The sequence below is a fragment of the Oryx dammah genome, unplaced genomic scaffold (assembly GCF_014754425.2).
Source record: "Oryx dammah isolate SB20612 unplaced genomic scaffold, SCBI_Odam_1.1 HiC_scaffold_15, whole genome shotgun sequence".
NCBI classification, from domain to species: Eukaryota; Metazoa; Chordata; class Mammalia; order Artiodactyla; family Bovidae; genus Oryx; species Oryx dammah.
In genome coordinates this window covers 31,276,876-31,421,054 of record NW_024070199.1, presented here as the reverse complement: position 1 = coordinate 31,421,054, position 144,179 = coordinate 31,276,876, and the positions used below count along the sequence as shown (strand labels likewise).

The 144,179-nt window shown below is 43.9% G+C and overlaps 1 protein-coding gene across 1 annotated transcript; it reads right to left on the bottom strand.

Moving 5' to 3' along the window:
- Positions 1 to 34,611: 34,611 nt before the first annotated feature.
- Positions 34,612 to 111,983, bottom strand: BARX2 (BARX homeobox 2). Its single transcript, XM_040256526.1, has 4 exons — positions 111,752 to 111,983; positions 49,740 to 50,037; positions 43,942 to 44,026; positions 34,612 to 35,581 (listed from the first exon to the last, which is right to left on the bottom strand). Exons 1-4 carry the CDS (start codon positions 111,936 to 111,938, stop codon positions 35,315 to 35,317), a joined length of 837 nt encoding a protein of 278 aa, XP_040112460.1. The 5' UTR covers positions 111,939 to 111,983; the 3' UTR covers positions 34,612 to 35,314.
- Between the last annotated feature and the right edge of the window lie 32,196 nt (positions 111,984 to 144,179).

Genomic DNA, 144,179 nt, shown 5'->3' with positions numbered 1-144,179 from the left:
GAGTGGGTTGCCACTTCCTCCTCCAGGAGATCTTCCCAACCGAGGGATATTAACCATGTTAATATCTTAATATGCTTATTAATAAGCATATTAACCATGTTGCAACCCACCAGTATTTTCAGATGATTTTTCACGGACTAACGATCACAAAGGACATTTGGGCTAAATCATGTGTGATTCTTTGTCTTGAAGCACATACTGTTTACAGGGAAAACACATTTCCAGGCACAAATGACTAAAGAGTCAGAAAATAGAAAAATGGTACAGGTGAACGTATTTGCAAAGCAGAAATAGAGACACAGACACAGAGAACAAACAGGGATACCAAGGAGGAGGGTGGAATGAATTGAGAGATTGGGACTGACATATATAGATTGATACTGTACTGTGTATAAAATGGATAACTAATGAGAACCTACCATGTAGCACAGGGAACTCTACTCAGTGCTCTGGGGTGACCTAGATGGGAAAGGAAATCCAAAAAAGAGAGGATATATGTATACATATAGCTAATTCACTTTGCTGTCTAGCAGAAAATAACACTATAAAGCAACTATACTCCATTAATTTTTTTTTAAAGAAAATTCAGAAATGGCTAGCTTCCCTTGAATCCTTCAAATAAGTTCCTTTGTTCTTTGTACCCCAGAAGTCCTTACCTGCCCTGTCTTAACACCCCACTTGCCATTTGTTGTTTAATCTGTCTTCCTGCTAGGGCAGGAGCTGGGTCTTCCCTCATGCCCTGTCTCCAACACCCACGGCAGTTCTGATCAGGTGCTCGCTCAATCCTGCACACATTGAACAGATGGATTGAATCTCAAGTGTGAAGTGCCAGACCCTGTGCCAGAGGTGTATATAGTTAGAGAATTCAGAGAAAGAAGGGTTGCCCAGAGATGCTGAGATGTCAGAGGGTCCTGTATGATTGGCGATGGAATTGAGAAAGGTGAGGGGTCTTCCCTGGTGGCTCAGAAGGTAAAGAATCTGCCTGCAATGCAGGAGATGCACGTTCGATCCCTGGGTCAGGAAGCCCCCCTGGAGGAGGGCAGGCAACCCACTCCAGTATTCTTGCCTGGAGAATTCTGTGTTCAGAGGAAAATGGCAGGCCACAGTCCATAGGGTCACAAAGAGTCAGACATGTCTTAGTGACTGAAGTTCCACCTCCTCCTGGGGAATGGGGGAGGAAGACATACAGAAGCCAGTGTGATTCTCTCTGTGCTGGAACAGCCATTGCCCAGCACAGGGCTTTGGGCTTAACCTGTGCTTTCTGAGCTCAGCTTGGAAGCATTTCCTCAATGTCATTAAGAGGAGTAGGAAGGAGAAGCATAGAAACAGCAGATGGGGGAAGGTACTCCGTTCACTCCACACTCTATTACATCTGACTCCCCCACCCTGCGGCCCCACACTGGGAGTCCAGCTCCATAGGTAGCTCTTGCCAACAGGGCTTTAACCTGCGACTGGCCTGGAGCAGCAGGGGAAGCTGCAAGAGCCCGTCTGGCAGGCTTGGCATCTTCATTTTCTGGCAAAGGGAGGATTGATACAGCAATTAGTCTCATTACAGGAAAACCCATGGTAAGAAAGTGGGAAAACCATCAGCTCAGCTAGTGGGGAGTCAGGTCCCACAGAGGAAGCTCCCATTTCTTCAGACTTCCTCCATCTGTGACTTGGCACCTCTGCCTTCCACTGAGAAGCCTGCTCACCTGTGCTTTGTCCATGATAGCCTCCATGTGAAGCAGCCAGCTGAATGCAGCATCACTCTTTGGCTCCACTGCTGGCCAGGTATGTGAACTTGGGCAGATTACAGCCTTTAGTCCTGCACCTGGAAGAGAGTAAGCATTCTGTGGCTGTGAAAGTTATCGATACTGTCTTTTTATTTTGGCCACACCACGAGGCATGCGGGATCTTAAGCTCCCTCACCAGGGACCAAACCCATGCCCCCTGCAGTGGATGTGCAGAGTCTTAACCACTGGACCACCAAGGAAGTCCCAACAATACAAAAACATTGCTATTGTTGCGGACAACTCTAGAAAAACAGACAATAGGGGTTTAGGGCAGATAACTTTTGTGAAATTTTTGTATCTGTGTTTATTTATCTACCCTGACCCAAGCTCTCTGGGTGAGAAAAAGGACTTTTTATTTACTTAGAGCATCTCTGAGACAAAATTATGGCCAACTAGAGCACTTTTCCTTCTAGAGTGAAAATGGTGCGAACAAAACAGCAGAATAGGGTAGGTTGTTTGAGCTGAAAGGCACCCAAGGGTTTGTTTCTTGAGTGTCTACTCCACTAGGACTGGGAAACAGATACTCCTCCAGAGGTTCAGTCTACTGAGGAAGATGGACATTAAAACAAGGGCCCCCAGTGAAGGTTGGCAGGATATCTTATTTCCCCTGGGCCTCCCTTACTCCTAAGAAAGCTCCTATTTCTGATCCAAAGCAGATCCTCTCCATTTCCTGTCTATTGTTTTCCAGAAGTCCGAGAAACTTGTTTCTTGCCATTTGCAGAGTCATGCCCTCAGTACTGATGGGCAGTAGCATCTCCCCCTGGGGGATAATCACGGCCCCTCTGCCCACCCAGTGTTCCACCTTCAACACCAACGTTTAGCTCCAACGCCAGACACAGACACTGCCGCCATATCTCCTCTCTCCTTAGACATTTGCAGATAAGAAGACGGCTCCTAGTGCCTTTTTCCTATCACTCTGAGCTTTAAGACTCTTTTCTGGGGGTTCCTGAGCTCCTCAATCCCCACTCCTGTTCTCCTTCCTTGGCTTCCCCCAGGTAACCCATCTATCGCAGCCAATCCTTCATTTCCACTTTATTCTCACCTTCTCCTTTATCACATGCTGTTCTAGGAAAGCACAGTTTTGGGAGGTCAGACTAGACTTTGAATCCTAACTTTACACTTTACCTGGGAAACTTACCCAATGTTTCTGAGTTCACTTCCTGGATGATGAAATGAAGAGAGCACATCCTTGTTACAGGGAATGAATGCTATATAGTCTGTCTGAAGCCCCGAGCCAGAATCGGGTGATTTCCTTCCCTTGCATGTGTGGTAAGTCACTACAGTCGTGTCTGACTCTTTGAACCTAAGGACTGTAGCCTGCCACGCTCCTCTGTCCATGGGATTCTCCAGGCAAGAATACTGGTGTGGGTTGCCATTTCCTTCTCCAGAGGATCTTCCTGACCTGGAGCTCGAACCCAGCTCTCCTGTGTCTCCCGCATTGGTAGGTGGATTCTTCACCACTGAGCCGCATGGAAAGCCCTACCTGTGCTAAAACCCTGTTCATTTTGCCAGTACCCCTTTTCTCCTCCACTTCCTCCTGCGCTTCTTCCTTCCTTCCTTCTGCCCCATTCAGAGTTGGCAGGAAGCCCTCTGAGGTTCTAGCCTCATTTCTCTGGGCACCTGGTAGCAGACCCCCTGCTGTCACTGGCCTGTAATATCTTCATCTCTAAAAGAAGGTACTGTGGTTCATGACCTCTGAGGTCCTGATCCTCTGAAACCTGCTGAGACAGAAAGTCATTCTGAAATCCCATTTCCTCCACAGAGACTTTCCGACTGTTGAAAATAGTGGCAAGTCTTTCTCCTTTACCTGCATTCCACCGCCTTGTTGGAACACGTCCCTTCTGTTTTATTTTTGCTCTTTACACTAAAAATGTTTATCCATAAGGATTTATGTCAGAGTGGCTAGGGGCATGGTGGTGAAATGATTTCTGCATGTTGATTGGGAGAGTCTTGGCGCTGCAGGAACAAAAATGTTGCCCTCAAGGGGGAAAGCTGTCCTTCACAGAGGTTGTGTCTTCTGTTCTCACCCTCACAGGAGCCCGAAGACAATAACTGGCTGAGTTCAGGACACAGGGAGCCATGATCACCCTCCTTCCCTCTTCTCTTCTTTCGCTCCCTCCTCCCTCCTTTCTCTCCTTCCTTCCTTCTTCAGTGTAGACTCACATGAAATATACAAAAGTATTTTTACCAAAATTCATTTGAATCTATCAGTTCAATTCAAACTATCTATATGTTCATGCATTCTTTCTTTAAGACATTGTAATTGAATACGTATTCTGTGTGAGACACTGTCCTAAACTTTAAGGTTTTCAGCATAAGACATAGTTCTTGCCTCCCAAATAAGGGCTTTCCAGGTGACTCAGTTGGTAAAGAATCTGCCTGCAATGCAGGAGACCTGGGTTTGATTCCCTGGGTCGGGAAAATCCCCTAGAGGAGGAAACAGCAATCCACTCCAGTGGTCTTGCCTGGAGAATTCCATGGACCGAGGAGCCTGGTGGGCTACAGTGCATGGTGTCTCAAAGAGTCGGGCTTGACTGAGCACAACATTCCATTCTGCTTGCTTTGCAGGAACTCACTGTCTACTTAATTTACTCATTTAACAAATATCTTAGTATAACATGCCATGCTGAGTTCTCCAGAAACAGTGAGACCGACTTTGGAGTGTGAGTTGTTTATTAGGGATCAAAATCTGTGAAAGGAGGAAAGAAGAAAGCAGATTGGGTGAAAGAAGAAGCTGCACATGATTCAGGCCTGACAGAACCTCGGGGACCCAACAGTGAGCTCTGGAGCATGAACCGGTCATCGGCGGCCCGAATGCAGTCCTTTATGCCCGTGTGTTGGTTTCTTAGGGATGCATAACCAATGGCAACATCAGAAATGCCTTTCCTTCCAGTTCTGCAGGCTGGAAATCCAGCATGAGGTGTCAGCAAGGCCGGCGTGCTCCCTCTTAAGGCTCATGGGGAGTAACCTTCTTTGCCTCTTCCAACTTTTAGTGGCTCCAGGTGTCCCTGAACAGCGTCCAGCCAGTCTCTGCCTCTTCCTTTTTTTGGCTATGCTGGGTCTTCTTGCTGTGAGGGCTTTTCTCTAATTGCAGCAAGTGCGGGCTGCTCTCTGGTTGTGGTGTATGGGTTTCCCATTGCTGTGACTTCTCCTGTTGCAGAGCACAGGCTCTAGAGCCCAGGCTCAGTAGTTGTGGCACATGGGCTTAGTTGTTCCTCGGCATGTGGGATCTTCCTGGATCAGGGATCGAACCCATGTCTCCTGCGCAGGCAGGCAGATTCTTTTTCACTGAGCCACCAGGGAAGCCCTGCCTTTTTCTTATAAGGATGTCTGTCACTCAATTTAGGTTCCACTCTAAACCCCAAATGACCTCATTTTGAGAACCTTAACTTAAATCCATCTGCAAAGACCCTTTCTCCAAATAAGGCGTCATTTACAAGGTGTCTGGGGGTTAGGACACGGATGTATCTTTTGGGGGTCACCATTCAATCCACTACCCCCTGCTCCACTGAGTCACCACTGTGCAGTGCCCCCCACCAGGGAGGTATGACCTTCAGAGGTGCTGTTCTGCAGCTGAAATAGACCCTAAAGATGCTGACAGCAGGAGGCTCTGTGCTGACTGTGTTCCCCACAGGTGGGCAGCAAGTTCTTCCCTGAAGTGGATCTGGGTAGCACCCTGGGTGGCACATCTTAACTGAAGCAGAGCGCCAAACTCCATACCAGGCAGCAAAGAAAAGGCCAAGGGCGTTTCTGCCCTGACCACACTTGCAGTCCAGCAAGGGAAGCAGGTGTTACTCAAGTAGCCCCACGACTCCAGGTAGAGTCACCTCAGCGGTCGGTGCTGCCAAGATGAGGTGCATACCACCGAGAGAATACGTAGACCTGAGGATGCCTGACTCAAGAAAAGAGGACAATTGCTAGAATTTCATGATGTCTTTTATTTTCTTTCTCCTTTATATGGGTTCTCACTCCTGGAAAAATTGAAAAGCTCCAGAGGAAGCAACACACTCTCTTACTGAGAGCCGACAATTTCTCTCCCGCTTTTGGATGCCAGTTTGATTTGGACAGCCCCAGAAGTGAGGATTTTGGCTATTCCTCACACTTGTGAAAGTGGCTCAGTCATGTCCGACTCTTTTTGACCTCATGGACTATACAGTCCATGGAATTCCCCAGGCCAGAATACTGGAGTGGGTAGCCTTTCTCTTCTCCAGGGGATCTTCCCGGGCCAGGAATTGAACCCAGGTCTCCCCCATTGCAGGCAGATTCTTTACCCGCTGAACCACCAGGGAAGCCCAAGAATACTGGAGTGGGTAGCCTCTCCTTTCTCCAGTGGATCTTCCCCACCCAGGAATCAAAGCAGGGTCTCCCGCATTGCAGGTGGATTCTTTACCAACTGAGCTATTAGGGAAGCCCATTCCTCACACTTGGGCCCTTTTATATTTTTTGAAATGCACTGGGGGAGGGGAGGAAGGTGTTAGTGGAAATCAGAGATGGGCATTTGATGGTAGTGAACTAGCCCCTAGACCTACATCCTAACACCTTATCTTCTGGCCCTTCTCTTCCCCAAAGTGCTACATTCTCCAGCACCCATGTGGGCTCTTCTTGGACCAGCACACAACTAACTGTAAAAAGACTCAAGTTCTAGTTCAAGTTCTGTCATTGACAAGTTATGGGATCTTAGGCAGTTCACTTAACATTCTTGTTTTTTGTTCCTAATAAGAAAAAATGAGGGGCTTCCCAGGTGGCTCTGTGGTGAAGAATCCACCTGCCAATGTAGAAGATGTAGGTTTGATCCCTGGGTTGGGAAGATCCCCTGGAGGAGGAAATGGCAACCCAGTCTAGTATTCTTGCCTGGAGAATCCCATGGACAGAGGAACCTGGTGGGCTACAGTCCATGGGGTCACAAAGAGTCAGACATGACTTAGCTACTAAACCACAACAAGAGAAATGAGAGGGACTTCCCTGGTAATCCAGTAGTTAAGAATCTGCCTTGCAAGGCAGGGGATGCTGGTTCAATCCTTGGTCAGGAAACTAAGATCCCATACGCCACAGGGCAACAAAGCCTGTGAGCCACAGGTACTGAGTCTGTGAGCCTCCTGCCTGCCACTAGAGTCCATGAGCCACAGTGAAGGATCCTGTAAGTCATAACTAAGACCCGACATGCTTTTTTATAGTCTTTTAAAGAAAAATGAGAAATGTGAGTTCCGCTATAAAGTATTCCCTAAGAGAAATAGCTTATGACTTTTATGACTGTAAAATGTCTTGCCTGTCGGACCATCCACACTCTCCCTCCATCAGCAGCACATCAGCATCCTTTCTTTCTCCAGTTTGTTTTCCTACCTTCTGACCCTCATGGTGTCGATCACCTGGCTCCTTCTCATCCCCACCTTCATCACTGGCTTAGCCCCAATTGTAACAGGTAAACTACTCCAGGGTGGAGTAATAATACCTGTATAGAGTCTGCAGATTAGTAAATGATTATCATTATTAAAGTAATAATGACACCTTTGTTTCTACCCTGATTCTTTGAGCTCAGATTAATCCTGCCCTACCCTCCCAAGATGACAAGTAAATAATTGCTTAGACTCTCCTAACTGAGGGATTTGTATTTTCCAAACGCCTCACATGCCCTGTGACATCTCACTGGTGTCCTCCCTAGTTTGCCAAGGAGATGACAGACACAGATGAGAGAAAGGGCTTTCTCAGAGCCTTGTAGGGTTTCAGTCCCTCTCCCCACTTCCTCTCTGATGGTGACAGGAAGCCATGAACAGCATGGAAGGAGTATTTGACTGGGTTTTTGTGCTTCTAGGTTTAGTTTTGCTGGAATATCTTGGTATCCTTGGGCAAAGGCAAGTCACTACATTTTCCAGAGCTTCACTGTCTTCATCTATTATAAGAAGGGATTAGACCAGATGATTGGTAAGCTTGGACCTTAGAGTCACAGGCATTGCCATACTTTGTTGTTGTTCAGTCACTAGGTCATGTCTAACTCTTTGTGACCCCATGGAGTGCAGCAAGCCAGGCTTCCCTGTCCTTTACCATCTCCCAGAGTTTGCTCAAACTCATGTCCTCGATGTCGCCATCCAACCATCTTGTACTCTGTCATCCCCTTCTACTCCTGCCTTTACTCTTCCCCATAATCAGGGTCTTTTCTAATGAGTTGGCTCTTTGTATCAGATAACCAAAGTATTGCCATACTTAGGAGTTTGGAAATTATTCTGAAAGCAGTAGGGAGCCATTAGACCAGGAAAGAAATATGATCGAGTTGTGTAGTCGAATGAAATTCTGGTCGTGATTTGCAAGTTAGATTGAAGGACAATGATATATTAGATCAAGAGATCATTAAGACCATTCCAATAACCCAGACAAGAGGTCACAATGGCTTGAACCCCTCAGTGTGAATGCAGAGGGGGTGGGGGAAGAGACCAGTGATGCTCACCCAAGTGTCTGACCTGAACAACCAAGGGAATGGTGGCCATTTACTTAGGTTAAGCATGAGAGTAGCTTCCCGGGTTTTCTGATTGGTTTCAAATTACTTTTCGTATTTCCTTTCCAGTCATCCCTTTTCTTCCTCCTTCTGCCCACTTCCAAATGGTGGAGGCCAGGATGGTAAACGCTTTCCTATACTGATTATGTTGGAGCCTAGAGACAAAGACCTCAAAAAGAACCTTTTTAATCCCTAACAAGGTCCCTGGATGGAAGCAGAGAAAAAGTGGAGTGTAATGGGCTACAGAGAAAAACCTGTTGATGGAATAAAGAATTATTTGGAAAGCACTTGAGAAACTATCAGAGTCCCTCTTTTCCCCTCAGTAACTCAAGTCCTGACATGCAGTTTTCCTGCAGCTGCCAATCTGTCCAAGTCAAAACTTTCCCGGTGATGGCCATCCTTGGCCATGACTGTCCCATCTTAGTCCAAGCCGAGAAGGCCCATTTCACTCCACAGGAGCTTGGCACACAAAGAGCCATTGACAAAAGTAAATCTAACAGGTGAGAACCTTGAACATGATGGATTCTTCCTGACCTTCCCTTTTTGTTATGGACCAAGGGGCAGGCATACATCCCACTTCTTAGGATTAAGGGATTACCTTCAGAAAGGGAAAGAAAAATAGTGTTAATTAATTTTTATTTGCAGCCTCCGCCCTTTTCCTGTTCTCTGTTCCTCCTTTGTCTAGTCCCAGGGAAGGCCTGTGGGAGAAGCCTGGCCTGTCAGCCGGCGGAGTTGGCCTCTCTGCGGCCGGGAACTGACTGCAGCCACTGTAAGCCACCCTGCGCCGACCGCTCCTCTTTCCCTTGCAGCTCTTACACAACAGCCAGGCAGGCAGATGGAGAGTCCAGATCGTGCTTTTCTTTCTGGGCTCCCAGGATTCTCAAAGGATCCCTTTGTTAGTGAATGTCAACCTCTCCCCAAAGGCCTGAAGTGGGAGCCAAGGAGGCCGAGCCCAGATGAAGTGGAGGATGGGGACTTGCCAGTGGCCTCTGCGGTAACCTTGGCATCTGTGTGTTTTCCAGGGTGACCGTGGTCTAGCACATTCAAAGTCCTTGGTAAGATTCACCTCCTAAAGGAAGCCCTCCCAGATTACTCCTATGCTTGCCTGTTAAGTTGCTTCAGTCACGTCTGACTCTTTGTAACCCTCTGGACTATAGCTCCTCTGCCCATGGATTTCCCACGGCGAGAATACTGGAGTGGGTTGGCATTTCTGTCTCCAAGATTACTCTTACTTCTGCTCTGATTGTGTCTGCACTGGGCCTCCTCTTGGGCTGCTGTGCATGTAATGCCTCTCGACACACTTGGAACCATTGAAAGGGAAACTTGAGACCATTGAAAGGGAGGGGGAAAGACACATGCTTGGGGCAGAAACAAATTCAAAGCCAAGATTCAACTAAACCCTATACTCTTTCTGCCACACCCAGTGCTCTGGTCCACACAATACTCTGGGATCAATTAGCTCAGTTTCAGATGCCCCAGGGAGAGGTCAAGCCCAAGTGCAGTGTTCACTCAGAATTCTGTCTTTCTGGAAGCCTGGGGTATTTTGGAATATTTGAATGGAGGCCTTCAGAGTTCTAGGGCTTCCCTGGTAGCTCAGATGGTCAAGAATGTACCTGCAATGCAGGAATCCTCGGTTTGATCCCTGGGTCAGGAAGATCCCCTGGAAAAGGAAATGGCAATCCACTCCAGTATTCTTTCCTGGAGAATTCCATGGACAGAGGAGCCTGGTGGGCTACAGCCGATGGGGTCACAAAAGGTCGGACATGACTGAGCGACTAACACTGCTTTCCTCATTGCTCTAGGCCATGGCACACTCTGCTTTTCCCAGCAGGCACTGTTGAGGACCTCTGACATAGTAACATTCGGGTTAGGGTACAAAACAGCCAGCCCCAGGAAAGGCATTAAGACAGGACACTTACGTCACCGCATGTGTTCCCCATCACTCAAACCTCTCACTGGCAGAAGTGACAGAGGGGCAGCTGCGGGAGAGGAGCTGCTCAGAGGGGCGTGTTAGAGCATGAACTGAAATCAGGGGGCATACACAGGGCTACCTTTTCTCCAAATCCTCACCAGCACTTTTCTCTTGTCTTTGTGATGACAGCCATTCTAACATGTATGAGGTGATATCTCACTGTGGTTTTGATTTGCACTTCGCTGATGATTACTGATGCTGAGCACCTTTTCATGAACCTGTTGGCCATCTTTATGTGTTCTTTGAGGGAAAATGTCTTTTCAGATTCTCTGCCCACTTTTTAACAGGTTGTTCTTCCTTTTTTTTTTTTTTTTTTTTGCTATTGGGTTGTTTGAATTCTTTCTGCGTTTTGGGTATTAACCCCTTATCAGATATATGATTTGAAAATATTTTCATTCCATAGGTTGTCTTCATTTTGTTGGGCAGAAAGTGTTTGGTTTGATATAGTCCTACTTGTTCATGCTTGCTTTCTGTTAGTGTTGTCTTTGCTTTTGGTGTCAAATTAAAAAAATCTTTTTTAAAACTGGTGTTTAGGAATTTTACTCATTATGTTTTCTTATAGGAACAAACATGGCTTTCTTATGGTTTCAGGTTTTACATTAAGGGTTTTAATCTATTTTGAGTTTATTTTTGTGGATAGTGTGAGACAGGAGTCCAGTTTTATTCTTTTGCATGTGTTTGTCCAGTTTTCCCAACACCATTTATTGAAGAGACTATTCTTTGAACTGTGGTGTTGGAGAAGGCTCTTGAGAGTCCCTTGGACTGCAAGGAGATCCAACCAGTCCATTCTGAAGGAGATCAGTCCTGGGTGTTCTTTGGAAGGAATGATGCTAAAGCTGAAACTCCAGTACTTTGGCCACCTCATGAGAAGAGTTGACTCATTGGAAAAGACTCTGATGCTGGGAGGGATTGCAGGCAGGAGGAGAAGGGGACGACAGAGGATGAGATGGCTGGATGGCATCACGGACTCGATGGACGTGAGTCTGAGTGAACTCCGGGAGATGGTGATGGACAGGGAGGCCTGGTGTGCTGCGATTCATGGGGTCGCAGAGTCAGACACGACTGAGCGACCGAACTGAACTGAACTGAACTGATTCTTCGCCATTGTATGCTTTAGACTGTGTTACTGGCTCAGTCATGTCCGAATCTTTGTGACCCCATGGACAGAGCTATCTTGTCATAAACTGTTATTGTTGTTATTGTTCAGTTGCTAAGCCATGTCTGACTCTGAGACCCCATTGACTGCAAAACGCCAGGCTACTCTGTCCTCTGATATCTCCCAGAGTTTGCTCAAATTCATATCCATTGAGTTGGTGCTATGTAACTATCTCATCCTCAGCTGCCCTTTCTCCATTTGCCTTCAGTCTATCCCAGCATGAGAGTCTTTTCCAGTGAGTCGGCCCTTTGCATCAGGTGGCCAAAGTGTTGGAGCTTCAGCTTCAGCACCAGTCATTCCAGTGAATATTCAGGCTTGAATTCCTTTAGGATTGACTGGTTGGATCTCCTTGCAGTCCAAGGGACTCTCGAGAGTCTTCTCCAGCACCACAATTCTATAGCATCAGTTCTTCAGCACTCAGCCTTCTTTATGGTCCAACTTTCACATCTGCACATGACTACTGGAAAAACCATAGCTTTGACTATATTGCCTTTGTCAGCAAAATTATATCTCTGCTTTTTAATACACTGTCTAGGTTTATCATAGCTTTCCTTCCAAAGAGCAAGATCTTTAATTTCATGGTTGCAGTCACTGTCAGCAGTGATTTTGGCGCCCAAGAAAATAAAATCTGTCACTGCTTCTGCTTTTTCCCCTTCTATTTGCTGTGAAGTGATAGGACTGGATGCCATGATCTTAGTTTTATGAATGTTGAGTTTCAAGCCAACTTTTCACTCTCCTCTTTCACCTTCATCAAGAGACTCTTTAGTTCCTCTTCACTTTCTGCCATTACAGTGTATCATCTGTATATCTCAGGTTGTTGGTGTTTCTCCCAGCAAAGAATGTTAGGGAGCTCAGCAAATTTCCAGGAAAGCTGGAAAGACAGAATCTGAGCTGGGCAGCAGTCACACTCAATAGCTTCTCTAGCAAAACCATCATGGCTAGATGCTGCTTGGCCCTTGTAACCCCTGGAACCAAATGCTGGAAAGGTTACAACTGCCCATGTGAAGAATCCCCTGCCTTCACCAAGCTTGCAGGTCAGATAAGCATCCCCTTACATGTAGCTGCATCCTCATGGGATTCACTTCTGAATTCAAGTCCCAGCAGTGTGCAGCTGGTTGGTAGAATCTGGATCACATTCCTCCAGGCACCTTAGTTGGCTTCTTCCTTAGAATAGTAGGTCTTGAAATAAAGGAGAGTAGCAAAATAGCGAATGGATATTTTTCAGTGCTGGTTGCTAAAACAATCTCTCCTCTACACAAACCAAAGAGCTGAGTTAAATGGGAACATAGGAATCATTGCACTTGCATTTTTAGTCTTTAGAGAGACACAAATTTCTGTGATGTCCTTGGAGTTGAAGAATTGCTTGTGTTTCAAACTTTGAGAACAAGGAATTTGTTAAGGTCCCATAAAACTTTATGGTAATTGCTAAAGACACACCTCTTTTCATCAGACCTAGGATTTGTTTTCTCTTCAGGAGTTCAAATAGAACATGAATGAAATATTTCAGTTCTTGAGACCCTATGGTCAATTAGTCTCTGCTAATGATCATTCTAGTTACTCCTTTAGCCCTGTGTCGATGTAAAAAATATTCACAACCTAAAAGTTGAGTTGTGTTTTATTTGGTACAAATTTTTAGGACTTTACGCCCAAGAGACAGCATCTCAAGTAACTCTGAGAGAATGGCTCCAAGGAGGTGAGGGGAGGAACCAGGTTATACAGAAGTTTTGCAACAAAGGGGAGGTGTCCGAATGTCAAAAGATTATTGTTAATTAAAGAAAACCAGATATCCCAAGTTAAGGAATTTAGCATTTTTCTATGTTATGCCCAGGTGGCTCAGCGGTAAAGAATCTGCCTACCACTGGAGGCATCACAGGAGATGCAGGTTTGATCCCTGGGTTGGGAAGATCTCTTGGAGAAGGGAACTGTGACCCACTTCGGTATTCGTACCTGAAACATTGCATGGACAGAGGAGCCTGACTGGCTGAAGTCCAGGGGTGTCACAAAGAGTCGGATTGACTGAGCAACTGAAAATGCACGCATTACTTTCCTCCAGAAAAATGGAAATACAGGTGACATAAAGAGGTGAAATAAGACCACAATGCAGTCTTGCCTGAGACAGGAAGTCTAGATGTAATGCCAAAAATGTCCCTCCTCCAGGAAATTCCATTGCTCTGTCACCATGCCACATGCCTCAGTGGCCCTTCCTCACCACAGGCTTGCATACTGGTTCTTCTGTTTACTATGCAGAATTTCTGGGTGGAAGAGCCTTGGGGAATATCAGGCTGCCTCTGTGCCAAGCTAGGGTTAAGGTTCTCTACATCTCCATCACACCAGTTCCTAGAGAGACAGAGGCATGCTGTGGCTTAAATGACAGTGTCCAGCCCCTGCCGAACAGCCTATTGTGCCCACTTCTGGAACAGCTAATGTTCCCTGCCCCTTCTGAGGATCAGGTGGCTGGAGATTGCAGCCAGGGCTCATCTGTATGATGATGTGGACTCCAGGGTTTGCAGCAGAAGCAATATCACCTGGGATTAAAGGATTGCAGCTTCTTTAAATCTGATCTCTTTGAGTTATTAGTAGACTGTTCTCTGGTCCATTTTCTCCTACCCTCATTCACCCAGGACTATACTTTGATCCTGAGAAATACATTTCTGGGTTCAGGAGGGTCTTTTCAAGCCAGAAGCGTTATGTGGAATGATCATCGTTAGCAAGATAAATCAAATTACTTATTACTAGTTGGTCTGCCAGGACTCTGCACACAGAGAAGCATAACGCATATCTCCTGCCTCAAGGACATATAACTTGGTGCAGACATGGGGGTTTGGGCAGGTCTGTAAAGGACAGACATGTGATGAAGAAGAGTAGGGAGGAACTTCCCTGCTGGTCCAGTGGAGAAGAGTTCTGCCAGTGCTGGGGGTGTAGGTTCAATCCCTGGTTGGGGAGATAAGAGCCCATATGCCCCATGGCCAAAAAGAAACCTTAAAAAAATAGAAGCAATATTGTAACAAATTAAATAAAAACTAATAAAAAAAAAAAGGTCCACATCAAAAAAAATCTTCAAAAAAAAAAAAAAAAGAAGAGAGCAGCTGACTCCTAGCCAGGCCACAAGATATGATGCTGTCCTCAAACCCACTGCTGTTCACCTCCTGCAGGTCCTCATTACTTCATTCTGGAGCTGTTTGAGTGGCCTTCTCCCTGGTGTCTCCAGCTTCTGTAGTTCCCTTCCTCAGTTCACCGTGAGCCTCCATTAGTCTTCTGCTCAGACTCCCAGGATTGCCTTTTCATGTTGTTAGTTGTTTCTGTTGTGCCAAAGCTTTTAAGTTTGATGTCCCATTTGTTGTTTTTCACTTTTCTTGTTTATGCTTTTGGTCTCATCGCCAAAAACTCCTTGCTAAGACCAATGGCAAGGAGTTTCTTCCCTATGTTTCCTTCTAGGAGTTTTAAGTTATCAGGTCTTAGGTTTAAGTCTTTGATCTATTTTGAGTTACTCTTTGTGAGTGGGATAAGACAGGGGTCCAAGTTCAATGCTCTACATGTGGTTATCCTGTTTTCCTAACACGATTTGTTGAAGAGACTATACTTTCCCTACTGGGTATTGGTTCTCTTGGTGAATATTCAGTTCAGTTCAGTCGCTCAGTCGTGTCTGACTCTTTGCAACCCCATGAGTTGCAGCACACCAGGCCTCGCTGTTCATCACCATCTCCCGGAGTTCACTCAGGCTCACGTCCATCGAGTCCATGATGCCATCCAGCCATCTCATCCTCTGTCGTCCCCTTCTCCTCCTGCCCCAAATCCCTCCCAGCATCAGAGTCTTCCAATGAGTCAACTCTTCTTATGAGGTGTCCAAAGTACTGGAGCTTCAGCTTTAGCATCATTCCTTCCAAAGAAATCCCAGGGTTGATCTCCTTCAGAATGGACTGGTTGGATCTCCTTGCAGTCCAAGGGACTCTCAAGAGTCTTCTCCAACACCACAGTTCAAAAGCATCAATTCTTCGGTGCTCAGCCTTCTTCACAGTCCAACTCTCACATCCATACATGACCACTGGAAAAACCATAGCCTTGACTAGATGGACCTTAGTCGGCAAAGTAACGTCTCTGCTTTTGAATATACTATCTAGGTTGGTCATAACTTTTTTCCAAGGAGTAAGCGTCTCTTAATTTCATGCCTGCAATCACCATCTGCACTGATTTTGGAGCCCCAAAAAATAAACTCTGACACTGTTTCCACTGTTTCTCCATTTATTTCCCATGAAGTGATGGGACCAGATGCCATGATCTTCGTTTTCTGAATGTTGAGCTTTAAGCCAACTTTTTCGCTCTCCTCTTTCACTTTCATCAAGAGGCTTTTTAGCTCCTTTTCACTTTCTGCCATAAGGATGGTGTCATCTGCATATCTGAGGTGATTGATATTTCTCCTGGCAATCTTGATTCCAGCTTGTGTTTCTTCCAGTCCAGCGTTTCTCATGATGTACTCTGCATATAAGTTAAATAAGCTGACTGTATATATAGAAGTTTAATTTGAGGGCTCTTTCTGTTCCATTGGTCTCTGTCTGTTTTTATGTCAGTACTTACTGTTTTTATTACTATTGCTTTGGTGTATAGTTTGATATCAAGAGATAGGATTCCTCAAGTTTTGTTCTTTTTTCTCAGGGTTTCTTTGGTTATTAAGGAGGTATCTATACCCTCCATATTATTTATATTAAATTAATAGCTATATTATTTATAATAGCTAAAACATGGAAACAACCTAAATGTCCAATAAGCATCTTCATTGAGTCCCTTGATTGTGTATTGTATATTCTGGTACATATAACAGAATACTACTCAGTCTGAGAAAGAAGGACATCCTGCCACTTGCAACAACATGAATGGACCTTGAGCACATTATGCTAAGTGAGATTAGTTAGAGAAAAACAAGAACTGTATGATATCACTACCTGTAGAATCTAAAAAAGCCAAACTTGTAAAGCAGCGAGTAAGATTATGGTTACCAATAGATAGGAGGTGAAGGGATATGATAGAGGTTAAGAGTACAAATCTGCAACAAGTTAGGACATAAGTCCTAGAGATCAAATGCACAGTAGAGTTAACACAGACAATAATAACACTATAATCATCAAACTTGCTAAGAGAGTAGAACTTAATTATTCCAACCACCAAAAGAAAGGTTAATTATGTAAATTGACAGAGGTGTTAATTATTGCTACAATGGCAATCACATTACAGTGTAAAAATGTATCAAGTTAACATGTTGCACACATTTATATGTAAAACATATTTCAATAGAAAAATTAATAAAAGAATGATGCCACCCAAACAATGGAGAAGGAAATGGCAACCCACTCCAGTATTCTTTCCTGGAAATCCCATGGACAGAGGAGCCTGGCGGGCTACAGTCTATGAGGTCACAAAAGAGTCAAACACAACTTACTGACTGAATAACAACCACTATCCAGACAAACAGGGGGTCCCCCTGAGGCAACAAGCCCCTCAGTCTTTTGGTTAAAATAACTCATAGCATCTCACATCATGAAAATTGTACTCTAAGATCTGCTAAAAAGAACCAAACACTACCTAGAATTCAGGAAAGCTTTTTAATATATTAATATTATGTTGTGTTAATCCAAACAATATCCATTTAAAATTGATAAATCCATAAAAAATAAAATAAAATAATACATGGGATATTATCTGTTCTGCCCAAAGACAATGATTGTTGCACATAAGGAATTCCATAATTTTTCTTTCTTCTTCCTTGGAGGAGGATCTAGTATTCTTGGTAAAGGTTCAGTTTGTCACAATTGAACCACCACTTACCTTTTGGCCACCACCTACCTTTTGGATAGCACCTCATCTGCTCCCTTGTACAGGCCATCTATCTGGTCCATATGGTCCATTGGCAACTCCAAAACTTGCTTCTCCTCTTTTCCACCTTTGCTCACACATTCGCTCTGAAGGCCTCTTCCTGCCAGTACCCACCTCCAACACCCCATGTCCAAACTCTCCCCAGTGTTTGAGGCCTAATTTAAATACCACCCACATCAGAATAATCTGCATGTCTTTTTAAAAACAGCTTTGCTGGGCTCTCATTTTCCAGTTCCTTGGGCCTGGGACAAGGTCCAGGAATCTATTTTTTATTGTCCTAAATGATTCTTAAATCCCGCAGACTTAGGGTCCATCCACTAGAGCTAAGACTTTTGGATCCAAGACTTTTGGATTTCACAGACCAACAAGGTTTACATAGGTACACATATATACTTTGCTCAATAAAGATATTATAAAACATCAGGAGAAAAGGACATTGTCATTTCTTTCTCTTGGATGAAGCTATCACCCCATCCATCAGTGTTACTTAGTGGAGCCCTGAGTGTGGGCTCAGCCCTAGCCCAGGTCCTGGGGGTGATGGGCACTGCAGGACGATCCCTGTTGAAGAGGCTAACAGCCTGGGAAAGGAGGGGAGCATGGGGTAAGAGTCATTGACTAAAGAACAGTTCATGTCTGCTTCAGTGACAGAGAAGGTCAGAGCAGGAAGAGGCTCTGCCAGGCCAGGACCCCAGAGCAGGACTTCACAGCTGAGGCCCCTGAATGGGAACCCAAGAGCTGGGAGGAGAGGGTGATATAAGGGTGAGGAAGCAGCCTGGACAAGCATCACCAGCCCCAAAAGCCTGTCTCCTCAAGAGTGAACTTAATTAGCTGTTTCCCCAAAGAACCAACTCAGTAAGGAGAGAACTAAAGACAGGTATAAGCTGAATTCCAAAGCTGGGCTCTAATTCTGCTGTGTATCTATAATTTCAGTTCAGTTCAGTTCATTCACTCAGTCATGTCTGACTCTTTGCGACCCCATGGACTGCAACATGCCAGGCCTCCCTGTCTGTCACCAACCTCCAGACTTTACTCAAACTCATGTCCACTGAGTCAGTGATACCATCCAACTATCTCATCCTCTGTCATCCCCTTCTCCTCCTGGCTTCAGTCTTTCCCCGCATCAAGTTCTTTTCCAATGTGTCAGTTCTTCGCATCAGGTGGCCAAAGTATTGGAGTTTCAGCTTCAGCATCAGTCCTTCCAATGAAATATTCAGGACTGATTTCCTTTAGGATGGACTGGTTGGATCACCTTGCTGTCCAAGAGATTCTCAAGAGTCTTCTCTAACACCACAGTTCAAAAGCATCAGTTCTTCAGTGCTCAGCTTTCTTTATAGTCCAACTCTCACATCCATACATGACTACTGGAAAAACCATAGCCTTGACTAGAATAGACCTTTGTTGGCAAAGTAATGTCTCTGCTTTTTAATATGGGTCTAGGTTGGTCATAATTTTTCTTCCTAGGAGGAAGCATCTTTTAATGTCATGGCTGCAGTCACCATCTGCAGTGATTTTGGAGCCCCCAAAAATAAAGTCTCTCACTGTTTCTGTTGTTTCCCCATCTATTTGCCATGAAGTGATGGGACCAGATGCCATGATCTTTGTTTTCTGAATATTGAGTTTTAAGCCAACTTTTTCACTCCTTTCTTTCACTTTCATTAAGAGCCTCTTTAGTTCTTCACTTTCTGCCATAGGAGTTGTATCATCTGCATAGCTGAGGTTATTGATATTTCTCCTGGCAATTGTAATTCCAGCTTGTGCTTCATCCAGCCCATCAGTTTCTCATGATGTACTCTGCATATAAGTTAAATAAGCAGGGTGACAATATACAGCCTTGATGTACTCCTTTCCCTGTTTGGAACTAGTCTGTTGTTCCATGTCCAGTTCTAACTGTTGCTTCCTAACCTGCATACCGATTTCTCAAGAGGCAGTTCAGGTGGTCTGGTATTCCCATCTCTTTAAGAATTTTCCATAGTTTGTGGTGATCCACAAAGTGCTGCACTCAATATGCCAGCAAATTTGGAAAACTCAGCAGTTGCCACAGGACTGGAAAAGGTCAGTTTTCATTCCAATCCCAAAGAAAGGCAATGCCAAAGAATGCTCAAACTACCGCACAATTGCACTCATCTCACATGCTAGTAAAGTAATGCTCAAAATTCTCCAAGCCAAGCTTCAGCAAAACTTGAACCGTGAACTTCCAGATGTTCAAGCTGGTTTTAGAAAAGGCAGAGGAACCAGAGATCTACTTGCCAACATTCACTGGATCATGGAAAAAGCAAGAGAGTTCCAGAAAAACATCTATTTCTGCTTTATCGACTATGCCAAAGCCTTTGACGGTGTGGATCACAATAAACTGTGGAAAATTCTGAAAGAGATGGGAATACCAGACCACCTGACCTGCCTCTTGAGAAAACTATATGCAGGTCAGGAAGCAACAGTTAGAACTGGACATGGAACAACAGATTGGTTCCAAATAGAAAAAGGAGTACGTCAAGGCTGTATATTGTCACCCTGATTATTTAACTTATATACAAAGGACATCATGAGAAATGCTGGGCTGGAAGAAGCACAAGCTGGAATCAAGATTGCCAGGAGAAATATCAATCACCTCAGATATGCAGATGACACCATCCTTATGGCAGAAAGTGAAGAGGAGCTAAAAAGCCTCTTGATGAAAGTGAAAGAGGAGAGTGAAAAAGTTGGCTTAAAGCTCAACATTCAGAAAATGAAGATCATGGCATTTGGTCCCATCACTTCATGGGAAGTAGATGGGGAAACAGTGGAAGCAGTGTCAGACTTTATTTTTGGGGGCTCCAAAATCACTGCAGATGGTGATTGCAGCCATGAAATTAAAAGACGCTTACTCCTTGGAAGGAAAGTTATGACCAACCTAGATAGCATATTCAAAAGCAGAGACATTACTTTGCCAACAAAGGACCGTCTAGTCAAGGCTATGGTTTTTCCAGTGGTCATGTATGGATGTGAGAGTTGGACTATAAAGAAAGCTGAGCGCCGAAGAATTGATGCTATTGAGCTGTGGTGTTTGAGAAGACTCTTGAGAATCCCTTGGACTGCAAGATCCAACCAGTCCATTCTAAAGGAGATCAGCCCTGGGTATACTTTGGAAGGAATGATGCTAAAGCTGAAACTCCAGTACTTTGGCCACCTCATGCGAAGAGTTGACTCACTGGAAAAGACCCTGATGCTGGGAGGGATTGGAGGCAGGAGGAGAAGGGGACGACAGAGGATGAGATGGCTGGATGGCATTACCGACTTGATAGATGTGAGTGTGAGTGAACTCCGGGAGTTGGTGATGGACAGGAAGGCCTGGCGTGCTGCAATTCATGGGGTCGCAAAGAGTCGGACATGACTGAGCAACTGAACTGAACTGAACATATATATGTGTATACATGTATGTATAAAATAGTGAAAGGTAGTCTAAACATTAATAAGATAAATAGACAAATAAGTTAGAAATAATGCAGAGGACTAAACATACACACATAGGCATATAGAGGGGAAGAAAGAAGAAAGCATAATAAAGGAGCAAAACTCGATGAAAAAAAGGTTTAACTACAGTAAGTAATAGCAGGAATTTAAAAAGTGAAACAAATACAAATAAAATTAGATTTCTTTTTAAATTTAGGAAAATTCTATGGAAACAATAGGCCAACCAGTTTTTTAAAAGGCATAGTCTTTCTTGTCATTGGTGAAGACTTTTTGGATCTGACATCAAAACTAAAGGCAACAAAAAGGAAGCCTTAAACAAATGAAACTACATCAAGCTAAAAGGCCAGGAAACCACCAATGAAATGAAAAGGCAACCTACTGAATGGGAGACTATGTTTGCAAATCACCTATCTGACGAGGAATTAATATACAAAATATATAAAGAACAATATAACTCAATAGCAAAAAAAAGCAATCCAAATAAAATATGGACAGAGTATCTAAACAGACATTTTTTTTCCGGAGAAGACATACAGGTGACCTGCAGGTACTCAAAAAGATGCTCAGCATCACTAATCATCAGGGAAATGCAAATCAAAGTCTCAATGAAATATCACCTCATACCTGTTACTATCAAAAAGACAAGAAATAACAAGAACTGTTGAGGATGTGGAGAAAAGAGAACCCTTGTGCAGTATTGATGGGAATGTCAATTGGCTCAGCTACTATGGAAAACAGTATGGAGGGTCCTCAAAAAATTAAAAATAGAGCTAACATGTGAATCAGAAGTTCCATTTTTGAATATTTATCAAAAGAAAATGAAAACACTAACTCCAAAAGACATGCTTTTTAAAGTAAAAAAAAAAAATGTAGATTACAGTAGATTACTATGGTAAGGGGAAAAAAAGATACATGTGTCACCCTGCTCATTGCAGCATTCTTTACAATAACCAAGATGAAAACAACTTAGGTGCCTGTTGATGGATGAATGGATAAATAAGGTGTGGTTTATATATATGCAATGAAATATTATCCAGCCATAAAACAGAATTAAGTCTTGTCATATGACTTGAGGGCATCAGGCTAAAGTGGAATAAGTCAGACAAAGACAAATGCCATATGATCTCATAAGTAATAGCCAACAAAACAAAACCACATAACAAACAGCCTTATAAATATTGACAGATACGGGAGATAGAAGGCTGATTCCCTGTGGGGAGGTGGGGGCAGGGGCAAAATGGGTGAAAATAGTCAAAATGTACAAACTCCCAGTTATAAAATAAATAAGTCCTGGGAGCATAATGCATAACATGGTGACTATAGTTAACAATACTATATTGCACATTTGAAAGCTGTTAAGAAAGTTGATCTTAAAAGTTCTCATCATACGGAAAAATCTGTTAACTATGTATAGTGATGAATGTTGTTAACAAGACTTATGGGATGATCATTTGGAAGTGTATACACATATCTAATCATTATGTTGTACACCTGAAACCAATATAATGTATGTCAGTTATACCTAAATAAATAAACAAATGAAATAATTTTAAAAGGTTGGCCAAATGGGCAATTTTCCAGGAAAATAATTTTTAAAAATAATTCAAGAAAAAAGAGAGCATGAATCAACCTAGAGTCATTAAAATTGATTGAGCAGGAAGAAAGGAGATTGAAAAGTATAAAATAAAACTGCTATTGTTCTCAGAGGATACAATTATTTAGAATACTTGAGAATGTCTATAATCCTAATATTAGAATTTTAACAATGTTCTACATAAAATCAGTATATAAAATCATCAGTGTTCTTACAGACCAACAGTTATCGAAAGGAAAATATAAATTTTGAAAAATGATATCATTTGCAATGGGGCTTCCCTAGTGGCTCAGACAGTAAAGAATCTGTCTGCAATTTGGGAGACCTGGGTTTGAACCCTGGGTCAAGAAGATCCCCTGGAGAAGGGAATGGCTACCCACCCCAGTATTCTTGCCTGGAGAATTCCATGGACAGAGGAGCCTGACAGGCTACAGTCCATGGAATCACAAAGAGCTGGACACGACTGAGTGACTAACACAGACACACCATTTGTAATACCAACAAAAACTATCACGTACCTAGGAATAATTCTAACAATGATGCATAAGACTTTGTGGAGAAAATTATTTTTTATTTATGAAAAGAAACTTAAAGAACTTAAAAACAACTTTAAATAGACAGTATATCTTCCAAATTAAAGTACAAATTCAGTGCAAAATATAAAATTACTGGTAGAGTTTTTCCCACCTAATTGATCATCTAATTCTAAATTTAACATTTAAAAATAGGCTAAACAATTGTGTACATGAAGAGTCTATGGAGATGAATTAAACTTACAGTAAGACTCACTGGAAATTAAAGTAACGCACTAGAAAATAAAATAAAGTGAGCATGGTATTATAACATGGATAGACAAAAGGCAAGTTGAGAAAGCAGACACCCCCTAGACATAGATCTAAAAATATATCAATATATCCATAAGTTTGGTGTCATTACAAGTCAGTGGAAGATGGCTATTTAAGGCATGATACCTGTCCATATGGGAGGAAAAATGTGTCCCTACCCTACAGTGACTCAGCAGTAAAAGAATCTGCCTGCAATGCAGACTTGAGTTTAATCCCTGGTCGGGAAGATCTCTTGGAGAAGGAAATGGCAACCCACTCCAGTATTCTTGCCTGGAGAATCCCATGGACAGAGAAGCCTTGCAGACTACAGTCCATGGCATCACAAAGAGTCAGACACGACTTAACGACTAAACAAAAATAACAACACCCTACATGATATATAAAAAAGATATAGTCCAAAGATGTTAATTTTTTGAAAAGAAACATTCCAAATTTCTAGAAGAAAACATTAAAAACACAAAGTGAAGAGTACAAAATGGGAAAATATTTTTGTAACACTTTATAACTGAAAAAGAATTAATATCTATAATACATAAACAACTACTCAAATTAGTAAGAAAAATGAACGAAGGATATTTATACACAATAAACAGAGGGATAGATCCGAACAATAAATATGTGAAAATATGCCACACCTCTCTAATAAAGAGAAAATGCAAATTAAAATGATAATTAAATACCATTTCACCCTAATTAGATTGCAAAACATTAAGTCTGATCACACTGTCATTCACTGCTTTCAGTTGGGACATGTAGGAGAGTGATTTGGCAACGTCTATTATGCTGGCCATGTGCACCCTCTCAGACGCTAGAAGAGTTAGGTGGCTGTCCTAGAGATACTTGCAAACATGCCCCAGGAGATGTATATAAGCATCTTTCTCATATTCCTCGTGTTCCAAATTTTCATAACAGTTGCCTTGATGTGGGTCTTTTCTCATTCACACTAAGCATAAAGTAGACTTTCTTCACCTAGAAATGAACACACTCAAATTCTTGGAACTATTATCACATTTATTTCTTTGATAAATGCCTTCACTGCAAACAACTTACAAACATAGATACCCCCTGCCCCCAAAAGAGGCCAGGTCCAAGCCTGAAAACCCTATGGTAAATAAAGCCCACCAATTGATAATTCTACCTGCAGTCTCCATCAACTACCTCATGCATCGTTTATATAGTTGGGCAAGGATCATGGATGAGAAAAGCTGCCAATATGAAAGACAGACAAATCAAAGAAAAGAAGGCAGAGGGAAGAGACAGCGCAGGGCAGGAAAGAAAGTTCTTCCTCTGCAGCCTCTGAATTAGGAGCTGTACCTCGGACTTGGGGTGGGAGTTACTGGGCTCTTCAAAGAAACAGAGCCAGTCGAAGATATAGACCATCTATGGATAGACATGATAAAGAAAAAGATAGATATGTACTGGCTTATGCAATTGTGGGACTGGCAAGTCCTAAATCTGTGAGGCAGACTGGTGGGCTCCAGCAGGAGTTGATTGCAGTTTTGCGTCTGAAGAAAGCAAAGAGGCAGAATTTCTTCCTTTTGGCAGCCTCAATGTTTTTACTTGCAGCTTTCAACTGATTGAAAGAAGCCTACCCATATTATGGAATATTATCTGCCTCACTCAAAGTCTGCTGCTGATTGCAAGAATTTCTTTAGTTTGACAGTTTTTACAATTTTTTTTCAGATAGAACTGACATGTAACATTGTATTGGTTTCAGGTGCACAGCATAATGATCTGATATTTGTGTATATTGCAAAATGATAACTATCGAAAGCTTTCTTAACATCTGTCACCATATATATAGTTGCAAACTTTTTTTCTTGTAATGAGAACCTTTTAGATCAACACTTTCTCAGTTCAGTTCAGTCGCTCAGTCATGTCCGACTCTTTGTGACCCCATGAACTGCAGCACGCCAGGCCTCCCTGTCCATCACCAACTCCTGGAGTCCACCCAAACCCGTGTCCATCATGTTGGTGATGCCATCCAACCATCTCATCCTCTGTTGTCCCCTTCTCCTCCTGCCTTCAATCTTTCCCAACATCAAGGTCTTTTCAAATGAGTCAGCTCTTCGCATCAGGTGGCCAAAGTATTGAAGTTTCAGCTTCAACATCAGTCCTTCCAATGAACCCCCAGGACTGATCTGCTTTAGGATGGACTGGTTGGATCTCCTTGAAGTCCAAGGGACTCTCAAGGGTCTTCTCCAACACCACAGCTCAAAAGCATCAATTCTTTGGCACTCAGCTTTCTTCACAGTCCAACTCTCACATCCATACATGACCACTGGAAAAACCATAGCCTTGACTAGATAGACCTTTGTTGACAAAGTAATGTCTCTGCTTTTGAATATGCTGTCTAGGTTGGTCATAACTTTCCTTCCAAGGAGTATGCGTCTTTTAATTTCCTGGCTGCAATCACCATCTGCAGTGATTTTGGAGCCCAGAAAAAGAAAGTCAGCCACTGTTTCCACTGTTTCCCCATCTATCTGCCATGAAGTGATGGGACCAGATGCCATGATCTTCGTTTTCTGAATGTTGAGCTTTAAGCCAACTTTTTCGCTCTCCTCTTTCACTTTCATCAAGAGGCTCTTTAGTTCTTCTTCACTTTCTGCCATAAGTGTGGTGTCATCTGCATATCTGAGGTGATTGATATTTCTCCTGGCAATCTTGATTCCAGCTCTTGCTTCCTCCAGCCCAGCGTTTCTCATGATGTACTCTGCATAGAGCAATTTTGAAATATGCAACACAGAATTGTTAACTGTAGTCACCATGCTGCACACTACACCCCCAGGACTTATTTGTCTTATAATTGGATGTTTGTACCTTTTGGTCACCTGCACCCATTTTGTTCACTCCTACCTCTGGAAACCACCAATTTGTTCTTTGTATCCATGAGCTCAGTTTGTTCTTTGTATCCATGAGCTCAGTTTGTTCTTTTTTTTTGAGGGGGGTGTATGTGTGGTTATTATTATTATTTTTTTTAGGTTTCATACATAAGTGAGGTTATACGATACTTGATTTTCGTCTGATTTATTTCACTTAATGCAATGCTCTCAAGGTTCATCTATGTTGTCACAAAGTGTAATATCTCATTCTTTTTTATGGTTAAATAATATTTTGTTATATATATTATACATATATATACATACCACATTTTCTTTATTCATCCATCTATCAGTATTCACTTAGGTTGCCTCCATATCTTGGTTAGCATGTATAATGCTGCAATGAATATGGGGGTGTAGCTATCATTTTTGTTGTTTTGGTTTCTTCAGATAAATCCCAGAAGTGGAGTTTCTTGATCCTATGGTAGTTCTATTTTTTTTTTTTTAAGGAAACTTCATACAGTTTTCCAGTAATTATAAATGGCAATCATATCTATCTGTGCAGCAGCATTTAAACTGATGTTTGACCAAACAACATAGCCATAGCTTAGCTAATTTTGACACATAAGGTTAATCATTACAGGGTCTCACTGTTGTCCATGTCCCACATATCAAACATTATTTAGCACTTACTTTCTTTTTTAGAGGGCAGGTTGGGGGTGTTTTGGGGCTTTAAAAAAATATATTGAGAATAATTGATTTACAATGTTGTAATAATTTCTGCTGTACAGCAGTGACTAAGTTATTGAGACTCCTAAATATGAATGGTTTGAAGAACATCTGAGGGATTTAATGTTATGGTAGATGCCAATGCTAAAAACCTGGAAAATGAGATTTCTCATACAAAATCAAAGAGAGATGCAAGTACAATAATATGGCTTAGGAAATGTGGATACCTAAAACCCCACTTTGGAAATGAAAAGATTTTACCTTGATCTAGAATAAAAGAACAGAATGTAGAATGGAGACTCAGTTTTCACTTTGGTTAAATCTATACAGATGTCAAGTAACTAGATAGTATGAAAACTTCCAGGTTCCTATCTACGTGCACAGTGGAGGGAACCTCCAGGTTCTACCTTGAAGCTTCTTTGTATTATTTCAGCAGCACTGATTTAATGCTGACTTACTCTGTATAAAGGTTTCCATCGATAAGCCTTCACTGTTCTCTTGGGATCTAAATTGTTTCCTCCAGGGTTTTGCACTTGACTTGCTGAAAGTAACTGGCGTGTGCCAGAGTAGTTATAGATTGGAAACTACCCCAAATGGAAGATAATTACTAAATCTTGCTTATAAGCCAAAAAGGGTGAAAACTGGGCATTTCCCTTCATATATTCCCATTCACCAAAAGAGTCAGATTCTTTTGGCTGAGAGAATATGACCCCAAATAAATTTATTTATTTTTAGGAATTTTTTGACTATTTTTAAAGACTTTATTGAATTTGTTACAATATTGCTTCTGTTTTATGTCTTTTGGCCCTGAGGCTTGTGGGAGCTTAGCTCCCTGACCAGGAATCAAACCCACACCCCTCGCACTGAAAGTGAAGTCTTTACCACTGGACCACCAGGGAAGTCCCAAATAACTTTAAATTAGTGCCTTTTTTCTTCAGTATATGTAAAAATTTAAAACATCCAGTGAGCATTTTTTGTAAATCTTGAAAGAAATTAAAAAAAAAAAAACTGAGGTAAATTGAACATTGGAAACTTACCTGAATTGAGCTCATAAAAATTCTTTTATGCTATTTTTATAAATACTTTTTCCACCTGTATGAATAAGGCTAGTATTGAAGCACACCCTGTCAGCCAGTGTTTTAAATGGTTAGAACCTGACACCCGGTCTAAAAACAGCTTGATTCTGTAAAGTACGTCATATACAACTGTCTGTGTGTGCAGAAGCCTGTGTTTAGAAATATGCACTCATTGAATTCTTTGATTACCATGACCATACTCTGGTGTTCCAGGGTCCAGACAGGCGTATAGCCTTGATAACAAAAGCAAATATTTGCCATTCTTAGAAAACAGTATGAAACAAGCATCTCCAACACATCTCAAGCTTTTGTATGCCTCATGAATACTCCTTGTTGCTTTCTATTCATGTGTGGAACATCTGCTTGGATCATCCTTGTATCTGTGTAACGATGCTTGGATTCACAGTGACTTTCTCATATTAGGGAATTTGCATTGAACACATACTAAAAATAAAGAGAAATAAATGGCTGAGGGAGAAACCAAGAGGAGGAGGACAGGGAGGAGCAGGAAAAGGAACACTAGCTTTGGGAACTCTGGGTCCAGAAGGCAAGCTCCAAGGCTGGCCTAGACCTCAGAGGGCACCCAAGACTGCCAAGAAGGCACAGCATCCACGTCTGGAGCCAGAATAGAAGTCTCATGACTCCACACAGATCCTATTGGAGGTCTCCCAGCTTCTCTGTGCACACCCCCCCACTTTGGGGTGGAAGCTGGTGTCCCCTGGCAATGTCTGCCACTTGGTAGCGAGGATCTACACTGTCTTTGTGCTTCAGACATGACCCCTCCCATCTAGCTTCCTCCAGATGCCAGCACCCCTTTCCAAGGTCACTGCCAAGGACAACACACCCCCAAACTCTGACTCTTTCCAAGCCTCTGAAAACATAATAGAAGTGGGAGGGGGAACCGGGTGTTCTCCATCACAGGAGGGTAGTTGGAGGACTTGACCATTCACACCCGAGGGGAAGACTGTGCTCTGTTCTCTGTACCCCGTGCTCGAAGCGCATGCCATGACGGGGACCCCAGTGACAGCTGTGTGGGAGGTGGGTGAGGGCAGCTGCAGGATGCTACTGACCTCAGATCAGACTTGGTCACCTCAGCCTTCTTAGAAGTAAGCCCAGGCATGGTTTGTGGAGGAGACACCCATAGCTGTGTTGGGGAGACCTCACCATGTCGGCCTCGCTTCCCCATCTCTGAGCTGAGATGCTAATTATGCCGCCAGCGCAGGGCTGCTGAGGTGTTAGGTGTGATGATGTAAGTGGTCCTTGTTGCAGGGCCTGGGTATAGAGAGACACGGACCAGGGTCAGCTACCCTCTGTGTGTTTAAGCAGTGGGAACTTGGGAAGAGATGCCACCTGGATGGAGGAGGGGAGCCCTGGCAGGACCGGCCCATCAACTGAGGACGCCCAAGGGGCACCGACTCACCCAGCAGGCCTTGAGGTTCTCAGAACCACTCAGACCAGGCGCACGCAGCCGAGACAAAGGAGTGAACTCTAGACCCCACAGTCCCACAGGCGCGATGACACCTGTCTTGACGGATAGGGTGAGTGTGAGGTGGCTCCAGGCTCTGGCTGCATTCTTGAGCTGAGAGGCCGCGCTCTGGTTTCGGTCCCTCCTGGCCTCCTCACTGACCTGGGGCACTACTTCCTGGTCCTCTCCTCTCCCCCATTCCTCCCCACCCTCTTGTTAAAGAAATGTTTCAAAGGTTTTGTCAGTGAATAATCTTATTCATAAAGCAGGGGCGCTGACAGTTTGCAGAGCTAAATGGGCACTTAACTGCGTATCTAATAAATCAGCCCCCAGAGTAAACAGAGGGAAGAGGGTTTGGGAAGGATAGGAGGTCAGTATGAAAGAGGCCTGTCATGGTGACTTACCAGCCCTCAGCAACCACAGCATCTGCCCGCACCCTCCCGGCCACCACTGACCTGGAGCAGCCAGGGGCCGACAGTGCGCATGGCTGGATGAGCACACACACCTGGACGGGCACACACACCTGCAGGGGCACACACAACTGGATGGGGGAGGAGGCGGGGAGGACCACGCATGCCCTGTCCACAGGAGGGGCAAGAGCAAAAGGAGGCAGGGAGGCCGAAGCAGGCTGGTGCAGAGCTCCGTTCTTTTCAGCATCTGCACCTGGATTAGAGGCGGTGTTACCAGGACCTCTCTGCCTCCCAAACCACCCTCCGCCCAGGATTGGGGCGACAATCTGGGATTAGAGGCAGGTTCAGGTGACTTATCGCACACCTGTTGTTCCAGTGTTAATCACCCTCCCAGGTGCACAAGGGTCCAACCTAAGGACTAAGTGCTACCTTAGCAGCCTAGCCTGGTAAGGACATGGTGGGGATGCGCCCTCCATGAATCACCTTCCTTGTCTGCAAAGAACACCAGCTCCTGCGTTAGGGGCAGGGTAGAAACACAGAGATCTAGCTGGAATCCCCGCCTTTGCTCCGACACTCACTCAGGTGTGTCTCCGGCAGGCTTACTGAGGACAGAGACATGTTCCTTGGCCCCTCACGGCTCCCCTGCCCTTGGCACCAGCCCTGGGCAGGCACGGGAAGTGCCTGCTGACTCCAGTGGTGCTGACACTGCTGCTGGGCCCAGAGGCCAGGACACCCCGCTTTCTGAGGGCAGAGGTCGCTGATGGCTTCCCGCCTGAGTGTCAGGCCTCTCTCTGCTGTCTCCCTCAACCCTCCCTCCCCACATCCTGCAAGTGCTGCCAGCCCCAAGGCTTTAGACCTGAGCCCTAGGTGCAGCTGCCCCCTCTCCTTTCCCTGTCCCCCCAATCCTCCAGGACTGATGCCGTCCCTTCAGCCACCTCCCACATCGCCTCAGGAGCCAGATCAGACCGCCTCACCCACCCGCCACCAGCTACAGATAGGATTTGCGTCTAAATAGGAGATTTTTTAAATTATTTATTTATTTTTGGCTGTGCTGGGTCTTCTACGCTGCATGGGTTTTTCTCGAGTTGCGGTGAATGGGGGCTACTCTCTAGTTGCAGTGCTTCGGCTTCTCATTGCAGTGGCTTCTCGTTGTGGAGCACAGGCTCTAGGGCGTGCGGGCTTCAGTAGTTGACAGCACGTGGGCTCTGTATTTGTGGCGCACGGACTTAGTTGCTTCTCAGCCTGTGTGATCTTCCCCAACTAGGGATCGAACCTGTGTCTCCAGGACTGGCAGACAGATTCTTTACCACTGAGCCACCAGGGAAGCCCTAAGTAGGATTTTAATTCTGTTTTAGACAAACACCTCTGTATGCATCTTTTTCCCAGGCTGTCAGCTGCATCCCAGCTTGTGATCTGGAGAATGTTCCAAGGGTTTCTTCTTCAAAGCCGCTTCAATGCCTTTCCCCTCAAAGGGTTACCCAGATGGAGGTCAGCTGACCCTCGGTGCTGCAGGCCAGCAAGTGGGGGCTCCCCATCACCCTCCCCAGTGCCTCTGTCCCTGGGGAAGCAGCCTGGCACAGCGTCCCCTGGCTGATGGGACTCTCTGCGGACAACAGATGTTTTGCTCAGCCTTCTCTCTCGTCTCTGAAAAGTGCTGGCAGCCCCCTGCCCTGCCGCCAGCAAGCGAGGCGCTAACAGGGGTCAGTGATGGGAGAGGCAGTGCATGGCTCAAAGCCAGACCGACCCTCCTGCTGAGAACACAGAACCCCTGGGCCAGGAGCGGTGTCAGCAGGTCCTGATCTTCCAGTGCCTGTGTGTGGTTCTTGGGAACCTCTGTGCAGAAACTCAGAACGTATCAACTGGAAAACAGCCTAAAGGAATTCATGCTCTAACAGGGAAACCAAACAAATCCGTGTGCTCTTTGGAAGAATGGCAGGATCACAACGATGATGACAAAAGATGCATTAAGAGGAAGCAGGGAGAAAGGAAGGAACAGGTTAGACTGGCATGGAGGCGAGCCAGAAGGAAGGGGAAGACGTGGCTTCAAATGCATGCTGGAGAAGGGGAAGGGAGAGGGAGCCATTGGGGAGGAGGTCATTGTCTCCTGGGTAGGGAGGGGCGCAGCCTCGCGGAGTAGGACTGGAAGGGTCCAAAGAGGAGGAAGAAGCCTCTGGAGAAGCCTGGAAGATTCAGCTCCTCCCTCCATGAGGATAGCAGAGAGGGGACCGCCAGGGAGTGTGTGTGGACACAGAGCAGTAGCCCCCAACAAACTTTAGACAGATAGGCATTCAGTGTATAGAAATCCTGAGAAACAGGTGTGTGTGGGGTGTGTGTGTGTGTGTGTGTGTGTGTGTGTGTGTGTGTGTGTGTGTGTAAAGCACATTTCGGCTGTCTAACCCTAGTACTTCCTGGTTTTCAAATAATGGATGGGGTAAGATTTCTGTCACACCTACAGAAAATCGCCAGGGGCTCAGGCAATCATCCAGAGGGTAACTCAGGCAAGAGCTCTGTGGGGTGAGTCCCCAGGACAGACTTTAACCTGATCCTTTGAAGTCCCTGGTCATTTTCTGCTGAGTGGACAACATGCAAGCAGGCTGACAGAGCACAGCTTCTTGAGGAAAGAGCTTCCTGCCCTGCTGTCCAGTTCCAGCCCCGGCCCTTCTCAGGCCATGGGGCAAGGCCGGGTGATGAAGTTGAAAGGTGATGAGAAGTGCAGGGGACTCTATACACAGCTCAAAGGGCAGGTCACTGAGGTCTGCAGGCCCCCTCCTCTAAGATGGCTCTAGAACTGATCCATCTCTGAGACTGACTGGAAACCAGCCCAGTTAAGGTTGGTTTCTGATAGATCTGCCTGGGCTAGTGTGAGGGCTCGAAGTTCACAGCATGACCTGTTGGGAGACTGTGAGTCAAGCTGGGTGAGACCTTTGTAGACCGTGAAGAAGTCATTCAGGGGGTGCCATGCCCCAGAACGTGAATGTAGAGCTTGGCAAGCAGGCCTGGGCACCCTGGGAGGCTAGGACCTGCCCTGGGAGTCCAAGTGGTGGGAGTGGAGGCAGGGAGGCCACCTCCCAATCCTGATGAAGCTGTGTGCAGGGAGCAGACTGCTGCTGGAAGCAATTTCCCCACCACCACCCCAAGAAGGCACAGGCAGTTTCCAAGCGGGGAGAGAGGGCAGGCCAGTCATGGAGACCTCTTGCAAGGACGAAGGCCACCAAGCTTAGTTCTCAGCGTGGATCCCCACAAGCTGCACGACCAGGGTTAGGTGATCAACCTCACTCCAATGAATAAGCTTCCTGTAAAACTGGGGAAAACAGTCCACATTGCAGCCCAAGGGGCAGCATCAGCTATAGTGCTTGTAAGAGACTCCTCTATCCTCACAGGGATGCAGGAATCTCACGTGGTCACCTTCCCTCTGTGGTCAGTTTGCCTCAGCCCTCTTCTGTCCTTTGAAAAACAAAAGGCAGCAGGTGAGCAGATCCCAAAATAAGACCCTGAACCCTCAGGGGTCACCACCCTGGATGCTGGAGGAGAGAATGCTTTTGTTCAGCAGGGTCCTCAAAGGTAGACATCTAGCGGCTGCTGATGAAGAGAGAAGGTGGTCCCCCACAGGGACTTGTGGAGCTGGTTTCTGGGTGCCGGTCATGAAGCTTGAGACCTGGAAGGAAAAGGGAAGGATGGAGATGGAGAAGGAGCTTGACTTGCCCCCTGAATCTGCACCCACCGGCTTTGGAAAGGCCTAGCCCAGACCCACCTCTGAGCCACAGGTCTGAACTCCACAGAGCTGAATCTGGAGGACAAGCTCAAGGCTGGTCAGTGGAGGTGACATTGAGCTCGGGGCTTCAAAAACAGGAGGCAAGATACCCCAAGCTCTTAAGACTCTCCACTCACCCCTCCAACCAAGTGCTGTGCCGTGCTGTGCTAAGTGGCTTCAGTTGTGTCCGACTCTTTGTGATCCCATGGACTGTAGCCCACCAGGCTCCTCTGTCTATGGGATTCTCCAGGCAAGAATACTGGAGCGGGGTGCCATTTCCTCCTCCAGGGGAACTTCCCAATACAGGGACCATTGTATTGATGATCCTGTCTCTTACATAGGGCCAAGAAACAATACCAAAGATGACGGGCCAAGAACCCAGGGCTGGAAGTCAGAAACAGTGCCCAGAGCCTGGCTGGTGGAAACCCAGATGCATGCATACACCTCTCCCTGAGCCGTGGTGGCCACTGTCGGACACCTCGGAGAAGGACACCCTAAGAGCCCAGACCAGAGGCCGAAAACCAGCCAGGAAAGCTGCGTCCTAATTAGGGCCTTCCTGGTGCAGCAGAACAGGACAGAAGGGAGACCCAGCTGACAGGACTCACCTGCTTACTCTGGCCGTGGTGACACCGCCTGGTGGGCAGATCCTAAAGCCCTGGGTGGGGTGGGCTCAGCTGAGAGAGGCAGTGGCCAACAGCTGGGTGTGGGCTGCATGAACTGGTTCGCAGAGGCCAAGTCCTTACCTCCGCGTTAAGAGAGACACTGCTTTCTCTTTGTTGATCTCAACGGCCAAGGGAAGGCACGGCCTTAGCAAAGGTGAAGTGGCAGTCACGATACTTAGTTCTGTCGAAGGAGCTGTATACTACAAGCTCACAGGCTTACGAGTTTTGTTTTTTTTTTTTCTTAATTTTATCTTTGGCTGTGCTGAGTCTCTGTTGCTGTGTGTGGGCTTTCTCTAGTTGTGGTGCACGGGCTTCTCACTCCAGTGGCTTCTCTTGTTATGGAGCACGGGCTCTAGGGAGCTCAGGCTCAGCACATGGGCACACAGGCTTAGTGGTCCCATGGCATGTGGGATCTTCCCAGACCTGGGGTCGAACTTGAGTCTCTTGTGTCTCCTGCATTGGCAGGCAGGTTCCTTACCACTAGCACCACTCTCTTTCCATAGGATGTATTCAAGAAGATCTAAATATACTCCCCGGAAGAAACAACACATCCCATCCTTTTTGAAGATTTATTTTTAATTAAAAAATAAAAGTTATCTTAACATATCTGCATTACAGCTTCAGGGATGGCAACTGAATCAAGCGAGAAAAACAAAGTTTATCAGTTCCTGGGTCACCTGACTACCTTATAATGGGTATAAAGGCACACGTGTCTTCAAACAAACTTTATTCTATTAACTCAAAACTCCCTTCCCCCAACTCTTACCTACCTGCCCTCACCGACCACCCCTCCCCCCCAAAAAAACCCAACAATCAAAAACATTAAATTCTCTTTTAAAACTACAGAAATAAGTGCTGAGTCAGCAAGGAACCTGTGCATGCTGCCCACTCCTCTATCTCTCTCTGCTTTGATGGCTAGCTGCTCCGAGGCTGGTCGGAGTGTCCCCCATCATGCCAGGGGGAGCTTGGACCCGGACAGATCCACGGTGTCACCCCAACTGGGGCTGGCAGTTCCAAGGCACTGTGTCCCCTTAGTCAGGGGCTTGTGTGGCTTAGGCAGCCTTTCAGGAAGAGCAGGCCAAGGCTAGCAAGTCTTCCTCAAAAGCTGGAGCTGAGAGCCGTGGGCAGGAGGGAGGGAGCCGGCTGTGGTCTTCTCCCCCAGGTCACGGGCTCTCGGCAGCTTTCTTCTCCCTGGTCTCCCTGCCCTCTCTCTTTCCCTCTTCTCAGTCTCCCCTTTCCCCCCACCAAGAGTTTTATTTTAGCTTGATGATGGGGGTTCCGGAGAGGTTACTGGCAACTCCTGGGCCTGGCCTGGGGACTCGGCCACCTCCACGGGGACAATGCATGCCTTTGGTTCCTGCGTATCACAGAGCCCCTCCAGGCCCTGGGAGGGCTCCCGGAGCTCCTGGCTCTGAACCTGACTGTTCAGCTTCTCTTCAGCTTCGATCTCTTCCGATGTGGGGATGGAGTTCTTCTTGGGACGGCCTTTGGGTTTTGTGGGTGCTTCCTGTCCACCTTTAAGAACCTACGTGGGAGACAAATGAGATCAAATCTAAGAAATAACTTCTTCCCTCCACTTTCCCATTCCCCCACCTCTGAACCGGCGATCCCCAACATTTTGGCACCAGGGATTGGTTTCGTGGAAGACGGTTTTTCCACAGACTGGGGAGGGGATGGTTTCAGGATGGTAAAGGCACATTACATCTTATTGTGCACTTTATTCTTTTTTTTTTCATTGCATCAGCTCCACTTCAGATCATCAGGCATTAGATTCCAGAGGTTGGGAACCCCTACTCTAAACCATTCCTTCCCGGCAGTGAAGTTGCAAAGTTTGGCAAAAAATATTCTCCATGAGTCACCTGCAGTCTACAAAGACAGCTTCATTCATGAAAGGTTTGATGCACTTTTAGGCAATATCATTTCTATTAAATACAATGATCATAAATACATTAAAAATCCAACTTCAAAAACAGGGAAATAAATGAAAATTAAAATATGAGTGTGACAGCAAGTTGACAAGTTAAAAGAAAAAAAACAGTGTTTGTCACAAACAGGAAAATAAACACTCATATGCCTGTGTAAAAGTGTAATTGGTACAGCTTTTTCAAAAGACAACCTGAGGATGCAAATCAAAAGTCTTAAAAAAAATGTGCATAATGTTTGACACAGAAATTCTACTAACAATTTAGCCTAAGGAAGTCATCAAAGATTGGGACAATGATTGATGTGCAAAAATGTTCATCACAAAATTGGCAACAACAGCAAAAAAAAATACTCTAAAGTTTTCACCATATAATTGAGTACATAATTATAGTATATGGCAGAGGAAAACTTAACAATCATCACAATCATTATATAGAACATATAATAACATGAGAAATATTAATATATTTTTGTGAAAATCAGTTCTAAACCAGCATAATTTAATTTGGTGGCTAGACAACTACACACTACCCTGCTTGTAGTCTCAAGATCAAGGATAATTTCAATTCTTTTTCTTTTTTTATGTATTTTAAAATTTTTCAACAATGATCATATATAAGTATTTCTGTAATCAGAAAAGGAAATACGAAACATATGGTTTTATGTTGTTTGAAGAAGCAGTAATGCATAGGAGAGAGTGTGTTCTTGTTTTGAAAGTAGAATAACTAGATTAAACACCAACTGTGCCCCTTGTCTACTTTGCTTTTGGGAGAGTCCTTTAAAGACCCTGGGCCTCAGTTTCCTATTCTGTAAAACAGCGATGCGTGCGTGCGTGGTAAGTCACTTTAGTTGTGTCCAACTCTTTGCAACCCTATGGACTGTTAGCCCAGCAGCTCCTCTGTCCTTGGGATTCTCCAGGCAAGAATACTGGAGTGGGTTGCCATTACCTTCTCCAGGGGATCTTCCCGACCCAGGGATAGAACCTGGGTCTCCCGCATTGCTGGCAGATTCTTTAGCGTCTGAGCCACAGGGGAAGTCCAAGACTGAGGAATTTCCAGACTGTTCTCTTAAAGCAGAAGCTTTATTATATTCCAATCAGCAGTATGTGAGGGCCGCAGTGCTCCACATCTGCTGCAAAACTCATTTTTTTTAAGGGCTGTTTTGATGCTGACCATTTTTAGAGCCTTTATTGAATTTGTTACAATGTTGCTTCTGTTTTATGTTTTGTTTTGCTTTGGCCTCAAAGCATGTAGGATCTTAGTTCCCCAGCCAGGGATCAAACCTGTACCCCTTTCAATGGAAGGTTAAATCTTGACCACTGGACCAGAGGGAAGTCCCAATACTTGTTATTACCTGTCTTTTTCATTCCAGCCATCCTAGCTGTTGTGAAGTTGTTTTTCATTGTGGTTTTGATTTGTACCTTCCTGATAATTATTGAAGTTGAGCATCTTTTCATGTGCTTATGGGCTAGTTGTATATCTACCTTGCAGAAGTGTCTATTCAAATCCTTTGCCCATTTAAAAATGTGGTTGTCCTTTTTAATTACTGAGTTATGAGTTCTCTATTAATACTAATATGTTGGATGAAAGCCCCTTATCAGACAGAAGATTTACAAATATATTCTCCTGTTCTGTGTTGCCTTTTCACATCCTTTCTAAAAATGTTTATTTATTTATTGGCTTCCTTGCTCCTTGGCATGTGGGATATTAGTTCCCTGATCAAGGATTGAACCCAGATCCCCTACATTGCATGGCAGATTCTTAACCCCTGGCAAATTAAGAAGGGAAATCCCACCTTTTCACTTTGTTGATGATGTCCTTCAACAGAACAAAAGTTTTTAATTTTCATGAAGTCCAATTTTGTTGCTATTGCTTGTGCTTTTGGTGTCTTATCTAAAAAGGTTTTGCCTAACCTAGGGTCATAAGCATTTACTCTAAAAGAAAATGTTTTCTTCTAAGGATTTCATAGTTCTTTTTTCCTTTTTTAATATTTAAATTTAATTGGAGGAAAACTGCTTTGAAATATTGTGTTGTTTCTGCCATATATCAGCATAAATCAGCAACAGGTATATGTATGTCCCCTCCCTCTGGGTTTCATAACTTTTTTTTAATTTATTTTTTTATTGAAGGGTAATTGCTTTATAGAATTTTGTTGTTTTCTGTCAAACCTCATCATGAATCAGCCATAGGAGTTTCATAGTTTTAATGTTTACAGTTAGGTTTATAATTCCTTTTGAGTTAACTTTTGCTTATCGTATAAGGAAAACCATATATTTGCACTAAACACCTCCATTTAGCTGGGCATCTACACAGCCACTGTACTTTCAACCCAAACAGCTAACACAGAGATATGAAGGGGACTTCTAACAAGATAGAGATGCTGACAGAATCAACCTCTGGGGAAAAGAGGTCTCTATATTCCTTTCCATATGTCAGTATCTGATTTTGGTTTCAATGTGAGCACAGGCTGTTGAAAGCACCCAAATGTGCCAAGATGAAATTGACATGTTGAAAGCAGCTCCACTCAGTATGAAAGAGGTTATACAAAATCGAGTTGCCCCATGTAGTAATCAAGTTATAAAAGAGCAGGTCTAAGGAAGCCACCTAATTGGCAAAAGAAAGTCCAGCCCAGCAATTAGGGAACACCACCCACACAGCTTGGCTAGACCCCACCTGGCTGTTTTCCTACAGCATGAAAAAAAAAAAATCAAAACAATCAGACCATTTTCTAAATGGAATAAAACATTCCAGCACAAGCAATAATTAGGACATAACTACACTCTTGGCTGCTTTCTGCACCTGACCTCTGGCCCCTGCCTCCCAGCACACCTGAGACATGCAATTATCTCACAACCACCCCACGCTAGGACTACATACTCGCATGCACTCTGCGGCCCTTCTCTCAGGACCCCTCCTTCCTAGGCATCTCTGGAGCCAATTTACTTTCCTTCGTCCAGAGAGGCCAGGCAACCCATTGCACGTGAGGTCATATGCCTCTGGGAAAAACACCCAGCACACCACCTACTTTTATTAACCTGGCCTGCTGGCAGCCTTCCTCCAAACTCTAAAACTCGATTCTCCTGTGCCCTCCTGCTGGGGATGTCAGGACCTTCCTTCTCAACCTGCACAGGTGGGTGGGGGATGGGCACACTGATGGGAGGGCCCAGCTATCAGCGCAGAGAGAAACCTACCTCTCTCACTTTTCAGGCAGAAGTGGTTTGTCATGGTGGAAAAGCAATCCAAGGCAGATCTGGGATTTGAATACAAAACCTCAATTGCCTGAATCTAACACTCTTATTGGTATTTCTTTGCATGTAATGTACAAGGGAAGGATTCAACTGATATTTCTACCACATTTATCTTACCAGCCTCCTAATCTCCCAGCAGACCCTAGGCCACGGACTCATTATCCCACGGCCTTTTTGTTCCCTTCTCTACCTGCTGCTCTATGGGAATGATGAGAGCCATGTTGTTGTCTAGCTGCTTCAGTCATGTCTGACTCTTTGCAACCCCATGGACTGTAGCCCACCAGGCTCCTCTGTCCCTGGGATTTCCCAGGCAAGAATACTGGTGTGGGTTGCCATTTTCTTCTCCAGGGGATCTTCCTGAACCAGGGATTGAACCTGTGTCTCCTGCATTGGCAGGTAAATTCTTTACCATGGAGCCCCCAGGGACGTCTGGAGAGCCATGTAACTGATGCTATTTCTCTGAAGCTGAGACGTTCACCATCTCTAGCACAGATGTTTCCCCAGCTCACTGTTTTAGCAGATTTTCTGGCCGAAGATGGGATGTTCCACTCAACTCAAGCCTGAATGCTAAAGCACCAACTGGCCGGGGAAGGCTTGCAGGTGGGGAGGATGCAGAAGAACACCGGACTGTCTTAACCAGCATCCCGGAAACTTGCAGAATTCATTTTCAGGTTATCTCTCCTGGCCTCCAAAAGTTTAGATTTTCTGGAGACGTGAATTTTGTGGATGGGTAAAGAATTAAAAAAAAAAAACAAAACTGAGACAAACAGCAGCTAACACTTCCTGACTGCATCCTATAGGGCAGACGCTGTTCTGAGTCCTACAGGGATTGGCTCAGATTAACCTCACTGACCTCATCTGCATCTCTGTAAGGTGGACATCAGGCATTTACTGATGAGGAAACAGGTGCTTGCCCATGATTACATAGGTAGAAACCGGTAGCAGTTTCACAGAATTGTTGACCAGATGGAGACTTTCGGTGCATAAGATGACCGCTGTGGGTAGTATTTGGCCCACCCAGTTCTGTGACTGGGAGAGGAAGGTACCACCCATCTGGACCCTCTCACAGGACAGAACCCTACTTTGGAGATGAAAAGTACCCCTTAATGATGAGGTACTTCTGGCCCGCTACGAAGCCCGCTGGGCCCTACTGGAACCCAAGCCAAGCAGACACGGAAGGGAGGGTGCGCATCCCACCAAATGTGGGAGACCACATTTACCCAACCCGCCACAGGTTCTACACGCTGACCGGTAAAAACTAGTCAGAGATGCTATCTTGGTTCTGGCAGCATGCGAGTAACTCTGAAGAGCGAATGCTAATCTTTTTCCAGTTCCAATGAGATTACTTGCCTTGAGACATCTTTATTACTCAATTATTCTTTTCTTCCCCAGTCCCTGAAGAGACAGCCTTGAAAGTTTTACCAGGGGAAACTATGAAGCAATCAGGATCTCAACAATGCCTTGCTGTTTTGAGAGAGTAAGAACGTGACCCACACCTGAGCCACCTTCCTCTCCTCTTCACTCCAGCTGTTCTGAGGTCCTTGCAGCGCCCCTGCATACTTCTGTTCCTTCCTTCAGCCTGTGACACCCTTCCAACTTCATCTTGCAGGTGTCTATTCATCCACTAAACCCAACTTAGATGGCACCTCTTCCAGGAAGCCCTCCCTTCTCCTACTGATGCTGAACCTTTTATTTCCTCCCACTGTTGCCCTGATCACTCTGAATAATGAGCGACTTACAGGTCAGCTACCCCCACTGACTGAGTACCTTTTTTGAATTTTTTTTAATGATGGCCTGGTATCTTACTCATTGGAAAAGACCTTGATGCAGGGAAAGATTGAGGGTAGGAGGAGAAGGGGGCAACAGGGGATGATATGGTTGAATGGTATCACCAACATAATGGGCATGAATTTGAGCAAACTATGGGAGATAGTGAAGGACAGGGAAGCCTGGTATACTGCAGTCCACAGGTCGCAAATAGTAGGACACAACTTAGCAACTGAACAACAACAACAAGTGGTGTCTTATAGCCACATCTCTACTGCCTGGTGAAAAGTAACTGCTCATAAGGTGAAATGAAGTGGACTCTAATTTCCGGAAGGGGCCTGCATTCGGTTGGCTTGTGGACTGCTCGGAGATTTAAATCTGTGCAGTTACTTCCATTTTGTTTTCTACGACATTGATAACCATTGACACACGACCTGCGGCTGTGCCAGCAGTGCAGAGGCCAGTGGAAAACAGCTGACGTCAGTGGCAGGGGCACACGTGTTCCCCACGGGCACTGGGCGGTGCTGGCAGAGCCGGCGGGCTGTCAGTGCCTCCATCGTCTGACTCACGAAAAGATCGCTGATAACCAATTCAAACAATGCCTCTGCCACTCAGGAGACATCAATTTTGATGACGATGATGGGACGGGGAAGGAGGTGGGTGGTGGAACTTGCACAGAAAGCGTAAAGAGACTTGCCCAAAGCCAACCAGGGAGAGGCACACCTGGAAACACAGCCCAGTGTTTCCAGGTCCCAGATCTGGTTCCCTTAGAGATCAGTCCCCTAGAAGGTTCCATGACTGTCTGAGCATTCTAGAAGTTGGGGAGCAACAACATGTTTAACTGAATCTTATTTATCTTTCCATTTCAACTTCTCCCTGCAAGCTGTCCCAATATTTCACTTCTCCTCTGGACTCTTGCTTGTGTGTGCTCAGTCGTGTCTGACTCTTTGCAACCCCATGGACCGTAGCCCACCAGGCTCCTCTGTCCGTGGAATTTTCCAGGCAAGAATACTGGACTTGGTTGCCATTTCTTCCTCCAGGGTATCTTCCTGACCCTGGGATCAAACCTACGTCTCTTATGTCTCCTGCACTGTCAGGCTGGTTCTTAACCACTAGCATCATCTGGAAGCCTGTTAGCAGGCAATAGCAAGAACCAAAGTTTTCAGAGAAAAAAAATACATATATTGGATAAAAACACAAAATGGAGAAAACTCAAAATCTATTACCCATTATCAAAAAGTGCCTATTAACTTTTTTTGTTTCTGAAAACTAGGTGGTTGGTGCAGGGGAAGGGGGTCTTAGTTATTTGATCATTGTAGAAAATTCATACTCCAGCCCTTGGACACCAAGCCTTGTGACCAGATGGCTTAGTAATTAGGACATCATGCAGGCAGGCCTGAGATGCTCGGTCCACAGGACAGGAGAGGGGCCCAGAGACCCAGCGAGAACATGGAGAGGCCTGCGTCAGAGGTTTCTTCCCACTGTCTTCCCAACTCTCCTGTTTGCTCTGGGCTTTGACTTTGACCCTTGGAGTTTTCAAAACTGGAAGTGAGACAACTGCTTTGGAAAATCTGGATTTAACTGTTGCTTTTTTTTGAATAAGAAAAAGAGAGAGGGCTAAACCATTATGAAATGAGTTCCTTAAAATGTAGAGATGTTTCTTTTTTAAAGAGCTGTTTACACTAATTTGTTGTTGTTCGGTCACTAAGTTGTGTCCAACTTTGTGCAACCCCATGGATTGCAGCACGCCAAGCTTCCCGTTCGTTCAGCATCTCCCAGAGTTTGATCAAATTCATATCCATTGAGTCGGTGATGCTATGTAACTATCTCATCTTCAGCTGCCCTTTCTCCATTTGCCCTCAGTCTTTCCCACCATCAGGGTCTTTTCCAAAGAGCCGGCTCTTCACATCAGGTGGCCAAAGTATTAGTTTCAGCGTCAGCATCAGTCATTCCAGTGAATATTCAAGACTGATTTCCTTTAGGGCTGCCTGGTTTGATCCCCTTGCAGTCCAAGGGACTCTCAAGAGTCTTCTCCAGCACCACAATTCTAAAGCATCAGTTCTTTGGTGCGCTGCCTTCTTTATGGTCCACCTCTTATATCCGTAAATGACTACTGAAAAAACCATAGCTTTGACTATATGGACCTTTGTCAGCAAAGTGTTATCTCTGCTTTTTAATATGCTGTCTAGGTTTTTCATAGCTTTCCTTCCAAGGAGCCAGCATCTTTTACTTTCATGGCTACAGCCACTGTCCACAGTGATTTTGGAGCCCAAGAAAATAAAATCTGTCACTGCTTCCACATTTTCACCTTCTATTGCTATATAAGTTCGTTTAAAAACCAAATAGGGAACGACTCATCTGTTAGGCACTAGAGTGGTATTTGGGAAACCAGAGTCACTATACCATATGCATTGGAGGAACCTGGGTTCTAGTTAACACTCCCTGCCTTGGGCCAGCAAAGCAGAATCTTAGGAAGGGCCTTGAGTTCTGCATTCATACCTGCCACCCAGGCTCTTCTGATGCCCACTGGAGTCGAGAATCCCTGTGTCAGAAGACACATAGCTACAAGAGCAGGGGTACTCTGCATGTCCTCTAGAAACACAGAGGACTGACTTCTATTCTTAGCTATTGGTGGGAGTGGGAAGGATGTTCTTTGAAAAGGCTAGCAGGTGGGATTAAAAGCAGCAACTGACAAGTCTGGAGGCTTTCTTTTTCTGTTATTTCCAATGAAACTGTGAAAAGAATATCCGTCTGGTCTGGAAATCCGGGTCAGAAAGAACTGCTTATCCTTTGTTCAAACGGCCTCCCTCCCAGCCAGCATCGTAAAAGGCCTTCCAATTTCTGGAGCTAAGTCCACCAAAGGGTCCTTCCTGCCTTCTTGCCAGCCCTGTAGTGAGAATTCTTCCCATCATGATGGGCCCGTGGTTAGGACTTACTCTCTTTCTTACCATTTTTTTCCATTTCATCCTGCGGTTCTGGTACCAGGTCTTCACCTGCAGTTGAGTGAGTCCCAGAGACTGGGCCAAGTCCAACCTAGAAGGCACGAGAGACAGGGGGAGGATGAGGAAGAGGGGAAGGGGCAGCAGAGGTGGGCGCTTGTTACCAACACGTGGACCTCCCCATTAAACCAGTTCGTTCTGCTTTCCTTCCCAGAATCCAGAGGAAACTGTGAAGCTAAAAGATAGATGCCCAAGCCTAAGAACTGTCTACATGGAACCTGAAAGGAATTTCTGAACCTTCACTGCAAAGTCCTCTCCCTGACCCGACAGACTCTTTACTCTGATGCTGTATAAAATGAAGGCTCTGACCCCAAATCCAAACTGGGGAAGAAAGGTAAAGTCCCATCTTTCCAGGCAGTAAGCCTCCTGCCACCCCTACCCCCGACCCCTGCTATCTCTACACACCCCCTTGAAGGTTGCTTCCTCTGCACAGGTCAACTCTCACCCAGGGGGCTCTGAGTTCTCACTGGTCTCTGCTTATGAGTTATTTCTGCCTCCCTAACTCCACTGCTTCCTTCACAATCACAAACGTGCTTACGGCATTCTAAATCAAGAACAAGGGCTCAAAAATACATTTTGACAAGTTGACTCATCCTCCATCCCTGCCCTCAACTGTTCCAGATTCCAAAAGGAACATTACATCCATACCCTTCCTGCTCCTCATTCCACGGCCAAGCGTGGTCCTACATTTCTCTGTAGCCTGCAGAGCCACCAGCCTGGGCCACAGGGACTTGGGTACACATCCTCAGCTGCACCCAAGCTTCCCTGGGGCTTCCCTGGTAGCTCATCTGGTAAAGAATCCGCCTGCAATGCGGGAGACCTGGGTTCAATCCCTGGGTTGGAAGATCCCATGGAGGAGGGCATGGCAATCCACTCCAGTATTCTTGCCTGGAGAATCCCCATGGACAGAGGAGCCTGGCCAGCTACAGTCCTGCTTCTGCTAAGTCACTTCAGTCGTGTCCGACTCTGTGCGACCCCATAGACGGCAGCCCACCAGGCTCCCCCGTCCCTGGGATTCTCCAGCCAAGAACACTGGAGTGGGTTGCCATTTCCTTCTCCAATGCATGAAAGTGAAAAGTGAAAGTGAAATCGCTCAGTCGTGTCCGACTCCTAGCGACCCCATGGACTGCAGTCTACCAGGCTCCTCCGTCCATGAGATTTTCCAGGCAAGAGTACTGGAGTGGGTTACCATTGCCTTCTCCGAGCTACAGTTCATGGGGTCACAAAGAATCGGACACGACTGAGCGACTAAGCACAGCACCTCAGCTTCAACTTTCTCTACCTGAGGAGTAACAAGCGACACCTCACCATCAGGAAGACCAGTGGTACAGGAGTGAAGGCTCCAGGTGTGGCTCCTGGCATGCCGTTACACTTCTCAGACCCCCTGCTTGGACCAGAGTGCCCAATTCAATCTCCAGTAAGAAAAACCGTTTTCCTTCAAGGACTTCAGCTCCTGGCTTTAATCCCCATTCACACCTATCTGCTTGCCCAGTAAAAGGGCTACTGTAAGCTGACAGTTTTATTGTAAGTCATTAACAGACTGAAGCCAATAAATTCCTTGTGCTAGCACTCCTTAGCCTCCCCACTAATGAAGCCCTGCATCCCAGGTGTGTGTGCGTTCAGTCGTGTCCGAATCAGTGACCCCATGGACTATAGCCCACCAAGCTCCTCTGTCCATAGAATTTTCCAGGCAAGAAGTACTGGAGTGGGTTGCCATTTCCTGCTCCAGGGGATCTTCGTGATCCAGGGATTGAATCTGCACCCTTTGCATCTCCTGCATTAGCAGGTGGATTCTTTACCACTGGCACCACCTGGGAAGCCCAAGAAGCACATATGAGAATCTAAACTTTTTTTATTAAGGTAGACATAAATTTGCATAAGTGAAAACAAGATCAGTCTTTCTCACTTTTTTGGAAAATTTTTAAATTTAAAAACCATTATTTATGTTAATGTGATAGGTCTAATATTATTATCCTGTAATGAATAACTAATATTTTTAAACTTTCTCAACTTTAATACTTAATTTGGTAAACATCAATAGTTTAACCAACAAAAGTTTTCTGGGGGTGGGGCTCAAAAATGTTTAGGAATGTAAAAGGGTCCCAAGACCAAACGTTTTGAGAACTGCTAATGTAAAGCACCTAACAATGCCTGTCACCCAGTGGGTCCACTATAAGCAATAGTGTTATTAACAACCATATAGCAGTTCATGGTATTTCTGGATAGCTCTTCGGGGGGCATAGGTAAATTTTGCATCATAGCCTTTCTGGCCACATTTTGGCATCCCAGGTAGCTATTTATTTAAACACCAAGAGCCCAGGGGGGCGTGGGAGACCCCGTGGAGGCAGAGGGCTTCCCCCCTCCCCACAGCCTTCCTGGCCAGTTCACCTAAGGCCGTCAGGTGCATCAGTGAATGGAAGGATCAGTTCACAGCTCTGCCACAGCATTGGCAAACCAGGATGAGCTCACTTGGGAAAAATGCACTCCTGACTCATGCTGGCCCCAGAAACACACTTCGCTGTCATCAGCTCTCTCTCATTACCTGCCGCCGTTACAGATTCTCACTTCCCTGCGCAAATTCGCTTCAATGGGGTCACCTAGGAGACTGGAGAAACAAACACGGGGAAAAGGGTGTGCGCCGTGGGAGGAGGCGTGCTCATGGCCCCGGTCACGTATGAGGTGAGGAACAGCTGGCGGGGCAGCTCGGGCGGCAGCCTCCATGCCAGCCAGATGGTCCTCCTCTGCAGGCAAGTGAATCAAGCTCACCTGAAAGGTGCCTGGGCAGGTAGCAGGAAGCCCCAGGAGGTTGATTTGGAAATAACATTTCTGCTAAAAAAAAATTCTGACTTCTAAAATAAGCCTAGAATGTCATCTTGAGTGTGCTGATTCATAAATCCAGATGCCCACTCCACCTCCTGTACGCCACGCCTGTTGAGTCCAGGAGGTGCTTTGTTACACCAGGGAGCATCAGAATAGCAGAAGACTGTGTGTGTATGTGCACACGCGCATGTGCTTAGTCACTTAATTTTATCCAACTCTTTGCAACCCCATGGACTGTAGCCTGCCAGGCTCCCCTGCCCATGGGATTTTCCAGGCAAGAATACTGGAGTGGGTACCCATTCCCTTCTCCAGGGCATCTTCTTGACCCAGGGATCGAATCCAGGTCTCCTTCATTGCAAGCGGATTCTTTACCATCTGAGCCACCAGGGAAGCCCAGAGATCTCATCTATTAAACCCCAAATCACAGACCTGCCTCCATCCTCTGCCTGAAGGTGCCCCAAATTGCACATGTCCAAAATAGAATTGACTCTTTCCTCACCAAACTCACTCTGCCCTCTGCCTTCCAGCTTCAGTTAATGCTTGTCTCTCTTTCCCTGGTGGCCCATGCAGGAGCCACAGAATTCTCAGCTCTCTGCCTCACGCCAATGGAAATTCTGTTGTTCTGGCTTCAAAACAGGTCTCCAACCTATTCTCTCATCTCTGTTCCCACTGTCTCCACCTTAATTCAACTCTTCAATGACCCTCCCTGGACTCTGTCCACCTGCTTTCCCTGCTCGATCTCTTCTCACTCTTCCCTCTCTGTTTCTTATGGTGCTACCAATATGAGGATTCCGAGATGTAAATCTCAGGACTTCCCTGCTAGTCCAGTGGTTAAGACTCCATGCTCCCAATGCAGGGGGCACAAGTTTGATTCCTGATCAAGGAACTAAAACCCCTCATCCTATAGGGCATGGCCTAAATTTTTTTAATAAATAAAAAATTTAAAAAATGAAATGTAAATCTGAACACAGCACTCGCAGCTCTTCACAGCTACCAACATACAGTCTGCCCAACAAAGTCCACATCTTTTGGTCAGACATACAGGGTCCTTCTCATCTCTGCAGCCTCATCTCCCCCACACACCGCCCCCCCCCAACTCCTGAAGCTGGAGACATCCGACCACCTGCAGGGCGCTCAGCATGCCCAGCACCACATCCGTGCCTTTTGCACGTTGTTCCCTCTCCCTCCTGGGATCAAAGTGCTTCTGAAGTGCTGCCTCCTCTGAGAAGGCTTCTCAGCTGCCACCAGATACACTAACCAATAGCTTTGTGCTCCTGGAGCCCTCGGGAACATGTTGGCCTCCACACCCCAAGTCATGATGCGGTTACTGCAGCCACATCCTTCCCCGTGACCTCCTCTAGGGCAGGTCTCTTGTCTGCTATCTTCTGGACCCATAATCCCTGCCACAGTGCCTTGCACACAGCTGCTGGGAGCTCATCTAACTGAATCAGTAAACAAATGCCCTTTTAATCAATGACTTGCAGGCTCCTCTCTCAAATTTTTATCGAGCAGCTAATAAACAGCTTGAAATGCATTTGAGTTTCCTTTCCTTCTCTTTAATAGGGTCAGACCTAAAATAAGTAAGTAAGCAAAGAAAGAGTAATAATAAGTAAGCAAAGAAAGAGTAATAATAAGTAAGCAAAGAAAGAGTAAGCAAATAATAAGTAAGCAAAGAAAGAGCAAAAGTACCTAGAAAATCCTTCCAATAAACAGGGTCACACGTTAGGCCAGTCATTCCAGAGTGAGTTTGAAAGAGCAAGGTAGAACACACACTCTTGCAGCATTTCTTTGCTAAGATGCTAAATTAAAGAAAGTGGGGAGGTACTGAAGCCTCTGAGTAAAGCAGGGGTCATAGCCACCCTCACTGAGATCTCAAAAGGGTTTAAAGAAGAGACCTTCATCCAGGTCCTCCTTGGTCTCAGCCAAATGGTTCTGACTTGCTACCTGTCAAGTCCATCAGGACATCTGACAGCTCCGCAGCCCCATTAATCCAGGCTGGCATGCAGAAGCCAGGTGTGCCTGCTAAGCCAGTCAGGGGTTAGAGGGTGGGCAGAAGCCTGGGAAGATCATGGACCTCAACTCCAGGTCTAGTCCCAGTGCATCTGATCCTAAGCATCAGTGGTTTTAAATGCCAAACCTGTTTCCCAGCTGAGTGCCTGGGCAACCATTTGCTAAGCTTTACCAAGCTTGTTGTATGGTAAACAAGCTTGCTGGGCTTCTCTTGTGGCTCAGCTGGTAAAAAATCTGCCTGTAATGCAGGAGACCTGGGTTCGATCCCTGGGTTGGGAAGATCCCCTGGAGAAGGGAAGGACTACCCACTCCAGTATTCTGGCCTGGAGAATTCCATGGACTGTATAGTCCATGGGGTCACAAAGAGTCGGACACAACTGACCGACTTTCACTTTCCCCATGCTTGTTGTACTGTAGTAGTTAACATACAGAGATGCAGTGAGGAGTAAAAATTCAGCATCAGGCAGGCTTCTGGGACTAAGCATGATGAATTAAGGTGAGCTATGTGTGTGCTTAATGGCTCATTCATGTCTGACTCTTCTGCGACCCCATGGACTAAAAGTAGCCCACCAGGCTCCTCTGTCTGTGGAATCTTCCAGGCAACAATACTGGAGTGAGTTAACCATTATCCTACTCCAGGGGATTTTCCCCTCCCAGGGATCAAACCTGGGTCTCTTGCATCTCTTGCACTGGCAGGCAGATTCTTTACCACTGCACCACCTGGGAAGCACTCAGGTGGGCTGGCTTTTGTTTAACCAAGGCTGAGATTATGTGAGCCGAAGCAGGGACAGACTCCTGCCGTAGTTCCTGCACAAACCCTAGAACAGTTATTGTGGCTCTCTGTGCCACATTGAGAGCAAAAGGAGTCTCCCTTCTCAAGGGCCTTACCTGGAACAGTCCCTTCCCTGTGTCCTCACCTGTCTGGGGTGGACAAGTACTTCTGCTTCTGGAACTTCTTCTCCAGGCCCATGAGCTGCAGCTCGGTGAAGATGGTGCGGCTCCGGCGGGGCTTTTTCTGCCGGGGCGTGGGCTGCTCTGTCTCAGACTCGCTGCTGCCGTGGTTCTCGCCTGGGGCCTCCGCAGAGGCAGCTTCGGCGGCCGGGTGGCGGGACAGAGCCTGGGCAATTCCCGGGGTGGTGGGGACCAGATGGGAGATGACCGTGGGCTGTCGGGTGATCACCGAGAGGAGAGGATATGCCCGGAGGGAAGCAGGGCCTGGAAGACAAACAGGGAGGTGGGTCACTTAGGGGCGGGGCAGGGGTGGGGAAAGGAAGAAGGCCAGAGATCCCAGAGGACCCCACAGTGAGACCCGTCTGCCTGGCAGGGCCTCCTGTTCACAAGCGAGTATAAATGGGGAAGGCTGGGTGGGCAGGACATATACAGGTTAGATCAGCCGAATGGGTGAGAACATTCAAGTCTTCCACGACAAAGAAGAGGGTCCCGAATTCCCTCTGGTTTTAAATGACTCTTTCCTCATCTCTTCCTTTTGAATCTATAAATTCTGGTTTCGCAGATATGGGTCAATGACACAGCAGATGGAAGGAAGTAGTCAGATAAAGCAAGGAATTGAAGACTTAAGGAATCCGAAATAGATTCATAATATACAAAGTACCAGAGAACCACGTCCGGTCTTTATAAAAAATACATGGTTGTAAGTATAAATTCTTCCTGGGAAGTCTACAGACCTTGAATCAGAACATTTTTCAGAGGTAGAAAGATGTTTAAAAGTAACTTCAACTCCCTCATTTCAGAGACAAGAAAACAGTTCCGGCCAGAAAGGCTAAAGCACTTAGATGGTGTCACAGAGCTAGAAACAACCACATTCAGGAGTCAAACTAGGTTCTTCTGGCTTGAACTACCGGGCAGTTACCACACCACGAATCACACAGATGCATCATTTAGAAGAGGGGCCCAAAAGATTTTAATTCACATGAAAATTCAGATCTGTTATAGTGGCTGCCTCCAGCACTATGTTAAGGAGGATTCTCAAGCTGGGTCAGAGTCCAGCTGATGGAAGTCAGCTGGGGTTGATGTCTCCCCCAGGGTGTGCTAGGGTAGCGGGCGGGGTAGTTCCCAGACAGTTCTGTGCCTTTTCTGAATTTTAAGGGAGGAGACCTTTCCTGTCCAAAAATATGTTCACTCTTTTGTTGACCGAAAAGAATTGCACAACCTAAAAGTTGAGAGTTATGTTTTATATTTTAGGGACTTTCTTAAGACATGAAGCCCAGGAGCATCCTTGCAGATAGCTCCAAGGGACTGCTCTGAAGAGGTAAGGGAGGAGCCAGGATATATAGGAATTTTTGCAACAAAGACTAGGTGGTCACAACATCAAAGGATTACTATTAACTAAAGAAAACCATGGACAGACCTAGAGACTGTCGTACAGTGTGAAGTAAGTCAGAAAGAGAGAAACAAATATCCTATAAGATCACTTATACGTGGAATCTTGAAAAATGGTACAGATGAACTTAAATTTCCAGAGTATGAATAGAGACACAGACATAGAGAATAAATGTATGGACAACCAGGGGAAAGGCTTGGTGGGATGAACTTGGATATTGGGATTGATATACATACACTACTATGTATAAAATACATAACTAATGAGAACTGGCTGTATAGTACAGGGAACTCCACTCGGTCCTTTATGATGACCTAAATGGGAAGGAAATCCATAAAAGAGTGGATATATGTATACGTATGGGTGATTCTTTTTGCTGTACAGCCAAAATTAACACAACATTGTAAAGCAACTATACTCCAATAAAAGTTTTAAAAAGAGAGAGAGAGAGAGAACACAGACAACTCAAGTTAATGGATTTAGCACGTTAATGGATTTAGCACCTCTCCACAGGAGAGAAGAGCAAATCTGGACTCACTAAAGTCATTCCTTTGATATGCACCTCAGCTATCTGGGGCCTGTATCCGGTTCCTTCTTCTCCTGAGTCCCCTCAGGGTGCACCGTTGAGGACAGCTGCAGTGGTTGAGGGTAGTGGCCTGTTGGTCTCCCTCCTGAGTTCCCTCAGGCTCACCAAGGGGCAGGGGTAGTGGCTGAGGGCTGAGTGGCTTGAGGGCTGCACCTTTTTTTGTTTGCTGATACTTTTAAGCTCAAGTGAAAAAGTCCTTCCTTTCCATTATTCCATAGAATTGTGTTTTAAATGTCACTATTATTACCTATGGAAATCATTTTATCTCTCTGGGCCTCAGTTTTATCAGCTGTACAAGTGAGTAAAAGGAGATAATTTCAAAGTCTTCAAACTCTTATATGGGACTTCCTCGATGGCTCAGATGGTAAAAAAAAATCTGCCTGCAATGCTGGAGACCCAGGTTCAGTCCCTGGGTTGAGAAAGTCCGCTGGAGAAGGGAATGGTTACCCACGCCAGTATTCTTGCCTGGAGAATCCCATGGACAGAGGATACAAGACTGAGCCACTAACACTTTCACTTGTTCACTTTCATACTAATGTCATGAAAGCACCTTTCATCCCAAGCCCATCTTGATATATGATGAAAACAGGAAGTTCTGGGGTGCCCTTTGGGACTCAGCCCAACCCAGACAACTCATTACAAGAGCAAGGTGAGTATCTGACCCAGATAACACTGACACTCGTTTAGGGTTAAAACCAACTCACAAAAGCTCCTGGGTGCTATGTGTATGCTCCTCTAGGCTGGCATTTCTCTTCTTACTCATTTCCATGCTTCTGTTTTTGGACCCCAGTCACAGCTACAAAAACAGGTAACTTCTGTTCTTTGACCACATGTCTGATACAACCCAGTAGAAACCACAAGGTTGTTAAACAATAAATCATCAAGAGCTACTACTTCCAATAACTATCCAGACAAGGCTAACAATTAAGGTTTTCTTTCTTTTAATGAAAAAAGAAAAGAATCTTGGAATGATATTTTATAAGAAAAGTAGGATACCTAGTACAGTGGTTTTGCATCTGTATACATTATGAAATGCTGCTTCTTCAAAAAGAAACGATCTAAAAACTTCTTATACTACTATTTTTTTAAAAATTATTTATTTATTTATGGCTGCACTGAGTCTTTGTTACTGTGAAGACTTTCTCGTTGCAGTGAGCAGGGGCTACTTTTCCTGGCAGCGGGCAGGCTTCTCATTGCAGTGGCTCCTCCTACGGCTAAGCAAAAGTTCTAGATGCATGGGCTTCAAGAGCTGTGGCACCTGGGCTTAGCTGCTTCGAGGCATGTGGAATCTTCCTGGACCAGGGATCAAACCTGTGTCCCCTGCATTGGCAAGACGATTCTTAACCACTGGACCACCAGCAAAATCCACTACTTATTTTCTCATTACCAATGTAACACAATTTGTTATAAAAGAACTTTAAAATAATCGGAAATATATAAAATAGAAGTCTCCCCTCTCAGTTTTCAACCCCTAATCTTAGAGGTAAACTTCCATAACTGCCCCTGTGTATATACAAACATGGACTTCCCAGGTGGCGCTGGTGGTAAAGACCCGCCTGCCAATGCAGGAGACTTAAGAGACACGGGTTCCATACCTGAGTCAGGAAGATCCCCTGAAGGAAGGCCTGGCACTGCATTAGTCTTGCCCACTCCATTATTCTTGCCTGGAGAATTCCTTGGACAGAGAAGCCTGGCAGGCTACAGTCCATAGATAGGGCTGCACAGAGTCAGTCATGACTGAAGCGACTTAGCACGCACATATTCACAAACATACATAAGTTCTAAATCTAATAATGTATATGCTAATCTACTGAAACCCATAGTTACAAAGTGTTTATTTGGTAAAATATAGACATGTCACTTTACTTTTTCTAAACAGATAGCCATCAATTCCCCAAATCTGACTAGTCCATTACCTAAAATATCAGCTTTGAGACATTAAGTTCCTAAAGAAATGAAGCTGGGAATTTCTGTTTATCAGAATTCTGAGAGTCTACTGGGGAATTTTAGTCACCATAAGTATAACTTCCTGCTTTGTAGAAAAGCAGCCAAACTAGGACAAGAACCACCCTTCTCAAGGGCTGCCCTCTATTAGTATGGTTATAAACAGGTGTAGAGCTGCTACATGAGGGCGGTGGGTGTGCAGGAGGAGGTGGGGTTGGGGAGGCTAGAGTTAGGAAACCAGGTGGAACACAAAGGGGCAGATTTTGAGAGGGCTGCACTTTGGGGAGAGTAAAGACTACTTTGAGAGGATTTCTGAAAAACATTTTAGGGGTGTACTGGGTAAAATCCTTGAATATATTCCTTAAAAAAAAAAAAAAAAAAACTAAAGATCTTCATGCTCAAGGCTTCTGTAATCAGATTTTAGTTGTCATTGAGTAGAATTTTACAGATATACTGGGTCATATGGAGCCTTAGAAATAGATGGATTACTTTATATATACATGTATCTGTTTCTGGACTCTATCTACTGAACTAATATATGATCCTGTTATAAGACCGTTCCCCTTTTATTATTGTGGGGTGTTGGGGAGTTTTATTATAGAACAAATTTCCCCTTTTTATTCTTTCTACACAACTCTTTTGGCTATTGTCATTAATTAATTTTTTCAGTTGAATTTTAGAATCAACTTGTTAGTCTCTAAAAAAGCAAATCCTACTAAAAATGTATTAGACTTCCACTGACCTTATAGATTACTATAAGGAAAAATGATTCTTTTGACAATCCTGGTCTCTGGTAGGCTGAAAGCAATTGTGGGTATTTAAAAATGGTTTTGGAGATTTATAATATTTGGTTCCACAAAGTTTAAACCCAATGAAAACCTCACATTAAAAAACACAAACAAAATTAAAAACTTCAGAAGAATGGTAGCGATTTAAGGCAACATTCTAATCACCAAAGTTTATAACTTCAGGAATCTTTATCCAATAATCTGATGCAGGTTCAGTGACAAAATTGTACTCCTCCAGTAGGTTTCCCTGGTGGCTCAGACAGTAAAGAACCCTCCTGCCAATCCAGGAGAAACAGGAGATGCAGGTTCAATCCCTGGGTTGGGAAGATCTCCTGGAGAAGGGAATGGCTACCCACTCCAGGATTCTTGCCTGGAGAATCCCATGGACAAAGGAGCCTGGAGGGGCTACAGTCTGTGAGGTTGCAAAGAGTCAGACATGACTAAGCGACTAACAGTTTCACTCAGTGAAAAGAGCACCTTCTGATGTTGGAGATACCCACGAGGCCTCTGGGATGCTGATGAATGTTTGGAGGGTTCAGGGAGGCCATCATTGTAAATAAACACAATCACAGTGAGACAGCGTATTGTGTTTTTAGTATTTGATGCGTGTCCCTAAGGAAAGAACAGCATGGCTGCACCAGGACACAGGGTGGGTTCTGTGTGTGCAGCAAAGCGGGGCATCTCCTGAGAGGCAAACCAATGGGAGCAGAAAAGTGAGACCAAATATACTCCAGCCAGCTGCTCGCTGTCTTTCCTTGTTTTAATATATGACTTGATTTCCAACAAAACAGTACCCAGAGCTTTCATTCCACCAAGCACTTACACACTCTCATTTCACATTCTCACAGAAGTTCTATGAAATCATCTAGCCCCTATTTATATTTTGGCTAAAAATCAAATTTAGCTTTTAAAAACAGAGGGGACATGATAAATGAGCACATACAATGGAGGGGGGCCACTTGGGTTACTGAGAAGGCAGATAATGTATAACACTATGTATTAAGTATGCCTTTCTCTTTTCCTGAGAATTATCACTATGTGAAAATGTTGACTGAAGACAGCTGCCCAGCCACCCTGGATCATTTACATATACTTGTGAAATTCGAGCACATTATCTGCTACTGAGAGGGCGTAATGACTGTCATAAACCAAAGACTTTGTTTAAACAAACACATTTTAGTTGACAAAAGGAGTATAAACATGACCACAGTGAATGCATCTTCTAATAGCTGTTTTCTGCAACCCAGCCCCCGACCAATAAGGCTGTAAGATGGGTATCACGTAACTGCGGGTACTGTCGACCTAGAAATAGCTGCCTGCCAAATGTTGGGCTGTCTTGAGAATCTGTTTTGGGATTAGAAAACCTGAGCACATTTGTGATAGGCTGATGCTCAGGGACATCCCCGGCAGCCTGGGAAGAAGTGGAACATTCAGGAGGCTAAACAGAATGTTCCATCTCATGGATTCCACAAGTTGTTGTTTAGCTGCTCAGTCTTGTCCAACTCTCTTGTGACCCCACAGACTGTAGCTGGCCAGGCTTCTCTGTGTGTGGGATTGCCCAGGCAAGAATACTGCAGTGGGTTGCCATTTCCTCCTCCAAAGGATCTTCTCCACCCAGGGATCAAACCCTCGTCTCCTGCCTTGGCAGCTGGATTCTTTACTGCTAAGCCACCTGTGAAGCCCAAGTGGATCCTGCAAACTGAGCGGAAGTGACGCATGTGAATGCAACTGGGCCAAGTATGGGCACAGTCCAGAATGGCCAATTCCAGGCACAGCTCCCCAGCATAATTCCTCCTTCCCCACAAACACCAGTCTACTCCTAGCTACAGCAGGACTTGAACCCCAGAGCACCGTGCCGGCACCCATACACCTCCTGGGGGCTCCTCTTCCATTCCTCCAAGACACCAAGTCCCTACATTAGCTCTCTACACCCACAATCTGGTTGACACAAGCGAAGGTCAAAGGTCTGAGTGGATAAGGATCTCTGAGCTGCCTGCTTGACTGATTTCTGTCCTGTGAATGTGTGACCTATACACCCGCAGAAAGCTTCCGAAGAACAGAGGCAGCATACACAGAGGCATGGGTAGAGATGTATTCAGTTAACCTAAAAGACAGACTTGGTGGAACAACTGGGGAGCTCTGGCTGAGTTTCCTGGGAAAAATCATAAAACCACCCACACCAAATGGCTCCCATGGACTCACATCCCTACACATTGGCTGGTAAGCTAGGACAATGGAAAGAACGGGACCTCACTGACCCCTGAAGGGACCTAGAGCAGGTTAACAAAACTTTCTTAGTTTCAATTTTCTCTTCTGTAAAGCAGGACTAATAATAATTTCCCTGTGTAGATTACTGTAAAGATGAAATGCATTTAATTGCCGTTAGCTCTATTTCTTTCCTCTTTTCACTTCAGTAGTTTGATGCTCCGTGAATGAGCTCAGTGGAAGTTGGAATTAGCAAGAAAGCGGACTTACTTGTGAGCTACGCATGCGTTCTCTTCTTATCCTCTGCACATATGCATGAAAAGCAAGATTCAGCAACACTAGAATATGCCAGCTTCTCTTTGCCAAATGGCAGTCTTTAAATGCCCTAACAGCAAAACAAGACAGCTAGAGTAAATCAGTGAGAGGGCTAACTAGCCGTGCATGCGTGCTAAGTTGCTTCAGTCATGTCCGACTCTTTGCGACCCCATGGACCGCAGCCCACGAGGCTCCTCTGCCCATGCGATCTCCAAGCAAGGATGCTGGAGCAGGTTGCCATGCCCTCCTCCAAGGGATCTTCCCAACCCAGGGACTGAACCCACATCTCTTATGTCTCCTTCATTGGCAGGCGGGTTCTTTATCACTAGTGCCACTGACATGCCCCTAAAACCATCAAAAAATAACTACTGTGGTTTTGCACACCTGGATAAACAATTCACAGCCCTTCCCAAGGTTAGTTGCAGGCAAAGAAGGATGAAGGTGGTGGCATACAGGACCGTACCAAAGTCAATTTCTAAAAATTGCAGGGCAAACAGAGATGCATGGTTAAAATTAACATGCCTCGTCTTATGTTGAAGGTGGACCAAGAAAAGGCTAAGCTGAGGGTAAGTGGCAACCAGATATGAAAGTTCAGTGCTTGTTTGTCTATAAGAATAATCTTTTTTTAAGATTCCTTTTAATGTGGGCCTTTATTTAAAGTCTTCATTGAATTTGTTACAATATTGCTTCTGTTTCCTGTTTTAGCTTTTTGGCCCGAGGCATATGGAATCTTAGCTCCCTGACCAGGGATCAAAGCCGAATCCCCTGTGTTGGAAGGTGAAGTCTTAAACATTGGACCACCAGGGAAGCGTCCTCCCTTACCATTCTTGAAGATTATCCATATAGGGACTTCCTTGGTGTTCCAGTGGTTATGAATCTGCCTGACAACACAGGGCACACCGGTTAGATCCCTGGTCTGAGAGGATCCCACATGCCGTGGGGCGACTGAGCCCATGCACAACTACTGAAACCCATAGAGCCTGTGCTCCACAAGAGAAGCCACTGCAATAAACTAAAGAGTAGCCCCTGCTCGCTGCATCCGGAGAAAAGCCGTGCAGCCAATAAATAAGTAATTTTTAAATTAATTTTTTTAATAAAAATCACACATAAAGAAAGAAGCCTTTCAAATTGTTTACAGCAGGTGAAAGTGAGTTTATATTTATTAAAATTGTTTCATATGTTTAAAATTGTTCTCTGTTTCTGTTGATAATTGATGTAATTCATCCCAATACCTAAAGATATATTTATGTAAACATTTTAAATATAGCAGTCTACACTGTGATTGCACCTGATGCTTATTCAGTCATTCCTCCCTTTGTGGACATTTAAGATAGTTATGTTTGTGCTACTACACGTAATGCTGCAATGAATATCTATCCCTGCTGGGTACATTTTTAAATGTAAGTTTCTGGACCAAATGGCATGTGAATTTTATTTAAATATTTGCTTATCTATTTCTTTGGCTGTAGAGAAAGAAAGGCAAGGAAGGGAGGAAAGGGGATATAATGAGCCTGAATGGCCATTTAACTCTGCGACACACTAAGTTTCAAGCCCAGTAAGAGTTAATGGAATACACGCTCCCTTTATAGGTTATGGCTTTGTATTACTAAAGAATAAAGAAAATGTTTTAAGAGGCCAACTCAAAGACTAACAAAACATCTTAGCCATTAACTACCTCATAAAAAAAAAAGCGAGTGGGCATTTTGATGAGTTAAGTATAAATGAATTAGAAACATGTGGAATAAATTTATTTCACCATCCATATGCGACTGCCATAATGTCGATTCTGGAATAAGCATCTAGTGAAATTAAAAACTGAAGAAGGGTCACAAAAGGATGGAGTGGGGAGAAGACATTTTGGGTATTTAGAGCAACGAAGATTTGGGAAACAAAGAGGAGACATGAGAGCAACCCCAGCAGGCTGGACTGCATCACGCCATCTTTCCAGATTCTTGATTTCGCAAAGAGACAAGCTCGGTCTTACCACATTCAACCTGCAGCATCATCAAAACGACAGACGCCCACAAAAACGCAGGGCTTCACAGGGAGCTCCGTGAAATCAATTAAGCTGGAAGATAGGTGTGTGGACCTTCCCATCCTGCCTAAAGTGACCCATCCAGATGTGGTCATCAACCACCCTCTAGCTGTCACTGCTCCACGTCCTCTGGCACCAAAGCACACATAAGAAATGACGCTGTCTTTCTCCTCCTGGCCATTCTGCTGTCTCCATACACCCACACCAAGGAGTGCTTTCAGCCACTCCTTGTAACCACTCATGGATGGAAAGCTTCCCAGAGCAGCTGTTGTTTAGTACAGAGACTGAATTCATCACTCCTACCTCCAGGCACTCCCACCCCAGCTTTTTGTTTGTGTCCTTATTCACCCTTAGTTAATTTAAACCTTGGAGCAAGAGTTAACGTGTTTACCCACCTATTGCTCACTAGATTGCAAACTTCTCCAGGACAGAATTAAAAAGTGCATCGTTTCATGGACGCAGGTTGGGGCGGAGGAAGGAAAGAGAGGGCGAGATGAATGGAGCCAGCAGCACGGAAGCATATACCCTACTATATGTAAAATAGACAGCCAATGGAAATGCACTCAGGGAATTCAAACCGAGGTTCTATAACAACCGTGAGGGGCGGGAAAGGGCGAGAGAGAGGTAGGAGGGAGGATCAAGAGGGTGGGGACATAGCTATACCTATGGCTAATTCGAGTTGATACATGGCAAAAACCAAAGCAATGTTGTACAGAAATTATCCTTCAAATAAAAATTAAAAAAAAAATTTTAAGTGCATCTTCCCAGTGAAAATGCCAGGCCTGACTTGAACTGATTTTACCTGGTATCAGAAGACTGGGGCTGGAGACATTGTTTTGACATGTTTGGGGTCTGTGGTCTTGGTCAAACCATTCTTCCAACCTTTGCCTTTCTTTCTTAAAAATGACACTAATAATACTTCTCCCAAGCTTGTTGAAAGATAGCAATGGATAATGAGTATAAAACAATTTTTTTAAATATAAATTTATTTATTTTAATTGGAGGTTAATTACTTTACAATAATGTATTGGTTTTGCCATACATCAACATGAATCCGCCACAGGTATACACGGGTTCCCCATCCTGAACCCCCCTCCCTCCTCCCTCCCCGTACCATCCCTCTGGGTCATCCCAGTGCACCAACCCCAAGCATCCAGTATCATGCATCAAACCTCGACCGGCGATTCATTTCATATATGATATTACACATGTTTCAATGCCATTCTCCCAAATCATCCCCCCCTCTCCCTCTCCCTCTCCCACAGAGTCCAAAAGACTGTTCTATACATCTATGTCTCTTTTGCTGTCTCGTATACAGGGTTATTGTTACCATCTTTCTAAATTCCATATATATACGTTAGTATACTGTATTGGTGTTTTTCTTTCTGGCTTACGTCACTCTGCATAATAGGCTCCAGTTTCATCCACCTCATTAGAACTGATTCAAATGTACTCTTTTTAATGGCTGAATAATACTCCATTGTATATATGTACCACAGCTTTCTTATCCATTCATCTGCTGATGGACATCTAGGTTGCTTCCATGTCCTGGCTATTGTAAGCAGTGCTGTGATGAACATTGGGGTACACGTGTCTCTTTCAATAAAACAATTTGGTAAACAATGAAGAACTATACCACGAAAAGGTAGTCTTTTTTTTTTTTTCCAGCAGCCAAAAAAGTACTAGCTTTCCAAATTTCAGAGATGCTTCTATTTCCAAAGAAATCATAATCCTGGGACTTCACAGGCAGTCCAGTGGTTAAGACTCCGTGCTTCCACTGCAGGGAGCATGGGTTCAATCCCTGGTAAAGGAACTAGACTCCTACAGGCCTTGTGACATGGCCAAGAAAACAATCGAAAAAACAAACATTAATCCTGCTTTCTGTGCTAACCTAATCCCCCTTTGTCTTGTCTTTTGTACGCTGTCATCTCCAGTTAAGGTTCTATTGTCACAGGGATAGAGGCTACACAAAACTGACCAGGAAGGGCCCTCCGGTTCACTGTTACCATCATCTGTGAAGCCTACTGAATAGCTCTGCCTTCAGAAGCTAATTATCTCACTGGAGACATGAGGCATTAGAATAAAAGTTAATAAGTAGACAAAGAAGCGTATGGCAAATGCTGGATGGCAGAAGACTCATGGGAATTCAGGATGGATTTCTGCACTCTAGAGTGTACAGTGGCTGATCATGAAAAAAGGAGGAGCTAGGGTTCTGAGAGGGAAAGAAGGAACAGATTCCAGAATCACTGTCTAGGAAGAACCCACAGGACCTGGAGAAGCACTAGATTGGGAAGAGAGAGGAGGGCAAACAGAGAAGATGCTGGAAGATTCAATACTGCAGCAGAACTGCTGGAGCAGAGAGCCTCTGCCTCTGTTACATGACTGTTTCATTAGAAGAGATACGGCTTGCAGGGGCTTATTTAGTTTGAGGTAAAATTATACACTGATTTTGACATATGATTCCTGGTAGGCAGGCATAGTCACAAACTCATTTTTGCTGAAGAACTCGGTGGAGATGAGTCTGTGGATTTTACATAGAATAGAGCTGAAGAGCTGATTGACTCATTGGAAAAGACCCTGATGCTGGGAAACAATGAAGGCAAAAGGAGAATAGAGTGGCAGAGGATGGAATGGTTTAGATAGCATCACCAACACAACGGACAAAAATCTGAGCAAACTCCAGGAGATAGCGAAGGACAGGGAAGCCTGGCGGGTTGCAGTCCATGGGGTCGAAAAGAGTCAGACATGACTTAGCAAGTGAATGACAGCAACTCTATCCACCTCTGTTATTACCAAGCTATAACCCAAGCTGCTGTACCTGCCATTGTGATAGCAACTGCCAGAATGAGGTAAAATGCAAATTTAAACATGTTACTTTTATGGTTAAAACTGTTCTGCAGATTTCCACTAAATTTAAAACTAAACCCAAACTATTCACCAAGGCCTGTGAGGAGCCTGCAGGATCTGGACCTTGCCTGCTTTTTGAATCGTGGGACAGTCTTCTCACTCCTGTGCTTTGGTCTCACTAGCTTTCAGTCAGTTCCTCAAAGACCCTGAGTTTTTTCCTCAACAACGCATTGACCTTTGGTCAGCACATAACTGAAGGGTTGGAAGTATAATTCATCTCCCAAGAAGAGAGATTTAAGACCACCAGGAGATGAAGAACTGGGCCTTTGGGGTACATCTTCATCAGTGGAGCTGGGAAGGAAATAGGACCAATCAACCGGAAAGACATTGCAGCGTAAGAAGCAAGCAGCACAAGCAGGAGTACAGGGTCAGTGGAAATGACCAGAGAATTTCAAGAAGGATCCACTTTCAACAATGTTGCTGCTGCTGCTGCTGCTAAGTCGCTTCAGTCGTGGCCGACTCTGTGCGACCCCATAGACGGCAGCCCACCAGGCTCCCCCGTCCCTGGGATTCTCCAGGCAAGAGTACTGGAGTGGGGTGCCATCACGCCTTCTCCAATGCGTGAAAGTGAAAAGTGAAAGTGAAGTCGCTCAGTCGTGTCCGACTCTTAGTGACCCCATGGACTGCAGCCCACCAGGCTCCTCCGTCCATGGGATTCTCCAGGCAAGAGTACTGGAGTGGGGTGCCATCGCCTTCTCCGTTCAATAAGGTTACTCACCAGGAAATCTCCTGATGTAAGTTTTGAAAATTTCTCCCCTTTTCTGATATTCCAGACCTATCTTCATGGTATAGGAATCTCCACCAGGCAAACTGGGAAAATACATATTGTGCTAGGACCCTGGGCAGGAGGAGAAGCCACTGAAGATTACTTTCTGTCAGTGGTCCCGTGGGGCCCAGGCAAGCTGATTACCCAGGAGGAGGAGCAGCTCCCAAACACTGAGCGCTTCATGCCAAAATGTAATTTTCTAAGTCCACTTTAGTGTTCCTCCTCTCCCTATACATTCTCTGTGTGTGTACTCAGTCATGTCTGACTCTTTTCGACCCCTTGGACTGTAGCCTACCAGGATCCTCTATCCATGGCATCCTCCAGGCAAGAATATTGGAGCGGGTTGCCATTTCCTACTCCAAGGGATCTTCCCGACCCAGGGATCGAACCCACATCTGCTGCATTGGCAGGTGAATGCTTTACCACTGTGTCACCTGGGAAACCCTAGAACATGAAGGCAAAACATTAAACTGAAGGCCTCTCAAACCAGTGCCCAGTAAGCCCCCAGTACAGTCAATGACTAGCACATCTCTCTCTGCTGTGATAACCAGGATAACGCAGGCATTTCCAGCAAGATTCCTTGATGTCATGCAGATAGTCATGTGATTTCAATGGTTAAATGTCCTTCCTGGTGCCCCATTATTTTCTGATAGAAGTGTACTTTTGAAGCTTATGCAGATACAGAACTGTGTTGCAGAATGCACTCAAACTTTGGAGGAATCTACTAATTGAAAAGAGAGGGATAGAACTCTGTTATTTGGTGGCAGGCTCTTGTTAGAATGAAACAATTCCTCTCCTTTTCTCTTTTGTTCAAGGAATTAAGATCAAATGACAGCCAGCGTACCCCCAAACAGTAATGAGAAAATTATACAACAGATATCAATATTTACTCATGCTTGAGTCTTGCTCTTGTAGGTAATAAGAGAAAACAGCAATAAAATTCTGCAACACACTGAATATGAATCATGTGGACCATGGTAACTAACTGGTCAACTGGGACCAAAGAGAGTTGTTTCCTACCGCAAGATGCTCCCTGCACTGAGCCCCATCCTGTCTAAGATCCAACTCTCCTCTCAACAATGCCATTGCCCTTGCCTTAGCCTCAGTCCACTATGAGGTCTCTCTTTCTTTGAGTTTTCCTCATCAGTAGTTGAGGGAGTTGGTTGGTTTCTAGGGTCCTTTTCAGTACCAAGATACAATGACTTTACGAGCAATAACCACACTCGTACATATGGAGTCTCTTACATTTGTCAACTCGATTGTAAAGTCTTTGTCTTATACTTCCTTTCCCACGATGTACTTCCCATGCTTTGCAAATGGCATCAACTAAATAAATATTAGCTGCAGTTAATGAGTGAGCTAAGAGCAAGAGTATTAAGGCCTGCACGTAAACTTCCCCAGAACCACTAAATCTTGTCAGTTCACAAGGGAGTGGAGTGATGAACTATTTACTCATCTGATATCCTCATAGGTGATCCAGATTTTAACTGTAAAGGCAAAAGACTATCTTTGAATAAATCTCACCATACACAATTAAGACTTCGACGCTATTTGATTTATAGGGAATGACACACTGAATAAAAAAACACAGAGAGTAGTTTTTCCTAACCCGGCCTTTGACGGGATAAAGTCACACAAAGTCGATGTCTGAACTAGGACCAGAGCCCAGACCTCCAGTTTGTTATTGTTGTCTAGTCGCTAAGTTGTGTCTGACTCTATGTGAGTCCATGGACTGTAGCACGCCAGGCTTCCCTGTCCTTCACTATCTTCCAGAGTTTGCTCAGACTCATGTCCATTGAAGAGATAAATGTTCTTTTAACGTCACTTTTTCACGTCACGTATTGCCTTTCTAGGCAAGAGCCTGCCAAAGTGTTGAGTACTGTTTGGCTTCAGATACTAATTCTTCCTCATTCATGTAGTCTATTTATTTTAATGGTTAACGCTTTTATTCTGCAATCTAGTGTTAAAAGCACTATGGTTTTAATAATCTGAGAAGACATGGTAAATATTACCTTGGAAGTTACTAAGGTTTTGCAATTTCACTTCTTTTTTGCAAGCTTTACTGAATCATGATTGACAGATAAAAGCTGTATCTACCGAAAGCATATGACATGATGATTTTATATATTTTTGTATATATATATATATACATTAGGAAATGATCACTGCAATCTAGCTAATTAACACATCCATCACCTCATACTGTTTTATTTCAGATGTGTGGTAAGAACCCTTAAGAGCTAACTCTCTTAACAAATGTCAAATATATAATACATTATTATTACCTTAGTCACCTTGCTGCACATTAGGTCTTCAGAAGGAATTCATCTCATAACTGAAGTTTGTACCCTTGGACCAACATCTCCCCCTTTCCCCTACCCATTAGCTCCCTACAACCACTCTTTTCTCTGTTTCTATGAGTTATACAGTTTTTTGTTGTTGTTGTTGTTGTTGTTGTTGCCACACAGTACAGCATGTGAGTGGGATCTTAGCTCCCAGACCAGGGATGGAAACTGTACCCCTGCGGTGGAAACTAACCACTGGACCATCAGGGAATCCCAGTCCTACTATTTTAGACCTCACCTATAAAGGAGATCATGTTGTATTTGTCTTTGTCTGACATTTCACTTAGCATGATGTCCTCCAGGTTCACCTATGTTGTCACAGTGGCAGGATTTCCTCCTTTTTCAAGACTGAGTAATATTTCACTGCATAGAGAATGTTTATCTCATATTTTCTTTATTTATATGTCAACGAATACTTAGGCTGTCTCCATGTCTTGGCTGTCATGAATGACATGCATTGAACATGAGGGCACAGTTGTCTCTTTAAGACAGTGATTTTACTTTCTTTGGATACATATCCAGAAGTGAAATTATCACATCATATGATCTATCTTTCATTTTTTAGGAGCTTTCATACTGTTTTCTGTAATGGCTGTAATCATGTGGTCGAGTTTTTAGGAAGTTTGAACATATTAAAGATTAACAGCTAATAATCTGATATTTTTATCAGCCAGTCTGAAAGACTGGAATTTCTGCTTGGAAATTTTTCCTAAATTGGGCTAGTAGATGTTTAGGAGAAAGGTGGAAATAAGTGTAGATCTCTGACTATATTACAGCTCAATGGCCCGAAACATTGACATCGATTTGTTCATAAGAAAAAAATAATAACCCAATCTCTCCAAAAGAAGAGAGGCTTAATAGGTGCTAAGTCAACCTCACATCCCTTAAATTCCACCTACAACCTCAAGGTGATGGGTAGATGGAGGGGACAAAGGGAGGAGAGTTTATTGGTACCACTACCAGGGGCTAAACTTCGCACATACATATCTCTTTTACTCCTCACAAAGATTATCTGATGATGAGGGCAAATATCTGGAATCTGTACAGAAATTTGATTCATGGCCATGCTCGTTATTATATCATGCTACCTTTCAAAATCCTATAATACACTTTACCAGGGACTTTCCCTTATGACATTCTATTGTTTCAGACAATTGATGCACAGTCAAGCACAGTTAAACCTCTGCCTCTTCCAGGGTGTGCTTGTGAATTGGGCACTAATATTGACTCACATGGGCTTCCCAGGTAACACTATGGTAAAGAACACACCTCCCAATGCAGAAGACGTAAGAGATGTGGGTTCGATTCCTGGATGGGGAAAATCCCCTGGAGAAGGGCACGGCCACCCACTCCAGTATTCTTGCCTAGAGAATTGCACTGTCCGAGGAGCCTGGAGGGCTACACTCCATTAGGTCTCAAAGGGTCAGAAACAACTGAAGCGACTTAGCATGGGGCATGCATGTTGGCTCACATGACATCCGAATAGTTAATTCTTATCTCAAGGCTTCATAATTTGCATGACTCAGTGCCTTATTTCCCCTCTCCAAAAGAAACAGCCCAAGGATATCATCTTTTGTTTCTTCTTAAATCACATTAATTTTTTCCCAGTAGGAAGCAACATGTTTCAGTGTAGAAAATTTAAATCTACAGAAACACAGACACCAAAAAAAAAGCTGTGTATATTCCTACATACAGAAAAACCAGCAAAGCTCACAGATTTCTGAAAGACATAGGAGGTCCTATTTGGATAGACTCTGGTCTGCCTGGAAGAAAGATGGTGCCATGGTTTTAGTCCAACAAGAAAAAGAGGACAAACAGTTGTGTTTCCTGGGGAACAGCTTGGATGGAAACAAATTATGACATTCTGAAATCCATCTAACATAGCAATAATGAGCCTATTACCAAGACCAAAGAACTGAGCCAAGCCACACACATGGCAAGGAACTCAGATTTGTAGCCAGATGCCCAGGTAGTTTCTCATTTTCCATGAGCCATTTCCCCACTGACCATATGAGAAGCAGAGAGGCATTTTTATAGAACTTGCAACTCTTATTCCTAGAGATATACATCAACACTGCTTCTCCCAATTAGTCAAATTTATTTTCAGAGCTGGGAACGAGTTAACAATTGCTGTAGAAAAGTTGTACAAGCACAGATAAACACTACTTCTCACTAGATTCTAAGCTCAGGACTACTGGTTCAAAAATTGTCAGTTATTAACAGAAAAAAATAAGGTCAATAAACTGCAGTGTAGAATTCTACCAAGATATCTCAAAGCACATAATTTTTTCAATTGAAGTAGAGTTGATTTACAAAGGGACAAATTTTTTAAATAAAGATATATAATTCAATACCCTGAGATAAACCATAATGGAAAAGAATATTTTTTTTAAAAAATGGATATATATATAACTGAATCACTTTGTTGTATAGCAGAAATTAATACAACATTGCAAATCCACTATATTTCAACAAAATAAATTAATAAATAAAATAAGGCTATATATATATACTAATTTAGGGTCTCTTCTGCCTATAAGATGAATATTAGAATAAGATTTTGAAATTTAATCAGAAAATGGAAAATTATACAAACGTCAATGTAATAATTGATATACTTCAGTTACATATACTATTTTATACTACTATACTACTATATATATCCTATTCTAAACTGAAAAGGGCAATACACCTATAAACTAAGAATTATCATCTGACAGGGATCCCCAAACAGGCACAGTCCTTCCCAGAACTTCTCCCTTCCTGCCATCAACATGACAGAAACCAGTTCCCACATGAAGCATAACTAACTACTAGCTCAGACTCAACGGGACTCTGCAGTAGGTTCAACAGTCAAAAAAGATTCATCTCCACTCTTTAGATCAGCACAGAAAAGAGAGTTTATGACCAAAGCAATTCAGGCCCCAGTGAGAAGAGCTGAACACAGTGTGTCCTGTAGGCACGAGCTCTCTTCCAATGGTCCAACCCCGCAGGCCCTGCGCCCAGCATCCCTGGGTCCTTATTTCAGGCCAGAACCCGCCTTCCCTCTCTCATCACACATCTGAGAGCTAAGCTGAGAGCTGCCCCAGGAAGCATCTTCTCAGTCCTGGGAGCGGAGCTGAGAGAGTCAGAACACAGCGGGGTCTCTCGCTGGTCTGCTGTATCCACATCATTACCCCACAGCTCATTAGAGGGCTGGCAGAGGCAGGAATGTGGTCATGTCGTTTAAAGTACAGATAAAGACCCTGGTTGGATGAACTCTTTGGACACTGCAAAAGCCTCCCAAAATAGCCTCATGCCAATCTACACCCTACCAGGATCTCAGTGGCAAACATCCATTCACAGAGAAGATGAAGAACCGCAGTTAGTCTTTTATATTTTTAGGCCTATAGTGAAGTTATTAGAGTCACGCTCAGGCTGTCACTTTTCAAAGGTAGCAATTAAATACAGTCTCGTGGTGACACCTGTTATCCTGCTCACTTAACTGATGAGGGTACCCGGCTCATCAGAGTTCAAAGGGGAAATAATCAGCACAAACACACCAACTCGAAGTACAGGTCATGGGCACTACAATTTCTTCTTATTCTTAACCAGCAAGGATCTCTATAATCCTGAGTTTCAACTCTTTGGGCATTACAGCCAAAGATATACAGCCATTATAGCTTCCTTCTGGAGAAGGAAATGGCAACCCACTCCAGTGTTCTTGCTTGGAGAATCCCAGGGACGGGGGAGCCTGATGGGCTGCCGTCTGTGGGGTCGCACAGAGTCGGACACGACTGAAGTGACTTAGCAGCAGCAGCATAGCTTCGCTCAGAAGCACCAAGCCAGCTCGTTTCTGCTTAAGGAATTTCTGAGAAAGTTCACCTAAGAAGAGCCTGTCCTGCCAAACTTTTCCATCCCCCACGTGGCTCCTCCCACTGTCCACACTAATGTTTGCTAGTCTTTCATAACCAGAATCCCCACCCCCACCCCAGCCACACCCTACTCTCCCCACAGCCACCATCAGTGTCACCTCTTGTCAAGGCTGGTAAGCAATCTCAGAATCCACACACAGCATGGATCCCAAGCATGAGACACAAGAGACCCAACTCAGAGTCAGGCATAAGGATCAAAAAAGCACCTCTAAGGTCTTTCCTGGTGGTCCAGCGGTTAAGGCTCTGCACTTCCAACACAGGGGATGAGGGTTTGATCCCTGACTTAGCAGCAGCAGCAGCAGCAGGGGAACTAAGATTCCCACATGATAAGAGGTATGGCCAAAAAATAAAAACAAATTAAATTTCAAAAAAGCATGCCCCAGCCTAATCCTCCATGCCAGCCTCAGCCCTGAACCCACCTGCAGACCAAACAGAGTGTCTACATGGAGGTCAGCCAGCCCATCTAATCCAACCTTTCCCACACAAGACAAAGATGAAGTAAAGGACAGGAGATTTCTGGGCTTCCCTGGTGACTCAGTGGTTAAGAATCTGCCTGCCAATGCAGGGGACACACGTTCAATCCCTGGGTCCAGGAAGATCCCACATGCCTCAGGAACTAAGCCCATGTGCCACAGTTATTGAGCCTGTGCTCTAGAGCCTGGGAGCCTCAGCTACTGAAGCCCACATGCCCTAAAGCCCATGCTATGCAACAAAAGAAACCACCACAATGAGAAGCCCGCAAACCACAACTAGAGAGTAGCCCCTACTACGCACAACTAGAGGAAAGCCTGCACAGCAACGAAGACCCAACAGAGCCAATAAATAAATAGACGTGTGTGTGCTTAGTCACTCAATGGTGTCCAATTCTTTGCAACCCCATGGACTATAGCTCTCCAGACTCTTCTTTCCATTGGATTCTCTAAGCAAGAATACTGGAGTGAGTTTTCATGCCCTCCTCCAGGGGATCTAGCTAAATAAATAAATCTTTTTTTAAAGGGGGAGGGACAGAAGATTTCTCAAAAATCCACATCTCTGAAACCGATGGGTCTCTCTGGGTGTGAACTCTGAGAAGCCAAAAAAGGGAGAGAAGAGCCCAGGGGAGGTTGGACCTTGGAAGAAGGGGCCTCCAGAAACAGAATCTTTGAAAGATTCAGGGAAATTAGTGGGTCTTCTGGAGAAGGAAATGGCAACCCACTCCAGTGTTCTTGCCTGGAGACTCCCAGGGACAGGGGAGCCTGGTGGGCTGCCGTCTGTGGGGTCGCACAGAGTCGGACACGACTGAAGCGACTTAGCAGTGGCAGTAGCAGTGGGTCTTCAGCCACACTTTTACTTCAGAACCAGCAAGGGTCAGCTAAGGCTTCAGAGAAGACCTAAACTGGCCTATTGACCTCTTTTCTTCAGAAGGAGGAGAACAAAGAAAAGTTAGGGTTGGGGGAGAGGAATTTGTCCAACCAAATCTTGATAAATGTCTTGTGCAAACATAACTTGTGCAATAAAGGACAGGATCAGTCCTCGCTTACAACTCTGAACACTTTAGTCATGGAAATGAGCCCAAAGGTGCCAGGACTCAGCGTTCTGTGGTCTGAGAAATGGTTTGCAAGCAATATGGTCTTTCTTGAGGAGAAAGGAGAAACGCCGAAGGTGATGGGAGAGGCACTTAATATATAGATAGGAGAAATGGGCTCCAGGGAGCAACCAGCATTGCTTGTCTGGAATCTCTGGGCAGGCAGTTGTAGGAGGGGAAGCTTGCTGCCTGGGTCAGCTGTGTGCCGGCAGTTCCCATGACATCCTGGAGGCCTGCCTATGAAAGTAAGGTGAAAGGCTTTTCCCGATACTTCTGGATCTAAAGGGAGGAGGAAATAGATATCTAAAGGGAGGTCCAGTGTACAGCATGCTCAGTTGCTCAGTTGTGCCTGACTTGTTTGCGACTCCATGGACTGTAGCCCACCAGGCTTCTCTGCCCATGGGATCTCTTGCCCAGGCAAGAATACTGGAGGGGATCATCATCAACACACCAAAACACTTATTGGGACCTTTATTATGGGGCCTATCACAGGGAAAGAAATCAGAAAGTTACAAAGCACCAAAAGCTTTCTTGCTCATAAGGTTTATGATGGGGTGGGTATGGGGGATGGAATCTAATTTTTTAATTAAAATAAAAGACTTGGGACTTCCCTGGTAGTCCAGTGATTAAGACTCCACGCTCCCAATGCAGGGGGCCTGGGTTTGATCCCTGATCAGGGAACTCAGTCCCACATGGTCCAAGTAAGAGTCTGAATATTGCGACTAAGACCCAGTGCAGCCAAATAAATTAATAAAATAAAAGATTTGATATTAAATTAAGATGAAAACTAAAAGAAATGAAAAGTAAAATAACTATCAAATCAAGGTATACAATAACTATTAAATAAAGGTATAAATGAACAATATTACTACTAATCATCATGACAAAATGAAAGGTTTAATGCCCTGGAGCCAAAAAGAACAATGAGCTGGTTCATTAATTGCCATCTCATTATTTGGTTGCTCTTCTTGGTAGCTCTATTGTTCACTCTAATTATTTTTGGCCCAAACACTTCAGCCCTTATGAAAATCATTAGTAATAACGCTCCTGGCTCACCTAGTATTTTCTCACAACCAGGATCCCAGTAATCAAGGCACAGAGTCTTTCTTACGCTAGCACAGGACAGCAATAGCAGAGAGCTCCAGGCAGATTCTGAACTGTCCCCTGCTTCTCCTTGCTGTCACCCCAGGCAGTGTGAGCACAGCACTTGAAGACACAGGTGTCAGTACAGCATTAGGGAAGCCCAAGATAAGATCTGGAAAGGTTTCCCATCCAAGACTTGGAGAAGATCTCATTTGGTAAAGTCTTGGGTTATTAAGAAAAGATCTGTACACAACCCAGGAGCTGTAATTAATACTAAAGAAAGCAGGGGAAATGAGAACTAAGGCTTATTGGCTCGCTGAGAAAATATTACCAGTTCTACATCAGAAGGAAAGGTTGAACTTACGTAATTCCTTTATCTCAGAAGCTCTAAGATAAGCCATGTGAAGTAGCTTAGTCCTTAGTCTCAGGGCCTAAATTAAATAATATCCAGGGCTGAACTGAATCAAAGGTCATTCAATCCTTACAAGCCTAGAGCTAATTTAGATAAAAGTTAAACAATTTCAGAAAAACTGCATTGGCCTTTTTCTTTAAAAGAAGGAGAGACATGCTCAACTCCTAAAATCTCCCTATCTTTCCTTAATGTAATGTAAGGAAATTCAAACTCAAATCAAACCAAAATAAGCCCCAAGTACTTACTGTCCAATCCCACATGCCCTGCCATCTTTGGACATGAAGAACAGATATTCCTCTCCAAGTTGCCCAAAATTGAATGCTTCCTTGTCCTTCTGTCACTGACTTTGTTCAGGCCCATCGGCCTTCATGCCTTGACTTCTGAGACATTTTTTAAATTTTATGTTATTGAAGTATGATGTGTGTGTGTGCTCAGTAGCTCAGTCATGTCTAACTCTTTTGCAACCCCATGGACTGTAGATTACCAGGCTCCTCTGTCCACAGGATTTCCCAGATAAGAATATTGGCATAGGTTGCCATTTCCTACTCTAGGGACTATTCTCAATCCAGGAACTGAACCAGCATCTCTTGTGTCTCCTGCATTGGCAGGCGGATTCTTTACCACTGTGTCACCTGGGAAGCCCTTATTGAAGTGTAGTTGATTTAAAATGTTGTGTTAATTTCTGTTGTATAGCAAAGTGATTCAGATATATATAGATATATATATACACATATATGAAAATAGTTAAATATATATAATATATAGAATACTGAAAATAGTTCCCTGTGTTGTATAGTAGGACCTTGTTTTTTATCCATCCTGTATATAATAGTTGCATCTGCTCATCTCAAGTTCCCAATCCAACCTTCTCCTGCCCCCTTCTCCTAGGCAACCACAAGTCAGTTTCCTATGTCTGTGAGTCAGTTTCTGTTTTATAAAACAGTTCATCTGTATCGTATTTTAGATTCTACATATAAGTTTTATTATATGGTATTTGCCTTTCTCCTTCTCACTTACTTCATTTAGTATGATAATCTCTAGGTTCAACCATGTTGTTGCAAATGGAATTATTTCATTCTTTTTTTTTTCAAGATATTTTTTGACGTGGACCATTTTAAAAATCTTTATTCAATTTGTTATGATACTGCTTCTGATTTATGGTTTTGTGTTTTTGGCCATGAGGCACGCGGCTCCCCGATCAGGGCTTGAACATACACACCTTATATTGGGAGGCAGAGTCTTAACCACTGGCTCGCCAGGGAAATTCCTATTTCATTCTTTTTTATGACTGAATAGTACTCCATTGTAGAAATGTACCTCATCTTCTTTATCCATTCACCTGCTGAGAGATCTATATAAAGTTACATTCCATGAAATGGACATCAGATTCCCTGATAAACTGAACTGGGCCCCAACTCACTTTTTCAATCAAAGGTCTACTCAACCTCACCTGCTACTTACTCAACATGCAAAAAATGTACTTTGCCTCCCCTGGCCTCCCCTCTCTGCTCATGCTGGTCCTATAGACATGAGTTCAAGCTCAGTCCAAGGGCCACACAGCCCTGGTTTTGAATTTAACTCTACCACTTTATACCTTGTGTGGCCTTTGACAAATGTCTTCCTCAATAAGCCTTAGTTTTGCCACCTGCAAAAGAGAGATAATAATAACATAGTTCATAAGTATACTGTGATCACTGAATGAGATAATTCCTGCAAAGTGCTTAGCATGCTGCCTGGGAAGAAGTATGTCCTCCTTGTTTGCTCTTTAAATTGTAGAATTAAATTATTTGCAGTTCTCTAAGGCAAAATTCTAGGGACTTCCCTGGTGGCTCAGATGGTAAAGCGTCTGTCTACAATGTGGGAAACCTGGGTTTGATCCCTGGGTCGGGAAGATCCTCTGGGGAAGGAAATGGCAATCCACTCCAGTACTATTGCCTGGGAAATCCCATGGACAGAGGAGCTTGGTAGGCTACAGTCCATGGAGTCGCAAAGAGTCAGACACGACTGAGCGACTTCACTTTCAAGGCAAAACTCAAATTCTACTTCCAACTAGAAACTTTCTCCAAATATAACTGTATCTCTTCAATACTTTTCTTGGTGGGGGGGTGGGGGAGGTGCAGCGGGGTACAGTGCACAGCTTGCAGGATCTTAGTTCCCTGACCAGGGATTGAACCTGCATCATACAGTGAAGGCACCAAGTCCTAACCACTGAACCACCAGGGAATTCCTTTTCAATATCTTAATGCACTTAAATTCCCAATCACAATTTAGCATAGCAAATAACATTCTGGTTTTTTCAGAATTGTTAATTCTGCTTTCCTCTATATGAAACAGATGTTTCTTGTGTGTTATTATCCTCTGTATCTTCTTCAGAATTTATTCCAAGGCTGGTACATAACTGACATTTAATTAATTGTCCCTAAGTATCCCAAGTACAAAAATATGTCCCTACTCTAACCTCATCTACACATGTTACAAACTACTCACTTGGCATAGGCTTTATGTTATCACTTGAGTTGTCATTGTTAAATTTCAAGCTCCAGTCAAGCCCCGTAAGGACAGGAGTCCCATTACACATCTGATTATCTTCCAAAGAGACTCCATGCCTGTAAGTCTCAATCCCAGTTGCAAATTAAAATGATCTTGGGAACTTTTAAAAATACTTATTCCCAGGCCCCACCCCTAGAGGTTCTGATTTAAATGGGCTGAGGTGGGCCCTGAGGAGTCTGTTGTACAGCCAGGATTGGAAAGCAACTTATCACCAAGTTCAAACTGTAAGTCAACAAATGCTTGTTGATTTACCGATTGACATGCTTACAAATTATCATGAAGCTTCCCAGTCTTCCTGTCTCTAAGTTAATAAACCTTTTTTCTCTGAACTCTGCCTTATAGGAGTCTCGTGGCAATTCCACTCCTGATTTCATGTAGCTCATCATCCTACGATTCCATCACTGAATCTCCATGTAAACACAGCTCTGCCATGTTTAAAAGGCAAGTTATTGAGCGTAACTCCATCATGTCCGTATTATTCTCATTTATATCTACTCGCTGCCTTTTTTAAAATTGTATTTATTTATTTTGGCTGCACTGGCTTTGCACTGGCTTTCTGCTTTGCACTGGCTTTCTCTAGTTGCAGTGAGCAGCGGCTATTATCTAGTTGTGGCATGTGGGCTTACTGCAGTGGCTTCTCTTTGTTATCAAGCATGGGCTTTAGGGTGCACAGGCTTCCGTAGTTGCAATGCATGTACTCCAGAGCACAGGCTCAACAATTGTAGCGCACCGGCTTAGTTGCTCCAGCAGCATGTGGGATCTTCCTAGACCAGGGATTGAACCCTTGTCTCCTGCATTGGCAGAAGGATTCTTTACCGCTGAACCACTAGGGAAGTCCCCCTGCCTTTCTTTATAGACTCACTTTTACAGGGAGGGTCACCATAGCATAAGCAGAAAGGTTGTGACATCCCCTGAATCACAGACCTACTTCAAGACCGTCCAAGAGTATACTTGGAAAGAATCTTGCTATAATTTAGCCTCATCTATAATATGGCCATCACTTTGGATTTTGGATAGTGATTAGACTCCCCTTTGGTCAGCCTGAGGTCAGCAAAGCTCATTGCCCATATCCTAGGGTTCCTGTTCCACCATATTTGATGGGTGTTCACGTAGAAACCTCCACATTTAATAGCACCTAAATATTTCCTGAGCACCTGTGGTAGACAGAGACCTGGTCTCTCTCAGAAAGATTATAGCCTATTTGCTGTATGACTCAGGGAACGCAAACTGGGGCTGTGTAACAACCTAGAGGGGTGGGAAGGTGTGGGAGGTGGGAAGGAGGTTCAAGAGGGAGGGGACACATGTATACCTACGTCTGATTCGTGTTGATGAATGGCAGAAACCAACACAATATTGTAAAGCAATTATCCTTCCATCAAAAATAAATAAATTAAAAAAGAAAGCTTACAGTCTAGAGGAAGAGACAGAAGATGAATAAATAATACGGTAGAAAGTTAACACATATATAAGCATACTCGTAATAAGTATATGCAAGAAGTGTTCAGGTGGAATGATGGAAAATATCCAGGTGGGGTTTGGGATTAATAAGTCTGAGATACAGTTTCTGAAAAGACCTTTTAGAAGAAATCTCAAGGTTGAGGAGAACCAGCCATAGACAGAATGAGTGTATCAGGATGAGGAATGACTGAGGCAATGGACCAGAAACAGGGAAAAGCTTAGCGCATCCCAGGCACAGCTGAGAGGATGTGCATGAAGCAGAGCAGGTGTCTGGGGAGACAGGAAGGGCCAGGTCAGGAGAGTGAGCAGGTTTTGTAAGACCTGCAGCTGCTTGCTGACCACCCATATTCAATGCTGTTAAACGGCTACCTTCATGTGAGGGGCCTCTGTCTATGTTTTATTATCCCTTTTCCAATATTTTTATCCAAAATTCATCTGGAAACCGAAAAAGTATTCTTACCAAACCGTCCTCTCATGCCACAAAAACGTAACGCGCTGCATGATGTTATCAGAATTTGTAAAACTTGGCATGGGCTAGATTCCACAGACATAAATCAATCCTTCAGTAGCTTTTCAAACAAAATCCAATCTCTCTAGCAAGGCATGTAAAACCTGCCCACCTCTGCAGCTTCCTCACTCATCACAGAACCTGTTCTGGTCAGTCCTCCAAACACCCTCAGGCATTCTCAGCCACCCCCCAACCCCTGCCCCACCCACACTCTTACAAAGGTTGTCCTATTTGCCCTGTTCTCCTCCTTCCCCTGGTTAAGTTACTTTTTTTTTCTTTTTTACTGCTGCAAGCTTTCACCGAATTACCAAATCCCCAGGAATCCTTCTCTGCCCTCTCCTCACCTTCTTCTCTTCCAGAGAATACCCCTCCTCTGTGACCATATGTGTGTGTGTTAGTCACTCAGTCGTGTCCGACTCTTGTGACCCCATGGACTGTAGCCTGCCAGGCTGCCCTGTCCATGGAATTCTCCAGGCAAAAATACTGGAGTGGGTCGCCATGCCCTCCTCCAGGGGATCTGCCCAACTCAGGGATCGAACCCAAGATTCCTGCACTGCAGGCAGAGTCTTTACCACTGAGCCACGAGGGAAGAGGCTTGTGACTATATAACACCTTGCAAACACATTTCTGTCACAGCACTGTCACACTCTGTGGGTAATTTCTATTTATGTATGTCTTTCCTACTAGACTGAGTTCAATTTCTTTTTAAGGAAATTTTATTTATTTATTAATATTTTTATTTTGTATTTGGGGGGGCTCCGGGTCTTCATTGCTGCACGCAGGCTTTCTTTCCCTAGCTGTGGTGAAGGGGCGCTACTCTCTAGTTGCAGTGCCCAGGCTTCTTGTTGCAGTGGTTTCTCCTGTTGCAGAGCACAGGGTCCAGAGCGAGGGCTTCAGTAGTCGTGGCACATGGGCTTAATGTCTTGCAGTATGTGAGCTCTTCTCAGACCAGGGATTGAACCTGTGTCCCCTGCACTGGGAGGTGGATTCTTCACCTCTGCACCACACAGGGAAGTCCCTGAGCTCAATTTCAAAACTGCATCGTAGTCCAGAATTAAATCTTAGAGACAGCATCTGGTAGAGAACTGAGCATTTAATAGATACTCAAAGTTTACTGGGCTTCCTGGTGGCTCAGTGGGTAAAGAATTCTCCTGCCAGTGCAGGACACACAGTTGACAATCCCTGGGTCGGGAAGATCTCCTGGAGGAGGGCATGGCAACCCACTCCAATATTCTTGTCTGGAGAATCCCATGGACAGAGGAACCTGGTAGGCTACAGTCCACGGGGTCGCAAAGAGTTGGACACGACTGAAGCAACTGAGCAGGAGCAAAGTTTACTGAGTGAATAAATGAATTAATCAGCTATAACATGGGAAACATGATTTAACAGCTGTCTGTGGAGCAGGTATGGGTGAAAGGGGGGATGTGAGTTGATTACAGTTTGAATCGCTAAAGACCAATCTCACAGAGCACTGGGCCCAATTGTTGAAAGCATCCTTTAAATGAGACTTGACTCTCCAGGAGAGGGTGATGGGATCAGGGTAATTAGAAATAATGTTCTGTCAAGAATTGCTAATTGAGTCAGGCTACGAGTTCCTGGAAAAAAAGCCTGGTCTCAATAAGGTTAGGAAAAGAAATCATGGGCACAAAGGCACAAAATGATGGGCATAAAAATATTATTTTTTATTTTAATTTTAAATTAATTCTTATTGGATTACAATTGGTTTACAACTTTGTGTTAGTTTCTGCTGTACAGAAAAGTGAATCAGTTATACATATACATACAACCATTCTTTTTTAGATTCTTTTCCCACATAGGTCATTACAGAATACTGAGCAGAGTTTTCTGTGAATACAGTAGGTCCTATTATTAACAGTTATCTATTTTATATATAGTACCGTGTATATTTCAACCCCAGTCTCCTAATTTATCCCTTCCCCCCTCCCAAGGAATATTAGATAAATGTGTGGATATCATGGTTGGTACCATCCATCTGCTTTTTAAAGTATTTGTTTAGAGGTTACCTTATGCAGGGCACCATGCTATGCTCTGCAGGTAACAAATATGTTTAAGGGGAAAAAACATCCAACAACAGATGAGTAGTTTAAGGTGTGGTACATATATACAATGGGATATTACTGAGCCATTGAAAGAATGAAGTAATGCCATCTGCAGCAACATGGATGAACCTAGAGATTATCACATTAAGTGAAGTAAGTTAGAAAGAGAAAGGTAAATATTATATAATATGACTTACATGTGGAATCTAAAAAAATAATATAAATCACCCTATACATTATATATTATATGGACATCCCTGGTGGCTCAGACGGTAAAAGCGTCTGCCTACAATGTGGGAGACCGGGTTCGATCCCTGGATCGGGCAGATCCCCCTGGAGAAGGAAATGGCAACCCACTCCAGTACTCTTGCCTGGTAAATCCCATCAATGGATGGAGGAGCCTGGTAGGCTATAGTCCATGGGGTCCCAAAGAGTCGGACACGACTGAGAGACTTCACTCACTTTCATACATTATATGAAACAGAAAGGGACTCACAGACATACAAAAGAAACATAGTTACCAAAGGGAAAAGGGAGGGAGAGGAGGTGTATATTAGGAATATGGAATACCACTACCCACTGCTATACATAAAACATAAGCAACAAGGATATACTATATAGCACAGGGAACTATATTCAGTATCTTATAATAGCCTATAATGGAAAATAATTTGAAAAAATATCAAGTTACTTTGCCCTACACCTGAAACTAATCCAATATTGCAAATCAACTAAACTTCAATTAAGAAAAAACACAGTAAAGAAAATAAACCCCTCTTTGGTCCAGGAATCCATAATCTAGTAAGGAGACAGGAAAGAAATATACACAGGAAATTAGAAAACAAGCTATTCAATTAAATGTGGAATAAAGCATATAAGTGTTCTGGAAATTCAATCAAGGGAGTGAAGATTCCTGCCTGGAATATTCAGGAAGGACATAGCTATGAGCTACTCTGATTAACAGAGAGGAGTTCGATCGGCAGAAGGAACAAATGAATGCCAGAATTCTAGGCAGAGGGAGCATTGTGACACAGGTATAAAAACAAAAACTTGCAGGACTGGTCAGGGAGGAAAAGCCATGGAAAATAACTAGAGACCAGCATTAAATAGTGAAACGTTTCTAAACATTTAACCACTGCCATCTTTTAAATGTCATTGTCTCTTCTCTGTTCTCCCAAGCGTCTGAAGTGTATGAGCTTTCCACATCTTATCATATTATTATCAAAATATTTTATGTATGTCGTTAAATGTAAAGTTATACTATCAGTTAGGAAACCGTTGCATTAGTTCTGATCAGGTCAATGACCTGAACCCTGTCAATGAAGAGACAGACTAATAGAGAACGTTTATGGAGACGGATTGGAGGTTGAGAGCAAAGGAGACTAGGTTACTGCAGGGTTTTGTGCCTGTGAGCAGGCAAATGGTGGTCCCATTAAATAAGTGATAAGTGTCAGAAGAAAGACCTCCTTGGGAGGGAGGGGCACAGAAAAGAAGATGAATTTGGCCTCAGACTTGCAGACTCTGTTGTCTAAGTGTAAACTCATCGCCTCTACTACACAGTCAAGTTACCTGCCGTCTACAGTGTGAGTAGCCTGCTTTGGGCATGTTAAGGAGGGCTGTCTTATTACACTTGAAATAATTACAGTTGGAATGTCTCAGAACTGCTGCATGTCCAAGGGAGAGAAATGCTTCTGCCCAAGTGCTCTGAGTCCTTAAAATCCTCGAAGCATTAAGGGACTGGATTTTACTGCATCCGATGGAAATCTCTCTCAGATCCAGCGATGGTCACAAGGATGCAAGACCAGATCAAGAGGATATGTATACAAATGTATATATAACCCACATATTTTTTGCATACTTCCAAATTGCATTGTTTATGCAGCTGTCCACAAACTCAGCTCCTCTGTTTATTTTTGTCCTTAGAGGAAACAGAGAAGAGGGTTCTGCCTATTAGGCGAAGCGAGATCAAAGAGTCCCCTTCCTAGCCCAAGAGGGGATCCCGCTAAAGCCTCCCATCTGAGTGAAGATCAAAACAAGCCTGGTGCCCCCCGAATGGACCAGAATGCTCTCCCAATGGCACCTGTTGGCCTCCTCCCTCCACTGCTCGTACCAAATGGACAGGCTCTGTGTGCTCCTGGGAAGGAAGCATGCAATAACAGTAGGCTCTCCAAAGAGAAAAGCATTTCCCATCAGATTCTTTAAGACTAAATGACTCTCACTGAGCAGGTAGCAACTCTGCTGTTTCAGAAACCAAGGGGGAGAAGAGCCTGGAAAGGTCAGTGGACAAACTAAAGGTGTCCAACAGTTTATAAGGGCACTGGTGAAGTGGGAAGATGCAAATGCTTGCTCTCTCTCTTGGGCCAAGAGAAACCAACTGACACCCTCTGTGTTTTCCTTCTCCATCTCTGCTATGTGTCACCCTCTTAATTGGTTCTAATCACCTGAAGCAAGATTAGAAGAGTGACATCTATCCTGCGCACCATTTTGCTTGGCGCAGGAGACAGGCCCGCCCTTGTAACCTGTGAATGGGGGCATTGTTCCCCCATGGCAGCCTGCAGCCTCCCACCATGACCTCTCCGATCTGGGTTTACTTAAGGATGTGGCAATAGCAGTCAGAACTGTAACAAAAATGGCTGTGTCGGCAAGCATGCCTGTGGGTCTCAATAATGCTCCTTCTGGAAAATTGCAGAGTGAAATGGACACTGGATTCTCTCTCACGGAAGTTTTGATCAAATCCTTATTTAGAATGGGTTCCTGCAGATATGTAGCTGCCAAGGATGGAGTGGGAGTTTGGTATTAGCAGGTACAAACTAGTATACATAGGATGGAGAAACAACAAAGTCCTACTATATAGTACAGGGAACTATATTCAATATCTTGTAATAAATCTTAATGGAAAAGAATTTGAAAAATAATGTATATATGTGGATAACTGAGTCACTTTGCTGTACAGTAGAAATTAACACATTGTAAATCAGTGTTTGTCACTTAGTCATGTCCGACTCTTTGCAGCCCCATGGACTGCAGCCTGCCAGGCTCTTCTGTCCATGGGATTTCCCAGGCAAGAATACTGGAGTGGGTTACCATTCCCTTCTCCAAGGGATCTTCAGGACCCAGAGGTCAAACCCGGGTCTGCACCATTGCAGATGAATTCTTTACCACTCAGCCACCAGGGAAACCTCCAAAAAAAGAAATGATCCTTGGTTCAGCATCCCATCGCTTGTTCTGATGCAGTCCTTACTCCTACTGACCTTTCTTTGCCTACAGAAAAGTACAAATTTCCATTGGATCCAAATCCACTTGCAATGGAAACAATCGAGATAGAGCTCAGCAAGAAACGGGTGGAGGCTCTATTACTGCTTTTACATTCCGGCACCCACCACTCCACATCAGCTCTGCAACACAACATGCCAACTGGTCACACAGGAAACAAGATGGAACCTCACGTGGTGGTAGTACTGTGCCCTCCACAGTCACCAGCAGCTTGGGAAATACTCATGCTGAGTGAGCACTGTGACCAAAGGTGCAGGGTGAGGAGTACACTGACAAATGGTGGTCCAAGAGTGGAGGCTGCCACCGGGAAGCCAAAGCTTGAGAAACCAGGAGCAGCCTCACAGATGAACTGGGCATCACATCTCCAGGCAGATGCAAATTTCACACAGCCTTCAAGGATGTCCAAGAAGACAAAGCAGCAGTCACCCAATTTCCATGATTAAAATGAAGTTCACAACCCTGCCCGGTTACATCCTCTTCTATTTCTCCCACCACCTAGTCTGTATATAAAAAGCAGTGGAAAGGAAGAAATTTCAGGGTAATCAGTGACCACCATTCCAAACGAGCTCATTCCTAAGTAAGAAACGTAAAGAGGCCGAGGAAGCCGCTGGGGTCAGAGCTCCTTGAAGTTGCAAAGCTGCCAGGGAGACTACTGCAGCTCAAGGAATGAGATTATTCCAAGGGCACCACTGGTCTTAGCAGCTGCCATTTCTCCAAACATAGTGCGTCCGCAAAAAGAAGTGACTTGCAAATGCTCTCCTCCTCTTCTGAACAAGTTCCTGACCGCGAACTGTTTGAGCTCCTGACACGGCTAGAATCACTTCTACCCTGGAACATCATGTCTTTTGTTAGACTTGAAGCTCCTCATGGACTTCTGTTGTTTGTTTACTGTGGCTCTCCTTAAGTGTCTAGAATGTTCTCTTACATACATCAGACATTCAATGAGTCACTGCTGCCTGGAGAAGGAAATGCCAACCCACTCCAGTATTTCTGCCTGGAGGACAGGGGAGCCTGGCGGGCCACAGTCCATGGGGCTGCAAAGAGTCAGACACGACTTAGCGACTATGCACACATGCGGGAATGATCGCTGATTGACTGATTCCTTGACTAATTTCTCCTTTACAGGATTTACAAGGAAACTGACACAGAAAAAGATAGCCAACCAGTTAATCGTCAGTACTGTGAAACGTTTCCTTTAACTTCTGAAGCATTAAATTTCATACAACTGTTTCATAAATGGCTCCTTTTTCTCTTAATAAAATTCTATAAATGAAAGGGTGCTATTATTAGCCCTTTTCCACAGATGGGGAAATTGCAACATTCCAATATTAAACAGCCTGCCTAGTCACGTGCTAATTTTTACATCAAATCTCTTAGTCATTCCTTCAAACAGTTGTTGAGTGCTTATCCTGTCTATGCTAATACGGGACACCCTAGAGTTTACATACACACTTTCTCATTTAATCACCACATTAACTCACTACAGTGGATATTATTATGCCTTTTCTAGAAACGAGGAAACAATCACTAAGAGTGTCTAGATGATTTGCTCATGTTTACACACTTAATGGTAAGGGACTTGGAATTCAAACCAGGTCTGCGCCATAAATAGCTGTGAGCTATTATTAATACACAATGTACTATTTTTTAAACATATGGGATTTTTAAATATTTATTTTTATCTATTTATTCCTTTGACTGCTCCAGGTCTTAGTTGCAGCATTTGAACTCTTAGCCGCAGCATGTGGGATCTAGTTCCCTGACCAGGGATTGAACCCAGGCCCCACAAATTGGGAGCTCACAGTCTTAGCCACTAGACTGCCAGGGAGGCGCCTACAATGTATTATTATTATTCATATACAAGATTTCTCAAAGAAACCTTGAAAAACAGAGCCAGAATTAAACCCCATGCCTCACAACCCCAAGGCAACAGCCATTTCTCTCCATTTCACTGTACAGTAATTTACATTTGTTCTTACACTGCTATGAAATGATATGTAAGTCTTCTACATATTTTTTTTCTTTAGCCACCTCCTTAACATAAACCTCAATCTTCCTACTTTCCTTTAGACCAAAAAAAACAAAAAACAAAACAGGTGCTCAAGTCTTAGCCACGCTAAGAAATGTGTCTTCTTTTTTTAACATATAATTTTTATTTTATTTTGGCCATGCTGTGTGGCATATGGGATCTTAGTTCCCTGACTGCGTATCAAACCCATTCCCCCTGCACTGAAAGCGGAGTCTTGACCGCTGGACCACCAGGGAAGCACCAGAAATGTGACTTGCTGACTTACACCTGTCTCTAACAAATTCACTTTTCTGTCTAGGTCAAGTTTCTTTCAAGACAATATTAGCTCCACTTTCTCATTTTATATTAACTCCCAAATTGTCTGCAGTGTTGATCCTATCCCAGCCACTCCAATAAAGATGATCTCTCCAGATCGTCAACAGCCATCTCTACATCCATACTATGTCTCTCAAGTGTGGGTCACGAGTTTGCTCTTGTAGCCAGCCGCCAGATACCACTGGCACACCACTTTGTACACTTCTCAGTCTTTAGCCAACTGGATCCCTCAGCTACATTTAATACCTCCAATCACGCATTCCTTCTGAAATCCTCTTCCCGGCACTCTTTGCTGATTTTTTCTTTTCTCTCTTTGGGGTTTTGCTTAGGTTCCTAATTTTCTCCCGCCCGTTAAGGCTCCATCCTTGGCCCAGTCCTACCACTGTCCTGCGTGCGTTCATGCATGCTCAGTCGTGTCCGACTCTCTGCGACCCCATGGACTGCAGCCCACCAGGCTCCTCTGTCCATGGAGTTCTCCAGGCACGAATACTAGTGGGTTGCGATTTCCTCCTCCAGGGGATCTTTCCAACCAAGGGATTGAATCTGCGTCTCCTGCACTGGCAGGCAGATTTCTTACCACTCGAGCCACCTGAAATTGGAACTGTCCTAGTCCATCATCTTTTCCCTGGATGATGGCAAGAGCCTCCTAACTGGTCCTCCTGTGTTCAGTCTTGTTCCTGCAAAGTCATCCCCCATAGTGATTCTCCGCAAACCCACACTCAATTGCTCTTCTCCTGCTTAGAGCCAGGTAGGGACTCTCCAGAATCTACAGAACAAAACCTCTATGGTGTGGTCCTTCCCCACCCCGCCTCTCAGCACTTGTTCTCTGCACTTCACCTCCTATTACCATTGAGCTGCCCGCAGCTCCCAGACACACGCTATCTCAAGCCGCCTCATCTTTGGTTCTATTTCCCCTCTTCCCGGGATGCTGTTAGCCTCACCCAAGGACTCTCATTTCCCTGGCTAATTCTTTTCATCCTTTAAGACTTAGCTTAGGTTTTCTCATCCATAAAGCCTCCCCTAGCCTTTCCTGCTACCTCCTACACAGACAGGGCTGAATCTCTTCCTTTGTGCTCCCACGGTGCCTCCACGGAGCGTTTAAATTGACTTATGTTTGCAGCTCTTTACTGCTCAGTAAGCTCTTTGAGGGGATAATTCATCATTGTAGCTGCTCCCTCAACCTGGCAAAGAGTGGGCACTCCAATAATGTTTTCTGAGCTGACACACACCTGTTTCTCCTACGCCAAAGGTCCTTAAGATGAGCAGCCTCAGTACCTTTCTATAGGTCTACAGTTCTAATCAAAGACTCTCCAGGCTTGGGACAAGCAGCAGCTGGCTTACAGTCTAATTTGTTCTCCTGGCTTCCTAGAACCACTGGTCCTCCCACTCTGTTCCTCCGGTCGATCTGCAAGTCTTCCCATGAGAACAGTAATCTCAAAAATAAGCTGCCTAATTAACTCTACTTCAGGAGCGCCTACAGTGCCAAATCCCCATGTGTTATGAATGCAATCAAGAAAAAGGAGAAAGTGTCAGTCACTCAGTCGTGTCCAACTCTTTTGTGACCTCATGGATGGTAGCCCACCAGGCTCTTCTGTCCCTGGAATTCTCCAGGCAAGAATATTAGAGTGGGTAGTCATTCCCTTCTCCAGGGGATCTTTGACCCTGGGATCAAACCTAAGTCTCCCGAATTGCAGGCAGATTCCTTACTGTCTGCGCTGCCAGGGAAGCCCCTTTAAATGCAATACTGATGGACTACTCTACTAGGTGGACATGAGCTGATCCACGGACTGTCAAGGGGTCTGTATGACGTTCCTTGAAGAGCTACTGAACATTGTAAAGCAACTATACTTCAATTAAAGATAAAAATTTTAAAGAGGACAGAACAGAAAGAGAAGAAGTTGGTAATAGCTTGAAATGAGTATGAGGAAATGTCACTATACTTTCAAAATTATTAAGAAAAATAAAAAAAGAAGAGCTGTGGAAAAAAGTGGCTATATTTTTTTCTCTTTCTGAAAATATCCCTAGAGTTGAACTGTAATCCCAAAATAAGTTAAGGAGGTAAAGTAGTCAGAAATGTTTTTCTCCGAGCCACTATATTACCAAGGAACAAAACACAGTTATCCTAAGCCTCTGAGGATAAGGAAACTCATAGCTACATAGCCCCTTCTCTCACAAACCCCAGCATGGTCATTGGGCTCTCTTGAGGTTCCGTAAAGCAAGTATTAGAACTCAAACTCAGCTTTTGCAAATGGTGCTGAGCTGTATCCTACACAAACCAAGCTAACATATTTCCTGACCTCCCATGCAGATTCTGATGAACTGAGCTAACCAAATGATGAATGGACCAGAATCAAAAATATTCACACACCTATGCTTTCACTGCTGAGGGCCGGGGTTCAATCCCTGGTCGGGGAACTAAGATCCCACAAGCTGTGAGGTATACCCAAGAAATATTCTCACACAATGCTCTCAAAGTCCAATAGAATTATCAGTGAGGGTTTTTTTTTTTCACCTGCTGCAACTAGGATTCCAATGCTTTACATTGAACTATGAATGGTTAAATTCTCAATCAGACTTACTTCAGGACACAATTATCATACATCTGCCTGGAATAGGCAAACCCATTTGTATGTAGGGAATCATACTTTACATTTTCCTAAGTTTCCTATTTGATATTTAAGAACCTCCAAGCACTTGACTAAGAGCATACTGTGTCTGTTCTAAAGGAAAAAGAGTTCAAAAGAAGTCAAACAGCTTACCCCTGTCACTCCAGGGGCTCATTATAAAATTAAAAGTAAACCCAGTACATCAATGAACCTCCATTCCTGGTAAAACACGAAGTCCTTACTTCATCAAGAGACATGAAAAATATTCTGACCTTCCAAGGGGAAAACGATGAAAAGGAGGGGAGGGAAATAGATTTATGAAGCAACAATAAGTCATGATTCAAAAACACACAATTCACCCTAATGGTTTTCATTGTCTTACCACACTAGTATTGAGTTTTATTTTTAAAATACAACTTCTAAAGATGCATTTCAGACCATGCTGTCATTAATATCACCACATTTGATACAATTTCATCTGCAATATTATATACTGATATAAAAATATTATTCTTGGGTTTAGCAGATGCAAACAAGTATATTTAGACAGGTCCTACTGTACAACACAGGAAATTATATTCAATATCATGTGATAAACTATAACAAAAAAGAATATAAAAAAGAACATATAAACATGTGTAACTGAATCACTTTACTATACAGCAGAAATTAACACAGCATTATAAATCAACTATACTTCAATTTTAAAAATACTAAAAAAAAAAATTACCCTGAAGGTCATAAGATCTTCAACCATCAAAGAAAAAAAGTTCAATTACATTCATTACAGCTTTCAGGAACATGAACTCAGTTTAGCAATGTTCTGCCTCTGTTGGGGCACTGTTTTCAGCCTGCTTCTTCATCCTGCAGTTTCATCTTAATGCTGCCTTCCGTAACTGCTACGCCATCCCAGCCTGGGTTAGACACCCCTCCACACACCGACCTTCCCCATCATGGAACGTGTCCTGTCTTGTTGCGCTGGTGACTCCATATTTATTCCTCCGCAATTTTCTCCCACAACCACAAGGGCAGAGCTCTGAGGCTCTGTCCCCATCATAACCACAGTCTTAGCACAACACCTGTTTTGTTTTTAATGAACTCTAGTTGAAACAACAAGCGCTATTAGATTTTCTTTGTTTTAGCCAGAAAGTATGGATCACTCCATCAATTAAGGATTAGATTGACTTCACTAAGGTTTTCAATGTAGACACTAAGTTTTTGATAAACTTGTTTAGAATCTAAGTTTGTATAAAATCCAAAAAATAACAGCCATCGACAAAATTTCCTGTGCACAGAAAAAGACAAGAGAGCTTATTAATAATTTTTATTTCCAAATGGATCCACACTCTTTATTTAAATTTATTTTTAAATTGGAGTATAACTGCTTTACAGTGCTGTTAGTTTCTGCTGTACAACAATGTGAATCAGCTATAAGTATACATATATCCCCTCCCTCTTGGGTCTCCCTCCCACCCCGCTAGGGCGTCCACACTCTTAAAATGATACTTTCAACTAGGGCATTTTGATAGCAACTGAGACTAGATTCTTTCATGAAAAAAATGTTGAATGCCAATTACATGCACTCGGTGACTTCTTTCCATTTCTTACCACTTTTCATCTCTGAAAGTTTTAAAAGGTTTTGCAATTGGTTTGATCATCAACCTTAAGGTTTCATGAAGGGGGCAAGTCTGAATGTCTATCACAGGGAACTGGAAGGAAGAAAGGAACGGGTCGGTGTGTGACGACAGAGTGTAAAGTTCCAGGGAGCTACACCGGAAACTTGCTGGTAACCCCAGCAGCCCTTCTTGGGGGCACCATGGGCTGAAGAGCTCAGGAGCTCTTGCTTTGGAAGCATGGTCACTGTCTGGAACTGCAAGTTCACGTCCCCTGTCCTGTAGCATTCAGTGTCCTCATCAAATTCCAGCATATTCTATTACTCTGATTCCTTTTTCATGTTTAAGCCCTTGTGAGGAGTTGCTATGCACTGCTTAACAGCTGCCATTTAACTCCAGCCTACCATCAAATAGGCTACACTTTAGTCTCGTAGATTAACTTGAAATGAACCGTTATCCCTCATGGTAAAGTACAATTAGGGTGAACTAAGAGAATTTAAAAAACAGCAGACACAGTAAAATAGACAAATAAAGCCTTCAACTAAAGGATTCTCATGCTGAAGCAGACCATTCCAGATAATAAAGCCTATTAGCTAAGTGTGGCAAGCTACATATTATAAATTTTTAGACCCCACCCCCAAAAAAGGGGGTGTACGGAGAAGCAGCAATGTGTGAAACCTGCATGTGTAGGATCTGGGTGGTCCCAGACTGGGTAAAATAGTCAATTGTGTGGAGGAAGCAGGGAAGGCTGAGTGAGAGAGAAACCCATTACATACAGTAAGAAAGATTTCTGTAGGGGCTTCCCTGGCAGCTCAGTGGTTAAGACTTCTGCACTTCCAACGCAGGGGGTGTGGGTTCAATCCCTGGCCAGGGAACTAAGATCTCACATGCCCGAAAGTGTGGACAAGAAAATGATAAGGAAAAAAACAAGTTCCTGTAAAGAAACACCAGGGACAGACAATTCTCAAACAGTTTGTTGCTGTTGTTCAGCTGCCCCAGTCGTGTCCGACTCTTTGCGACTCCATGGTCCAGCTCCTCTGTCCATGGGATTTCCCAAGCAAGAATACCGGAATGGGTTGCTATTTCCTTCTCCAGGGGATCTTCCCAACCCAGGGATCTAACCCTCCACTCTTGCATCTCCTACACTGGCAGGCTAATTCTTTTTTACTAGCTGGGAAGCTTAGTACCTACCATGCACCACTAATATGTTAGATTCCAGAAGCACAAAGAAGAAAGAAGCACAAACCGTGCCTGATGGAAGCTCAGAGCCCCACAGGAGGGACAGTCTGACAGTTTCAGTATAATATCCCCACTGAGTCAGTGCTGCTGGAGTGCAAGAGGAGGGCACTGGTGTGTGACCGGGCTGGACATGTCATGAGCCCCGCAACCAACCACGAGCACTCTGGCCTCTTGCAAATATGTTCCTGGTTTTGATGTAGAAACATAACGAAATATGTAGGGTTGTGTTTTTTTTCCCTCAAATGTTATTTTAGAGGTGAAATTATTTGTATAAAATGATGGTGATTCAGCTCAAAAAAGCAGTATTGGTGCTATTATACCTGCTTCACAATCGAAAAGGAGAGACCCAGGAAAAGGATGTTGGCTGGTCCAGAGTCACCAATAGAGGCGCCGGGCTGGACCCTTAGTCTCCACGGTGGGCCGCCAGGCTCTGTTACATTCCTATCAGGTCTTTAAACAGATTTTAAGCTTTCAGATTCTCCTGAAAGGAAAAGAAAGTCGAAAGCCACCCCGGGGCAAATGCAGGGCTCATTAGCAATTCCCGCCCCCCTTCTGCTGAATTATGACTATTTCAGGATAGGGCAGAGGGTGGAGCTCCGTGGGGCTCTGGGGAGTGACAGGAGGGCAGGGGCAAGTCCAGAAACACAAAAAGCCTCACATCCAGCCCCAAACACCCGGTATCCACTGCCTGTGATCGCAGCCTGATCTTGCTGCCAATCCAGGTGGCGCAGGTTCAATCCCTGGTGAGGGAAGTAAGATCCCACATGCCATGTTGCACAGCCAAAAGTTTAAAAAAAGAAAAAAAGCACAGAAGACGGTCAATAAATTTAAAAAGAAAAGAAAAGAAGCTGTGGCTTCTAATTTAGAAATGAAATTATAGCTCACAATGCTGTTTTAGAGAAACTGTATCTAATGACCCTCTGAGCTACATAATAGAACATTGTTTGTTGCTCTGGATGACAAAAGTTTATTTCATGTTTAATTTAGAGAAGAAAGTCCTTCACATTCTAATTTAACTATTTTCAAACTTGTTTATCAAAATATTTACAAAGCCTTTCCTGTAAAATTGGGCAGAGTTTTTTACAATCAATGCTTCGATTTGTTTATCAAATAAAATACACAGATCATTGTCAATTCGGGAAAAATATTAACCCAAAAAGCAACTAAAAATAAACCCATATAATATGTAATATGTGCCCCCAAATGAAAACTACATTTATCTGTGCAAAGAACAGACATTATAATTTTCATTAAGCTCTAAGACTATTTTTTTAATTAAAAAAAATTAAATGAGTCCTCCTCGTCATTGTTTTTTAAAAAAGACTTTAGCAAGAATATTCAAGCAGCAATATTGGTAATAAGAACTGGAAACAATGCAAAAGTCAATGGAGTGGATAAACATATTATATAATATTTATATACTGGATTCTATACAGTAATGAACATGAGTGAACTGCAGCTACATACAGCATAGGTGATTCTTGGAATCTACATGATTCCAAATCTTGGATGTTATGTGAGAAAACAAGTCACAAAAACACATTTATAACAAATTCAAAAACCAGCAGAGCTAAACAATATGTGATTAAGAGATGATGGACTCTTTGTGCAATCAGTTCATTCACATTTTAATTGCACTGTGGTTTAACTGTAAAACTTGTAATTTGAAAGGGAATGGTGGGTATGAAACCCAACAGTATTTCTCTTAACAATTTTATTTTATTCTTTCCATGAACCATTCTCTCACAATTAAAATGATAAGTAATTGATTTCTTGACCTGTCACAAGTCGCTGATGAATAATCAATCAACTGACTTGGTGATTTTATTTTGCAGTTTACATTTAAATAAAAAGGGAAGAGGAAATTTTTCCAAGAAAAAAAAAAAAGATAAATATACAGTAAAACTAAAGGGATTAAGAGATATAAATATATGATGTGCGTGTGTGCACACTCAATTGTGTCCAACTCTTGAGATCCCATGGTCTGTAGCCCACCAGGCTCCTCTGTCTATGGGATTTCCCAGACAAGAACACTGGATCAAGTTGCCATTTCCATGTCCAGATAGATGGTAAATGTCTGCCTACAATGAGGGAGACCAGGGTTCAATCCCTGGGTTGGGAAGATCTCCTGGAGAAGGAAATGGCACCCCACTCCAGTATTCTTGCCTGGAAAATCCCATGGACGGAGGAGCCTGGTAGGCTACAATCCATGGGGTTGCAAAGAGTCTGCCATGACTGAGTGACTTCACTTTCACTTTGTCCAGAGTCAGAAATCAAACATGCATCTCTTGCATCTCCGGCATTGGCAAGCTGGTTCTTTACTAGCTGAGCAATCAAATACATGGTAAAACTACAGAAAACCACAAGGTGTGCATAGCGAGCTGAGATGCGGGTTCCTTAATGCGCAAAGGGCTGAGGATAGTGTCAGGCCAGAGCATAGGCAGCCTGAGACAAAATGCCCTTTTTCTTAAACTGAGTGGCAGCTATTCACTGTTCCTCTTTTTTATAGAAGTGTAGTTGATTTAAATGTTGTATTAATTTATGCTGCGCAGCAGTGATTCAGTTGTGTGTGTGTGTATATATATATATATATATATAAAATTTTTCAAAAAAAAAAAAAATAAAAAAATAAAATAAAATTTTTCATATTCTTTTCCATGATGGTTTACCACAAAATACTAAATAGAGTTCCCTATGCTATACAGTAGGCCCTTGTTTATCCATTCTGTATATAATAATTTGCATCTGTTAATCCCAAATTTGCAGTCCCTCCCTCTTCTACCCCTCTGTATTGTTATTTTTTCTATCCTATATATCTTATATAAATATTTTTATCTGATGTTTATATTAACAATATTTATAATCAGGTGACATTTATTTATTTAAAATTTTTATTGGAGTATAGTCACTTTACAATGTTGTGTTATTTTCTGCTGTATAGTAAAGTGAATCAGGCATACATACACATATATCCCCCTTTTTTGGGATTTTCTTCCCATTTAGGTCGCCACAGAGCACTGAGTAGAGCTCCTTGTGCTATCGTGTAGGTTCTCATTAGTTATCTACTTTATACATAGGGGTGTATATATCTCTCAATACATCCCACCCCTCCTTTCCCACCTTGGTGTCCAACAATCAGGTGAAGTTTACTTAAATCGTACTCACCCTGGAACAATACCTAAGGAAGTGAAGCATAATGGATAAAATAGTGAACTTTGTCCATCACTAGCACACCTGGCATATTTGGGCATCCAGACATTCCCTAGACTTTACTCCTCCTTGAGGGCAAAAAAAAAAACATGTCCTCATCACTCTAGGGGTGTTTTTATTGCCTACAAATAAAGAACTAGGTAAGGGAAAGTCAAATTGGTTGTAATAAAAGAAAAATAAATCTAAATATTGCTGAAGACCTACTTTGTACCCAGCAGCATGCTTTTGAAATTAAGTTCTTCAGGTGTTTAAGCTCCAAATGAGGCAACACAGTTCGCTATGCGTCACAGGTTTTGATTCCTCCTCTGCCTTCCCTCACATATTTTTTTAGTAGAGTTTTTGTCTTTCTATATTAGCATCATAGAGTTCAGAGATTATCCCTTAATGTAGTCAATCTCTATACAACCTAGAATCCTGCTGTCTCTCCACTTCTCTCCCATAATCTCCCACCCAAGAAGAGGTCTATCTCCCTACTTCTTTCTATCTGCTTCCTCCTCTATTAGGTGCTTTCCTGGTGGCTCAGTTGGTAAAGAATCTGCCTGCGATGCAGGAGACAAGGGATCTATCCCCAGGTTGGGAAGATCCCCTGGAGAAGGAAATGGCAGCCCACTTCAGTACTCTTGCCTAGAAAATCCCATGCATACAGTGGCCTCGTGGGCTACAGTCCACAGAGTCCCAAGAGTCGGACATGACTATTAAATAGCAAGAATAATAGTGTCTCAAATGCAATGAGGCTGGAAAACAGAAATTAGGAGGGAAAGTCATGATTCTACCCTTCCCACATTCTAGGCTTCATTTCTCAACTGCAAGTGAAACAGGGATTATAAGAAAACTAGTCTGCTCAGGAAATTACATCCAATATCCTGTGATAAACCATAATGTAAAAGACTATGAAAAACAGTATACGTATAACTGATCACTTTGCTGTACAGCAGTAATTAAAACAACATTGTAATTCAACTTTACTTCCAAAAAAAAAGAGAAAAAAATAGTCTCATATGATTGTATTTGAAATTAAATAAGTTAATTCACATAAGTCATCAGAGCAGTGCCTGGTATATAGGAACAATTACCTAAGTGTCTGCTATCATGTGTATTTGTTTTTACAGTTCTTTTGTTTATTATTGTTATTATTGTTGCTTTGTGACTTCACCTCTGATTTGGTATAAGAAAGTCAGATGAAGTGTGTCCCACACATACTTCTCTTCCAGGTAGAATTTTACCTGCAACATCAACCACTTCCTCCTCTGAAGTTACTCTGCCTTCCACTTGCCCTCACACTCTCCACACCATCCCAGTGGCAAGGGTTAAACCTAAATGATTCTCTGGCTGGTGGCTGGAGCAACCCAACACAAATAGGAAGTTAGGTTAATTTCAGTCTCCCACTTCCCCTAACATTTCATGGCTGCTTTAGAACCCAGAAGCCTCACTGGAATTCAAATGCCCAGACAAAAGCAAGGATGAGAGAATCCTTAAGAGAGAATCACGCTTGGTCCCTCCAGAGAGGCCTGGCAGCCCTGACCCTGGTGAGCTCATGGTTCCGATGGACACACACAGATGTGTGTGGAAACCACAGCAGAAAGGACCACAGCAATTAAGCACTTCATCCAGCGATACACACCCTTCCAGGTGGGGTTGTGCTACCGTGATTGCACAATGTTTATCATTATTACTATTACTTCAAGGGCCAGGCAACAAATTAAAGTCAGAGAAGCAGCATATAAAAGTCACCCAAACCTCAAACGGAAAAAGGCCAGTAATTTTGCTGCTCCCAGCCTCTCATCAGTCGTCATTTTCATATTTCCTCTGGGAAATCTAAAGATTTCCTCTTTAGAACTATAAAGAAAAGTACCCCCAGTTCAGCGGAATCCCAACCACTCTCCTGTAAATATTTTTGACCCCTGTCTCTGTGCAGAAAATAATCTAGTGTTATTTCTAGAAAGGCATGGAAATGTCTCCGTAGAGCTAAGAGCCTGATCCCAAGTCCAGAGAGTCTGTGTAAAATTCCCCACTAAGCTCCCACTTTCTGGCCTCCACACATTTCAAGATGACTACACAAGCCTGGTGTGTGAGGCATTAGATTGTACCCTAGAAGGACATCCCACGGGTGTATTGGTAACAACCTCATTTCACAATCGAGGGACCCTGTTTCCAACAGTCTCATTCAAGGGTGTGCAAACTCTTCCCACGAAGGGCCAGGATAGTAAATATTTTAGATCCTGTGGACCACACTTTCTCCGTCGAAAGGACTCCATATGTACACAAAGGGGAATGGCTGTCCCCAGTAAAACTTCATAGACACCGATACCTGGACCTGATATAACTTTCACACGTCATGGAATATTGTTCTTCTGACTTCTGTGAACAGATGTAAAAGCCATTGTGAGCTCATGGCAACAGGAAGACAGGTGTTGGTCCAGGTTTGGCCTCCTGGGGTCCAGCCATTTAGAAAAACAGAATGATCCTGACACTGAACAGCTGCCCTCATGTGGAGACTGTGCTTGTTCACTGCACCTTGATCCTCTCAGGGCATTAAGTTAATAATCCTTAATCAACCACTCTTGCCCACATACCAGAGAGGCAGGTCTGTCTTATCAATTCAGAAACTGAGGCACTGAGCCGACCCACAGTGAGCCTGGGGAAAGGGGGCCCGAGAGGAGGTTCTCTTTTTTAAAAAATTTATGTTTATTGGGTCTTAGTTATGGCACGCAGGCTCTTCGGTCTTTGTTGCAGCATGCAGGATCCTGTAGTTGCGGCACGTGAACTCTTAGTTTCTGCATTTGGGATCTAGTTTCCTGACCAGGGATCAAACCCCAGCCTCCTGCATTGGGAGCTCGAAAGCTTAGCCACTCAACCACCAGGGAAGTCCCAGGGGAGGCTATCTGAGAGCAATTCCACCTTGAACTCTGTGCCCCTGTTGCCTGCTCATCTCGAGTACACACATTCTCCTGCAGAGCACTGCAAGAGCACTATTACTGCATTCTAATGGGATAATAGTATCTTCCATGACCCAGGATGGTGAAACTCTTTAATGCATCATTAATATATATTATCATAATATATATGATAATGAGGCAACCTATGTGGCTGAGCAAGTCCTGGCCCAACCCCAAGTCATCGCTGCTGTCAGTTCTGAGTTACGCCTCTGAGAAGCAGCACGTACTCACAGGGCAATTTCCCAAATGAAATGTCCCATTCTCATTTTCAAATCTGGACAACAAGTGCTGAACAAGCACATAAGGATCCACGTGTCAGGAGAATAGTAGCCTGTTGAAGCCTTCTGCTGACTCCACTCTCCCCAGCCCCCTCATTCTTTCTCATCCCCCACCCATCCCTGCCTGCTCCCCTCCCACCAGAGAAGAAACACTTTGCTTCTCCAAATTCACCGGGAACAGAGTATTCTCAACAGGCTGCCACAGATTCATATCTCTTTGTTGTCCATCTGAAACTATCACAATATTGTTGATCGGCTATCCTCCAATATTAAATAAAAGGTTTAAAAAAATCATGAAAATAGGGACTTCCCTGGTAGTCCAAATGGTTAAGACTCCTCGTTCCCAAAGCAGGGGGCATAGGTTCAATCCCTGGTTGGGGAACTACATCCCACATGCCACAACTAAGGCACAGCGCAGCCAAATAAATAAATAAATAATGGTCTTAAAAAGTAAACATAAAGAGAGGGGAGAAAGATCCGTATCTCCAACTGAGTCCTATTTCTACAATGGTTCTGAGGAGCTTAAGGGACCACTTTGGCATTCTCTCCACAAATTAATACCACCTCAAGGCACCTCCTCCTTCCTATCCCACCTGCTTCCAGCCAGCCCCCATCCCCTCTGAACCTGGATGACATCACTAGAAACTGCCTGCAGGAATCGCCACTATAAACAGTTGGACAGAGCTGCTGCCCTGGTCACTGTGACTTCCTTCAGCCCATGGGAGAATTTCATTCACCCTTCTTAATCTAAAGGATTTTTCTCACCCTATGAAGCGGATCCACCAGTTTAGTTTCACTGGCAGATACTTGGCTTCCTAAGATACCAGTGAGTAGTTAAGAAACAGAATTCCAGGAAAAATCCACACAGAACCATGTGCATTGAGCCCCTTCTATACAATGGTCATCATTACTGATCAGAAGGCAATCGTAAAAGATCCCCATGAGCAACTGAAAGCTGTAACACAGGGGTTTTCTTTAGAACTCCCTCTGAATCACAGACTCAATAATATAGGAAGACAAGGATTACCCCCCAACCTGCCACCTCTTTCCACACCACCAATTAGAATATCAATTGCATTTCTTTCCTTCTCTTAGTACTTTGAGATAAGAAAATAAAAACACTCATATTCTCTTTCAGAAGAAAAGACTTTTCCTAACTCTGTTCTTCAAAGGAAAAAAAAAATGCTGAGAAATTCTGCCACTTTTCTAAAACAGTTCTTGAGATGCACAGCTGTATGATGAAACATTTCCTAGGGGTAAAAGAGTCCCGAGCAATTCTTGTAAAAAGTAAAGTAACAAAGCACATTTTGTGATGCCGTAGTGTTTGACTTGTTTGTGCCACTCATGTATGAATTCACAAAATTCTGAATTCACACTATAAACCAGAATGGTGGAGAGAATGAAACATATCTACTCATGAAGACTTTCAACAGTTCACAGACCACCCAGGTTGCAGAGGCCTTCCAAGGCAGCAGTGCAATGACATAACCCACAAGAATGCCCTAGAGTGAAGTGGTTTTTAAAGGATATTTAATTTTTCTTGAGTTTCATTCACCAGGAATAGTAATCATTCTCTAAAGGGCTGTGCTTCAGCCAACCAAGATGAGGTTATTATTATAAGATAATTAGTTGTAATAGAAGCTATCAATTACCAAGTACTTACGTGCCAGGAACTAATGCTAAGTGCTTTATACACATTATCTCATTTAACCTATATGACTAACCCTATTAGGTAGCTATTACTATCTTCCTTTTACAGATGAGGAAATTGAGTGTCAGAAAGACTAAATGACTTGCCTAAGGTCACACCAATAATAAAACACAAACAAATCCAGGACCATCTGACTCAAAATCCATCCAGGAGGATCATTCTGCTCAACAGCTTCGTATATTTGAGTCATAGATATAAATTACCTCAATCTCATCCTTAAGCTGCCATCTACTACAGTGTTTCCCAAACTTGACTTTTTCATTACAATCTCTTTTTCAAAATAGAGATTTCCAGAACTCACCCCAACCCGACTGGAGAGAATATGAAAGAAATTAATCTCTTATTCTTTTGTTTTAAACAATGCCAAAAAAACGGCCAGATTTTTTTCTCTCTCTTTGAATTTCTCTTGGCTCAGTAATACTGCCCAGGCTCAGTTGCCCCTCGGCATGTGGGATGTTAGTTCCCCAACCAGGGATCAAACCCAGGTCTGCATTCCAAGGCAGATGCCACTGGACCACCAGGGAAGTCCCAGATTTTTCTATTTTTCCCCATTGAACTTAATAATGAGTATTTCACACACAAAAAAATATTCAAAATCTTAACTCTCAAGGCAGTTGGCTAGCATTCCATTGTTTAGTACTTTCTCTCTGGCTCAGAAGAATGAATAAATGAATGAACACAGGCATGCCTGTGAATTCCACTCTGGACTCCCACAGAAAAGCTTTATCCAGAAGAAGAAGCTTCCAGGGGCTTCCCTGGTGTCCAGTGGTTAAGACTCTGCACTTCTGATGCAGGGGGTGTCAGTTTGATCCCTGGTCAGGGAACACTGATGTCCAGAAACGGTGACATGTGTTCAGGGTGACCCAGCCAGACGACTGCTGCTGCTGCTAAGTCGCTTCAGTCGTGTCCGACTCTGTGCGGCCCCATAGATGGCAGCCCACCAGGCTCCCCCGTCCCTGGGATTCTCCAGGCAAGAAAACTGGAGTGGGTTGCCATTTCGTTCTCCAGTGCATGAAAGTGAAAGTGAAGTCCCTCAGTCATGTCCAGCTCTTAGCGACCCCATGGACTGCATGCAGCCTACCAGGCTCCTCCATCTATGGGATTTTCCAGGCAAGAGTGCCGGAGTGGAGTGCCATTGCAGCAGGCCCAAAGTCTGCCCACCACTCACTTCCTCCAAAGAAGGCACTGCTGCTTAAGATTCATCTGGAATTGTTCAGAAACATGTGAAATGATCATAAATACATTTGTATAATACATGTGTAAAGGAGTTAATACATTCAAAATAAATCCTTAGGGAGCTGGCATTCACTGGACCTTTCCTTACACAGAGCATGGTGCCTCCACGCAAGAAGACATACTTGACTCCTAATTGACACACCTTCGTATGATCACAAAAAAGGTAATGGGTTTTATTTTCTTGGACTCCAAAATCACTGCAGACGGTGACTGCAGCCAAGAAATTAAAAGACGCTCGTTCCTTGGAAAGAAAGCTATGACACACCTAGACAGCATATTAAAAAGCAGAGACATCATTATGCTGACAAATGTCTGTATAATCAAAGCTACGATTTTTCCAGTAGTCATGTATGGATGTGAGAGTTGGACCATAAAGAAGGCAGAGTGCCAAAGAACTGATGCTTTCGAATTGTGGCGCTGGAGAAGACTCTTGAGAGTCCCTTGGACAGCAAAGAGATCAAACCGGTCAGTCCTAAAGGAAATCAACCCTGAATATTCATTGGAAGGACTGATGCTGAAGCTGGCCACCTGATACAAAGAGCAGACTCACTGGAAAAGACCCTGATGCTGAGAGAGATTGAAGGCAAAAGGGGAAGGGGGTGACAGACAATGACATGGTTAGACAGCATCACCGATTCAGTGGACACGAGTCTGAGCAAACCCCAGGAAACAGTGAAGGAAAGGCAAGCCTGGCATGCTGCAGTCCATGGGGTCTCAAAGAGTCAGACACGACTTAGTGATTGAACAACAACAACATATGATCACAGGATGGAACTTGATATTGAAAGAGACAGACCTGAGTTCCAGTCTCAACTCTGCCACTTCCTCATGGGATCGTGTTACGATTTTCTTAAACCCTTTGAGTTTTATTAATACTGTCCTCCTCTGAAAAACAGTGATAACCATAACTATGTCCTATAGAGTCTCCACTTAAGTTTAAATTACTCAGTATAGAGGAGCCCCATTGGCTCCTCTACAAATGGCTCACAGTTACCATTTATCATTGTTATTATTTTTACTTTCCCATTCTCTGAAAAGTGAAACACATTTTGTTTATGCAGCTAACTGTCCAGGCCCAATGTCCCAGTCAAAAAAAAAAAAAAGTAAAAATCCAGCCCTCCAGTAGGACATTCCTTTCTGCCATCCTCCAAACTGATGATTGAGAGCATGCTTCCAAGACACACAGCTGTCTAACATGCTAAGAGCAATAATGACTTGCCATGATATCCAGGGATAACAAAATTAACAACATTCTCTCCCAAAAAAAAATCTCCTCTGGGAAGAGTTACCAATTATTTCAATCAAATGTTCAGTGGTGACAAAGAAAGGACCTGGGTTGGAACCTTAGTAAGATATATCCCCTTCTGTCAGTGAAACTTGTTCAAAGTTACCATAAATACACCAAATCGTTGCTCGTCCTTTCCCAAGTCATTCCAAAGACAAGATCAAAGGTGGAGCTGTCAGATTTGCTGCCAGTAAATGGGCAGTCAGGGCAGCAGGAGCAAGACTGGCATTTTATCTTCCTTGGACGCCGCACACAGCCCGTGGAGGGTGTTTCTCAATAGTATTACTCCGTTCAGAGCCTCAAGCCTGGTAAGCCCATCTTGAAGGAATAAGATTTCTCTGGAGAGACCCAGGAAGGGGACAGAGTGTGGCACAAATGAAGTTTCAATCTAGTCTTCTCACCGTGGCCGTTCTGTGCTTCCATACAGATAAGATCAAATGCAGAAGGCCTCGCTCCTGTAGCCCTGAAAGTCTGTCCACTGGCAGCAGGTCTGCTAGATCCACCAGCCTTTCAGTCATGTCCAATTTGGCCACCACCCTCCAGATGTGGTCATTAATTCCTGCAGACCTCGCCACACTGCCAAGTACCAAAGACAGCACAGTGACCCTGGCTATGGATGGTAGGGATGGGATGTGGGCTCTGGATGCTTTGATCTATTTGCTTCTCCATTTATATATGGATTCTGGAGAGAGGATTCCCAGCTGGTGCAGTTGGTAAAGAATCTCGCTGCCAATGGAAGATATGTAGGGAAACCCAGGTACGATCCCTGGGGCTGGAAGATCCCCTGGAGGAGGAAATGGCAACCCACTCCAGTATTATTGCCTGGAGAATCCCATGGACAGAGGAGCCTGGCCGGGGTCCAGGAGGACCCCAGTTCACAGGGTCACAAAGAGTCAAACATGACTTAGCACCCAAGCACCCTGTACCTTACTTTGGACAGAGGGGTGGTTTTGGAAGGAGAAATGCTTTGGCAAACTCTTGACTGTACACTGTTTCATTTATACCAAGGAGTACGTTCCCTCTGAAGGGACATAGAAAGATAGAGCTCCCAAAGTGTCAGGTTTTTGTCACAGTACCTTAAAGCAACATTTATACATTGCAACTATTCTGCAGAGAAAAGAAGAATGTGTGGGCTGTTAAGAGAGGCTGAACAAAGCACCTGCCACCACAGTTGTCACTGGAGAGTAATGCGGTCTAGGTTAACCTCTCCAAACCACAGGACGACCATCCATCACCCCTAACAGACAGCTCTCTGTGTGATTACCATGGTAACAGTTCTCATTCCTTCCTAACAATCCCTGACACCACACATCAAAGTTTTAAAATCAAATCATGGTTACAGACTATAAAGAGAACTCACCCACTTATGTGCCAACATCCACATGATTCTTCCCAGCTAAGGAGTTATGTTTTTTTTAACAGTTTTTGATTCTTTGGTATTCACCAATGTCCCTAGACAAATTTTAAGTTAAACTGTTAATAGCAATGACCGCTGGTCAAAAGCCAAGGGTGGCATATCATTTGAGCAGATAAATAGCAAAGCAGGATGCAATCAAAGGCAATTTACTGGGATTTTGAAACATCATTAAGAAAGAGGGGAAAGAACCTCACGGCTCTTGCTTGCATGATCACTGATGGGTACTTAGAGAAAACAAACACACAGTTTATCAGCAATTCCCTCCTGCCTCCAAGCCCAACTCAGAGCCCATCTATTCAGATGTCAAAGCATTACTTGGGGGAACAGCAGTCCTTGGTGATAAACGACATCCCCATCCAGCCAGGGTAGGTAAGTGAGATCCAAAACCCAATTTCAGAAGCCTCTTTGGTTGTTTCAGGGTGAGCGTACACACATGTCTAATTATAAAGTTCTTTCCCTACTATGAGTATGAATACAGGAAGCTTGTATTTAAAAGTTTCTGTTTCAGGATAGAAAGCTATTAAGAAAACCATCAAAAGTCCCCAAGACCAAGAGGTGTATGAATATGTGGAGTCTCCTGTACTATCATTTTCAAAGTTTATACTATAAAAAATTTCAAACATGCAGAAAAGTCCACAAAATAATGTAAGGAACTTTTTTGTGCCCATGACTAAACTTTGTCCAATATTTATGCCTGGCAACCCACTCCAGTGTTCTTGCCTGAAGAATCCCAGGGACGGGGGAGCCTGTTGGGCTGCCGTCTATGGGATTGCACAGAGTCGGACACGACTGAAGCGACTTAGCAGCAGCAGCAGCATACTGACATTAGGCCCTTTCTTCTCCTTAATAAATAAATTACTACACAGGAAAATAAAAAATCTGTGTGTAGCCCTCCCAATTCCATGCACCTGCTTTCCTAAACAACATAACAGTATCAATCTGCATGTTTTCCAACATTATATACATGGTATCAATCTACAGCTTGTTTTTGCTCAGACTTGTATTTCTAAATCTTATCTATCTTAATACAGTTAAGTCTGGGTCATCCATTTTCGGGTTTCCTTAGTGGGGCAGTAGGAAAGAATCCGCCCAGCAATGTAGGAGACAGGAGACGAGGTTTCGATTCCTAGGTCAGGAAGATACCCTGGAGAAGGAAATGGAAACCCACTCTAGTGTTCTTGCCTGGAAAATTCCATGGACAGAGAAGCCTGGTGGGCCACAGTCCAGGGGGTCGCAAAGAGTTGGACACAACTGAGCATGTTCGAACACACACACACACATACACACACACGCACACTCATTTTCTTATTGCATGAATGTAACTGCATGAATATAATACATATGATTTTTCCCTCTGAAGGCAGTTAGACTGTTTGAGACTTTTCATTAGCATAAACAACAGAGACATGAACATTCCTCTCCCACTGTCCCGTTGCCCACATGCAGTGATTTCTCAGGGTGTGAACACAGGTGGAAGTGCCGGATCGAGGGCTTCTGTGTGTATGTGCAGTTTCAGGTCCTGCCACATGGCTTCCAAAGTAATTGTACCAAACAACACTCCCACCATCAGGGGATGAGAGTACCTATTGTTCTTGTCATCAAGCGATAGCATCAGACTCTTTCATGCTTGCCTGTCCGATGGGTATGAAACGGTACCTCGTTTTCATTTGTGTTTTCTTGATTACCAGGAAAGTCCTTTTCATGTTCACTGGACATAGATCTTCATTTCTATGAATTGCCAATTTTTCTACTTGCATTTTTTCCTTTTCCTGTCTTTTTACATTTATTCTGGGCTGAGCTGGGTCTTTGTTACTTTTCGTGGGCTTTTCTCGAGTCACAGCGAGCAGGGGCTACTCTCTAGCTGTGCAAGGGCTGCTCAGTGCAGTGGCTCCTCTTGCTGCGGACCACGGGCTCTAGAGCTCGGACTTCAGTAGTCGTGGCACATGGGCTTAGCTGTTCCCTGGCATGTGGGATCTTCCCAGACCAGGGATCGAACCCAGTCCCCGGCACTGGTAGGCAGATTCTTACCCACTGCGCCACCAGGGAAGTCCTACTTGCATTTTTTTTTCTTCATTGGTCTGGAAGATATGTTTATACATTCTGTGACTTTGGGAAAGTTACTTAATTTCTCAGCTTCCCATTAGAAAAGTAGAGATAACATCTCTTAGGAACAATCGGAAGCAGATCAAAAAGCACTGAGTCCAGTGCCTGTTACACATAGAGCCTCAAAACAAGTCACTATTTCCATTATTGTGATGAAGATGAAGAATGAGGTTTAGAGTATGCATTTGTAGCCTTCATCCCCAGTTCACAGCTCCTTTGGGATAAATGCTGCAGGACTCAGGAAGGGGACTCTGAGCATCTCTTATTCCGACTTCCCCTAGATACAAGAACATAACAGAATTCTGTTGTTTACAAGTTTCTGTGAGGAACGTGTGCAGTGCTGATTCTCCCAGACAGCTTAAACGAGACATCAAAGTGATACATCCTCCAATCTATAAGCGACTGTGATCTTGCCTGCAAAAGGACCATGACCCTGAATTTCAAGTACCTGCATGAAAAGGCAGGGGGGCAGGAGGTGGTAGAAACTGGCAGGTAAGTCAGTGCTAGAGACCTGTTGGTGTTCCTGGGATGGAAGCACAGCCTTGACTTCATGAGATGCCACCAAGCCCAAGACCTCTGCATGTCCCTCACAGAAGAATAGCAAAAAGACAATCATCCTATCACGTATCAAACACAGAAGTGTTTTTTTTAATAGTGACCAAAAGTACACTGACATCACCTCGGTAGCAAGCACTCTGTGAAAATACTTATGTATCCCTACTATCCAGAAGCACATGTTTCTAAGGGCATGGTGGTGAGCTAGAGAGATGTAATAAAAAGGAATCACGTAAGCCTCTCTGCTCAGACTCTTAACATATTTAATTTTGTGCCAAGAGCCTCCCAGGTTGGCTTCTACTCAGCTGCATCTTGGCTTCTCCTTGGAGAAGGGCCATGTTCATCCTCATGAACTCTGCCAGGGGAGCTGGGGAGCGTTTACAGCTGACCTCCAGGCTGATCAAGAAGTCCTGACATCAGCTTCAACAGGTGACTGGCACCTCATCTCTCCCTCCAGATTCAGTTTCCACCAGCACTCAAGAAACCAGAGACTTTCCTCAGTGACCCTCCTCCTGCCTTCTGCAGAGCAATCATGTGTAAGCGTCAACTCCAGCTCAAATATAATTAGACCCTCTTCTGATATCTATCTGGGTGTACTGCTTTCTTCCTTAAATGTGTGCCAAGTTTCCGCTTCCAAGAAGTTAAATCGCCGTATAAAAATGCCCTGGTGATGATAAGTAATTAGACACTGTAATGGAAAATTAACTTTGTTTTTATTTAGAGCATTCATTTTAACAAGACATTTCTTTTTCTAACTGTTATTAAACTGCAATAAAAATAAATTAAATTCTGAGGGTTTGCAAGGCATTTCTGGTGAAAAACAAACAGCTCTCCTCCTGGACCAAGAGTATTTCTGATTTTATTAATATCACTAAGGTGGTACATGGTCCTAGTCTGAACCCCATTCTTGATCAATCCTAAGGCCAGTTCTAATCCTGTCATCTGTGTTATGGAAGAAGAAACAACCATTCCAACATCACAGCAGCTGAAACAGAGGCAGGCATGCCGGGTGGGACGGAGGGCCTTTGCCTCACATGGGAAGTCTATACCCGAAGGCTCTCTATTTTTCTTTCTCTCCTTCCTCCTCTTTGTCGTACTGTTCCCAAAAGACCTGCAGCCCAGTGATTCGTAACAGGCCAGAGAGCACCTGTTGGTTTTGGCAAGTTCTGGGTTAGAAGGGGGTGAATCTAGCAGAGTCGGGGGTCCATTAGAAAAACGCCACCGTCTCAAGATCAGAATGGACACTGATACTCCCCAAGAGAACACAGAATGAGACCTCTATCTATCCATCTAACCAAAGCCCCACGGCCTCTAATCATATTCCAGCTAGGAGGTCAGCAACGGTGTCGCCAAGGGACCCAAAGTGTTTTCACTCTGGATAGATAGAGATGATGTAGGCTCCAACACCAAAGTCCCCAGAAAGCAGGGTGCTTCTGGTCCGTGCCCTGCCTAACTTCCACCCCGATCCTCTTCCTTCTGACCTCAAAACAAAGTGCAAACAGCACCTAAAAATGCTCTGAGTTCACACAGGCTCAGTCCTGCACCGTGAGGCCTAAATGTCAGGCAGGGCACTGGCGCCAGGCTCTTCCCTGAGGGGTTCCCAGGGAGGTGTCTAAGTAAAATCAACGTTGGTCATTTCCTCTCCACTCAGGGACAGAAGAATCTTAGAAGCCACCTTTGTGTCACCCCTACAGTCATCCTGAAGGGCGCTGTGCTACATATAGTGGAATCAAGTGGCTTCAAGAGTTTCAAAGAAACCTACTCTTTTTCTTTTTCCCTATTCTGTCTCTTTTCTCATTTTCATCTCTCTTTACAATCTCAACAACATCTTACCATCATTACTACTTTTCACATAGATTTCTTGGATGTAAAAATGTAACAGTCTTTTCATTTAGATTTCCGAGGTATGTTAAAACTAGCAACTGTATACTGGCTATACTGTGATCACAAATTCTATTTTCAACCCAGAGGTACAACTGACACTGTAGGAAACTGGTTTCATAAAAGATTTATTATATATACAGTGTCAGTTGAGTTGCATTTAAGGAGGTTAATATGACAATTTAGGTGCTGATAATACCCTTCAGGTGGAGTTCAAAGAGAAAATTCCAGATGGTAAGCAAAAGGATTTAATTGTTATGCGTGCGTGCTCAGTCGCTTCAGCCATGAAGTTCAGTCATCTCCGACTCTCTGCAACCCTGCCAGGTTCCCCTGTCCATGAGATTCTCCAGGCAAGAATACTGGAGTGGGCTGCTATGCCCTTAATGTCCACAGTTCTAAATTGTCCGAAAAGACTTCAGAGGACCACAAAGAAAACTACGCAGTGGTTCTACAGGTGTTTCAGAGAAAGGTTTAAAATATCCCCACTGTTAGTCAAGACTTAAAATAAACTTAAAAATAATGGGACTACCGTCACCAACCAAGTGTAAGTATTTGTTGAATTAAATTACTGAGTTAAATGATACTGAAGATTATAGACTTTTGGAAAGGCATTTTTAACTTGCTAAATTTGGAATCACTTTCCCATTTCCTATTAGAAAAAGCAGAACCAGAGAAGAAACTGCTAATAAACTCCTTAAAACTGACTCCAAAGGAATCCCCTTAACCTCTCTATTTTGCAGAGGCATTATAAAATTTAAGGAGGAAAAAAAAAAACAAAAAATTTAAGGAGGAAAGAGACGACAGCTGAGGATCCCAAAAGAGCTCCACTCCAAATATATTCTGACCCCATGCATTCCTCAGTTTATTTACCCTGAAAATGGGAACAGGAAAGACAGAGATGAGTAATTGCTAATAAAAGCCCATTCGCCTCTGGCAGAAATACAAATGCCTGTTGATAAAGACCATTTTCCAAACCCAGAGCTTATATTTCTCCATCCACATTTCAGGGCCCAGGAGCCAGGCTCCCAAGATCCAATGAGTTTTGGGCTCTAATTTAAAAAAACTGAGCTACAATCTGGGGACTCACTGGAGCCAACTCATGAAGCAGCAGCCAGCTCCCTAACTCCCAAAGAAGTCATCACACATGTCCACACCTCATTTCATTCTTAACCAGGATGACACTCAATCTTTATGATAAAAAAAAATGAACCTGAGGACACCACCCAAAAGAACTTGTTTCTTTTAGACCCACCAAAGAATAAAATGTTCTCAAAGCCACCTCCTATGATAAACACCCTTCCCCACAAGCCCCTTTTAATTGACTGGTTGACTGTCTCTTGGGTGTGACTGTGCGGATTTATCCCGGGTGTGTAACTGAGTTGGAAAAATCTTCCTGAGTTCTGAGTACCCTAATATGAAAGGCAGCAGTGTACAGTGCGGGCTGAAAGTACGTCTAAGCTGTCATATGTCACTGATGTGACCACAGCACTTTTTTTTTAACTTTTAATTTTGCACTGGGTATAGTCAATTAACAGACAATGTTGTGATAGCTTCAGGTGAAGTGAAGGGTCTCAGCCATACATTACATGAAACTCTTCTCCATACTGTGGCAGCCTGGATGGGAGGGGAGTTTGGGGACTTTGCAAAAAATAAAAGTATGTCTACTTGGGAAGCTTGGTCTATGATTGGTATGTTTCCTTCCAGCTCTAAAACTCACCAGTCAGCTCTATAATACTGGCCACTGGAGGTCCCGGAGACAGTCAACAGAACCCAGAGAAGAGAAAAAGGAAAACTATAGGTTTCAGTAAGATCACTGAAAATCATGTAGTGGTCACGGGTTGTAAAATGTTCAGATATCATAGTCAGCTCCCCCTAAATGCGCATGTCCAAGACCTAGGGTAATTCTAGGTTATAAATATCAATAATTATAATGCTATATGTAATTATGCACAGTGCATTGGTTTCTCAGTATCCTCATATGAAAACTCCTAGGGTAAATCGTAACAACTCATTTTTGTGATTCAAATTACTCATTTTTTCCAAACATTCCTCAAATTTAGAAACCCTGCCCATTTCTAAAGATCAAACTGAAAGAGAGATTCTTCCAAGGAACCGTGACGATACCTCTGCAATGTTCTGTCCTGAGAGGCCAGTTCAAGCGACTCTCCCACCAAGAAACAGTCATCACAACCAGAAAAATAAAACAATGCACCAAAGAGTTAAATATGATATCATACACTGCAAGTCGTATTTCGCTTCAATCACTGTCAACATTCTAATATTTATGAGAGATCATCACTGGCTTCTAAACGGCAATATCGTTCCCCTCTGAATAAAGATTACTGTTATCAGATTTTAAAATATGAACAACATGTTATAAACTCAATTCTAAACATGTTCCACATTCATCAATGCTTGGAATAACAATTTTTTTTTTCAAATAGAGACTCTCTTTAAGTTATTTCATTTTAAATTTAATGACAAATGTTCCTTTAGTTTGGCTTTAAGAAAAGGATTGCTTCACTCAATATCTATTATATGATGTAAGAAATCTATTAGGAAACTTAAATCCATTTAGAGATTGCATCCTAAAACTAAAATTACTATATTTTAATAAGAAAAGACCTGTTCAAACAAATAGTTCTTTTTGAAGATGAGTATTCCATCAAGGTTAGAGTATCTAACAATAAATTACTGTCAAGTGATTATCTGCCTGATGAAAAATGTTTCCATTTCTCAGTTTACTTGAATACATGCTCTTCTGCCTGAGGAGATCGGTATCATAAATTGACATTTGGATTGCTAAATCTAAACAACACAGATTGCTTAATTATGTAGAGGCTTTTAAAACACTGTAGCTTTTTCTCTACAATTTTATGTACTTATTGTGGAGCCTGGTCACTTTACTATCTTAGTTTTCATTATTTTATCTGACAAAGTTCACTTCTCTTAGTTATTTAACCTTAAAACAGCAAAACCAAAGGATGAGACAGTTCAGTAACTTTTAATTCCAAATTACGCCTTTCACTTGATTTGAATATTTTATTCGTTGGTTCCACCAAAAGTGCTAAGGTATTTATTTCTATCCTATATATACATATATATGTATATATAGTTTCCTTATGGATGCCAGCAACTTATTGCTGTTTTTTTCAATTAATAAAAATTAAGTTAAAAAAAACCTAAGTTCATCCAATCTAAGATTTGTGAACCTGAATATTACTGTTAAAAGCAAAACCTTCAAAGCGTGGTATTTGCAAAGCCTTTGAGAAGTCATTAATGGTATTCCCATGATCTAATACATGTAAGGCTTTAACTGTAATCGTAAACCCACTGAAAGCTTATGATCTGAAAGGATGGACTATTGTATATTGTAGCCAGTCTTCTTGGGTTTAATTCCACTGGCCAATCCCAGTTTCTATATTTTAAATCTCAACTAAAGCAAAATCGTAACACACTTTTCAAAAGAACAACCTAAAGAAATCAAGCATGGGAATGATAGGGAAAGAATGTCAGTGCCAACAACCATGCTTCCCAACAAACCATAAAAGAACTTCAAGAGTACAAGACTAAGCAAAATGCTTAGTTTGTGAAATATGTGCAATTCACTCTTAACACTCACAAAAGTACATATGAATCACTGTATTTTCCTCTGATTTGTGTCCCGCACAAGGTTCAATGAAACATAGAACTTACTCAGCCTTGACTGATGACTGGATCATTGTTTTTGGAGGCCATTTATTACTCTTTTTCTGGCATGATTTCTTCTATGATCCAACTCTGTGACTGCTAAAAGCCAGGAAAAGCTGCCTTCAAGTCAACGCATGGTACAAAGTCACTAAAAAGTCTGCAGGCATCAGCCTATGCCAAGGTGCTTAGGAGAAGTTGTTCTGCTTTGTCCTAGGGACCCCCAAGTATGCAATGTCTTTGCAGGGTGCATGGAGATTTATGATTAAAATAGATCCTCTCTTTTTCCTTTAAGGGATTTGAGTTTTTTTTCAGGAAATGATTCTTCATACTCAATACAAGGTTCAGCCTACCTCCTCTCTTCAAGATCTATGTGGACGAGTCATCCCAGGGCTAACGCACAGCAGATACACAAAAGTAAAAACATCAACATCAACCATATCTGTCTTGTTTCTAAAATTTCTTCTTCATTTCTTGTTTCGTAAATTTCCTGGCTTTTGAAATTTAGTATTTCAAGTCTTGCTCTGGGCTATCAGATCTAACTTCACCTTACAGTCAAATTGTATTTTACAAAGGAGTAACTGAATAGAATATTCATTTATTACCAAACACATGTAGCAACAACTTGGTTGTGAAAGAACTACAGTATCTATTCATACACTTATTTACTGATTTCCCTAAAGAGCCTGTCAATGGAGCCAACAGAAAATGTAGTATTCCAAGCACTGTGTATCAGCAGTTGGCCCAAAGATTACAAAATTGTCTTTGAAAACCATTGCTAACACTTCCCTTTACTTTTTCAATGTTAGTACAATTAAATTCATTTATTTCATATCACCCATGCAACAAACATAACTTCAAACGGTCTTTCAGTTTGGAAATACTAAACTTTTTACCTTCAGTTGAGGCACAGTCAACAGGTTTTTTTGATAAAAAAATTTTTTTTTTGCTACACCCACGTTTGGATAGTCTAAATCCAAATTATAATGATTTTATAATTATAATACCAGGGCACTATGAAACTTGGAGCTTCTCTTAAGGTAAAGTTGTTTTTTTTAATACCTTTGGATTTATTTTCTACATAAACCTACGACTTTTAAAATATATTTATTAAGTGCTCCTTATCTTTCCCGAGGGTCTTAGCTCTTATGGAGAAAGGAAACCAGACCTGAGGACCGTTTTTATTGTTAGCATTGTTTCTCCCTCGCTTAGAACTCAGGGGGTTGTGCTTGCCGCACAACGCCACACTTCCCAGTACTACTTCCCCAGAAGGCGATCCTTTAAAGCAAACTTCAGTGGATTCGCGATTTTTCTGGGAACCTCAGGATACTACTGATTTACATGTAAAATTCTCATTGGAGACAGGAGGGGGTTGGACGAGTTAACTCAGGTGAGAAACAATGATATAGGCGCTGAACCAGGTCAGGGGGTGCCTTTTGTGCCCGAAAACAAGCCTTTTCTGCCGGAAAACCACAGCGGCGCTGGGAAGAAGGAAGGTTCTTCTGCCGGCGGATCCCAAGGCGCTGCGGAGCCGCAGTTTCTCGGGGGCGCGCTGCCGTGACTGCGTTTCCAACCTGGCCATCGACACCTTGCGGGGCCTTTCCCCAAGTTGCAGAGGCCTCTGCCATGCTAGCCGCGGAGAATCCTAGTTCCCTTGCAAGGGCCCAGAATTCCCGGGTTCCTTCCTCTCGCCCTCGGGTGCGAGAGGTGGTCAAGCGCCCGACCTCGGTGCCAAAGCTGCCGCACCCCAATGAGCCCCCGCGGGCCGTCTTACCGGTACAGGAATGCAGGGGCTTGGGTCGCACGACCAGCGACGGGCACACGGAGTAGAGGGAAAGTTTCTCAAAGTAATCGCAGGTCTCCTTGGAGAGGATCTCGTCGATCATGAAAGTCTTGTAGCGCCGCCTGGCTGCTTTGAGTTGGCCGGGCGAGCTCAGCCTCAGCTCCGCGTGGCAGTGCATGGTGAGCCCGGGCGAGCTCCCGCCAGCCGGGGCCGTGGGGCTGGCGCGCCGGCGGGGACCTCGGCCCGGCTCCTCCGCGGCCGGGAGGCGGCGGGGCTCAGCAGGCGTGCGGAGGCGAGGCGGCACCGGGCGCGCCGGCCGCGCGTCTAGACCCACCCGCGGATCAGCATCTTCGCGGAGCCTTTTGGGGACATCGCAGCTGTCAATCAGCGCGCGCTTCCTGCGGGGCCGGGTGCGGAGCAGCGCCGAGGGCTGGCCGCCGAGGGGCGTCCGCGCCCACCCCGCCCAGCCCGCCTGTGCAACCCGGCGCGGACCTGCGCGCCTAGTGCCTGCCGCTCGCGATCGCCTCCTCCCGCCTCTCAGCGTCTAGCGCTCTTCTGCCTGCCTATTTTAAGACACTTGCTTTGGCTCTCCTCCCCGCCCCCCTCCCGGGAAGAGCTCCAGGTGTGTGTGCAGTGTGCGCGCCCGTGTGTGCGCGCGGTGAGGGGAGCGCGCGCCGCCCCCGCCTGCCGGCCAGGCCTCAGCTGGCCGCTGCCCCCGCCGAGCGCGACGCTCTGGGCAAGATGCGCTCCCTGTCCCGCTCCCATCGCCAGCACCCAGCCGGCCGGCACGTCCTGATCTGTTACTAGAAAGAAGTGGAGACCTCGCCGTGGCTCCCGAGACTGCGGACCCCAGAATCGGCGACCCCCAGCATCTGGTTGCCTTCTTCCCTCTCCACCTGGACTTCCGGAGGCCGTTTCCCGAGGACCACGGCATCCCCTCGCGTTCCTTAGGCTCGCAGCCCACGCCCAGCCCGCGCGCTCCAGCACCCGGAGTGTGCGCTGGGATCACGGACTTAATGGTTCCACGGAGATCCCAAGCCATCAATGACCCTAGCGCTGTCCGTTATCCCACCAGTAAACTAAAAAAAAAAAAAAAAAAAAGAAAAAAAAAAAGTTTTTTTTTTTTTTTTTTTATTCTTTAACTCTGTTTATAAACCTTTTTTCGTCTCCAGGAGGACCAGCGGAGCGTGAGCCCGGGTGAGCTCGGTCCTCGGGCAGCCGACCCAGTGGTGGCTCCTGGCGCCGAATACTCGGGCACCGCGGCGTTCCTCCCCCAGGTCCCTGGAGGCACGCAGGGTTCGGGGACTCTTTGAGGACACGCGTTCATGAAGTGTTTTGTCTTTTGCCTCCTGGGTGCCTAACTTCTGAGTCTTCTCCAATTAGTAGCTGAACGAACTTTTGTTTTCAGTTGAAATTGTTGGGCGAGGGGACCCCACCCAGCCTAGGCACCCAGACTGACAGTCCTGCCTGCATCCTCCCCTCGAGCCCGCGCTCGGCAGAAGCTGTCGTTGCTGCTAGTTCCCCGCGATTTTGTCTGGAAATGGGTTTGCGCGGGGCCGTAAGGAGCATTAAGAATTATAGATGCGGATGGCCTTCGCCGAGACCGAGTTTGTGGCTGTTGACATCTCGCGGTCTCGATCGCGGCGGGCTCCCAGCGGAGCTGCTTGTCCCAGAGCCGGAGTCGCCGCGAAGCAAGTGAACGCGCGCGCCTGGGCGAGTGGTTCGACTCCGAGGGAAGAGCCACGCCTGGAGAACTAATAACGAGGCACTTAGAAAATAAGTAGTAATAAACCGAATTATAGCCTTACGTTAGGCGTGGCCCGCTACGCGCCTTTGAGGAACTTCATTCCCAAAGTGTTTGCGTGCACCCTGCCTCCCCTCCGCACCTCCCCTGCATTTAGTACGATTTTCGTTTATTCTCATATCTCATTATGCTCATTCTTCTCCCCCCGGAGAGACAGCTCGAGGGCCCGCGGGAGCTGCGGCCATGTGTCCGGGTGGCGGCGCGCGTCCCGCCACAAGGCCTGGAGGTCGCCCTGCTGGGCCCCGGTGCGCCCCCGGCCGTGGCTCCGGGTTCCAAGGCCTGTCCTCTTCCCCGAGCCTGGCCAAGGACGCTCCGGGCTCAGTCCGGGCAGCGCCACCCGGCGCCTTCAGAACACGCTGCGCCACGAGCTGGGGACAGTCCCAGGGGTGAGGCGTTGAAGCAGAGGACATTGTTGAGTGCGGAGCTAAATTTCCTGCTGGAAAGTGCAGCGCTGTCTGCAGCGACGAGAAACAGTGTTTGGTGGGAGCCGAGGGCGCGGCGTGCTGGGGGTGGGCCTCTGCATCGCACCCAGCGACCCTGGCGAGGGATCAAGCGTTAACCGCTTGTACCCTCTGTCGGGCCTTCACGGAACGCGCGCGCCCTTTGGCCGGTCTTTTCCTCCACCTCTTGCCGGGTCCTCCCCTAGTCGGCTCTTCCTGGCTCTTCCACCGCCACCGTCCCTTTCCCCCGCTTGCGCCCATTTCTCCTTCCCCCACTGTTCCCAGCCCTTTGGGCCTCCTCTGCTCGATCGAACTCCCGCTTTTCCCCTTCTCCCCATCTGCCAGCCTGATTTCCTTTTCTTTCTTTCATCTCTTCATTTCCTTGCTCCTTCTTGTCCTCTCCCTCCCCCTCTCTTCAGACACGCATCTGAAGCCGCGCTCCTGTGCCCCTGCATCGCCGCTCTGCCACCCGGACGGCTGCGGGTGGCTCGCGGGACTGGACTGCGCCAAAGCCCCAGCCGCCCGTTCTGGGGGGAAACGGCCTCGCCTCTGCCCGCCGCGTCCTCCAGCCCGCGTTCCTCCCAGCGTGCACACGAGCACTGCACAACGTTCGCTCAGACTCTCCCGCAACTGGTCCTGCGATTGGAAATCTGCAGCGTATTCAAATAGCTACATAATAAATTAATAGTTCCTGGACTTTCCGTCTTTTCTGTTTTCTACCACAGACGCGAGAAATCTCAGAAGGGGTCTGAGGGCACAAGTCTCCAGGTAGAGTGGAGAGGGATGCCGAATCTTGGAGTCTGGAGCCTCCAGCTCTGTGTTGCTTATAATCAAAGAAAAGCCTGTTTTCTCATTTGTACGTGACCATCATAACATCTGTTTCACAAGGTTGGCGTTTCATGATCCGTGCCTTTTTACAGCTCTTGCCTTCAATGAGAATGCCCAAGGCACCCCATCCCATCCCTCGTTCTCTGCCTGAAAAAGTAATTCAGGGCCCATCTCATATGTCACCTCCTCTGGAAAAATACCCCCTACTTCTCAAGACTGGGGTTGGTGTTCCTATCTTAGGGGTTTCTTTACCTAATCACTGTCTTCTCTGTGTTAGTGTCACCCACTTAACAATTCATCTTGTATCACCAAGACCAGCATAGCACCTGGCACAATGTAGGTTCTCAGTACATGTCATGAATAAGTTAATGCATGAAAGTTTAGATCATTGTATAATGTGTTTAAGACTTGAGAACTTGGTGGAACTTCAGAATCTTCACTAGTTGTACTGAATTTGTCTTTCTCCTTAAATCCATCTCTCCTTCCTTTGTAGTTTTGATTTTTCAGCAATGGCATCTAGCCCAGCTCCCATTTTGCTCTCATCTCTCTCTTTTCACTCCCCTTCTCCTGATCTCAGACTGTAAAGGGCTTCCGTAGAAGGAAGCACACCCCAGCTGTCAATCACAAAGTGGGGCTTTGGTCAGGAATAGTCCGGGGTTTAGTTTCCAACATTAATGAAGTGGCTGGAACAGCAAACATCTGCCAAAGAGCCTCAAACCTTTTCCAGCTGCTGGAGACCCACAGACACTTCCCAGCCTCCTGTGACGACGGTGCCCCGGTGGTGTCTGCCCCTCTACCGGGAGGAACACACACGGAGAGAAACAGACCCGTCTGTACCCAGCCATTCTTGCTCAGGCAGGCAGGGAAGGGGATAAAAATGCACACCCCCAGGAGGCTTCAGGAGCTCAGCTCCCCTCCCCCATCTGGCGTCTCATTCCTGGGGATAGGGCCAGCCAGAAAGAAGGGGCAAAGACACCTGTGTAAAGTTTAAGGTTTTGACAACTAGAAACCAAAGACCTGCTCTTTCCCATTTCAGCTGACACCCCGTGTCTCTACTCAACTAGAATACATGAAAATTTAATAAAACAAAATGGTATTTAAAAATCCTAGGGTGGCACTTAAATTGCCTCTAGGAGCTAACCCTAGGTAAATGAGCTCAGCTTCATTTTTCATGTAACTATCATTTTATAACCTTGGGCAATGTGTCAAGGTAGATACAGAAGTGGCCAGTGCATAAATAAGTCTTCTGAGTAAACGAATTCATTCCCCATCATCTTTTCTCCAAGTAGGAGGAGGGGAGCGAAAGCACTCCTTACACTCCAGTAAAGTGTGTTTAATAACTTGTATTTCAGTCGCTAAGTTTTGAAATAGTTTCAGACATGTAAAAGCAAAATAGGGAAAGCCTTGTAAGTTAATATTCCCCTGGGCTCCAGGGCCATGCCAAAACTGCTGCCTGCAGAGCCCGGTCCAGCAGTCTTGCACAAGAAGTCAAAGGAGGCAGACAAGAAAGCCAGCTTATTTTTAATGATGATATTAATTTACAAAAACTGCTCTCATACTCTGTAAAGCATCTTTTTAAGAGAGAGTACAAATGCAATGCACTTGACAAATGGGCTTGGAAATGTCTGAATAGGTCCTTCTTTCTGGAAACATCTTTCTGGTGGAAAAGTTTTTTAACTGAAAAAAAAAAAAGACGATTGCTGTATCTACAGGGCAGCTAACATTTATGTGAAAAGTGAAAATGCAGTGAATCATCCAAATGTTTCCAAATTTTTAGAAGCTTGGTATATGGATTTAAAAATTAAAACACACACTCACATTTGTTTTGAGGACCTACTGTATAGCACAGGGAACTCTGTTCAATGTTATGTGGGAGCCTGGATGGGAAGGAAGTTTGGGGGAGAATGGATACACGTATGTGTATGGCTGGGTCCCTTTGCTGTCCACCTGAAACAATCACAACATTGTGAATCAGCTATACTCCAGTATAAAATAAAAAGTTCAAAAAACATTTGTTGATTATTTCCTTTTTAAAATTGCTCTATCCTAAGATTAAACAGTCTTCTTTCTTTTTCTTTTTTTTTTAAACTTTTTATTTTATATCAGAGTATATCCACCTAGTAATGTTATAATTTTAGGTGGACAGCAAAGGGACCCAGTCATACATATATGTTTATCCATTCTCCCCCAACCTGCCCTTCCATCCAGGCTAAACAGTCTTGTTTCTGCCTATTTTTCTCAATTATCCCATTGGATATAGCCAGGAAAATAAAATTTAAGCACTCCTATGTTTTTCATAATGTTGGAGAAATGGATTTTGATGTTTGGGACACCACTGGTTTTGATTTGTTCTTTTTTTGTAAATGATATCCCTCACTGATGAGGAAGCTGCCACAAGAGAGGAGAATCATTTTCAATATGTCAGAGAGCAGTGCTCTGAGCCTGGGGTAAGTGGAAAGAACTTTCGAGTCAGGCAAATGTGTGTTCCATTCACAGCCCAATCAGTTAGTAATCTCCCTGACCTCTGGTCTTCACCTACAACATGGGATGATGATAGCCAACTCGGGTTTGCTGGAGGGTTCCATGGAGGACTGTATGCACTGTACTAATTTATGAGAAGCTGGTGTTCCCACTGCCTTTACTCTGAGTTCAATAAAATAAGCTATTTACTTTCAAAAACCATCACACATACAACTGCATTTTTCTTTCTTTTTTTTTTTTTTTACAACTGCATTTTTCAAAAAGCATCTGAGCCACTGCCGTTTCATGTGTGTGGGGAGTTGGTTGGTTTTTTGTTCAATGTTCAGAACCTAGGAAGCAATTTGCTTTCAAAAACCATCACAGGGCTTCCCTGGAAGCTCAGTGAGTGGTAAAGAATTCTCCTGCTGATATAGGAGATGTGGGTTTGATCCCTGATCTGGGAAGATCCCACAGGCCTCGGGGCAACTAAGTCCATGTGCCATAAATATTGAACCTGTGCTCTAGAGCCTGGGAATTGCAACTACTGAAGTCCATGCACCCTACAGCTTGTGGCTGGCAACAAGAGAAGCCACTGCAGTGAGCAGCCCGCTCACCCCAGTAAAGAGTAGCCCCCACTCACTGCAACTGGATTAAAGCTGTTGTGCATCAGTGAAGACCCAGTGCAACTAAAAATAAATAAATGAACTAATATGTATATATATTTATATATTTTTAAAAATCACAAAGGGATTTCCCTGGCAGTCCAGTGGTTAAGACTCCAAGCTTCCAATGCAGGGGGAGTGCAAGTTAGATCCCTGGTCAGGGAACTAAGATCCCACACGCCTTGTGAAGTAGCCAAAAAAAAAATTTTTTTTTTTTAAATAGATAAACAACAAGGATTAGACTAAAAAGCCATCACAAAATACAACTGCATATTTTAAAAAGAGTCAGAGCCACTGCAGTTTCATATATGTCTGGTTTGGGCTTTTGTTCAACGTTCAGAACCTAGGATCAACCAAGAAATGAAGAGGGGAGGAACCGGTCTAAGAGTAAGGGACTATCGTTAACTGAGGGGAATGGCGCTGGCCACCAAGCGTCCCTGAGTGCTACTCAACATCTGGCACCTGCAGCCCAGACTCAGCACATCTGTAGGTGTCAATCATCCTAACCAGCACTTCACGAGAGACTGGCTCATTTATCGTTGCTGTTTTCTCTCTGCAAAAAACAATGCTAGGATCCTGCACCCACTGGGTGACAGCTCAGCCAAATCATCTCATAACGTATTTTTATTCTCTCCTCTGCCTCAAGCAGGCCTCAGTTAGGTTTCATGTGAATTCTCGGTAATCTGCCCTAATATAGGGCCGGCCAGCAACCAACCCAGAGAGGCCAGATTTCAAAGAGAGCGATCAGTCGTTTGGTTGTTGGCATGGGCTGTTATCAAGGACAGGAAGGTTCCTGTGTCAGCCAGCACAGGGAAAGACTTGTGGAGCCAGTCTGCCTCTGACCACATGAAGGGAAAACAACACTCGAATGATTAACTTGCTGGTGGGTTTGTTATTATGCTCTTACAGAACAATATCTACCAAGAACACTGGGTGCAGAGTGCCAATCAAAACGTAATGGCCTCTGCTCTCCAAGCTGGTAAGGAAGAGGAAGTTTGCTTGGACTCCTGGACACAGGTGCTAATCACCCACTTAGTTCTAAGTGTAGAGGAGGTGAGTGTGCACACTTGCCAGAGCCCAGGTTCTATACATTTTTTTAAATATAGGAATGAATGAGTAGGAAACAACAGGAAAAGGGGGAAACAAGAGATATTCAAAAACCTTGTTTCCTAAACAAACTCAAGAAGAACCTTTAATCTTAGAGGAAAGGGAATAAACAGGCTTAAAAAAAAAGAAACCGAGGCCAAGTGAACTCTCCAGCCCAAAGTTTGACGTTTGTTTTCCTTCTCCCCTGTGCTCTTCCTAGGTTGGCAGGCTTTTAGACACAGAAAGACATGTAAACTGTTTCCTTTTTTTTTTTCTTTTAATTAGACTGTTTCCTTTTCTAAGGAATAAACCACAATTTAAAATCTTTCTTTTGGTTATAGGCTTTTAAGAGAAAGTTGACCTTAGTGAGTTATTTATGATGAATATTTTTATTATCAGTAGAGATTAGAACACAGAAGTATGCTCAAAGCAAAATGGAGAATCAAAAAATAACATGAAAAATTCTAGTATTAAATATTTTCTCAAAAAAACACTCAAAAACTTAAGGCAAGCAACTGTATCATTTTCTAGATAATTTGAGTCAAATGAAATTCTGCTTCAATCTTTTCATCTGGGGATTCTTATGCACAGAAGTATTTCATTTCACTTGAGCAGACAGCCTCACAGACAATTTTTATAGCTCTCTAATGCTGAAGCTTTTCCTTGCCTTTTTTCTGAAAGTTACAGAGATGCTCAGATCTACATAGGCTATAAATTACTAAAGTAAATGAATGAGATGGTGCCAATCTCTGTTGTGCATTTCAATTACACAAGCAGCCTTCCTTTTAAAAAGGGATTTGAAGTCATCATAGAACAGAGAATCCCCAATTCTATTGCCAGTCCACATCCTGATACGTTTACTTAAGTCAATTACTGAGTTTCTTAGATTATGTCTACATAAGCTGCCAAAACATCTGGTCATTTCAATCAGTTCAATAAAAGATTCTGCCAAGTCAGGGGAAAAAATTAGTCAAATTAGTCATTTATACAGCAGAACAATGGGTTGTTTTCTCAGAGTAGACAGTAAGTGGATACAGCTCAAAAGGTTTTAATTTTCTCTTCTGAAACCGGTTCCTGAAGGAGGTTGCGATTTTTATCGGTTAATGTTTGGGAGGTGTTCTGACAGATCTTCAGTCCAAAATGTCATGGGTATGAAGATGGCTTAGCCATGTCTCTGAGACGATTCTGTGTTCATATGAATTCGACGTTCTCAAGGTTGGGATCATGCCAGAATTAAGCCAGACTGGTGTTTATTAAATGTTGAAAAATAAAAGCAGCAGTATTAGAAATCACTGAATAGTGTTTATTCCCCTGGAATTTACTAGCATTCCTGTCCGCCTATGTCCTCACTTAAAGGAAATCTGATACATTATTTGAACGACCACATATATGAGAATACAGCCTTTTCTTTGAATCACTGCTTCATAGAATGCTTCTCTGTAAAATCATCAAAGCAATGAAATCCTTTTATTTTTTTCAGCCTCCTATATGGAATTGTCAACGAATATTTGTGATTTCAAATTACTACCTTTCTAGATCACATAGAGACAGCCCCAAGGAGAAACAAATGCTCGGAGAAGGGAAGAGAAAGTGTCAGGACCTCAGCCCAACATTCTGCTTGTACTAACCCGTCTTCCTTTCACATTCATGTTCTTATTCACAGACTAAAAACCTTCTAATTTGAAACAGTTTACAAAATAATTTGGTTCAGAAAACTGTATGAGAATGAAAGCTCTCACTTGCATAAATGCATTAGAAAAAGAAGACATTTTTATGTTCTTTTGGGCAAAATGAAATCCAGATAACTTACCTATGTCTAATTTTATAGGGCTTTATTCTCTGCGTATAAATTTAAATGTTTTTTTTTATAAGATACAGACAATTAGAAACAATTACTGTCATAAATGAATAACGTAAACTTTAAGTCTGAGATGACTCACCCTCCTACTGTATATTCCACAGTACATGGTCACTTAGGGGCTGTCTGTGTATAACTTGTGAAGTGTCTCTATCTTAATTGTTAAAGGTTAATAGTTAACAAATGGGTAAAAAAAAAAAAAAGTCTATCTTCTTTAGGAGAGAAAATAACTCTTTACTTTGAGGATGAAGAAATTCAAAGAAATCCAATTTCCTAGGTAGGAAGAAGATAGTTTTTGAAAAGGAGAAAAGGAGTTTTATTTAGAACTTTAGTACAAGGAGAATCTTGCTTCATAAACTCTGGGATCCAGTAAAGGAGTGATGTTCACGTAGCCAAGGGGGAGGACTTTAGTTCTGAGGTGGGGAGGCTGCAGGTTGGTAAGATCAAGACGTTTTGGAGAATTTGGCAGAAGGATTCTGGGTTAAGAATAGGATAAACTAGGGAGATCAAACGGGAGCAGAAGGTAGATTGTAGTTGACTTCTTGTGGAAATAACAAGAATCTGTTTTCCACCTGGAGGTACTAATTATGCAGTTTATACTTTCATTTATCCAGTAGGATTTTAGAAAAATACGTTTTACAGCCCTGAAGACAATGGCTTGGAGACCAGAAAGAGAACAGCAGGAGGCAAGGTGTTGTAGAGATGAGACAGGAAGAGAAGGTAGCGTTGAATAGAATACGAACAAAGGTTCCTGAACTTCAAAATAATTAACATATTTCAAAACAAGTGCTCAACCTCAAATTGAAACTTTAGCGCACACACACACACACGCTAAATAGCCAACAAGTAGGTTACTGTCCTGGTGACAAACTAGGAAACAATTTATAAGATAATATTGTGGAATAGAAAAAGAGATCCAAGCAAAAGAGCTTAAATTAGTCACACGGTTTGTGGGAATGTAAACTGGTTGACATTTCTGGAGGGCCGTTTGGCATTATGTCTCAGATTTAAAACTGATCCAGCAAACCCAACCTAGGAATTTAAACCAAGGTTGTGGTTCTCAAACATGACTGTACACATAACAACTTCCAAGGAGAGCTTGTTTTAAAAAATTCTCAACCCCTAAGTCTCTTTCCCCAGAGATTCACAGGTATGAGAATCGACTTATTAAATAAGTAGCTCGCTTGATGTGATTACCAATAAACAGGATGCTGAAGATATAGTAATAAAAGTAGAAAAAAGCCATAAGCAGAAGCAAATATGTTAGTTGTAAGACTCCTTAAAGTGGCAGGAAATTGGAAAATATGTTATTTCACTTCTCTCAAACTCAGTTTCCTGTCTTTATAATAAAAGTGGATACTCAATGCCACTGTTGTGAGATTAAATAAGGATTCACTTATAGGGTTTAGATAAAGCTTGACACATTATTAAAGATCAATAAATATTAGATATTATGCAATGTTGAGTGGAGGAAAAGGCATTTAAATAAGAATGTGGAATACAATTTAATTTTTGAAACACTGTTTACATACATACATAAATATGTACATGCAGAGTTGTCTGAAAACATGTCCAAATACTAACAGTGATAATTTCTTGATAGTGAAATTTTGAGGGACTTACTTTCCTTTCTGTAGTTTTGCATATTGTTTGAATTATTTTTCAATTAACATTTCTCATTTTTCCTCAAAAGCGTTTAAGTTCAAAAATATTGTGTACTTTTAAAACATCTTACATGTGCAGAACACTTACATTTACAGAAAATTTCCAAATAGCTTATTTCATTAGAAGCTTACAAAGTCCTATGAATGAAAAGGGACGTATCTCATCATTTGTGTTTCACCTATGAGCAATCAGTGTTTTACCTGAGGACTCCACCCCCAGCTAAGAATGTTGTAGACCCTAATCTCAGAGCCTCAGGCTCCCCAGGGGTTTCAGTGGTAAAGAATCCGCCTGCCAATGCAGGAGACAAGGGTTCAATCCCTTGGCTGCTCAGATCCCTGGAGAAGGAAATGGCAACCCACTCCAGTATTCTTGCCTGGAAAATCTCATGGACAGAGGAGCCTGGCAGACTGCAATCCATGGAGTCACAAAAGAGTCTGACAGGACTTCGAGACGAAACAACCCAGACCCAGGTCTTTTGAGTTCAAGTTCACTATACCTCCCACTGGACAATGATTCTTCAATAATCCCAGTTTATTTTTGCAAACAGGAGAGAAGGGGGTGGGAAGAGTTATAATTACAGTTATACAATATCTATTTTTCATCTTCCACATTAATAATGCTCAGCACTTTATAAAACTGAGATGTACTGAATACTAAGGAAGCTGATATGAAAACATATTAAAGTCAGGAAATAGCAAAGTTGGTCTCGGATGGTAAGCCGAAGCATCTCATGTGTCCTACAGCTTCGGTTACTCTAAATATAGACAGTCCCAATCACCTGTTGAAAGTTAACAGAAATTTCATGAGCAAGGAAAATGAGTTGATAATCATGTAGAAGGTAGACTGTCAGCGGGCTTTCTCGGAGTTCTCACAAGTTTTTCACCTCCTAGCAGTCCTTCCCGGCGCCCCCGGCGGGGCTTTAGGGCCCAATCGCCTTGGCTTTCGGAAGACTCTGCCGGGAGTCAGCAGCGGATTGTCCGGGAGCCCGCGGTGTCTCGGGCGGCGGCCGGCACTGCCCCCTCCCGGATGAAAGTCAGAACTGCGTCTGTGCTGTGGTGCCACGTCTCCCTCTATTGGCAGAAAAATCTCCATCGCCCATCGCCCAAGACTGGCTTCAGAGAGGCGCCGGTGGGCTCAGAGCATCACCTGGGCCCAGACCAGCACCCGAGGTCCTCAGGAGATGCCATTCTATTGTACTTCAACGCAGACGTTTAAGGAATGCCCTCCCTGGCTAACTAGTTCCCCTGTCCTCCACTCCAGGGGCTCCCAGACCTCAGTGCTGTCTCAGAAGTACCACAAATCCCTATCATGTCCTGAAATAGGGAAGATCAGGCATCCTTTCTGGAAGACGGAAATGGCAACCCGCTCCAGTATTCTTGTTCGGAGAATTCCACGGACAGAGGGCCTGGAGGGCTACAGTCCATGGGGTCGCAAAGAGTTGGACACGACTGAACGACTACCACACACACACACACACACACACACACACACACACACACACACAGCGGAAGTGATGGTTCTGGACCTGGCTCTTCAGAGAACTGGCGATTCCACTTTTTGTCCCTTGGAAAGCACATACTATGCAAGAAATCCAGCTCCTCTGACAGACCACAGACCTGTGAGGAATCTCAAATTCTTGGAAGGAGTGTGGCCATGCAGAGGGGTCTCAAGGAGCCAGGCATGTGAATGAAATGCTTTTGGATGATCTGGCCCCACCATGGTCATGACCTCACAGCATGGAGACACGGCAGGGAGCTCACGCACTCCCCTGCCAGTTCCTGTCTGAATTCCCAGCCCACAGAATCAGGAGAAATAACAAGTCATTGTTTCGAACCACTTAATTTCTTGCGCGGCAATAGAAAACGTGCCTGCTGGACATGTTCAGGCCTGATCTCATAGATATTGGTTCCATCCTATGCTGACATGCTGCTCTGTGGTTGCATTTAGTTGTATGACAAATGTAGTTTAGTCAAACAGTTCAGGTTACAAACTCATCTCGTGTCCCATCGTCAGACATCTCGTCTCTGCCAGGACCCAGCTGTGAGGTGGCTGCATTTGCAAATACAGTGTAGTTGTTCACAGAACAAGCACGGCTTTGCCCCTGAGGTCTCCTGTGGGAGCTGGGTGGAGGTTGCATCTCTGTCTACCAGGGATGCCATAATTTTAGGTCCGCTGGATTTTACAGTGAAACTGGTAAGACAGTTTGAAATGAAGCCTGCAGCTCTGCCAAGGGTTCTTGTATCAGGCTCCACTCAAAATCAGCGGCCTAATAGGGGACCCAGTGTGTGAGTCAAAGTAGCACAGCCAAATGTCAGATACGAAGCCCCACAACCCAAACTTTTCCTTTGCGGTGAGCATGCAAGGTACAGGAGTCTGTGCCTCACTTAGCCGTGGCTGTTAAGTCCCAGACCATAGCAGCACTGGAACTTTCACTGATGGAGCAAGCACTTCTGAGCTCCCTTCTAGCATGCATGCATCTTGTCAGAGTGTTCCCTAATTCTTTCTTCCAGATTCAACTAGAAAAAAATGTCATCAATGTCAGGGGCCAGCATGATGTTCCACAGGAGAGCAGGACGGTCAAATCCTTCTGCATTTTACATGTCAAAGAGCTGAAGATGTGGCGAGGCTCTGAGACAAGACTGTAAAGGTCTTCCTTCATTCCGCTCAGGTGAGGGCAGGCTGCTTCTGCTTATTTTTTCTGATAGGAGTGGAGGTGGAGCGGGGCTTGGAGGTATGATCGGTAGTTGTCAACCAGGGGCCAAAATCCCTGGAGAAGGAAATAACAAACCACTCCAATATCCTTGCCAGGAGAATCCCATGGTCAGAGGAGCCTGGCTGGCTATGGTCCATGGAATTGTGTGAGTTTGACACGACTTCACAGGGAAACTAAGTGATAAAGTGTCCCCAAGAAATACAAAATGCAAGCAGTGAGGGCAACCCACCCATGGCAGAGGCTGGTAGGGCATTGGCACGTGTGCAGATGGAGGCAATGGGGTATCTGAGAAGTTGACAAAAGATGAACCCCAAAAGAGCAACTAGTACTCCCTAAAATCTGTGATGGTCTAACTTGAGAGCAGCACCTGACGTGAACAGTTTTAACAGCATGGTAGTACCATTTACATGGATAATAGGTGAGTGCAAGGAGTCCAAGGTGAACGTGAAAAGGTCTAGAGAGCCTAGCCTCTGTAAGTCTCAAAACTGACTTCCAAGACTCCCTCCCAAGGACTTCCCTGGTGGTCCAGTGGTTAGGACTCTGAGTTCCCAGTGCAGGAGCATGGGTTCAATCCCTGATCTGGGAACCAGGATCCCGTATGTCTCATAGTGAGGCCAAATAAATAAATAAGAGTGCTTTAAAAAAAAAAAAAAAAAAAAGTGGGTCTACAATAAAAAAAAAAAAAAAAAGACTGACTTCCAGAACAGAACCTCTACTAAGGAGAAAGTCCCAAGAGTGAAATCAGATTTCACAGGACAGGGATGAAAAAGACAATGGAAGAAAAGGCCCAAAGTTGGGGTGGAGGAAAAGAGACCGGAAACCTCAGAAAGCAAGCTATCATGTTTGTTAATGCTTTTGAAAGTTAGATGGGCCTCTCTCAACTCTGTCTTTTTCTAAAAATTCAGAGAAACTAACCTCACATAAAAAATAGCAATATAAAAGTATCAAACTCAAATCTTATGGAAATTCTTATAAGAAAAAAAAAAGAATAAGGAGTAAAATAACATCCTTACAGATAAGAACATGCCATAATCTTACAACAGAGAACAGTGAATCTCTATTTCAAGATAAATTTAAATTCATTTTTAAAATAATACAAGTTTATTTCCTTCTTAAAGAATTGAACAGACGAGCCACTGGAGTTCAGTCGTGACTGACTCTGCCACCCCATAGACTGTAGCCTGCCAGGGCCACTGCCCATGGGATTTCCCAGGCAAGAATACTGGCGTGGGTTGCCATTTCATACTCCAGGGAACCTTCCCGACCCAGGGATTGACCCCGTGTCTCCTGCATTATATGCATATTCTTTACCACTAGCTCCACCTGGGAAGAGCCATTAGGGGACCCAAGCAAAGAAGGAGATTGGGCAGAGAGGTGGCTTAGCAGGTGGTTAGGACAGAGTGAGAAAGATGTCCAAGTGAGACCCAGGAGTTGGGGGTGAAAAGATTGATTGCCTAGGGTGACTGAGCAAATAAAGTAGTACTGAGGACAAAAATAATGAGGACAGCAAGAGTCATAGTTTTCATTGTCTGAGATTTGAAATGAGAGCAAGGCGAAAGGAATACTCTGCTGTTGGATTAGAATTGGGGGTGTTGATGAGCACTCACAGGTTTATGTAGAAACAGAATATGTAAATATAGGTGTGTGTGTGTGTGCGTGACCCTGTGCACCCACGTACACACACAGTCACACAGGCACATGTTAGTCCGCTTGTGCTGCTATAACAAAATACCATAGATTAACCATAGGCTTAAACAACAGACATTTATTTATCACCACTCTGGAGCTTGGAAGTTCAAGACCAAGGTGCTGGCTGATTCACTTCCTGGTGAGACCCCTCTTTCTGGCTTTCAGACAGCCACCTTTGAGAGGAAATCTTAAGTGTTCCCATACATACATATGCAAAAGATGACTATGTGAGGTGATGGATGTGTGAATTAGCTTCACTGTGGTCACCGTCATTTCACAGTATATATATAGATATTATATATAAATATGTATCAAATCCTCCTATTATACACTTCAAATAAATACACATATTGGGGATGTCTCTAGAGGTTCAGTGGTTAAGACTTCACGCTTTCATTGCAGGGGTCACAGGTTCTATCCCTGGTCACTGAACTCAGATCTCACATGCTGCATGAAGCAGCCAAAAAATAAATTAATTAAAAATAAACAGTTCAGGGGGGAGGGGACACGTGTACACCTATGGCTGGTTCTTGTTGTATGGCAGAAACCAACACAGCATTGTAAATCAATTATCCTCCAATTAAAAATAAATACATATGTTTCATTTGTCAATTATGCCTCAATAAAGCTGGGGAAAAATAAAGGTCCTCAGCACCATGAACACAGAAAAGTAACCCCAAAACTGATGAACATTAAGCCTATGCTTACTTGTAAATTTAAGGCTAAATGAAAATTAAAAGAGAGAGAACATTGTGTAATGGTAATATGCTCTATACAAATATAGTAGAGCTATATGAGGAAAGTATAAGGAAGAGCTTTCAGCCTTTTTAGTGATTATATGATGAAAATATTCCATTATATAACACAGTTGGTAGTTTCAGTGTTGTTATCCTGGGACTGTAAACTATATAATGAGGGATAAACTTTACTTTGTATTGTCCATTAAAGAAGCTAAAAGTACTCACCAATCCAGTAACAATGAGCATCCCAAGCATATTAGTCTGTTCAGGTTGCCATAAAAGAAAAAAAAAAAAAAAAAGCACTGATCAGATGGCTTAAACAACAGACTTTTATTTCTCCCAGTTCTGGAAGCTAAAAGTCCCAGATCCAGGTGCTGGCCCCTTCCCAGCTTGTACATGGCCACCTTCCTGCTATGACCTCACAAGAGAGAAACAACTGTCTGGTCATCAGAGTAGGGCCCACTCCTTTAACCTCATTTGATGTTGGTTACCTTTGAAAGGTCCTAGCTCCAAATGCAGTCACATTAGGGGGCTAGGGCTTTGACACATGAACTTGGGGAAGTAAGTGGACACAATTCAGACCATAGTACCTAGTGCTCAAGCTCAGTAGCTTCAGTGGTATCTGACTCTTTGTGACCCTATGGATTGTAGCCCGCCAGGCTCCTCTGTCTATGGGATTTTTCAGGCAAAAATAATAGTTCAGTTCAGTTCAGTCACTCAGTCATGTTCAACTCTTTGCAACCCTGTGGCGGGCAACACGCCAGCCATCACCAGCTCCTGGAGCTTGCTCAAATTCATGTCCATCGAGTCAGTGAGGCCATCCAACCATCTCATCTTCTGTCATCCCCTTCTCCTACTAGAGTAGGTTGCCATTTCCTCCACCAGAGATCGAACCCAGAGATCGAACCCAGAGATCGAACTCATGCCTCCAAGGAAGCCCATGATACCATTCAATTGAAACCTGATACCATTTGCACTATTAATTGAAGAAATTAGTACTTCTTGGACTTCCCTGGTGGTCCACTGCTTAGGGTTCTGTGCTTCCCCTGCAGGGGGCACAGGTTCAATCCCTGGTTGGGAAACTGAGATCTCACATGCCATGTGGCCAAAAAATAAAATAAGTTAAAAAAAAATAAAAGAAACTAGTACTTCTTGAAAAAATGGCTGACTTTCAGGTCTAGGGAAGGAAATGTTGCAAGACTAGAACATCCTGTCTTTCTAGATAATAAGGAAGCTATCAAATATTCCTAGGATCTTGCCAGAAAGAATCAAGAACCAAGATAAAGAGACACTCACTGGCCAAAGAAAATCCAACTGGAGCTTCAAAATGAAAATAATTGCAAGTTTTTGGAACTCCTCAAACAGGTTTAAATTTATGAATTCAAAATTACATTTTTAAAAAATCAGTGAGTCATCAATGAGAACAACTAGCTCTCTGGATCTCCAAATCTGTGGGTCTGCAGAGGGGTGATTGTCCAATGCTGTTTTAGAAATGAAAAAAGAGTCGTATGACTGATACCACACAAATAGAAATGAACGTAAGAGACTACTATGAACAAATTGAATAATGCAGAAGTGCATAAAATCCTAGAAATACACAATCTATCAAGACTGAATCTTGAAGAAGTAGGAAATCTAGACAGACTAATCTGTGATAAGAAGAATGAATTAGTAATCAAAAACTTCCCAACAAGGACCATGACCAGATGGCCTCACTGTTGAATTTTAGCAAACGTTTAAAGAAGAATTAATACCAATCTTCTCAAACTCTTCCATAAAATACAAGAGGAGAGAATACTTCCAACTCATTTTATAAGGCCAGTATTTCCCCATTACCAAAATTAGACAAGGACAGTACAAGAAAATCATAGGCCCATATACTGATGAAGTGAAAAAGCATTAGTCACTCAGTTGTATACAACTTTTTGTGACTCCATGGACTATAGCCCACCAGGTTCCTCTATCCATGGAATTCTCCAGACAAGAATACTGGAGTGGGTAGCCATTCCCTTCTCCAGGGGCACTTTCTTGACCTAGGGATCGAACCCAGGTCTCCTGCATTGTAGGCAGATTCCTAACAATCTGAGACACCAGGGAAGCCCCATACTGATGAACATGAATGCAAAAATTCTCAACAAAATACTAGAAAACTGAATTTATTATGTTTAATGTACTCAACAATACATTAAAATGATCATATATAATAATCAAATTATGTTTATTCCACTTAAAAGTTTATTTTTTTCTGATTTTAAAAGAAATTGAAACATTTTTATAGGTCCCTAAAAATATGAAAGACTCCAGGCACTGGGCCTTCTGCATCCAGTGAATTAAGTTGGCCTTGGTCTTTCCACCATCTCTGTACCCTTAGTTCTAATATTGAGCAAGTCAATACTCAGTAAATTTTTGTTGAGTGAAAGCAATATTCTAGACATGCCTACTTCAAAAAAATTGAAGCCAATGAGAGAGTAGCTTCAGAAGAAATTTCTAAACTGTGAGCTTTATGCAAACAAAGGGGATTTAAGGAAGGGAAAGAGATGTTAATTTGGTGAGTGGAATTCAAGTTTTCATCCCCAAACCGGGGAACACCAGGCTGTTAGCATAACTGAAAGGCAAAACAAGAGAAAATCAAAGACAATTTTTGCCTCCTGTGGTATTTTGCAAAGGCCTGGGCCTGCCTGGGTCTCGCCCCTGGATTTGGACAGCTGTCAGGAAAATCAGCAGGAAAAGGAAACAAACATATGTCAAGACACAGGCAACATCAGACTGTGAAAGGCGGTCCACAGGCCCTGCTCCACCAGATGGCAGTGTGTCAACAGGGAGTCAGACAGCGTGTCCAAGAGGTACCAATTGCAGGAATTTGTGCTGATGCCAAAGCAGAGGCACTGTCTGTTTGAATTATTGCTGATAAATTTTCTTTTTATTATCTAATGAGGATTTTTTATTGACACAAAGAACATATAAAGGTGTACATTATTATAGTCCTTGCCAAGGCATGCAATCAAGATAAAGACATGCAAATACATCAGTAATATTTATGGATAGTCATTGTACAACAGTTAAATCACTGGGAACTTCCCTGATGGTCCAGTGGCTAAGACGCCATGCTCCCAATGCAGGAGACCTGAGTTCAATCCCTGGTCAGGGAATTCGTTCCCATGTGCGCCAACTAAGACCTAGAGCAGCCAAATAAATAAACAAATAAAAATAAGTATTTAAAAAGATGAAGACATGCAAATACACCAGCAATATTTATGAAGAGTCACTGTACAAAAATTAAATCAGCATTATTTTTATTTTCTTTAATATGGCTGCACCAGGTCTTAGTGAAAGTGAAAGTGAAGTCGCTCAGTCGTGTCCGACTCTTTGCGATCCCAGGGACGGTAGCCCACCAGGCTCCACCGTCCATGGGATTTTCCAGGCAAGAGTACTGGAGTGGGCTGCCATTTCCTTCTCCAGCAGACCTTCCCAACCCAGGGATTAAACCTGGGTCTCCTGCATTGCAGACAGACGCTTTACCGCCTAAGCCACCAGGGAAACCCAGGTCTTAGTACAGACTCTGAATTGTCGCATGTGGACTCTTGTTCTTATATATAGAATGGATAAATAACAAGTTTTGACAGTATAGCACAGGGCTTCCCAGGTAAAGAATTCTTCCCTGTAAAGAATCCACCTGCCAGTACAGGAGACACGGGATTGAACCCTGGGTCAGGAAGATCCCCTGGAGGAGGAAAACCAATCCAGTATCCTTGCCTGGAAAAGTCCATGGACAGAGGAGCCTGGTGGGCTACAGTCCATGGCATCACAAAGAGTTGGACACGACTGAAAAGACTGACCACATACATACTGTATAGCACAGGGAACTATATTAGATATCCTGTGATAAACTATAATGGAAAAGAATATTTTAAAAAACAATGTCTGTGCATGACTAAGTCACTTTGCTGTATAGCAGAGATTAGCACTACACTGTAAATCAACTCTACTTCAAAAAATCAATAAAATTTAAAATGTATATATACTCTTTGTAAAGGGACTCCACTCATTTTGGATTAGGGCCCATCCTAATGACCTTATTTTAACTTGATCATCTCTTTAAAGACCATATCTCCAAATACAGACACAGTCTAAGGTCCTGGGAGTCAGGACTTCAGCATATGGACTTGTTTGACACAGCTCCTCCAATAACAACACCCCAGTTCTCATCCTGGTTCTCCCACTAAGTAACTGGGCAGTGTAGTCATGTTGAGCAAGTCACTCACTGGGCCTCAGGCTTTGGCTATAAAATGAGGTCATTGGATGATGTCATCTCTGTGGTCTAGAAGTCTGTGATCATGACAATCAATACAAGTCTGAACTTTGCAAGACCGGGAACACGATGATTTCCAAACCAGCCACAAAGGACAATTGTCTCTGTGCATAGACATTGGTGTGTTTGTGTATACAGATGTCCTCTCTACTCTTGTAGGTATAAAGACAACTTTCATCCCCTTATGGGAGTTGTCTTCCCATGCACACAGGCATTCAGTGCTTTCAAGACAACAGCAGCACAAAACACAGTAAGATGTATTTTCTCAAAGTAAGTTGGTCATTTTCCCTTTACTGCATCTTTGAAAGAAAGGAAATGTATTTAAGGACCTACAAGTAATCCGTGGACTGTGTTTTCCAGTCTCCCCATCCTCTTTCATGAGTCTTTGTTCATGCAAGTGATCTTCTCCCTGCATGGATCACTCTCTCCTATACCTCCTCCTGCCCTATTTCTGCCAGCAAACAGCTATATGAAGTGAAAGTGTTAGTTGCTCAGTCGTGTCCAACTCTTTGCAATCCCATGGACTGTAGCCCACCAGGCTCCTCCTTCCATGGGATTTTCCAGGCAAGAATACTGGAGTGGATTGCAGTTTCCTTCTCTGGGGGATCTTCTTGACTCAGGAATCAAAACCGGGTCTTCCACATCGCGGGCAGACTCTAATGTCTGAGCCACCAGGGAAGACCAAACTATATCAAGACTTAAGTCAAATGTTACCTTCTCCATAAAACATTCCAGAATCATCTGCTCTTTCCACCTTGCTCATCTCACAAATGGTATGCATGCCTGCTAAGTCGCTTCAGCTGTGTTTGACCCTTTACGACTCTATGGACTCTAACCCGCCAGGCTCCTCTGTCCTTGGGATTCTCCAGCCAAGAATACTGGAGTGGGTTGCCATGCCTTCCTCGAGGGCATCTTCCCAGCCCAGGGGATCAAACCTGAGTCTCTTATGTCTCCTGCATTGGCAGATAGATTCTTTACCACTAGCGCCACCTGGGCAACCCCAGCACATGGTGTGCCCATCTGTAAAAATAATTATAGTTGCCCACACATACATAGCACTTACTTTGTGCCAGGCAGAAGTCTATATGCTTTATGTACAACTCATTCAATTCTCACACCTACCCTATGAGGAAGACAGACACTGTTATTATTCCCATTTAATAGATGAGAAAACTGAGACACAATTACATGGAAAGTCTTGTCCCATAGCCCTCAAATACACATTTGAAACATGTAGTTTTGTTAAAGAATCATATCCCTAAGATAACACAGAAAATATAGGCATGGCTTTCACAATATACATTCTCTTTCTCTTAATAAAATAAATGGCTACCATTAACATCCAACCACTGTATTAAGCCCTCTACATGCATTATCTTTTCTAATTTTCACAAAAACCAATGAGGGAAGCTGTCCTTTTCATCTTCATTTTACCAATGAGTAACCACAAGCTCAGAGAGTTTAAATAATTTGCTGGGACTGCCACAGCTAGCAAAGGTCAAAACCAGGATTCCAGCCTCAAGTCCAGAGCTGAAGTGTTCCACACTTCTCCCTGTGGCCTCTTGGGTCACTCTCAATTGACTCCTAATTTCTCTATCTCTCATCTGCCCAAGAGAAAAACATGGGGGAAGAGAAAAGAGGAAAAAACAAGAAGGATAGGAACTGAAGAAAAAGAAGCAGATTAAGATGGAAAGGAGAGAACAGGCTGTAGAGGAGGAGACATGGGAAGAAAAAGAGGAACCAGCATGGCTACTGTGTACCCCTGACTTGTCGTTAAGTTCAATGTCAGGTATGAAACTGCCGAGTAAGTCTTTTCCCATTTGTTTTATTTTTTAAAATTTTGTTTATTTACTTTATTTTTGGCTGCGCTGGGTCTTCGTTGCTGTGCATGTGCTTTCTCTAGTTGCAGTGAGTCGGGGCTACTCTGGTTGTGGTGCTTGGCCTTCTTATTGCGATGGCTTCTCTTGTCGCAGAGCGCAGGCTCTACTGTGCCCAGACTTCAGTAGTTGCCACATTACAGGCTTAGTTGCCCCACGGCATGTGGGATCTTATTTTCCAGACCAAGGATTGAACCTGTGCCCCCTGCAGAGGAAGTGAGGGGTTCTTACCACTGGACCACCAGGAAAGTCCCTCCATTTGTTTTAAATAACAAAATTCAGTAAATGCACCTCGGTGGGACATGGTAAGGCTGTTGTCCCATATGAGCCAAGGCTGTCCATGCGGACATGCCCTGTGGGCAGAAGGAAGACCCAGATGGAGAGAACCAGAGACGCTGACCAGCAAGGTTAATGTAGTTGTTCTTCCTAAATCTCCTTTCCATGTTTTTCTGTCTCTCTCTTTCTCTTAATGTGAATGCATGGAAGTGTAAAATTGAGTCATTTAGTTAGCAAAATTAGGATTAATTTATGTAATCTTCTGTTTAGCCCTGCAGGGTTAACTCAGTAAATGTAGTAAGTGTGTGTGTGTGTGTGTTTCCGCACACATGCGCGCGCGTGCTCAGTCTCATCAGACTCTCTGCAACCCCACGGACTATAGCCCACCAGTCTCCTCTGTCCTTGAGATTTCCTAGCCAAGAATACTGGAGTGGGTTGCCATTTCTTCCTCCTCCTGACTCAGCGATCAAACCCGTGTCTCTTGAATCTCCCGCAGGCAGATTATTTACTATCTCGCCACAGAGAAAGGTCTGATTAAGCATAATCAGATGCAAACCAGCCTATTCTATGTCCATCTTGTATTTTTCTCTCGGGAGTCCTCCACACCAATATTCCCCACCTGATTTGGACAATGTGTTAGAAATAGTCCCTAAAGTTCTCTGTGTGTAACTGAGCAGGACCCTATGGGGTCTTCCCTCCACCCTAGCACCATCTGCTTTCTCTGAAGTACCTATTGAATAGATAATAGTATTTGATGCACATTTCCTGAATTGTTTTGCAGATGTAAAAAAAAAAACCCACTAAATGAAAGAACTACTTGATGAGCCTGAGCACACAGCCCCAGGCCTCCTGAAGCCTGAAAACTGATCATGTTCACCCCTGTAACTCTACCCTGCTCCCTCACCATCAGCAGATCAGAGAATTGGGTTCAATAAGATCCATCTAGTACCCTTCGACCCCCATCTCCCTCGCCTGGCTTTTAAAAATCCTTTGCTGAAACCCTCCAGGGAAACCCTTTATAGAGCATGAGGCACCCATCTCCTTGCATGGCCTTGCAGTAAACCGTTCTCTGCTTCAAAGTCCCGACATTTCTGTTTGTTTGGCCTCACTGTGCATTGGGAACACAAACTTGTGTTAACACATGTCTTCACATTTCTCATGGAGGAGGGAACGCTTGTGTTCATTCCAAGTGTGTACAGTTGGAATTAAGAGAGGCAACAGTGGAGCTCAAGAGGAGAGAGGAAAACTGGGAGTCCTGGCCAGAAGACAAACTGCCCAAATAAATACCGGAAGTCCAAGAAAAGGCAGAATATAACACTCTTTAAGGGGCTAATAGTCTGTCAGCAACTAGCTGTATGACTACAGGCTAATCAGCAACCTCTCTGATGCTTTTATCTGCAACAAAATAAGATGTTGAACTCTAAGATCACCAAGAGACTCATCTGGCTATGGAAGCCAAGTTCTGCTAATCCATCCCGAGATTTTTCTGAAGAAAAATAACATCTTCAAGACAAAGGAGAAGAAGGAGTGATAGATAGGAAATTACAGCCTCACTGCTTTCTCTTGATGAAAAGAGACCAATTCACAACAAATTATCTTACCTACTGACCAGGAAAAGAGCTCTAGATATAAGCCAGTCATTTATATTTCAGCTTTTCACTAGTGAAAATACTTGTCTATTTTAATTGAAGATTGAATTTGCTTAACTACTGAGTTGGTTTAATAGGCTGACATTAGAATAGAAGATCTAACATGTATCTCTGTAATTTATCGTTTTTCATTCTGAATTCGATCATACATTTTGTATAAGTGCAAATGTAAAACATTTTGATGCAAAATTCATAGAGCAGAAGTCTATTAAAATGAAATTAAAATGGGATCCTTTCTCTTTGACAGCTAAGCTCAATAACTTTAGTCTCAGATTTATAGGGTTGGCCTAAAAGTTCATTTGGGTTTTTCCATAAGATGTTATTTTTAAGCACTGGACTATAGGTGGGGGTTGGATTAGGGGTCTGGGTAGGGGGAGTTTGTCTCCCTTCCCCGCCACACCCCAAGCCTCTCTTCTTAGCCTCCAGGTTGGAATGACCTCCCCAGTCACCCCCACTCCTATTTTATATTTGATTTTTGAGGAAAGGGAAGGGGAAGGGGAACCTTCCCTCCCTTCATTTTTCCACCTGTGATAACTCCCAGCTTGACTTTGTCATTCTCCCAAAACTCCAGCTCTCCAGATAGCCCTCCACCCTATTTGCATCAAAACTCAGCTGCCCTGTCCTCCATTTCCTTAGGGCTGCATTCCTGAGAATTTGCAGTGGATTGTGCTGGCCTCCTAAAGGCCTGAATGCTCTGCAGCTGCATTGGTAGAAAAGGAGAGCAGGGGGAAAAGGAGGAGGTGACTCTGTCCAGGATGACTTTGCCCTCTGCCCCAAAGCCTGGAGGGCAATTCCTGGTGCTCACCTTAAAAGGGTTCTTAATAAACAGGAGTGATTTCAGAGGCAAATACTCTAATGTATGCTCATAAATAGGATCAATTATTTGAAGAGAGTCACCCAGGCAATGAGCACTAAGAAAGCTTGTCATATAAGAGAAAATTCAAGTATTTAGAAATGTTTAACATGGAAAGATACAAGCATCTGAATGCAGAGTTCCAAAGAATAGCAAGAAGAGATAAGAAAGCCTTCCTCAGCGATCAATGCAAAGAAATAGAGGAAAACAACAGAATAGAAAAGACTAGAGATCTCTTCAAGAAAATTAGAGATACCAAGGGAACATTTCATGCAAAGATGGGCTCAATAAAGGACAGAAATGGTATGGACCTTACAGAAGCAGAAGATATTAAGAAGAGGTGGCAAGAATACACAGAAGAACTGTACAAAAAAGATCTTCATGACCCAGATAATCACGATGGTGATCACTCACCTAAAGCCAGACATCTTGGAATGTGAAGTCAAGTGGGCCTTAGAAAGCATCACTATGAACAAAGCTAGTGGAGGTAATGGAATTCAGTTGAGCTATTTCAAATCCTGAAAGATGATGCTGTGAAAGTGCTGCACTCAATATGCCAGCAAATTTGGAAAACTCAGCAGTGGCCACAGGACTGGAAAAGGTCAGTTTTCATTCCGATCCCAAAGAAAGGCAATGCCAAAGAATGTTCAAACTACCGCACAACTGCACTCATCTCACACGCTAGTAAAGTAATGCTCAAAATTCTCCAAGCCAGGCTTCAGCAATTCATGAAGTGTGAACTTCCTGATGTTCAAGCTGGTTTTAGAAAAGGCAGAGGAACCAGAGATCAAATAGCCAACATCCGCTGGATCATTGAAAAAGCAAGAGAATTCCAGAAAAACATCTATTTCTGCTTTCTTGACTATGCCAAAGCCTTTGATTGTGTGGATCACAATAAACTGTGGAAAATTCTGAAAGAGATGGGAATACCAGACCACCTGACCAGCCTCTTAAGAAACCTATATACAGGTCAGGAAGCAACAGTTAGAACGGGACATGGAACAACAGACTGGTTCCAAACAGGAGAAGGAGTACGTCAAGCCTGCATATTGTCACCCTGCTTATTTAACTTCTATGCAGAGTACATCATGAGAAACGCTGGGCTGGAAGAAGCACAAGCTGGAATTAAGATTGCCGGGAGAAATATCAATCACCTCAGATATGCAGATGACACTACCCTTATGGCAGAAAGTGAAGAGGAACTAAAAAGCTTCTTGATGAAAGTGAAAGAGGAGAGTGAAAAAGTTGGCTTAAAGCTCTACATTCAGAAAACGAAGATCGTGGCATCTGGTCCCATCACTTCATGGGAAATAGATGGGGAAACAGTGGAAACAGTGTCAGACTTTATTTTTGGGGGCTCCAAAATCACTGCAGATGGTGACTGCAGCCATGAAATTAAAAGATGCTTACTCCTTGGAAGGAAAATTATGACCAACCTAGATAACATATTGAAAAGCAGAGACATTACTTTGCCAACAAAGGTCCATCTAGTCAAGGCTATGGTTTTTCCAGTAGTCGTGTATGGATGTGAGAATTGGACTGTGAAGAAGGCTGAGTGCCAAAGAATTGATGCATTTGAACAGTGGTGTTGGAGAAGACTCTTGAGAGTCCCTAGGACTGCAAGGAGATCCAACCAGTCCATTCTAAAGGAGATCAGTCCTGGGATTTCTTTGGAAGGACTGATGCTAAAGCTGAAACTCCAGTACTTTGTCCACCTCATGTGAAGAGTTGACTCATTGGAAAAGACCCTGATGCTGGGAGGGATTGGAGGCAGGAGGAGAAGGGGATGACAGAGGATGAGATGGCTGGATGGCATCACCGACTCGATGGACGTGAGTTTGAATGAACTCCGGGAGTTGGTGATGGACAGGGAGGCTTGGTGTGCTGCAGTTCATGGGGTCGCAAAGAGTCAGACATGACTGAGCAACTGAACAGAACTGAACTGAACTGAACATGGAAAAGAAGCTTCTTAGAAAACCCAGGAAGAGGTATCTGATTTGTAATTTTGACTCCAGAGGGAAAGTAGAAAGAATAAAGGCAGATTTCAATTCCATTTAAGAAAAATCTCTGAAAACATTAAGAAGTACCTGTTAGTGGAATTGAAACAGGAGGGAAGAGGGATAGGGCACAGCCTTTGAAAGAATGACATGACCACTGGACCTGACAAAAACTGGTTAGATCCAACCAGGTCCAAGATGGTGGGAAATTCAACTTCCTGTGGACCTTAAGACTCATTATACACTCACTATAATGCATTAGCTAAATGACACACCACAACAGTTCTTAGGCCAACACTAAAAGACCAAAAAATTGGGCAACCCTAAAAGCCCAATTCCTGGAAATCTCTGCCCCTTCCCCAAAATAGTTGGACTAATCCTTCCACTTACTAGACTGTGAAATTACACAGCCTGTAAAACCTAATCACCTCACATTTCAAGCCCCCTGGCCTTCCGACATAGCCCACTGTCTGTGGAGTGCATTTCTTCCAAGGCTGTTTTCTCCTTTTGAGATAGACCACATTCTGTCTCTTATTGTTCAGTAGCTAAGTCATTTCCAACCCTTGGCAACCCCATGGACTGCAACATGCCAGGCTTCCCTGTCCTTCACTATCTCCCAGAGTTTGCTCAAATTCATGTCCATTGAGTCAATGATGCCGTCCCACCATCTTATCCTCTGTCACCTCATTCTCCTACCCTTTGTCTTTCCCAGCATCAAGGTCTTTTCCAAAGAGTCAGCTCTTTGCATCAGGTGGCCAAAGTATTGTAGCTTCACATTCAGCATCAGTCCTTCCAATGAATATTCAGGGTTGATTTCCTTTAGAATTGACTGGTTTGATCTCCTTGTTGACTAAGGGACTCTTAAGAGTCTTCTCTAGCACCACAATTTGAAAGCATCAATTCTTTGGTGCTCAGCCTTCTTTATGGTCTAAGTCTCATATCCGTTCATGACTACTGGAAAAACCATAGCTTTTACTAGATACACATCTCCATGCATTCTGTTTGTGGAATGTGCATCTCTCAATAAACACTCTTCTTACCTGTTGTTTTGTCTTTTATTGAATTCTTTCTACATGAGACTTAAAGAATCTTTTTTTTTAATTTTTAATTTTATTCATTTATTTTTTGACTATGCACAACAGTACGTGGGCTCTTAGTTCACTGAACAGGGGTGGAACCTGTGCCCCCTGCTTGGAAAGCACAGAGTCTTAGCCACTAACTACCAGGGAAGTTTGACATAAAGAATCTGAGCTTCGTTAAATCCTGACCCCAGGTGTGTGATTTCAGTTAAAAGACTGTGGGTTCAAGTCCTGATCTGGGTTCAGGCTGGGTTCGAGTCTGGCAGGTTGGTTCAAGTCCCATCTGGGTAGGGTGGTTTCATCATGGTCTACTCTGAGATGAGAAACTTGTCTGGGCTCCAGATAATCACACAGAGTTAACCAGTCACACTGAGGAGTTATTTTTAAAGAGAGAAATGTGTTCCATAACCATTCATTGAATACTCTCTATTGTCAAGCACTGGGCTACCTTCTGAGGATGTAAAACTGAGTAAGGTATGGTTTCAACCAGGTAAGAAAGAGATATCAACAAGTAACAATGCCCCCAAGTAACTCACATCACTGGCCTCACCAGCCTATAGTAGAATGAGATCCCATTTACTTTTTATATGCTACACTTATTCCAGCACCATGCCCCACCTGCCTAAATTCCAGAAATAAACCTCCTTGAAGTGTCTCTCCAATTAGTCTCCTAGGATAAAGCTTTCTTATCTGGCCAACAAGGAAAAGAGCCTTAACAATGGAAAGCCATGGCAATCCTCGTAGAGCAAGCTCCAGAGTGACAGTCACAGCTGCAGGGGGAAGCTTGCTTGGTACCTCGAGTGGGAGTGGAGGCTCCTGCTTGAGGCCGATCAGGAGACTTGCAGGGTGGAAAAAGAGTTTCAGAGTTCAGTGGCTGAGTAGATGCAGTTTGACCTGGAATTGATCTGGTATCTGAATCCCAACCCCCAAAAGACCTGGTTTGCCCAAAAAATGCGGCCAAGAAAAGTTGGATTCACAGGGGAGAAGTATGTACCCAAGAAGGGCACCCGAAGTGGTGAGCTTTGTTTAGAAGACAGTTTCCAAGCCAAGGATAGCCGTGGATCTGTCTGTCTAACTCTCCCATTAGCCAACCAAGCAGAAATATGCTGATGACACTGACCTGCTAAGGAGGGAGATGAGAACAGAGGGCTTCCCAGGTGGCTCAGTGGTAAAGAATGGGCCTGCCAAGCAGGAAACACAGGTTCGATTCCAGGGTCAGGAAGATCCCCTGGAAAAGGGAACGGCAACCCGCTCCAGTATTCTTGCCTGGAAAATTCCATGAACAGAGGAACCTGGAAGACTACAGTCCATAGTGTCACAAAGGAGTCAGACACAACTGCGTGATTCAACACACGGAAATATGTTGATGACACCATGCTGCTAAGGAGGGATAAGAGAACAGACAGGTCTGAAGGATGAGGAAGATTTTCAGGAGGAGTCTCTTTATGCATGAGAGTTTCTTGCCCAGATTTAGGAAGTGCGACCAGCCCCAGCTGTTCATTCTCAGTTTCTGAGTGTCAGTGGTTAACACAATCTTGTGGCCTCTGGCCCTCCTTACCTGCATTTACTCACATCACAGTGCAAACCTGAACCTGCAAAGTCAACATCACCTCTGCCGGTCCCGTTTCCCTTTCCAGTCCAGACACGTCTCTTGGGTCAAGATGCCAACCAAGGACAGATGAAATTCCTTCTGCAGAAGTGACCCTAAGGCTCCTTAGTGATCCTGAGCGGGGATTTTATTTTACTGTTTGTCGTGCAAACAGGATGCCACCTATTTCAGGCACAACAGAATAATACACCTCACGGAAATGCCAAGAAGTCCTGCAGAGGGAGGAAATAGCCTTGATTCTGGAGAAAAAGAAAAATTGTACTAATAATACTACCCCCAAAGAAACCACTTAGAGAAGTCAGATGATTTTCTAACACAGAGAGGCTGAAGTAAAACACCACGAACTAGAATGGATGCCAAAAGGAGGTGTCTTGAAAGAGTCAATATTGCAGCATTAATACCCAGATGGCTCTCTCTAGGGCATGCAAAGTCTGCTGGAGAAGGAAGTGGGTAGGAGGCAGGGGAGAAAGGCAGCTTCACACCAAGCACAGAAAGGAAAATATGCATTTAATTTTAAGCTGTCCTCCTGGGCTCCCCACTGTGTGAGCCCACCAGCAAACAGTGGAAGGGAAAACAGTAACATTCTGGGCTTTGTGTGTGTGTGTGTGTTCTCCCTTCTGTGAACTGTTACACGGTTCACACGTGTTACCAGGGCAGTGGATTCCAGAGGGGTCTTGCTGAACAGAGGCTCTTCTTCTTTGAATTACTCATCTGGGGGAAGAAGGGGAGGGATGTCCTGTAATCAAACTATTTCAGAATAACTAGATTCAGCAAAATTTTAACTGTTTGTTTACTTCAGAGTTCTTAGACCAATTTACTCTGTTAATGTACATTATGACTTTCCAAACAGAGAAATATGTGGTGTTTCTCCAATTTAGATGAATGGGTCCTTTCTTGGGGTGCTTTCTGGATCTAGAGTTCTGGAAACTCGGCCTTGAAACATCACAGAAGCAATCCTTTATCCCTGTATCTGATCTGTCATTCAGTCTTGAGATCTGCCTCGTGGTCACCACATCCTTACACCCTGATCCCAGCAGCCACCGCCTGGCTGGGCTGCCTGGGTCTGATTCTTCATCCCAAATTCTATTCGACATGTTCCTCATGCCTTATCTGACCAAGCCCTGCCTGACTCCTCCATCTGCCTTTGAGATCCTGCAAAACCATCAGCTTTCCTTTAGTCTTATTCCAAAATAAGAATGAACATTTCTGGAGGGCTATGTACACAAAACTGTTTTCACTTTACTTCTTTTTTAAAAAATGTATTTGTTTTTAATTGCTTTAAATATTGTGTTCGTTTCTGCCACACATCAACATGAATCAAAGCCATAGGTATACATATGACCCCTCCTCCTGAACCTCCCTCCCACCTCCCACCTGTTCCCACCCCTCTAGGTTGTGAAAGAGCATTGGATTTGACCTCCCTGAGTCATACAGCAAATTCCACTGGCTATCTATTTTGCATGTGGTAATGTATATGTTTCAATGTTACTCTCTCAATTCATCCCAACCTCTGCTTGCCCCTCTGTGCCCACAGGTCTGTTCTCTATGTCTGTGTCTCTATTGTTGCCCTGCAGATAGATAGGTTCATCAGTATCTCACTTTACTTCTATTAGCTCATTCAATCTCACCCCTCCTACAGCCTCTTTTAAAACTTGACAAATGGGAAACCCAGATAGAGAGAAGTTCAGTTACGCTCCCCAGGTCACCAGACTAACAGCGGCTGAGCCACAGTATGAACTTCTCAAGCCCAGCTGCCAAACCAAAGCTCTCTTGCAGCCACAGCTGCCTGCCTCTGCACCCACCTGCTTGTCTCTGCTTCTCAGGGAGCCTTCCCAGCTGGAGGGCCCTCTCTCCCTGACCTTGTTCCACTGCAGAAAATGGACGAGACTAGGTCCAACCTTGAAGGCTCTAGTTAGCCCTGTTGAGGAGTTTGGACTTTGCTGGGCGGGCCACAGAGAGCAATCAGAGGATACAGGAAGGTGTGTGGCAGCAGTTAATGTGTGCTGATGATGGCCTGCTCCAGAGAAAGGGTACCAAATTAACTGGGCTGTTTGACAAAATCAGAGAAGGTTAGAGGCTCAGGCTAACACACACAGCCCGTAAATGAATGAATTAATTGCATTCTCACAGCCCTACCTGTGCCCACTCTCATCATCCCCCATTTCACAAGTGAAGACTCTAAGGTACAGAGCGGTCAAGGAGTTTGCCCTACGTGACCTAGCTGGAAAGTGCTAGAACCAGGATTAGAGCTGAAACTGTTTCTAAAGTGATCCTCTCATGGTATTTCCCAAGTGAGCCTTATTGTGCTTCTCCTGAGAATTTTCATACTGTTCTCTAAACTCTTCTTTGTGCTCAAGATATTCTGTGACTGTGTTTTGGCAGACTGGAAGGGGACAGGTTGGCTGCAGTGAACCTGGGAGAAGCTGCTGCAGGTGACCCCTCCTAGGGATGTCCTCACAGGGTCCTGAATTCAGGCAGAGGCTGGGAAGAGGCAGACAAGTGGGCAGATTCGAGAACGAGCCAGGAGGGAGACCCAGCAGGGACTGAGGTTGAAATTGGGGTGAGAAATAGGGGAAGGAGAAGGAAGACTCACCCCCAGTGGTCAGGCTGGACTGGGGGCCCTTCAGTGATTATTGGACTTCCTGGATGGTTCAGATGGTAAAGAATCTGCCTGCAATGTAGGAGACTTGGGTTCTATCGCTGTCAGGATGATCCCATGAAGGAGGAAATGGCAACCCACTCCAGTATTCCTGCCTGTAGAATTCCAGGGATAGAGGAGCTGGGCGGGCTACAGTCCATGGGGTCAGACACAACTGAGCGACCAA

Bases quoted from the DNA above. Each gene is read 5' to 3' on its own strand.
- BARX2 (XM_040256526.1), bottom strand. From the start codon at position 111,938: ATGCACTGCCACGCGGAGCTGAGGCTGAGCTCGCCCGGCCAACTCAAA. The intron at 44,027-49,739 runs GTGAGGACACAG...CGTGCCTTCTAG, and splicing joins TACTTGTCCACCCCAGACAG to GTTGGACTTGGCCCAGTCTC. The intron at 35,582-43,941 runs GTAAGAAAGAGA...TCTCCCACGTAG, and splicing joins GGATGAAATGGAAAAAAATG to GTTCTTAAAGGTGGACAGGA.